Source organism: Dendrobium catenatum, unplaced genomic scaffold (assembly GCF_001605985.2).
Source record: "Dendrobium catenatum unplaced genomic scaffold, ASM160598v2 fragScaff_scaffold_542, whole genome shotgun sequence".
NCBI lineage: Eukaryota > Viridiplantae > Streptophyta > Magnoliopsida > Asparagales > Orchidaceae > Dendrobium > Dendrobium catenatum.
In genome coordinates this window covers 5,084,591-5,228,769 of record NW_021319004.1, presented here as the reverse complement: position 1 = coordinate 5,228,769, position 144,179 = coordinate 5,084,591, and the positions used below count along the sequence as shown (strand labels likewise).

Sequence of the window (144,179 nt, the reverse complement as noted above, 5' to 3'; positions counted from 1 at the left end):
TATAAATATGGTCTTTGGGAAGCCGCATGAAGCATTTTTTTACTATCTTCATTCTCTATCACTTTCCTTAATATAGCCTTGGGAAAGGGAATCCAAGGCATCTTATTATTGTGGTGGGATACAAATGATATGGCAAACACTCTTGAGAAGTAAGAATAATTTTATTAAGTTGGAGGTTAAAAAAAAGGGGTTAGCCAAAGGATTAAGTTATGGCCAACCCTAGAGCTCTCATCATGGATTCAAATATGGAGACTTTTATGATGGAGGATCCAAGGCATGTAACCTCTTGGGAATGTTAGGGAAATATATTTAGTTATGATATGGAGTGTTTAGTGAAGTTTCATGAGATTTGGAGACCAAAATGGGAAAATTTCAAGTCTAGGTCTATGTGATTTAACTTGAATAAATATAATTAGTCTTAAAATATTATGTTAGTAGAGGGGCTTAAGTGTTTATTGAGGAGCTAGAATGACTTTGGAGTGTTAGTGGAATGTATGGAGATAAGATCTAAAGAAAATGCTATAGTTTTAAGGTGTTTAGAAGGTGGTATAGGAAGGAGGGAAAAACAAGGTCAACATACTCTCTAATTTAGCTAAATTTTCATGACTTAGGTCGAGTCAAAAGGTCGAGTCGATGCTATGGCGTTGGGTATCCACCTAAGAAAAATCCTAAAGACGACGTCTACATTAGGCTATGAAGACCTAGGTGTTAGAGATTAATTCCGGGGAAATTGACCTCGAATAATGAGGTCAACAATAAAATGTTAATGATATTTTAAAAATGTATTATGTACACTTTTAAAAAGAATAATTAGTCACTAAAATAACATGTACATATTTGTAAAAGATAAATCTCTAGACTTTTAGTGACAAATTTAGCTGCCAATTTTCCTTTTCGGTGGCTAATATCTATATTCCTTATTATTTAGAGGTCACCCTTACTTTTGGGACCAAAATTTTTTTGTCTCTAATTTTTTTGTCGCTATTGACCCATTTTCTTGTAGTGTATAACATCGTGCAATCTTTTGGGTTTAATTTAGATTTTATTAATCTGATTAAAAATTGTATTGAGGGATCCTATTTTTCTTTGCTTATCAATGGCAAGAGTGATGGTTTTTTTAATTCTTCTCATGGCTTAAGGCAAGGTGACCCTATGTCCCCTGCGTTGTTCATTATTGATGTTGATTATCTTTCTAGGAGTATTGCAAACATGTTTGAAATTCACAACAACATGTATTTCAGAACCAAGGGGGGTTTCCCTATTTCTCACCTCTACTTTACTGATGATTTTATCATTTTCATGAATGTTTCCCGTAATAATATTAATAAACTTATTGATTTTTTCCATGATTTTTACACTATTAGTGGTTTGTCCTTAAATAATCTTAAAAGTTGTTTTATTATTTCTAATAATATGAAGATGAATCATATCTCAGTTATTAAGGACTTGACTGGTTTTGTGCATGGCAATTACCTATCAAGTATCTTGGTATTCATCTATTTAAAGGTTGAAAAAAATCTTTTTTGTTTAATGATTTAACTTCTTCGGTTCAGTATAAACTCATGTCCTGGGAGTCTAATTTTTTGAGTTATAGGGGTAAGCTTACCCTCATTAGAAATGTGCTTTATTCTCTTTCTATTTATTCCTTTCAAACTATGCTCCCCACTAAATGGGTGTGTAATCGTATTGATATTATCCTTAACAAGTTTTTTTGGAAAGGCTCTTCTAGCAACACTAAAATTACTTGGGCCTCATGGGACAAGTGTTGTGGTATTTTAAAAGAGGGTGGTCTTGGCTGCAAAACTATGGTTGACCTGGCCCATGCGTTTTCTTATAAGTTATGATTCAATTTTCGTGCTAACTCGTCCTTATGGGCTAAGTTTATGTATTCTAAGTATTGTTTTGGGAAGCATCCTTCTACTTGTTCTTTTAATATTAGATATTCTAAAGTTTGGCAAAGGATGTGTAAGATAAGTAGGATGTGGAGCATCATCTCTCTTGGGGTCTTGGAAGTGGTAATGTTTTTTTTCTGGCAGGATTAATGGTTAAATTCTGTTTCTATTGATTCTCTTATTAATTCTACTTCCAATGCGAATGTTAAGGTTAATTACTTTATCGCTGATAACTATTGGGATTATGATAAGCTTGCTGAGGTGGTTCTTGATTGCATTATTCAGAAAATCATCTCTATTCCTATTAATGTTGATTCTAAAGATGTTCTTTTATGTAAGTTAGCTAGTGATGGTTTGCTTAGATTAAAAGATGCTTGGCATGATTTTAGAATTAAAAAAGAGGTTAATTTCATTTATTCTAGGATTTGTCATAAAAGTATCCTCTCAACGGTTTCTACCTTTATTTGGAGAATTGTTAACAAATTTATTCCTACGAATGACATTTTGACTAAAAGAGGTTTTGTCATTCCTTCTAAATGCCAATGTTGTTTCCATTTTGAAAGCATGCATCATGTTTTTGTGTCTGGGCCTATTACGGTTAAAACCTGGTGCAACTTTGATGATATCTTAAATTAAATAATTTTAAGGGGAACATGTCCATTTATGATCTCCTTAAGGCTTGGTTTGTGAATTATAAAGGCCATATTAGGAATGTCACTGCTTCCCTTATTCTTTGGTATTTGGAAAGAAAGAAACAACTCAATTTTTAATGGTATTAAAATGGATTTTTCCAGGGTTATTCATAACGTGAAAGATAAATTACTTAGCCTGGTTTCGGTTAACTTAATTACTATGAAAGGTTTTAAACATTGTCATTATGTTGTTGCTGACCTTGGTCTCATTTTGCAGTTGTCTTCCTCTTCTTCCAGTCCTCGTCTAGTTTTTTGGTTAAAATCAAGGGTGGGCTTTTTCAAGCTGAATGTTGGTGCTGAGGTGGATAATAATACTATGGGATGTGGTGGCATCATTAGGGATAGCTATGGTAATGTTATTCTCGATTTTACTGGGCCTTCTAAAGGCAATCCTCGTTTGGCTTTTTTGAATTCTATTCTATATGGGTTAAATAGTTGTTTGACCCTTGATATTTTCAATATTATCATTGAGGCTGATTGTATCCTTAATATTCAATGCTTATTCAATGGGGTGGATGCTCCTTGTGATCCTGAGGCTTTTTATATTATTCGTGCTATCAAGCATTTAATGGTTCTTATCCATATTGATTATTCTCATGTGCTTAAAGATGGTAATGCTTGTGCTAGGTGGTTAGCTCTGTTTGGTGTTGGTATTGATGTTTTAAGGATTTTGTGGAAGCCAATTCTCTTATGCCTCTTAGAGGCCTTTTAAGACTTGACAAAATTTCTTTTCCTTATGTTAGGACTTAAATGTTTTTCTTTCTGTTTTTGGGTTCTTTTTAAGTGGTGCTGTTTTATTGTTTTGGTTCAGTTTGGTGGGTTGGTCTCCTTTTATTCTCCCTTACTGGTTTCTTGTTGTCTGATGAGTGGTTTTGAGGTTTTGGAGGACTCGTTTCTTTGTGATTTTTGCCAAAGTGATTTTGGGTGGAGCAATAATTGCAACCTTGTTTTGATGTTTGGCATGTTTGTTGCTCTCCTTCCCTTCAAGCTGGTTAGGCTTTGGTTGGGTGGCTTCGCAAATCTTAGCTAGTTGTTATTTTATTTGATGGGGTGTTGGGTTAAGCTGGAGCTTTTTTTGGGTTTTCTGTATCATGAGCTCTCTAGTTTTTGGGAGTGGAATTTCGGTGGGTTGTTGAAGGGCCTGTGGATTCACTCTTGGTTCCTTGCTTGGAGTTGTGTTAGTGCTAATTATTGTTTTATTTTGGCTAATGTTCCTCAGCCTGCTGTTAATTTTGGGAATTATGGGTTAAATATTTTAGGTTTTTGGGGTTTGGAGTTTTGTTAATATAATTGGTTCTATGAGATCGGGTGGGATCTTGTTATCTTCTGGAAAGTGGTGTCCAACTCCTGCTGCTGTGATGGGCTGGAGTTGTGGGGTTTGATGGAGCTGCATCAGATTCCTTTAAATGATGGTAGTTTGTTGTTTTTGCATCTGAGCTCTTCTTGCTCTATCACTGATGATATTAATCTTTTTAATTAGATTTTTATGAGTGTTTTTTATTTATATTTTTGTTTCTTTTTGTATATGTTGGATAATATATTTATCCATTATGAATTTACATGGTATCTTCTACCTATTATGTTGACTATTATCTGTGGTATTGCTGGTGTGGATTTTGGGGGTTATGCTCTTTAGATCTATTCTGGGTACATTCACATTGTCTCTGGTATGTTGGGGGGTGTTTTTTACTTAAGTTGGTGGATGCTGGTGTATTCTGGAGTGCTGAGAGGAAGACATTATACCTTTTACATGGGTGGTATGTTTTTCTTCTTTGTAATTGTCCTTTTCTGTTCTATTTTTTTGGTGTTGTTCCTTTCTCTATTTTGTAGGATCCATTGTGTGCTGTTGATTGCTTCATTCAGTTTTGGATCAGGGAGCTTATGCTAACAGTTAACATGGATTGTTCCCCATTTGTTGGGTGTTCATCCTTGAGCACCATAGAATGTATCTAAGTTTTCTTGTACTTTTGCTTAGCATGGACCTTGAGCTTTTAGGATTTTTTGTTTTTTGGCTTGTAGCTCTTTTGAGCAGTAGTAAAGCTCGAGGTCCCTTTAAGGACCTTGTAATTTTCATTTTATATTAACATGTAGGCCCCTCTGGTATATTATGGGGTGATTCACAGTCTCTGGTATGTTGGGGGTGGTTTTTTACTTAAGTTGGTGGATGCTGGTGTATTCTGGAGTGCTGAGAGGAAGACATTATACCTTTTACATGGGTGGTATGCTTTTCTTCTTTACAATTGTCCCTTTTTGTTCTATTTTTTTTTGTGTTGTTCCTTTCACTATTTTATAGGATCCGTTGTGTGCTGTTGATTGCTTCATTCAGTTTTGTATCAAGGAGTTTATGCTGACAGTTGATATGGATTGTTCCCCATTTTTTGGGTATTCAGCCTAGAGCACCATAGAATGTATCTAAGTTTTCTTATACTTTTGCTTAGCATGGACCTTGAGCTTTTAGGATTTTTTGTTATTTTTTTGGCTTGTAGCTCTTTTGAGCGGTAGTAAAGCTCAAGGTCCCTTTAAGGACCTTGTAATTTTCATTGTATATTAACACGTAGGCCCCTCTGTGGGTTTCCCTTAAAAAAAAAAAGTTGACTTGGTCAACTAGGTTAACCCAAGAGCTAGATTTGGGCTCAATAGGTCTGGAATGATGTTTTGAGTCTACTAGAGGTAGTCCCAAGGTCTGGGGAGGTTAAATCAATCAAATTACCTATTTGGATCCTAATAGGCCCATTTGGTCAACCTAGGTTAACTTGGTCAACTAAGTTGACCCAGGGTTTGGGTTTGGGTCCAACAGGTTTTGTTTGATATTTTAAAATTACTAGAAGTGGTTCCAAGCAATTTGTAGGTCATTTGATTTGAAATGGGTATATAAACCCCTAAGGGTTATTTTGGTCCTTTTGACCTGGTAAATTACGGGTTAAAGTGGGTCCACCAAAATGTAGTTTAATGCTCAAAAGGTCAGGATTAAGGTTTTGGATGTTGTTAGAGGCTTTGGGGAAACCTCTAAGGTCATGATCCAAGTGGGGTGGTAGGTCTAGTGGAATAGGCTATAAATATTTGAAAGTTTTATAGCCTTTAGATTTTTATTCAGTTTCTAGGATTTGATAGCTCAGATTGAGCTCAAATTCGGAGGGTTACTTCTAGAGACATTTAATACTAATATGTAATTGATAGACTCTGAATCATATATTATTTGACTGGGTCTTGAAGTATTTAAAAATTTAATGGAAAAGGCTTTCAGGACTTAGCCTTTTACCCTTGAATTTTGGTTTGAAATTTTGGGTTTGATCTGGAATTTTGATTTGATTGCTTGAATTTAAATTACCCTTATCACTCATAACCATATGGGTGATTATAAATGATTGGATAGAAATAAAGCTAGAACAGAGGCAGGATTAAGGTTTGAACAAGAGTTTGGATTTTGAACTGGACTAGGCTAAAGTCTACATGGGTTTGAAGCTTGAATTGATTTGAATTTGAATTGATTGACGTCTAGATTGGTTTAAGATTTAAATTGATCATAGGACTGGATTGATTTGAATCTGGATTGGTCCTATAATCTAGAGGGAGTCTAAGATCTAGAATATAGAAGAGTTATAGGGCTTAGATAGATCCTAAAGTTTAAAATCTAAAATGATCCTAGAGTCTGGGGTCTAGGAAAATCCTAAGGTATGGAGTCTAGAAGGATCCTAGGACCTATAATTGATCCTAAGATTGGATTCTAGGAGGATCCTAGAGTCTAGATTGGTCTGGAGATTAAATTGATTAGGGGTCAGGATAAATCTATAGTTTGGGTGGGTCCCTAATGACCTCATACAAAAATGTGATCAACAAATGAATAGTTCATATAGTATGATACATTTACAAAAAAATACATTTTCATCTTACAAACTTAGAAAATTATCATGTAAAATTAAATGATTTAGTGCAGTACGAAAATGGTTCGTATAGTAGGACTGTAAAAATAATTTTTAGATTTGCACATAATAATCATGATTCTTCTCCAAAAATAAGTCAAACAAGATCCATGAGACAAAAAAAAACAAAAAAAAATGATACAAAAGATAAATCAAACCCAAGATAGAGAGAAAAATAAAAATCAAATAAAGATAAATCACAAACAACGAACAAAAAATACAAACATTAACAAAAAGAAATACATCACAAATGCAATTTGCAAAATTATAATTGTCAAGCATGAATAACAATAACACCCAATCTAGTTCTCATGGCGCTAAACATTTTAAAAGCAAGTGGTTTTATGAAAATGTCTACAAGTTGATTTTTAGTAGCTACATGATAATAGCTCAAGTTCTCCTTTGGTGACATGATCTCTAATAAAGTGATGCCTTATATCTATATGCTTGGTTCTAGAATATTGAATATGATTCTTTAAAATGCATATAACACTTGTATTATTATAAAAAATTGAATAGTGTCAATTGAAAATCCTAAATCCGTAAGTTGTTGTTTTAACCAAAGAACATGTGTCATACAACTACCTAAGGCAATGTATTCTGCTTCAGTAATGGAAAGGGCTACTGAATTCTATTTTCTACTATAACAAGAAACTAAAAAGTTTCTATTTGTTAACAATCAAGTAATATGTTCTTGCCTCCAATTTTTAATTTTAATTCTTTAGTAAACTCTATGCAATATGGGAAAGCTGACTTCTATAAAATACTCCAACTTGATAACATATGATATGTTGGAAGGTCATCAATCATCCATAATAAGCATGCTTTCATTTAAAAGTTTTATTTAGTTGAAAAATCATATGATATCATACCTTCTTCTCACAAAACCTTTAGGTCTTCCATCAATGATATTTAGGACACATCAATTTTTACTTTCGTATTATATGGTCCCTATATGATGGGTGTGAGAAAAAATGTAAGGGGTGGTTATGCAAATATTTGGTGGAAAATTGCAATGTGTTTTTAATATTGGCCAGCTTGGGTAAGGTGAAGTTTTGTGATTGTAAGGAATAAAACCATTTGTTTATAGTCGCAAGCTTATATTATGTGGTTTAGCAGAAAAATATAGATGTTCTTGATTGAAAAGCTTTAAGGTCTCAATGTTTGAGGGATGAGTAAGAATGCCTGAATGAGAAATTAGGCTATGATATTATTTATGTGACTGGTGGAGCTTATTGATGCATATAGTCCTTAAATCCTCAGAATGATGGATAAATAATAAAAAAAAATTAGCTAATTGGAAAATCATTATATTTTTATTGCTTCCTAGATTTGGGTTTCAATTAAGGTTCATGCAAAGGTGACATATTTTTTCTATCAATTCATCCCTACAGTACAACATACAACCATTGATGTAATAGTTTATTTTTCTAGAACTCAAATCCAATTTTGATACTAACTTATTTGTCTTGTATAAATTTATTGGGATTAAATCATCCACAAGATTACTTTTTTTTAGTAGTTTGATAGAGTGATTGAAACTCTCATGATAAACATTATATTTACTTTTAATAGTAAGCATCCTAGTGATGACTAATAGCTAAGAATGACTAGTGTACCCATCCTAAATTGGTTGTTGAGCTACACATAGTAATTCATAAAAGTTTTACACATTGATGTTAGATGGCTCTTCTAAATACTCTCTAAATTGTCGGTCATATGCATCAAATACTGTATCTTCTTACTTTGTTATATTTTCTTCCTCTATTACTATGCAACATGTTTAAGGATCACATTAAGAGTCAAAACGTGGTTCTTACTCTCTATATGAAGTCTAGAACCAATAACCTGATATAAATCCTCCACAATATAAATCTAGCATAACCTCCTCAGGTGTAAGGTAGGCTATATTTTTATGTTTTGAGCAATGACACCTAAACTTTCCATTTGATAAAAAAGAAGAAAATTGTCATGCCATATGAATGAAATATTTGACCCCCTTCATGAATTTATTAGTTAGTACCTTTCGTGTAGGTAACAATATATCATACATCCATGGCTGTTGGCTTTTAATATACAAGTGAAATTGGATCTAACAAATTGGAAATAAATTTCTCAAAAATAATTTCACTAAGAACAAAAGAAATTTCAAAATTACTTAATTTATTAATTTCAATAAAACGAAGATTGAATTTTAGGAAACCCAAGATTTTATTTTAGTAAATATGTAAATCTTAATATAGACAAAACTAAAATTAAATTTTTGCAAACATGAAATATATTTTTGGCTCACACTTGATCTAATTTTAACAAATAGGAAAAATGATTTTAATATACCAAATATTTAATATTAGCAAATATGAAATATGATTTCTTTATATATATAAATATATATATAAGCTATTGGAGCTAATATTTAATTCACAATGATTTTTAAATGATATTTAATTTTATAAATACTATTTATCTTTCATTATTTAATTGTCAATATACATCTAATCTAAGATTATCTAATAGCCAAGAGAAATGCTTACATGTAGTTATAGGATCATCTAGTGGTCAAGAATAAAAAAATAGAGATAATAATCATTATCTTCCTAATAATATTATATTGTGAACTTTAGAGATGACCTTATTATTTAAATTAATAACATTATTTATATACCTTTTAACTATCAAGCCATAACCTTTTTTTCAATTTATTTTGTAATGTTATTATTATTTTTAATTTAGTAGATGCTAATAAGAGAATGTTCAAATAAAAATACACATATAAGTAAAATAAAATATGACCTCATAGCAATAGAACAAATTTATTGGTGGTAAAGGGTGATTTCAAACAAATCTAAATTAGCCCATAGTTTAGGAATTAATAGTAAAATCTTATAAAAAGTATTACATTAAAAAGAAACTCAAATCTACAAAAAACTTCAACAAAAAAAGAACATAAACCTAAGAACTTCAAATTCTTTTGAAATAGATGAAATCTTTATTTGATTGAAATATAAAAATAAATGAGGATTTAACTTTAGATCCCCAAAGAAGTGAAGAAAAATCTTGGAATAATAGCTTCAAATGAGCAAGGACATCCGGAGGGGGTGAGAAGGGAAACAAATGGTGTTCTAGTTGTTCTGATGTGAAATGGGAGGGGCCATAAGTTCAAGAAAAAGGGCTTTTTTGATGGAATTTTCACTAGTTTTGCAATCAAAAATTTGTCCATCCCGATTATGCTAGAAGAATCATAAATTTTTTGAGTTTTTCCTATAACGAGGGATTAGATTCATGAGCTAAAGAACCAAATAGGAATTTTGGTGGTAGTACTATATAAAACCTTACCCCTAGAAATCCCACATAAACTCTTGCACTTGCATAATCCACCCACTTTTTTATTCATACCAAATCCTATGGAAGATTATCCCAATAGGAGGCAACCTTTTCAAAGTAATGGGGGTAGATAGAACAACCAAATAAGTGTGATAAATTTTTTAATAATCATTCTAAGAAAATTAAAATAATGCACCATCTTATAATAATGTGTATGGTTGAAATAAATTTTTTGAATGGGTAGTGAAAATAGATGAGTTCTTTGAGTAGTTTTGTAGTATAATTACCAAATGGTTATTTTTGCTAAGATGAATCTCATTCGTCATACAAATATTTATTGAACCAAAACCTTGGCAAAATTGTAAGGACTAGAAAGGAAAACCCTCACATAGGAGATAAAGAAATTCTTATAATAAAATATTAGCTAAGAAACCATATTAAATAAAACTATATTTTTAACTATTAACATTGAGACAATAAACCCTTTACATCATTGTGCACCTCAATATCTTTAAGGATTTAATTCTTTTAAATTATTATATAGATAATGATTGACAATTGACTAATAAAATTTTCATTAATCTTACATTGCATATAAGTGGCAAGGTGGAGAAATTTGACCCCTAGATAATATAGGATGATTTTCATTAAACTCTTATGGTGAAAAAAATAAAGAAGGCTACTTCCTTTCCTAAATTTAGGAGCATACTTCTCATGCTCTACCAAGAGGCTTACATCAATGCTTAACCCCACCACTAGTTGTACATATATTATTAGGACTCCTATTGAGGATAGTTTTTTAATACTAGTAGAGGGATGTCATAGCTCAAATGCCATTGGAAGGGTTATATGCCTTAATAGTGTTTGTTCTAAATCATATTCCTAAGTGAGTTTAACTTCAATGAAGATGATGATTATGAGGAGGCTTTGGATAAGATATTCTTATTAAAGGGAAGATTTTCCTTAAAGATGATTATCATATTGGATTCATGAGATGTTTGATAGTTTCTTGGAGTAAAATGGAGGATTTGAGGAGGAGAAATATTTTCTTCATTCATGTGCTTTATAATGAGAAAAAGGTGCAAGCTTTCCATTAATGGTGAGAGCACATGAGATATCCATCTATGCACTAATAAGGCTATTCTTAATGCAAAACCACACATTGAGTCCTTTCATTTGAACTAGGTGAACCATGCCACCCTCCCCATCACTAGTATGTCTAGTTCCACTTAAGATGGATAACTACGAGATACTATATGGTGTGATACGCTTTCTAAGAATATAAAACAAATTTTACTATGCCAACCTTGGTAGTATGATTTCCATTTTATACATTATGGTAGGAAGAATACTATATTCTTAAGCATTAAAATAAGACCATCTAGTTTCTATTTATCAAGAAAGTCAAGAATATACATATTATAAAACCACACAAATCATCTTTTGGTATATAGCCAAAGCACACATTTAAGAAGAATGTTAGGATACAATTAGTTTTGATTGGGCTGTTTGATGATAGGTGTGGACCTCCGAAAGAGCACCGTGCAAACGGGTCAATTGGAAGGGATAGATTGGATCGTGCATACGACTAACCATTGAGGATATAGGCTATCGCCAACACACCCTGATGGGTAGTAATATACACGACCTTTTCACGGGTTTCCCCCATCTGATATAGCAGTTCGAATGAGGTTTAGTAGATGTGGGACCGAGTTTCCCACAGGCGCAAGCCCCCGTGGTTAATTACATCCTAGGCCGGAGTCTGAGAAAACTCTCGATTAAGGATCATACATTATCCTCTCCTAAAGTGGGATCGGCACGAGGGCATAGACTTGGAAATCCTACTCAAAGGGAAGAAAGGCCCGAAGGGTTTAATCAACTTGCATGGCTCATACCCGCATTCGAAGGCTCTAGTGCACTAGAGAGAAACTGGGAAAAGAAAATCAAGCACTCAATCACATGTGTGAGAGAAGAGATGGAGGTGGCGTCATCCTATGACGCAGATAAGTAGGATTTATGGTCCCTAAAAGGAAGGGACCTACCTACTATTTAAGGCATACTACAAGACCGAGTGTAGTAGCTTCGAATCCTAAAGCTAGATTGGGCTTAGTGTTTTACGAAACACTAAGACCCATGTCCTAGCTAATACAGTACAAAACCTGGACTTACCCCGGCCTGGATTGGGGAGCCAGCTAACCACTTAATCGCTTTAAAATTATGCTATCCAGTCAGTTATGAAAGATGGGTGGGTGGTACAGTTCTTTTAAAATATAACCGACATCTAGAGAATTTCCTAAGTGGTCATAGACTTACGTGGATCAGATGCTCCTAGCTAATGCAATTAAATTTTATTTAGTTGGTTACTAATGCAATGCATGCTAGTTGAAATATCAGCTTATGAATGCTATGGAATTTTAAAAATAGGCTTATAGAAAATAATTTTTAAAAAAGACTTAGTCTCCCTAGGTCCGGCACTTCATCCTCATAGGCCAGATTATCCGGACTCTACCTGCAGGCAGGGAGATGTCTTATAATAAGAAAAGAATAATGTAATAATATGCATGCGACCCCGGATAATTCTGGCAGTTCATTAGGTACGTTAAGTTTCTATGTTATTTAAGACTTAAAATTTTAAAGATTAATTATGAGTAGAAAAACTTTGTAATCCTTAAACGAGCCTAACGAAAATCCAGGCGAAAGCAAAAATGGCATGCAAGAAAGAAACCTAGAAAAAGCAGGTAATTCTACTGCGCAATCAGGTAAACACATCAATATAAATCCAGAATAATCAACTAAATTGCCATAGACAAACTGTCCTTATTACAACCCAGATATGCAGAAAGTAAAGTGGTCGGGCACCTTTGCCAACAACCTGGATTTTTAAGCCTATGACAGACTCCGATAACTTTGAGTGGGATATTGGGTCTTCAATCTTTAGTCTTCTGGATATCTTCTCTTTGGGATTCTTTGGCTCAATCTTCCTAGGACTCTTTGGATTCGTTATGGCTTGAATATCCAAATGAAGAGACAATTCCCCCAGCAGGGGGGTATTGCCTTTTCTCTTTGGATATCTAAAGCCATTCAACTCAGTCTTCCAAATGGAAGAAGACTCTCCCCTTTAAAGATGCATTCTTCTTTTGGAATCTAAGTTGGATAAGAATACCCCAACTCACAGTTGTTTTCACAACTCTTAACAATCATTAGAAATTATTACATTAAATAAAAAGTAAAAATCTAAAGTCCCTGCAAGGTTATCGTAATAAAAATCCCAAGCAGTTATATATGGAAATGAAAATAACTCAAACCATTGACCATATGCCAAGCCATGCTCTTAATTATGAGGGTTAAGCACCTCCACCTGTAGCAATTATAATTATTATTATTTATTTAGCCCTCATTTTTTTAGGGGGGCTAAGCAAGCACCTGCATAAGACAGTATTATAAATCATAACGATGCCCCCCTTTATTAGCATGAGCAGGACCACCTGCAACGGAAAGAAAACATGATGAGTAGTAGGTAGTATTCTTAATCCATCTATAGATCCAATGAAGATAATTGATCTTTGATATAGTTATGAGTTTTCTATATAATATATATATTTTGGTAAAGAGTGTGAAGTATGGTTATTTTTTTATTATATTTGTAGTTTTGATTAACTTATTAGTTAATATTATATTAACTCACTCACATGGTTGAAAGATCGCGTATTTAGGATGTGTTAATCAATAGATATACACAGCGGATCCACAACAAGTAGTGCATACATAAAAGGCTAGGGCAGAGACACACATAATGCATATACAGACATGTCAGTGAACTACGGTAATGCTCGACACACAATCATGAAGTACCTAAGTCCCAGCGCTAATTAGATATAAGAACTGGTAGCCCTAATGAACACACATTGACTCAGTGTGCTGGTGTAGAGGCTTAGTGTTGGGTTCGCCAAGGAATAGATGCTCCTAAGGCAAGAAGTGAAGTATTATGCCTCTAAAGATTATAGTACTTAAGAGTATGAGGTTGTTATTTGTAGGGGGGTCATATGAAATCAGGCACTACATATAGTTTAGTTAGAATCAGGTTAAGTAATAAGTTTCCAATGTGCTTAAATATATAGGCAGATCCGGTTTGTTAGAGTTATTCTTAAGTTTGTGTGGGTGCCAGTTTTAAGAGGGCTCGCTTAGAGCAATCTGATATTTTAAAGTTCAAGTGGATATTAGCCAATTTTAGAAAGTCTGGGTCCCCTAGGAACTAGACTAAGTTTGGTCTTAAAATATTATTCACTCATGCGAAATATGTGCTATGGGGTTGGTGATACTCCCTAAACAGCGTACGAAAGCATTTATTCTAGACTTAGCGGGTGATGTGTATCGACTCATATAGATTTAGGTATGATTATTTGTGATATTAGATGTTATTATATAAGGCGAAATGATATGTAGTGTTATATTCCACACAGGTGATGGTGTCCTGGGATGGAATAGGCACCAGTAAAGTTAGATCTTTTTGACTGCTCAGTGTCATGTTTCTGCTGAAGAGGTCTTACACTATTTTTAATTATACTAGTACCTTGTATTATTATGCTTTCAGTCACTGGCAGTCTCTTACGTTAAGGCTCGTTTAATAGTTCATAGATAAGATTTTGAGATATATATATATATACCTCGTATTACAATTAGTTTGATATAATATTTTCTTTATAAGTATAAAGGGTATTTAAGGGTAGTTCTTAAATAAATTTCTACAATAAAAGGGTTTAGTTATTTATTAAATTTTGTAATCGGCAAATCTAGAACTCATACAAATTGATTGCGACATTCACACTCAAGTGTTAGGGCATGGCGAGGTCAGCAATGCAATAGTAGGATCCATCAACAATGTTTTAGTGGGCACATATTACTTGTTTAAGGTAGATTAACATTTTAATTATTTTTTTAATGATTTATTAGTGCCAAATATGGTAACTTCTCGCAACCTATGGTCAAATTAGGGGTCAACATCTGAGTCTAAGATACTATGGGTCCGGAAAGTCAACTTCGTTATCTGGCTCATTAGATAAGGACAGGAGCTATAGTGTGGATTATGTAAAATATGCATCACTATTTTGCGTGATACAGTACTAAAATTGTTTAAGATGGAAAAATATTTCAGATAGTTTCGGGTGATATAAGTCTCTAGCTCAGCGTTATGTTATTGGTGTTGGTTATAATAAGGGTGTCTAATAGTACTCAACTGTAAGTGTACATATAACACTCTTTGTTGAGAGTAGTTACATGTAGTGTATTCTATGCTATTATAAATGATTGAAGATGCATTGGCGATTGTGTATATATACTCAACATATAAATAAAACTGTTAGTGACTCTTAATAAGGGTGCTATAGACTGAAAAATTTCTTACAGTGTTTGCTAAAGAGGGCGGGTGCATTTAATTATTTGTTTGCATCTGTAAGGGGTTGTCGCTCACGTGATAGAAAGGTTTAATGTGTTATAGAAGAAGTGTATAAGTGGTGCGACACACTAAGCGAGGAGGAACTGACGAAAACAAAGGATGAGAGTACATAAATTAAAGATGGCAATAGGTAAACACACATTGATTGTAAAAGCAGTTAGAATCTGGGCGTATAAGGGTAGCTTAGTTGCTAGATAAGTTATTAATTTGCAAAAAAGAACTCATGTGTGAGTGCTCCATATACCAGACTTACGTGAGACATGCTCAGAATGACTTAGCATAGTATAGCTGCACGTAGTTGCAGACACTATACATTCATGTCGTTAAAAAATTGTTATCGACATATATGGATGCAAAGTTAGATGAGCTTCAGTCACCAAGAAGGCTTACATGAAGCGGGATCAGTCGAATATGTCTGTTTGCAACTCTACGTAATCGCTAGCTGCTATGCGTCTTCCCTGTGAACTCTCTACTTGGTAGTAGAGTTCATGTGACTCATTCGAACAGCTTAATAGTCCCAATGCAATGAGCTTCCTATGATTCCATCGGAGTCTTAATCTGAACAATACGGATGGAATCTCCCAAGATTAGGATTTAGTTATAAGTAATTTTAAAAATAAATATAATTACTTATAAAAATATAAAGATTTTGGAAAATAAGGTAATTGATATAATAATTCATTCATAATACATAATTTGCTATAGGGAGACCACTGTTATTACGTTATCGGAATAGAGGTGTCTAAATAGTTTTGACAAAATAATTTGATATGTGTTTTTAAAGATAATGTAATATAGTGTATAACTCTTACTCTTTTAATGAGTGGAGCGAGAAATCACATCTAAAAATAGCTACTATATACTCGAAGGTAGCATTAGGTATGACGCTCAAATCGTAGAGACCAAATCAGTGACTGAAAATCCACTTCTCTATGCTTCAAGAATGTGCAACAGACAATCGAATCGAATAGTGTTTATTGTAGACGTAGAACGTGAGAGAGTCTTGTACACTGTGTCGCCGAAGTATCCGATTTAAAGATCTGCACTAAATCTGATATGTAAGTCTTATTTGGATAAAAAGTTTAACACTTTCGTTAGATGGAAATTTAAGGCAATTTTTAAATAAGGCCAATTAAGTGGCAAACAAGAATTTGAAATTGTAAGTATATTAAAAGTTAATAACACTAAGTAGGTGGTATTCGAGGTGACATTATTGTTGATTATTCCATATACTCCTAATATGGACAAAGTAAGAATTTATGGATTTTTAACTGTTCTCCATAAAAATTTCACACTTTTGGGCATTAGATTACTAATAGTATCATTTATTTGATAAGGGGTGGGAGGATTATAAATTAAGTATTAAACTGAATATTATACTTCATTTTATTCTTCTATGGGTGGATTACGTGTGGTTTCAAAATAACTGTTACGATTGTGCACTCCATAATATCTCTTTGAAGTACGAGCTTAATTAAGTGTAAAGATTATGCAGTGAATTATCAACATAGATAGGAGGAGGCTGTTTTCGTGCCTTCGGCATACGGGGAGTTATACAGTGACAGGAGTTTTCGAATTTATTTCTTTGAAAATTTAAAACTCAGATTTAACCAAGTTACATTTTTACGGATTAGTTTAAACTATGCTTATATCATAAAATGTGAGGCTGTTAAGAACCTATTCGTAGCTAATAAGAAGGTATCTGATATAATAATACTTTAGATAACGTCTCATGGAGTGTTTGATGTATAGAGAGCATATGTCCTTTATAGCATCACTAACTAAATGGAATCATATCAATAGTAATAATAAAAAAATATTAAGAACAATTTTAAAATAGTGCTATTTTAAATTAAAGTTAATAAAGAAGAAACTAAATATAAATAATAATAATAATTATTATTATTATAGTAATAAAATAATCAGTAAACTAATAATCCAAAAATAGTAGTAATTATAATGGAAAACTGTAATTAAATAATAATATAATAGTAATTATATAAAAAAATGATTTAAATAATATAAAAATAGGAGGGGTTTACTGTTTTATAAATAATTTAAAATTTACATATCATTTTTATAATTTTTTTTAATGTGTATTGAATAAAAATACGGTCAAAACGAGGTATTGCACGTCGAAAACGGATAAAAAATGAATTTTCTATGATTTTTACAAGTTAAAATACCTTTAAAAGAATTTAAAATAATTTAAAATTAAATTTGGCTGCGGCGACGGTCACGGGGACGCATGGCGTCCTCTGGTTGGCTCCTGCAGTTCGGCGCAATCATTGCCAATGCAATGATTGCCGCGGCATGGATCTCAGCGCTAAGCCACTCATCCACGTCCCCGTTGGATGCTCCGCTATCTGAAACGAACGGACCAAATCTCGTCGGACGGCCAGCGTGACCGCCAGATCGCTCCCGCGGTCGCTCCAGACCGCGGATCGGCCAGATCTCGACCGTCGGTCGCAAGATCAACGGTCAAGAGCTCTTCCCAGTGTACACACTCCAGGACCGAAACCCTAAACACAAAAGTGCCTCGTTCTCCCTCGATACTAAACCAAATTTCGTAAAATTTTAAATACAAGATCTGGACGTGAACAGAAATCGTGGGGGGGATTTGGTTTGGCTTAAAATCGACTTTCTAAAAAGCTATTTAACACGAAGTTTTGTGAACTATTCTAAGTGTTTTAAGGGATTTTCACCGTGGGATCTCCAATATCTTGATACGGTTGAGCTTGTTGTGGTCTCCTCACTTTTGTTAAATTTTAATAACATTACGCTTGAGAAATTACCTATATTTTAGCTTTGATAGATAAACATGTTATGAACTTTCTCTTTGGGACTCAACTCTTAAATCTGCACCATTACAAATCTAACTAAGCATGTGAAGCTAAAAAGGTGAGTTAATGAACTAATTAGAAAAGATGGCACAAGAGAGTGTATGGGGATATTAGGACCAACACTAAGATAAAATCAAATATATGTTCTCTATAATTATATTTAATAATATGTTAGACCTTATCTCTCAAGTTATATACTTTTATAAGGTAAACCTTAACAGAAGATACTACTAAATAATAGTAAGGGTAGGAGATGTGTGGAAGACTATCATGTAAAACCTCTGGTGGTCTTTATGAGTGACTAATTGTATCATTTGTCTTATCCAATGCCCTTAGTACCTTTATAAGGCTGATTAACATTATTCTACAGTCATATATTGAGAAAGGTTTTGTGATATGTTTTGATGATATCATCATTTTCATTCCTAATGAGAGTGGGCATTTAGAGCACCTCAAGTTTGTATATGAGACACTTAAGAATGAAAATTATTTTATGAACATTAAGAAGTATTTCTTTTAAAAAACATATATGAACATAATAAACTACATATGCTTTTTCTAGAGTGTCAATAATATTACCCTTCTTATAATTTTAGTTGCATGATTTTAATATACTCAAAGAAGAGTATTTTTTTATGTCTAAAATTTCATGACATTTATCTAAAGCATCTAGACAATCTCATCAACATTGTAGAGTTCCTTTTTGATGATTGATGGTTACATGTATAAAACAATGCTACATATTTCTACATCATCTCTTATAAATCTTCTCAGGTGGTATACATTTTGGTATGGATGAGATAAAATGTTTGATGAAGTCTATGTTTTATAAATACTCAATATAAAGAGATTTTTAATAGTTAATGGCTAGTGCTACACTTACAAGCCACAAAAATAAAGATTATAAAAGTACATTGCTTTGCCCCTTACAAACCTTGGAAGAATTTATCTATAAATTTTATCTTAGAATTACCAAGGACTACAAATGTGCATGATAGTATTTTTAAAATAATGAATAAATTTCTAAACATGACACATTTCTTATCTTACTTAAAGACACATGATGTGTTGCTCATAGTAAACCGTCTCTTTAGCGATATAATGAGATTGAATGGCTTATCCTCATAATCATATCAAATAGAGACATGAAATTTATTTTTATTTTTGCAAGACATTACACAAGATGTTCGATAAAATTAAAATTTTCATCTTCTTTCCATCCACAGAATCAAGGCCATATATAAGTCATTAGAATAAGCCCTTGAAAAGTTATAAATATGCTTAGTAGAAAAGAGTTTAATTAGTTGGGATCATCTCCCCATTTTTGAGGTTATCTATATTAGTATCATCTTTATCCTTATCAATAAATCATTATTTTTGATAGTTTGTGGATAAACTTCAAAGAAGCCCACTGACTTGATTGATAGGTCCAATCATGTATTTATAGTCCTAACTTGTTAAAAAATAAATCACCTTCATTATTCTAAAGAACATGAAGGGTGATTATGTGTTGGTTTGTTTTATTCGAAAAGAAAACCATCCTCAAAATATAAGAAGTTACATGTTAGGGCCTATGGCCCATTTAAAAGTATAAGAAACTTATATCTAATATATGCCATCTTGATTTGTCATCTAACATGTTAATTAGTCTAATTTTTAATATGGAGGATATTATATGATCTAAAAGTGTTAAATCAACTTTTAGATTATTTAATTAACCATTTACTCATAGATTTTCCTTACTAGTTAGAGATGTGTTGTTCAATAAACATACTTAAAGTGAATCCACATTATAGAAGAGGTGCGAACATATAAAGCTCATGATCTATGATTCTAAATTAGATAAAACAAGAAGTTTCCCACTTAAGATATATTGGCCATCAAAGAAGACTTACGAAAACTTGCACTAAGACTTACTGAAGAATACTTGGACTTTAACACCATTAAGTAGAGTTCTAATGAGATAAGAGGAGTGAATGTAAAAAAAATCATATATATTATTATTGCCCTACCACTAAACAAAGATAAGAAAATATAAAATGTGACCCAGGGTTATGATGCTCCCACCATAAGATCAACATTAAAGATTCAAATAAAGGGTCAAAGCATCATCAACCATACATGATTAAAAAAAATCATGATATGAAAAACATTAATTATGATTAAAATCAACCATACAAAGTTTTGAATTTTTATGTTTTCAATCTTTCTTTCAATGCAGAAGGCTCTTATCCAGATTTACTATATGTTTAAATTAGTAATAGAGTGATTTTTTAATGGTAGTGGCCAACCACCCATATGGGGAGAGAATCTTTGTGTAGTTCCACTCCACTTTAATATTTTCTTCTCGATTTCATTTCCCCCTCATGTTTATCTTTTTTTATTTTTCAATTGTAAAATTTAATTTAACAGTTTAAATTTTATTGGAGTAAATTTTAAAAAATATTTTAATAAGAATTTTGGAGAGTGAATTCTTTAGGGCTGAGTGCTGGGTTGTTTTCCCTCCTATTTGATTTATTCTTGGGAGAATACCAACGTATTCTTCATTTACTTATTGATCTATGTGCCAATTTCTTGTATCATATCCTCCCATTTTTCTGACACCATCTTACATAATTTCCTCAAATCTTGTTGTTGACTTCATTTTTTAAATGAGATCTTAACTCCTTTCTCACCTTCCTTAATGCTTAGGTATCTGACATGACTACTGCTATGAGCTTATGTAAATGTAGAGCTTCATGCTTTAGTTTACACATAGTACTCAATTTTCTATTGAAATTTAAATATTTATATGGTGTATTTTCTATTTATTGTAAGAGTACGTGTCATAACAAGTAATATATTGATAAGAAGAGTGTCAATCCTACTAGGAAAACATTATAAATATCATAGATTCACTTTAGTATTGATTAATGAACTACTAAGCTTATCTAGCTTAATGATTTAAAATGGGTGGTGTAGGTTAAAATTAAAAATTTTCAAATGCAACAAAAAAAAAAAAAAAAAAAAAAAAAAAAAAAAAAACAAAAAACTTTACTACTTTAGAATATATGAACCTATGATTCTTAAAAGTATATGATTGCTTTAGAGAGATTTTATTATTATTATTATTATTATTATTATTATTATTATTATTATTATGGATTAGAGCATAAATTATCCTTATCTATATCATGCTCATTGAAGCATTGGCTAGGATCCCTCATAACTACAATTTTTATATCGCCTTTAAACCCCATAACCGTAACTACGATATGCCTATGTTATGGCTGGCCTTTATTTTAAAATCTCTTTATGCTCTTCTATTCCTTTGTCGAGGCTCTAGATTTTGATTGGTTTTTAATTTATGTACATCCTTTATATAAACCAATTAAAGCACAAAGAAAGTAAAAATAACATGGATACCTTAAAGGTTAAACCTACTCAAAGTAGTACATTCGTTTCAAATAATCATAGATTTAAAGTGAATGCTTAGCTACACATGGACATTTTATTACCCATAATAAGCATTTTATTTCACAAAATAAATAATAACTTATAAACTAAAAGCATAAGATAAATAATATAAAATAAGGTTTATCAATGACCCAAAATTAAGATTATAACTCCTTTGCAAATCTTTTCTTTGGTCCACCTCAGTATAACACTCCAAATATAAGTACACAAGCTACTCTCTCAAGATCGCCCTCATACATGCACACTGACACAAAGTAACTCCATAATGTGCCAACCACTTCCCAAGAAGTGTAAGGCTACTATTTATTTTTCTAAATAATTGAACTAGCTCCTCGATGTTGATGATATGGTGTGTCAGTTCACCATTCATCTCTTTGGTTTACCAATTTAACTGAATATTTCCATGACATAGAGTAATTTGGCACTATGATGCTCAATTTAACACTATGGTGCCTCATGGATATTGCTTAGGTGCTAAGCTCTCCAACTTGATTTATGTGAGCTCTCTGTTATGGTGTTGAAGGTGTGTCTTTAGGATGATAGATTTAGCTTTGGTGTTGTCTTTGTGGCGCTACAGCTCTTGTTTAATTGTTATGAATTTTCACTATTTTACTTCACAAAACACACAGATTAATAAAAAATATCTTAGTATAAGCAATTTAGACTTCAAAATTTTTATCATATCAAATACCCCAAAATTTTAAGCAATATGTTATAGCGTGTATAAACTTGTATATAGTGTAACAGTGCACTGGGATACAAATATATCATTTCAAGTGAATACAATTTTTGGAAAAAAATAATATTAATATTCTAAGTTTTTATATAATACATAATTTGAAAGATTTTCCAATAAAATAATTTATAACATGCATCTTAATCCTTTGTTCTGAATTAATATTCCTTTTAAATAAAACTACTGTGGGTGAATAGTTTTTAAAAGCTTACTTAGATTTATTGAAATTTTTAGAATTAAGAATAACTCTATAATATTTTATGCACTCGAACCTCTCACACTAGAGGATCAAGAGAGAGTTTAGGGTTTATTTTAAACACTAGGCGATTCATTTTAGTTTCCTTCATTCAAGTGGCTCTTTCTCTTCTGATCTGGCGATTATTTGGGATATTCGTTAATTGAGTAGATCTTCCTCTTCAGATCTAACTGTGCATGGATTCTTCCACTGATTTTCCTCCTCCAAAATAATTCATGAATTTGAGTTCTACAACATGAAAGTCCCCGTCGAGCTTGAAAGCTTATAATGGGTTATTGATGTCTCATCAATCTTCACCCAAACCTTTTTTTGTTTCTTTAATTCCTTCTTATGATAATCTTGCTCTTTTTTCAAAAGGAGATGTTTCAATTGCCTCTGAAAAATGGGATTTAACTTTGGTAGGACATTCGTTGGGTAAGCGGCCTTACTTTGAAGCTTTAAAATCTACCATGCTTAAGATCTAGAAGTTGAAAGGTAGTTTTACATTACTTGCTTTAAGCGAAGGTTTTTTTTCTAATGAAATTTTCTTGCCCTAAGGATTATGATTTAATTTGGTCAGGTTATCCTTAGCTCTTTCTCGAGAAACCATTCGTTATTTAGAAATGGTCTCCTTTATTTCAACCTAAATGCGAAGAATTGATCTATATTCCTCTTTGGATCAAAATTCTTGATCATCCTTTAGTTTGTTGGATGCCTGATGATATTTTTAAGATTACAAGTTTGGTTGGGATTCCAATTAATGTGGATTCTCTAACAACTGAGCAAGCTCGGCTTACTGTTGCTTGGGTTTTTATTTTAGTTACTAAAGATTCTAGTCTTCCTAATGAAGTTAATATTTTGATAGCAAGTAATATATATTTTTTTTTGTTAAAAGTAATTTAAGTTTTGAAACCTTATTCATATCAGGGTTATAGATCTATTGTTCACCCCTCTTCATTGTGTCGAACTAAGCCACATGTTTCCCTTAAAAAATCAAAGCCTAGTAGGGGCAGAAGTAGGAGGATGAAGGTTTGGATGGAGGCTTTGCATTTTGTGAGGCCTTCTCTTTCAGCAAATCCTACTTCACAAAATATTTTTGAATTGAATCCACATTTCTATCTAATGCCATAATTCATGCTAAACCCTCTTCAAGAATTTCTCATTCTTCTTGGGTTGATACTGAGTTTCAAAATAATTTGCATTTAGATATTAATATTTTGAGGACTTCTAGAGCTATGTCTGATGATTTTAATTCTAAGAATTTGGAAGCCTCATCTTTGGGAGATAAAAGAGGCTTTACTAAATTTAAACTTTCCAATATATGAGATACCTTCCAACTTCAATTAAAATTATGCATCTATTGTTTCTAACTCTCTTTCTGGATTTTAATATTTCTGTTCAAGATTCTAATTCGCATAATAAGTTTTTGATGTTGCAAAATCTTAGATGATGGTTATCTTGATCCTTCTGAGTTTAAAGAAGGTGACTCTATTTCTATTTTAGTTAATCAAGATGATTCTTCTTACATTAATCCTGTTAATTATCATTCTATTTTAAAAGTTTTGATAGCTTATAGTAAATCTATAAGATCAAAAACTGATAGGAAGGCTACTATCTTAAATAATAAACATTAATGATCGTTCCAAATTCAATTTCTTGGAATTCAAGAGGCTTTAATTACTTGGATAAATTTAAGGCTTATAATAATCTTATTAGGAAATTTAATGTGAATTTTTGTTACATTCTTGAAGCTAAAGTCAAGCTGGATCTTGTTGGAAATCCTTGGTTTGATGCAAATCATATAATTTTTCAGCAAGAAGGTAGTTGTCATAATTTTAATTTTTCTAATACAATATGATAGTATGATGTACAAAATTTAAACTAGTAGTATTGTATGGTCATCAGTACAAATGAACAACCACGCAGTACAATCATTACAATTTTGCCTGTTAGTGTTGTATGTTCACCAGCATAGATGACCAATCATATAGTACAATTAGTTTAACCAAAATGCAGTTTGTCTAGGATAAAACATGGGATGACCAAATATCATCTCTATTAATCTTATAATATAATAAAAAATCAAAATTAAGAAGATTTGATTGATTAATCATAGGATTAAATTAGATAATATTTTAAACATCGTACAATGCAATTAGTTTCATACAATACGAATATAACAACATTTAAAATTAAAATTGTTTGCCAAATTTAATGAATGGTAGGGTTTCTAATTATAACAGATCATCTAATATGATGTGGTGTTTGTTATATACGAATAGTTATATTTTAAAATTTTTTGTTCTAGAAAAATAACATTTTAATTCATTTCTATAACACCAAATTTTATAGTATGATCCATATCATACAGTACGATGTATAAAAAAATTAAAATGTTTAAAATTATTTTTTCTCCCCTTGTGTGTATGTGCACGGTCACTAAGCTAGCATACATCCTTGCAAGACTTGACCCAAAAAATTAAAAATAAATAAATAAATATTACAAACTCTTTCAACATAATCTATTCTATGCCATCATGAACCCTAAATCTTCAAATAATGGTGCATTTTCTACTTGAAATGTTAGTTAACACACAAACAAATATGCACTACAAATTTTAAGATAAATGATGAGGCAATCAATAATATTGGTCATCATCAAAATCATAAACTTAGGAGCCCGAGTTGTAACAATTTATGTTTTTTATTCTCCAAAATTAGCCTTTGTGTATTCTTTTAATATACCAGCTGGTAAGGTTAGTCCTGAATTTCTTATTTCTTCTATTGTTCATCTGGTCATGGTTGAAGAGATCAAGAAGGTTATTTTTAACAGTCCTAATTCTTCTACTCTGGGTACAGATGGTTTTACTTTCAATTTTTTTAAGAATACTTTAGAGATTGTTGGATATTTTCTTTGTAAAGCTATTCTTTATTATTTTAATTCTATATTTTTTCTTAGGGCTTCAAAAGCTACTAACATTTCTCTTTTTCCTAAAAAGAACAATGCTTCTAATATTTTTAATTTTAGGCCTATTTCTTTATGTAACATTTTTTATAACAATGTGGCAAATTTTTTGGCTAATAGGTAACAGGGGGTTATGCCTTTTATTATTCATTATAGTCAAGCTAGTTTTACTAAAAAAGGATTTAACACCAAATCATATAGTATGATCTATACCATATAGTACGATGTATAGAAAAATTAAAATACTTAAATTATTTTTGCTCCCATTGTGAGTATGTGCATAGTCACCAGGCTAGCATTCATCCTTGCAAGACTTGACTCAAGAAATTAAAAATAAATAAATGGACATTATAAACTCTTTCAACATAACCTATTTCATGCCATCATGAGCCCTGAATCTTCAAATAATGATGTATTTTGTACCTGAAATGTTAGTTAACACAAACAAATATGCACTCTAATTATTAAGATAAATGAAAAGGCAATCAATATATTTGTCATCATCAAAATCATAAACTAAGAAGCCTATATTGTAATAATTTATGTTTTTTAATCTCCAAAACCTGCCTTTGCGTCTTCTTTTAATATACCATCTGGTAAGGTTAGTCCTAAATTTCTTATTTCTTCTCTTATTCATTTGGTCATGGTTAAAGAGATAAAGAAAGTTATTATTAATAGTCCTAATTCTTCTGCTCTAAGCCAATATGGTTTTACTTTCAATTTTTTTTAAGAATAGTATGGAGATTATTGGATCTTTTCTTTGTAAAGCTACTTTTTTTTTAATTCTATATTTTTGCCTAGGGTTGCTAAAGCTACTACCATTTCTCTTTTTCCTAAAAAGAACAATGCTTCAAATTTTTTTTAATTTTAGGCCTATTTCTTGATGTAACATTTTTTATAATAATGTGACAAAATTTTTGGCTAATAGGTTACAGGGGGTTATGCCTTTTATTATTCATTATAGTCAAGCTGGTTTTATTAAAAAAAGATTTCTATGGATAAAATCATCATTGCTTATGAACTTCTAAGATAATTCAATACTTCCTTTAGAGAAAAGTTTTTTGTGTTAAATTAGATATTCACAAGGCATTTGATATTATTTATAGATAATTTTTGCTTGCCAGAATAGCTTAGAAAAGGTTTTCTCAAATCTTGATTTCCCTATTCAAGGATGCATTGATGATGTTTATTTATCTATTATTCTTAATGATTATTTTCTTGGGGTTTTTAGTTCTTCTTAGGGCCTTCATCAAGGTTGTCCTCTTTCTCCTTATCTTTTTTGTATTATTATGGATGCTCTTTCTAATCTTCTTGATGATAATTCTCATAATAAAATTTTTGAGGGGGTGAGGGTAGGTAATGCTCCTTTATCTCATCTTTTATATGCAGATGATCTTAACATTTTTGGTAAAGTATTTGTCGAGAATTCTTGTAAGCTTAAACATATCTTGGTTTATTTCTCTATTGCATCTGGTTTGTTCATTAATAATTCTAAGAGTTTTCTCATTATTTCTAAAGATTATCATTTACCTGATGATATTAGTTAAATTTTAGGTATTATTATATCTCAATATCCTTTAAAATATTTATGTTTGCCTCTTTATAGTAAAAGCTTAAGATTTTTTATTTTCAACCTTTACTTAGCCATATTACATTGCTTTTGGTGGGTTGGAAAGCTAAATTACTTTCTTTTGCTGGAAGGATTGAATTCCTTCAATTTTTTCTATTGTAGTTCTTATATTTGGCGGATCATTAATGGCATCAATCATTTGGCTAATTGGATAAAATTTAAGTACATCACTTTTTGGAAGCCTTAGTTTCAAACTATTTCTATCTTTTGGAAAAATATTACCTCTATTACTAGAGACAATAAAAGTAAGGTTTTATTCAATATTTCTCTAAATAGTTCTCTTTCTCTATATTGGAATCCTTGGTGTAAGGGAAAAGCCATTCATGAGCTTGCTGAGATTGATGGCATTAATATGGATTTATCTTCGAGTAAAAGCAAGTTGGGGGGATTGGATTACTGATGTTTGCTAGAATTTTCCAGCTTTTATGACTTCTGCTATTAGCTTGGTTGTTTCTTTTATTCTTATTATTGATCCAAAGTCTTCTAATATTACTTGGAATGGGGTTCTTCTCCCCTCTTTCAAAGTGTCCCTTAATGCCTTTTATGACAACTTCACACATGTGGAATGGTGTTCTTTCATATGGCACAAAAGATATGATATGACATTTTTCTTGTTTTTCTTGGATGGTTATTTTGAAAGGACTTAAAAATTTTGATATCCATGATAAGAGAAGTTTGAATGCTCTTATTTCTTGTATTCTTTGTTTAAATGCTGTAAAGATTCACAATCATTTACTTTCCAAATGTGATTTTTCTTTCGACATTATTTCTAATTTTCTGCCAAATTTTTTATGCTTAGGCCTAATGTTATTTAATTATTGGATTATATTTCTTTTCTTCATTTGGATTATAATGTTAACATTTTATTTTTTTTCCTTTTTTATGTTGTATTTATTTTATTTGGAAAGAAAGGAATATCAGGAGATTTGAAAATAAGAATTCTAGTGTTGATTTGGTAGGCTATTTCATTAAAAAGGCTTTGTTAGCTAGAATTTCCTTTTTTAATTCCTTCCATTACATTAAGCATTATCTGTATTGAAAGGATGGTTTTATTTTTTTATTGCTTCTGAGGTTTATTTGGGCTATGATGATTGGGACCTTCGGTCTCTTCTTAAACGATTTTGTTCAACAGCTAGGTTGTTTACCTTGGATGGTCGATCCTTGCAATCAAGCAACGTTTAAAATTGCGCATTAAAAGGCGCGCCTTGAGGCACGCCTCAGCGCAATTTTGTCCAATTAAGCCTCAAATCCTACGCAATAAGTTTAGTTTATGAGGCTTACGCCTCAAGTTTACTGAGGCGCGCCTCGCCACATATATTTAAGGCGTCGCCTTTTTAAAATTTAACCCTTTTTTTTCAGTTCGGACCCCCAGTTGCCGACGTGGCGCGCCTAGTGAAATGTCGACGTGGCATCAACATTTAAACCCTTGTAAAGGTCGAATGGCGGAGTTGACGTTTCGATTTTTAAGTTACAGTAAACTTTCGAACTTTCAAGCATTCACCCGGAGGAATTTCAAGCATTCTTCACTCAGTTTCTTCTAAGATGGCGTCACCCCCAAATTGATTTTTGGGTTCTTATTTTCTTTTTAGGTTGGTGGAGCTTTATTTTATAAATAGTGGATTTTTCTTGTGTCATTCTCTCCTATTGGTTATCTGACGTTTTCTCTTAGAGGATTGGTTTTCATTGAGTTTCTGAGTTTGCAGCTAATTTGTCTTCTAGTGTTGGAATTTTTTATGTTTCTAAGTTTGCAGTTGGTTTGTCTTTTGGTGTTGCTAACATGGTATTTTAGAGTGTGTGCTGTTGGCACTCAATTTATCTGTTGTTTGCTCATTAGGGAGAGAGTCTGGTTTTTCAAGGATTGGTGGACCTTTCTTTTGGATATTGTGCTGGCTAGTCTTCTGGTGTTGATATCATGGAAATTTTGAGTGCGTGGTGTTGGCACTGAGAATGTCTATTGTTTGCTCAGTGAGGGGAGTGATTGGTTTTGCAAAGTTTGCTAAAGTTGGATTCTTTCTATGTTGTTGGCTTAACTGTAAGTGCTAGGCTCTTGGAGTGCCCTGTGTGTTGTTGGTATTCAATTTGTCTACTCTTACCTCTTTGAGGGGAGAATTTGAATCTGCTATGAATTATTTTCTATTTTTAGTTATTATTCGGCTTGTTTTTGTATATTATTCGGTTGGTCTGTTTGTTAATTTTTCCTTTAGTTTGCCTTTTTATAAGGCTTCCCTTTTTTTTTTGCATATTTGTCATTTTTTCTTCTTATTTTTCTTACAAAAGTTGTAATTATATTGTAATCCTTTCATTTCTAATGGAATTGAGCATATTTGCCCCTATTCCCCCCCTCCCAAAAAAAAAAAAAAAAAAAAAAAAAAAGAATTAATGAAATTACTTTTTCATTTAATCCTTCAATCTACCTATAAGCGTTCTTTAGGTATTATGATTTTAATCATTGCTTTAAAAGTATACAGGTGGGTGAGATATTACAAGTTCAAATTTTTTATAATCAAGTATGCAATTTGTATTTATTTATTTTTTTCTTTTATTTGGCTAAGTACTTTATAATAATTTTGAATACATGTTTATTACCTTCACTTATTCTATTTAAGTGGGACTGGACATTGAAGATACGGATTTTAATATTCAGGTACCTTACCCCTTTTTTTAATATTTTTCATTTATTAGCTAAGCATTTTGTAAGAATAAATTCTAAACATTAATAATAATAAAAATAATAAATAACAAATTAACCAAAATTTGATATAAAATTCAGTCTATATTAAATAAAATGATTCGACCATTATTTAATCTAACCCCAATTAAATAAAATGATTCAACTATTAGTCAATTTCAACTAATTCAAATAATGATTAAATAAGCCTCAATAAAACTTAAATGGATGCAATGTGTTCAACCTTTTTTATTTACATATTTGTCATCCAATCTATTTCAAATTCAGCAATTTATATTAGCCCTTAAATTGGAGGGCAAGATCGTCATTTATTTTCTTAAAACTTTAAGGTTTTACATGTTATGGGGGTTGTTTGTACACCGGCTTTGGGGTCGTGTGATTCATTCAATCAAAGAAAAAAAAAATTATATTTATGTTTGACTATAATAGATGAATAATATATTCTTTATGCTGAGTTTAATTAAGAAAATAAATTCTATTTATGTTATTGAATCTATAGTCAAGCATTAGTTTGTCTTTAAAAGTTGAACATTTGAATATAGAAATGTAAATCGAACAAGTTGGAAAAATCAATCCGCTATCGAATCGATAGTCAAATATAAGTTTGTCCTTCGAGATGATAAGTTGTTAGCTATGCAAATTTGATAATAAAATATAAATAAAATATTTTGCAAAATTAATTTTGTCCATAGATTACTTATATTGATCTTGCATACAAATTTCTTTTATGACATAAATATGAATTAACATAGATAATACTAAAAGAAATGTTATATATAAATTACTAATCCAATATATATAACATGTTCATGATGATTTAATATGAATGATTACATGCATATTATTTATATTTGGTGTAGTGTAATACATGAAGATGGAGTCTTCAAGGAGTGGACATAGGTCTAGTTGGACCGAACCACAATAAAATTTGGTGTTTCTTTGTCTTTACTTTTTACTATTTTTTAATATATGCAAATTTACTTTTTGTGATTGAAAATTTTATTTTGAGAAAATTAATCATTGTGCATAAAAACTTAAATCGGTTTTTTAAATTAGCAAGAATTTTTAAATTATCAATTCCCCCCCCCCCCCCCTATTGGTTAGCATTGGGACAAATCTTTAGGTCTAACAACCATTTCGAACTTTCAAAAATCTCAACTGAAAATGATCTCAAACATTTAAAATGCCTCCAAATTTGCATAAAATATAATCAATTGACTCTAGCATATTCATGAATGATATTAATATTTAAAATTGTAATAAAATAATAAAATACTTAAAACAAAATACCCATCCACCCTCAACAATGTATCAAGGTGGACAAGCATGAAAATCACTTCAGCTCACAAGAGAAAATGTATTGTTGATAATATCACTAGGATTCATTTTCTCAATCTGTCTCTTTCTAGTAAGGATGCAACACTTTTCTTCTAACTGGTGGTTTCACCTTCAAATGGCATCACGGGTAAATAATTATGACCGGAACCCTCTAACTAGGTGGTTTTGTAGCTAAATAGCACCAAGAAATTACAGTTATGGTCAGAGCCGGTATATTCCCTAATGATATTAAATCATTGAGTAATGAATCATTATAATATGGCCGATAGGGTACAAAGCCCTCTATTATCTAAGATATCTTCAATTTTGTCTCTTTAAGCAAATATTCATTCGAAGTCTACAGAGTACCCTTGGACGAAGTAACCTATGGTTGCCGACAATGATCCTTCAGTCAGGTAGGGTCAACTACCTCCTCTAAATAAGTAGATTATAGGCCATGATGACCCGGGACAACGGAACCATGAGATATTGATCAGGTATATCATCATTCCCCTCACCATCCGCTTTAAGTATGAAGTGGTGAATTTTTAATTTTAAATATTAAATATTTAAATATCAAATCATGATGTTACTATATACCGTATACTACGTATCTATTTGATGACGGGCCATAATTCTCTCTCACTATAGGGAGGGGTAATTAACAATGAGGACTTGTGCCTATAGGAAACCAAAACTCAAATTATAAAGTCCTCATAAAATGAGGGCAAAATCTTTAGGTAATGTATTGTAAAAAATCCAATCTTTATTTTGTAAATTTGCTTTGTATATTACATATTAAAACTCTCCTTAGTGACCCAAAAAAGATAGAGAGATGTGGAGAGGCTGGGGCTTGAAATTTTAGAGCTCACATAGTTATCTTGACTCCTTATAACTCTCAATAAATCTCTAGCTCCTTATAACTCCCATCCACTGACTCTCGTTAGTGGACCATGTGGATCTTGAATGTATCATATGAAGTTATCATATCATATATCTGACATCAAGTAGCATAATCTTCCAGTCAAATCAATATCATAATTCACTATATATCAATCTTTTCAATTATTTTAGAACATATTATATTTTATTATTATCATATCAAATAATCGTACATTACTTTCAACCCATTTTTAGTATACCTTTTCCTACTCATTTCACCAAGGAATTTTTTTACACATTTAATCTGTGAAAATGCAAAAAAAAAATCATATCAATTCATTCAGAATGATTAAATCTATAACATATCAGATATTACATAGTGAAAGCTTATGAAGTTAGAAGATAACACAATTTTAGAAGATTTAGGATAGTTAAATTCATAGAAATCAAAATCATCGAAAATAGAAGTAAGATAATAGTTACTTAATATGCTTAGAATAATATTTAATTAGTGAAAATGCAAAAAAAAAAAAAAAATCGTATCGATTCATTCAGAATGATCAAATCTATAATATATCAAATGTTTCAAAGTGAAAGCTTATGAAATCAGAAGATAATGCAATTTTAACAGATTTATGAGAGATAAATTCATATAAATCAAAATTATTGAAAACATAAGTAAGAGAATAGTTACTTATAATGTTTAGAATAATTTCTTTGAAAGAAACAATTGATGAAAATTACCTGAAGACCCTTCTCTCTCTTCTTGTCTTTCCTCTTCTCCCCCCTTCTTTGGTTTCTTACTAAACAAGGAAAATGAGAATGAGGGTGAGGCTAGGGATGGTAGTAATATATATAATAAAAATTATATATAAATATTGTTAGTCTCATAGCACCACATTGTGGACCTAATGATGAATGTCGATCTCACAGTTAGTATTGAACAGAGACACAAGTCATACTATGTTCTTATGCATAGCGCCGCAGTGCTACCTAGCACAGTGCCGCTGCGCTCAACTTCATATAGAAATTTCAAATTTCCATACATTATTTTTTATTTTAAAATACTTGTCATATCTCTGGGTTATTACAATATATTAGAATAGCATTGAGTTAGAGATTATTGATACTGATCTAGCATACAAATTTCTATTCTAACATATATATTAAATGACATCTAAAATATTAATAAAAATATTATACAGAAATTACCGATCTAGCAAATATCACATATTCATTTTGATCTAATCTGAATGATTACATCCATATTATTTCTATTTTCATGCATTAAATGCAACTATAAGTTTTGATAACCTATTAGGATATAAGCTCATTATGTGATTCACATGTTTCACGCAATGATAAGGACTTAATGGTCATGATGACTAATTTAGATTGTTGGTTATAAGTATTTTATTTTTTTGTTATATATTGTAAATGATGTTTTGATTTAAAACATGAAATGTGTATATGATTATGAATAGAAGTTCTATTTTATTTTTATTATTTAAATATATATAGATGTTATTAGTGGCTCTATAATGTAATTGAAAGATTAAAGAGAGAATCCTTTCCAAATCAGATCTCAAGGGCATCACATAACCAACTTATATACAAGTCTAACCCTCAGCTAGAGGTAACATTTAAGGGAAACAATAGATCAAAGGCTTTTCTTGTTGGAGGTATGATGATAGGGGTTGTTAATTAATCCCTCCCATCCCTAAAAAAAAGGCAAATAAAGAGTATTCATGAATGAAGTGATCCATATGCATTTGAGAAGTGGCAGAAGACTACAATCTCCACCAAAAAAGGGGTCGTCATATACAGACAAAGGAAAGGATATATTCATGAATGAATGAAAAAAACCAATCCCAAAGATTCTAAGAAGGGGGTAGAGTATAATATCTCATCTAATTTACAAAAGAACATTCCTACATAACTAAATGCATATGAATCTTTTTTGATATCAACGACCTTAAAAAAACTTTAATTCAAGCTCTTGAAAAAAGGAGAAATATGAAGTGTATTTTGCTTAGAGATGCCTAACTAAAGTTTTGTCACCTTAAAATGAACGCATTATCACATTCTTTGAAAATGATCTCATGCTTGAGATATCATAGTATAATCACCATTTGCATGTTACGGTAGAGAGTGACAGTGTAACCATAAGCTGAATCCTTTTCGACCCTAGTTCCTTAAAGAATATCACGAAATGCTAACATTAACGTGGTTGCCTCTTATGATCTAGCGTCTTAGATGAGATAAGTTGGCAGAGCATGAATTCAATGCAAAGGAGCAAAAAACCAAAGGGTTTTTTGTTCTTCCCTTAAGATTTAAAAAACTCTACATATAAGAAAATTTTCATGTGATCAATGCTACACTTTGTTCGAAGTACTTTTAGGCCCATTATGGTATCATTCCTCTATTCTACACCAACACATGAAATATTTGAGAGATGGAGAAGAGTTCAAGAATTTTAGCAATATACATCAATTTGTAGTTCATGAAATACAAATGTACCAATATGCTAAATACTTCATTCCAAATGAACCGAAGCCATTACAACCCTCCAAAACTACAACATCAACACCAAAAACTGCAAACAAGCCCAAGAAGATGGTAAAAAGTAAAAAGGAAAAAAAAAAAGCAAACTCTACCTGAAAAATCTAAAAACTAATATGAATTTAAGATACAGGGTCCAAACTAAATACCCATCATCGCCTAGCTTCTAATATCCCTTGACAACCACCTCCAAATGCATACTAACAAATGATGTATAAAGAGCTGCAAGTCACAAACAATTAATCCTCTTGTTCATTTTTTTCTCCCCCCTATCAAGAGAATAATCAAACTAATCACTCACCATTACTCAACTTCTAAATTTTCTTATTAGATGCTATCCAAAACATCAACTCATAACGACTTTGGCACCTAAAAACTTCCACCACCAAAGAATCCTCCTACAACTCAAACCTATTACCCTGCTTCAAGCCTATCATAATATATTAATTTCTCCGATTATTTAAAACGACACTATATAATTATTAACTCACACTGGAGAAATAATTTGAATTGAAATAAGCCCGTAGTTGCAAATATAATCCAATTTTGTATATAATTACTTGCAGAACAAACTCAAGTAAAATTATTTTTTTACTACGTCTCGTTATAGGTGAATGCTTGCAAAGGCTCACACGGACTCCCGACAGGATCGGCCAACAATGAGATCAATGACATGTGAAGGTTTTTGACAAGATCAAGATATGAAGGCGGCAATAGGACCTTGCATGAGAACAGGAAATCAGGAAGGATGCTCTCTACGAGCATGAAATCATGACAAGATCTCACAAGGAGAAAAGATGTCGTGACTTAGCAAGAATGAACTTGGCCAACCCAGGATTTTAGATTCGGCCAATTCGGACAAGTCTTAATGTCCTCAAAATTGAACCAAGGAGTGTATTTGAAATTCCTCAAATTTTATTTTTTTTACTTTATATTTCTTTTTTCTCAAGCCAAACACCACAGAAATGAAATACAGAAAAAAAAGGAAATTCAATGTACTCCTAATCCTTCCAACCAAACAAGTCCTTAGCCAAATTTGAGATCATAACAAGTATATTAATAAAAGGTACATAATATCAAAACAGCACAACCAGCTCTTTAAGCCTGGAGCAGAAAACCCATAAAAGCAGATAATTAACTAACTTGAATTTCATAACAATAAAATCTAATAACAAGGGATTTCTTACAGGAAAAAACATTCTTATCCGCCAATCACACGATTCCACATCAGCACGGGTTACTGTAAGTTCAAAGACTCAAGCTTGAAAAAAGCAGCACTCAATGTAATTGTTGATAAAACAAAAGCTACAGCAAATTGAATTGAGGAAATCTATTATGACTACAACAGTCCAATATTCATTTCAAACTATGCAATCATAACTGAAATATATACATCTACCAAGATGTGTAATGGAGCATACACTTGCCTACGTTAAACCTTTTGACAATGGGATAAAATAATGTTTATTAAATCCACTATTTATCCAACAGACTGCATCATGTGGTTGTATAAGCTGGAATACTCCATAGCCATAAGCTTAAATGGCTGGAAAGTAGAGTTGTGTAATGATGTGAAAATATTCCAAAGCCATACAAATGAAAACTGTATATTGAGGTACAGAACCAAGTGTTAGAACTGTGTTTATTAGTAAGTTAGGAGTTGTTCTACATGCTTGTTGATGGCTTCTGGTGATGTTTGGGCTCGGAGAAGTTCCAAGCGATTGTAGGGATGAACAAATTGCAGAATATAGTCTTCATCTGTCGTTTAAAATAAAAACAGTTCAAGTTCAGAATAAATATCCAAAAGATATAAAGCCTTGGCGGCAATCGAAATACAATGATATTCAGAACTTACTGTCTTTTACAGTTCCGTATAGCCAGCAGAAGACCTCATCAGCGAATGCTAGGCAAACCCCTCCCTGAAATACATAGAAACAGCAACGCTTCAAAGTGGGAGGGTTCTATGTCCATCTTACAAACTTGTAACAGTTTTTTTTTTTCTATTTTTTGTGTGATAGATATTGGAACATCTAGCAAGGGACAGTTTGTTTTACCGTAATTATTTGAAAATATTTAAATCTCAATGTTTAAAATGGGTCGCATTGAAGCAAGTGGCAGAAGCCATTACAACCCTCCAAAACTACGCGAGTAAGACTACATGCTTGGCGGGGGGGAGTGCGCGACTATGGGCAAGGGCGGGACGACACGAGTGCACGACTGCTCGAGTGCCGCGAGGGCTCGACCATGAGTGGTCGAGGATGAGGACAACTCACCGCGAGCGCCTACGCCACTTTGGGCAATGAGTGCAATCACAGCGAGCACGACTGTAGAGGTTCATGAGTCCAGGGCCAGGCGCCTGCACAAGGGAGATTGGTGAGGAAGGATGGGGACTCGAGTCAAATTCGGTTAGCAAGTGTCCCTGATCCGAGTCGATTTTTCGAACGGGTCAAAAATTGGAACCCGAACCCGAACCATTTCTTAAACGAGTCAACCAGAACCCGAATTTTCTGTGTCAGGTTCGGGTCAGATCAATAATTAACACCCCTAATTAAAAGTCCTTTCTCACCTTTTTTTACGTGAGCTTCAAAAATAGATATCTATTTCTAGTTCCATCTACATACAGCCAAACAAGCAATTTGAACTTCTCAAAGTAAGATCCAATCACCTACAAAAACTTACAATAATATAAAGTGACCCTAAGAGTAACACTTTTTTTATCTATTCATGATGAATCTTTCACCCTTTGTCCACATGTCTATTTTCAATTATATTCTCATTGATAATGTTTAAAAGAAAATTTTTCTTATTTATAAATAAAATAAAGTTTATTTATAATTTGATAGCTTAATTTTATAGCCACATATTTTTCTTCTTTCTTAATGCCATTATTTGATATCCACGACCATGAAAAGATGAAGTACTACTAATAATAATAATAATAGAAAGCCAAAATATCAAAACGTATCTAAATCTGTAAAGCACCCTCCATAACTTCTTTGAACGCTGAGGCCTAAGACTTTGTCCCATTGTCCCTGCAATAGCTGCTCAAAACACCAAACAGTATCCATTTTCCCCTATGGTCATGGAACCTGGATGGCTATTTTTCCCATTTCAATTCGGAGATTCATTTGCTTTAATTTGTTCTAGTTTAATCTGTTTTAAATCCTTCCGCTGCTCCTTCAAGTTGGAGCATTCTATAGTGCATGCTGTCCACTGCTATTGGAAACTATGAATCTTGATTGTAAAAGTTGAAAAAAGAGAACCGCCAAGTATCAAAAAATTGAAAGAAGACTAGATGGTCCATATATTTGAGAAAGTCATGCTAATGAAGTATGGAGATCTAGGGTGCATTTTATTCAGGTTACTCCAGCTCGTGCAGCTTGTCCACGGCGGAGGGCACAATTTGGAAGGCAGCTTTCAAACTCCCGTACAGAAATAACCAAAACATGGCCTCGCAGACAGAAATCGTATGGGGCATTGTTTGGGAAGCCATGCCAATCGCATCCCTAAGGCCTTTTGGAAGCAATTTTTATTTTTTAAAAGCAAATAAAAATACTTGAATAAATTTCTGATGTTTTAAATATTTTCAAAACAGTTATTTTTTTTTTAATCACATCCATGTGATAAAGCTGCTACTAACGTTTCTGACTAGTGCTACTCTTCTTTTCTTTCGTTCTGCACCACTTTTCACCATAATACATTTCTGTTAATTCACCTGACAACACTGCGTCTCTTTTAGCACACAACAAACGGCTACAATGTAATTTATATACTGTTGTTATTATGTATATAATGAACCACTGTAGAAGATATTGTTGTATGGATGAAGACATGAAAAACTTTGGATTCATCCTCTTCTTCTTTACCGTCTCATTCTTCTTCTGCTTTCACTGTTCTGTTTTGCTTGTTATTCTTCTTGCAAGTTAAGTAACTCTACAGGTTTGGGAGTTTCTTCATAGTATCAGAGCAACAAGCTTAACAGCATCTCTCTCCTACACTCATGGTTGAATTTAATTCTGCCATTAACTCCATAACACGGCTCAAAACCAAACACCGGATCTCTCTATTCCTCCCTCCCTTAAATTTCTCTTTTCAAGCAACAAAAATTTTGTTCATACCCAGCTCCTTGCAGATAACTATCCCACATGGCGAGCTCAAATCTACAAATTGTTTACTGCTAATGGGTTTTCTAGCTACTTAGATGGCACCAATGCATGTCCGTCTAAGCATATCATTTCTGAAATTGGCCAACCTACCTTAAATCCTGCATACATTCTTTGGCAACTTATAGATCAAAACCTCGCCATTTCTCTCTTCTCTACAGTTTCTTCTTCCATTCTACCACATATATTAAACATTGATTCTTGCTCTGCCATTTGGTCTACACTCGAATGTCGTCTTCACTCCATCAAAAGATCAAAAGTTATACAACTCAAAAATGAATTGCACTCTATCTCTATGAAAAATCAGTCCATGGCTGAATACCTATCTATCGTCAAGCACCTCGTCGATAACATTACCGCTACAGGCGGATCCATTGACACTAAGGACATCATTTTATATATCCTTAATGGGCTACCATCTAACTACCAAGCTTTCAAAATTGCTATAAGGATAAAGCTCACATCCATTAATCTCAACGATCTATACTCACTTCTAAGCAGCGAAGAAATTAATTTGGCTACAAAAGCTGCGAAAGAAATCCATCTCTCTGATTCCACCTCTGGCATCGAGCATCAGTTTTCTCTTACATCTACCAGAAATCGTGGATGTGTACGTTTCTTTCATGGACGCGGACGTGGTCGCTTCCCCTTCACCTCTTCCCGCCACCTCCTCCACAATCAACTATTGAATGTCAAATTTGCGGGAAGAGAGGACACACCGCCCTGACGTGTTGGCACCAGACGAATCTTTAGTATACTCCCTCTGCTTCTCTCAATACTCAGGCTATGCTAGCTACTACTCCTCCCACCTCTGATTGGTAGTTGGACAATGGCGCAACGCTCACCTAACACAAAATGTTTAAGCTTTGCAGCATCATCTATGCCATTATGGAACAGATCACGTTACCGTTGGCAATGGGACAACCTTACCGATCCAACATTCTGACAAAGGCTTGCTTCCTACTCCGACTCGTATGCTCTCTTCAACCTCGTCTTCACATACCCAAGCTATCACACAATCTTGTTTCTCTTTCTAAACTCATTTATGATAATAACATTCTCATTTCTTTTGATCACCATGGCTATATCATTCAGGACAGGAAGAATCATCAACATCTTCTCAAAGGGACCTGCAATAACATCTTTTATCCTCTTCCTCACAACTACACACCGCCCTCTCGACCATCTCCGGTTGAACTTCACATTGTTTCAGTCTCCTCAGAAATTTGGCATCATTGTCTCAGTCATCCCAACTCTACCACAATTTCAGCTATTTCAAAGCAATTTCCTGAACTATGTATTCCTTCTTTCTCTTCACAAAAATTTTGTAACTCGTGTGCTCTTTCAAAGAGCCATAAACTTTCATTTAATGAGTCACATAGTTTTACTTCTGCACCTCTTGAATTACTTCATGCTAATATTTGGGGACCTTCTCCAATTATTTCAAATGGCAGCTTTCGGTTTCATCTACTTTTAGTGGATGACTACTCACGTTATTCTTGGACTTTTCCACTAAAATTTAAATCTAATACAATACAAATTCTCATCGAATTCAAATCATTCATTGAAAAACAATTAAATAAACCTGTCAAAACTTTACATACAGATGGTGGTGGTGAATTTATCAACACCAATCTTAAGTTCTTTCTTCATACGAATGGCATTCAACACAAATTCACATGTCCGTATACCCCCAAAAAATGGTATCGTTGAACGCAAACACCATCTTTTAGAAACAACCAAGACTCTCCTCTTTGAAGCCAATCTTCCCGCACGATTCTGGGTGGATGCCCTTCACACCCGTCTATCTTATTAATCGCCTTCCATCCATAAATACATCTTCCCACTCTCCCTTCCAAATTCTTTTCAACAAACCTCCCACCTACACTCACCTACGAGTGTTCGGCTGTCATTGCTACCTTGGCTTCAACCTTACACATCTAGCAAACTTGATCCATGCTCGGCTCCATGTATCTTCCTTGGCTATGCCACAAACCAGAAGGGCTACAAATGCTTCAATCCAAACAATGGCCGCATTATTGTATCTCGACATGTTATCTTTAATGAACTTCATTCTCCATCCATTTTTCAAACACCTTCTTCCACTACTTCGAACTCCACATACATTAGTCCACTTCTCATTGCCCCTCTTCCACCACCTCCATCCAGTTCAAATATTTCTCCAACTGCTCCATCTGATTCTCATTCTCCATTTATTCCCACTACCCATACTCCCTCATCCCCTTCTTCCATCTACCCACAATCCTCTCACATCTCCACATCCGCTACCTCCTCCACCAAACTTCCCACTCCACTTCGTCGTCATATGGTTACTCACCTTCAAACTAGCTCACTCAAACCCCGTCAAATTCTTGACCTCTCTCATTCCCTCCATACCACACCAACCTGCTATTCATCCGCCATCAAATTTTCGGAGTGGCGCAAGGCTTTGTCAGATAAATTTCTCGTCTAGCAATCCCAAGGCACTTGGACATTGGTTCCACCTCAATCTCACTTCAATGTTATTGGGTGTAAATGGATATTCAAACTAAAATATAACTCTGACGGTACCAATGCAAGACACAAAGCCCGCCTTGTTGCTCAAGGCTTTAAACAAGAATATGGCTTGAATTACTTTGAAACTTTTAGCCCCCTTGCAAAGTTTCAAACAATTAGATTATTCCTCATTGTTGCCCTTCGTACAAATTGGAAAATTTTGCAATTAGATGTTGTCAATGCTTTTCTTCATGGTGAGCTCAATGAAACAATCTACATGTCTCAACCTCAAGGATTTCAAGACTCACAATTTTCAACTCATGTGTGCTTACTCAAGAAAACTTTTTATGGTCTTAAACAAGCACCTCGTCAATGATTTGCTACACTTTCAAATTATCTTTTATCCCATGGTTTTCATTTCAGCCAAGCTGATCCTTGCTCATTTACAATGCCAACAACATTACTGCTTATATACCTATATATGTTGATGATATGTTAGTCACGGACAACAATCAACCTTTCATTTCATCCTTACTTTAGCAAGTACAGAGCAGGTTTCATATCAGAAATCTTGGACAGCTCACTAGATTCCTCGGCATTGATTTCCACTTAAAAGGAGATGGCTATCTTCTTCAACAATAGAATTACATTCACACTTTACTGGATAAGGCAGGTATGAAAAACTGCAAACCTTTGTCCAATCCCCTACTTTGCAAATTTATTCTTGATCCTGCCGACCATCAACCATTTCACAATCCTTCCCTCTATCGCCAACTAGCTAGAGCTCTTCAGCATCTTACAAATATTCGTCCGATATCAGCTTTGCGGTCAATAAAGTTTGTCAAAATATGCACCAACCTACCCAACACTATTTCCAATTGTTAAAATGGATTCTTCAACTCATGGTCTTCTCATTCAAAGAGGCAACCTTCAGCTCACAGCATTTTCCGATTCAGATTGGGTCGGTGGTACCCAAGACCGCAGATCTACTACAAGCTATTGCATCTTCTTGAGCAGCACTCTACTCTCCACGTCTGTTTTTTCAGCTGTTAGAAAACAGTTGACCGTTCGTTTGATCTTCAACTGAAGTGGAATATCGAGCTCTTGCAGCAGCTACAATTGAAATTATTTGGCTTCGCTGTGCCAAGATTTTTCAATTAGTTTAGATACTACTCTCTTCTGCGATAATATTTCTGCAATGGCAATTGCCAACCCCATCTTCCATGCCCGTACACCTAACATAAAAATCGATCATCATTTTATTCGAGAGAACATCAACAACAAAATTCTTTCAGTGCATTACATTTCCTCCTTCAATCAAATTGTAGACATACTAACAAAGACTCTACCTACCGCTAGGTTCAATTATCATCATGGCCTGTTGAAGGTATGCACACCCATCAACTTGCTGGGGCATGACAAAGCTGCTACTAACGTTTCTGACTAGTTTTGTTCTCCTCATTCATTCTGTATACTTCTCATCATAATACATTTATGTTAATTCACCTGACAACAATGCGTCTCTTTTAGCAAACAACAAAGGGTTACAATGTAATTTATATACTGTTGTTATTATGTATATAATAAACCACTGTAGAAGATATTGGTGTATGGATGAAGACATGAACTTTGGATTCATCCTCTTCTTCATTACCGTCTCATTCTTCTTCTTCTTTCATTGTTATGTTTTGCTTGTTATTCTTCTTGCAGGTTAAGAAACTCTACAGGTTTGGGAGTTTCTTCACCATGCCCAAATTCCCTCCCGGGCTGGCCTCCACTACGCTTCCAGCACAAAGGCCGGTCGTTGCCTACATCAGATGATGTTTACCAGTAGCGAGTATCAACAAGCCATCCGTCACCGCCCAGAACTAGGACAAATGGGGCTATTTCAACGTAAATGTTGAATGTCCAACCAGCCCAAGCTCCCTTTAATGTCATCCTCATTCTCAACAAAATGAGGTGTGCCAACTTCCATGGTACCATTGACAACTTAGCTGATTGCACCTATGAGGTAATTCCCCATTACCATTCCCTTATTTTCATGTTTCTAAAATCAATCATGGATTCTTCTCATTGGTAAGCGATTTCACCCAAAAATTCTATATAGGGCACTCGGATGGGAACCTGATCAATCAGAAGCAAAGCGACAAAGAGTGATCCTATACTTGCAGTGGTGGTGGTGGCCGGTGGAAGTGACAGACAATGGTGGTGGACGGTAGTGGTGGCAGCCAGCAACGACGGTCGCGGCGGACGATAGCTACCAGCAGTGGAGGTGGCAGGCCATGGTCGGTGCGGTGAGAGTCGGTGGACAATGAAGTTTTAGTGTATTTGGATCAACCAAATCGGATGAATTCCAAATACATAAAAAATGAACTAGATGATGAAATCCAAATACACCAAAATATTGCGTTGCATTTGGTTTACTTCAACCCAAATACCAATATTCTCCAAACCTCCGTATTTGAAATACTTTACACCCCTTTTACTTCAAACCAAATAGCCCCTGAATGAGAGGTAATACAAGAGTAGAACCTATTCAAAATTTGCAAATAAGGTCTGAAAACTACATTTTGATGGTTTGAGCATGTACACAAATAATTGAAGCACCAAATTATAGGGGTGGGTAAAATTATGCACAAGAATTAGAGGAAAAAATTGATAGAATAATAGTAACATGGATAAAGTACAAGAAAACATTGCATAAAATAGATTTTTAACAGCTCAAACTACACTCAAAAGGAATGTGTAAAGAATAAAGATTCAAAAAGCTAAAATTTTTTTTTTTTTTTTAGAAGTAAAAACAATTAGTTGGAAGAAGGCTAATGGCGATGATGAGGAGGTCAAGTTTTTCTATAAGCTTAAACCACATTTTATATGCACTAAAGTTAGATATTATATAGATGAGCTACGTGAAATTCATACCTGCCAATAGCCTTTCATCTTTACCCGTTGTGTTATGTCAGTGGTTCTTAGCCTCTCAGTTCGAAGAAGTATCCCTGAATCATTCCTACATAAAACACCATATTCACTAAAAACATATGAAACAAAAGGCCGCCAATGAAAGAACTAACACCCTTTGTATAGGTGGGAAAATGAGAAGTATAAATTAATGGATGAATGAAAAAATTTGCAAAATATGATAGGCACAAAACAATGTTGGTCTAGTATCATTTTTTAAGGGCATTTTATTACTAGCATCCACTTACCATTTCCTCCACCTTGAGAACATCTTTGCTATTCCAAATTGTAATTGATATCAAATAGCCTACCGTATACCATCCTCATTTTGAATATCTTTATCATATTCAGAGCAGCATTTGTAGTATATTTGCAGTTATTGTAAATTGCTCTTTGGCATAAATCATACATCACCAAAATAAAACTAATAAGCAAACCCAACTACATAAACAAGGGAGGGAGCAGATATTTCAAGAAAGGTCAACTCATTTCAATTTTTTAGTTTTGACTTGTACTTCCTGAGATTTTAGTAAACATCATATTTTACCGTTGTTAAAATGTAGGAAGACCATTTTCATTCCAATAGAAATCCACCCTTCATTTAATTTTATAATCAAAATTGATGAAAAAAGTTTTCATAGGAAAAATCGCTCAACAAAATTATCTATTAATTTAGGTCCATTGAAATTATGCCAAAAAGAGTGCCTATATAGTGCATGAAGCTCCAACCCGCAAATGTAGGTCCCAAGAAGAGTTTGATATTGTTAGATCCAAAAGAAAATGTCATTGACATCAAAACTTCACTGAAAAATATGATCCAAGCCTGAAGAAAAAGAAGAGAAAAAAAGAAAAAAATACTATAGAAAATAGCTTTAAAAATCTTATTAGATTTCAATGTTATCGATTACAAAATTGATATGACGCAAGTCTGTTAGAATGCATTGAGCTCATCATCTTACTCGCCAATTTTTTAAGTTTAGATCAAGATTCAACGCTACAAAAATGGCTAAAATTAGGTATTGTTAGTAAATTTAAATAGTAAAACTTAATTATGCTTTATAAAATAAATAAGTCTTGTTGGCAGGTAATTATCCGGCTACTTGATAATTTTTTGTATAGTTTCACACCGCATACAGGTTCAGTGAGATGAATTCTCTTGATGAGTCCTCTTGAATGAGTAAGTCGATCACTTTGGCGACTTCACTTCGAAGGAGTAAGCAAGAAGTTTCTCTTAGCTAACTTGAAGAGTTTTTGTGAACTGGTTCATTTATGGCCATTTGTTGCGCCCAATTTAAGTTTGCAATAGGACATAATTTACATGACCTAGGCGACTATGGGTGTATATTAGTTTGTTGATTGTTCTATCTGTTTGAAGAGGTCAACAAAAATAAGAGAATAAATATTTATAGAACTCAACTCAGCCTTGGCGAGCTAACACAGTGATTACATATATTTAATTACTTTTTGTCATACAAGTCAGCATCAAGGCTTATAAATATTCATACTAGGGTTTTAAGGATCTTCGACTATTGCTATTCTACTTCCTTTTCTCTTTTGTCCTATAGCAACTTGTTCTATATTGAGATGATGAAGTTTCATAAAGCTTTAGCTAATGACTTCCCTTGTCCACAAATTGTTTCTATCCGCTTACAAAACACAAGCAAAATGTTTGCAAAAGCAAGAGTATAGCGAAGAGATGCTAGAACCGTAATCACATATGAAGAAAGTGAAGATTAAACCCACCAAAGAGACTACAAAAGCAACTGATTAGGGACATCAGTTAATATGTGCTTCTTTAAGTCTTCCATATCCTACAGAGACCAATCATAAAGGCGCTACTTAAAAAAGAGTGGGCAAGAAACCATCATTTGTTGATACCACCACTGGGGGAAAAGAGGCCAAGATGCATTTAACAAAGTATTTAAATGTTATTGTGGAGTTCTTAATGAGCGAGCTATTGGTACATTCAAGAAGTTAGAACTAAAGCAAGGTATGTTTCTAAAGGAATGATGAATGCTCGCTTGAATACTCTGAACTCGTCATGATTTTCTAAATTGAATGCAAACAGATCTTGAAAAGAAATCATTGATCCTTGATCAGTCTTGCCATCGCTTGAGTTCCAAAAGTCCTTTGGCTCAGTGTCTTAATTGATGTGTTCAACTAAAAAAGGTCCAAGTTGTTATGGAAGCAGAAAATCTAGAAGCAGTTGATAAGGAAGTCACCAGTGTGGACAAACTGCCCAAAAGTTTTGAAACTAATAAGGAGATTGATAAGATTAGTTTGAATTGCCAGTTTGCTAGAATCAATACTAAGGACGAGAAAGGGTAAGTTCAAGCCCATCCTAAAAGAAAATTTGCTTGTCATGATCTCCATGTTGAAGAACATTGTAATTTTAGTCAAGTTTGAGCTGAGATAGATAAAGCAGAATTTTTTGAGCATTTGGTTATGCGCTCATGCTCAAAGGTTTATTTTAATGAAATTATTTAGAAGATGCGGCAAGTGATTGATGGCTTGAAGACAACAGTTTTATTAAAGAGGGAATTTGTTGAATCACATCGATTGAGACCATTGCATGATGTAGGTGAGTTTGTTCTGCACAGTCTAACTTAAGCTTGAGTTTACTGACAAACACAAAACTATGAAGAATTAAGTTGTCAAACTTGAAAACAATAAAAAATCTAAGAAACGAGAAAGTAAGTTTCCAGTGAGATAAGAATATTAAATTTTGAATAAATTTATGAACTCCCAAACCTTTTTGCCAACAGCATTTAAAGAATTTGTAACTCCAAAAATTATGATGCCCGAGACTCATCAAAATATGAAGACAGCAACAAGTTATGTTTAAAAGTTTTGGTTAAATTCAACATCCTAAAGCAAAAATGGAATGATGCTAGCAATTTTTTTAATCTGTTGACAAAATTGAGTCTTCGAGTTACAGTGACAGTACTGTTGAAATTGAAGATAGTCAAGTGATAGTGATCAACAAGGATGAGTATCAACAGTCTTTTTATTTTTATTTTTTCACTTGCAGTAAGCTTCCACTTTACGCTGTAAGCATGTAAGGAAGTCCCATTTGATAGGTAAAATGCACTTCAATTAGACAAAAATTGAAATATAAAGAGGAATTGCTACAAAAGTTTGCTTTTGTAATTTGAATTTTCCTAGAATATCAGAATATTCACTACATTTAAAATTTGAATATGCAGAATAATGTTTATATTAATGTCTTTCTTTCTCTGAGTATTAATGTTGCATAAGAATACCCAAGTAAATCATTGAAAGGATCAAGAAAAGTAGTCACTTTAAATAGAATGAGTTGAATAATAACTTTAGATATTAGAATACCATCTTGAAGATTTCCTCAAACTTTTATCCTTTATGTAACTGTGGGATCCAAAAATTCGCGCTCTAGCCTCTCCACGGCCCCTTTCTTTTTCGGGTCGTCGAGCAGAGTTTTAACATTTAAGTTTCGAAGCAAATTTTCAAAAGGAAGATTGTGTTTTAGATAAGACATTACCTAGAGATTTCTCCCTCATTTTGCAAGGACTTCAGGATCTGAGTTCATGTTTCTTATAGGTGCAAACCCCTATAGTTAATTACCCCTCCCGATAACGAGAAAGTACTTTCGATTTAGGCTAGTTGTCAAGCAGATATATAGTATTTAGCATATAGTAGAAACATGTCTAGGTATTGGAAATTAAAATTTATGTCGCCGTGCACTTAAAACTGAAAGTTCGTTAGGGATGTTAGGACCTATGAACTGGCCCAAAGCTAATTAAGAGATAGAGGTGAATTGGAAAAAAAAAATATCTTTCAATCAAAACACAAATCAAAAGCAAAATCACCACAATAAAAACCAAAGTGCGGAAATAAAATGCGAAAGTAATGAATAAAGAACACACCGGATTTATAGTAGTTCGGTCAAACCTTGACCTACGTCCACTCCTTGGAGGCACCCTCCAAGTATTGCACTAAACTAAGTGTCTCTCCTTTATCCCCCACAGCTAGGCGGAGAAGCCCTTTCAAAATCACTTCCGCCTTCCCTGGTGCGGCAGAGTCGCCGGGTCCTTTGACACCAAAGAGATCTTCTTCTTTGGTGAACTTCCCTCGAGAAAAGCCTTGAATCCGACGGTATTCAGGTGCGAGCTTGCCGGAGCAACCGTGTAGAACCTCCTCCAAACTCCCTTGAGTCCCCCCTCACAGGATCTTCTCCCTCTCTCAAACTACACCCTTTCAAACTCTCGCTTCAAGTTTCCCCCAAAAGAACGAAGCAACAATGGCTGCCAAAGACACTTATTAAGTGTCATGTCATAGCTTAAATAGAAGATCTCAAAATGAGCTCATTAATGCAAGTTGCCGACATTATCGTCCAGGACGATACTAATATCGTCATGTACGATCAGTGCAAAATAAGCCCAATCAGCCGGGACGATTTGAGACGATCAGAAGAAGTTTGTTCATATCGTCCAGGACGATAATATATCGTCCTGGACGATCAGAACAAATCATGGAATATCGTCCTGAACATCCCCTGAAAAATAGTTGTCTGATGTCCAATCGTCCAGCGTATCGGCCTGGACGATTTTGTGATCGTCCAGGACTATTTGATCGTGTAATCAAGTCATAATTGCTTTCCTTAAATTCCAGAGAAATTTTGGAAAAATTGTCCTGGATCGTCTTGGATGATATTTTATAGTACTGGACGATCCACCTGGACGATGTCCAAAAATAAGTAATGCCTAAATAGATCTGGCGGCAGATTCTTTCTGTTTTGAGCCTATCATCCTGGTCGATACAAAATCGTCCAGGACGATGTTTTTTGCATAATGACGACTGCTTTAATGAGGATGCCCTAATCAGGGTTTCTGCTTTTGAACTGATCGTCCAGGACGATATAAAATCATTCCGGATGATATTACCAAAAACAGTAAACTCTAGGGAACAGTCAGAAATCTTCCAAGTTATAAAGCATCAGGAGCCACACAAAATACAATAGACTTAAGAAAGGAAAAAGGGTACAAACTGACTCAGACCTAGTCTACCCAATCTTGAGTTGGTTCCAAATTGCAGTCTGATCGTGAGGACCTGAAATGTCAATAGATAAGGCAACCGTAGAGAAATAAAAGTGTTTGCTATCATCAAAATCATAAACCATGAAAACAGATCCGCAACAAAAATGTATTGTGTGGGGATGATGATAGACCCAATCAAGATCCCATGATTTCATCAGCCCGGGTCATTATTGTCCTTGGTCTACTTAGTCAGAGGAGGTAGTCGACCCAACTTGACAGAATCATCATTGTCCGCAGTCATGGGTTGCTTCGTCCAAGGGCACCTTGTAGACTTGGGGTGAATATTTATCTAAGGAGGCAAATTTGAATCCACCTTAATTAACCGAGGGTTTTGTGCCAAATCTATCATATCTTAATGATTCATTACTCAAAGATTTATCATTGTTGGGGAACATATGGGCTCTAATCATGAATGTAATTTAATGGTGTCATTTGGAGGCAGAACCATCCGGTTAGAGGGTATCAGTCATAATTGTTTACCTGTGGTGTTATTTGGAGGCAAAACCACCTGTCAGAGAACACATGCCTCATCCTTACTGGCAAGAGACAAATTGAGAATGAATCCTAGTGATATTCTCAACCAGATATTTGCTGTTTGTGAGCTGAAGTAATTTTCAAACTTGTCCACTTTAACAAACTATTGCGGAGGGTGGATGAATATTTGCTTTAAGTGTTTGATGAAAATTTCTATTTTAAAGATTTATATTCTTAATGGATGTGAAGTTTTTAAGTTTTTGGTGAGAATTTGAAAATTAACCTCTCCACTGAAGATTTACATTAAACACGACCATCATTGGGGTGACTTTATTGTCACTTTAAAAGTTTATATTCCATGGGAATTTGAGAGACTTTCTAAATGTTTGGGGTCCCTCCGGTTGAGATTTTCTTTCAACAGGATCATCATCGGGATATTTATGGACACTTTTATTTTGTTGGTCAAACCTTGTCGACTGTCTACTGCTGACAGAGGATTGGGTTTGTCATCGGCTTTATATTTTTTTAATGAATTTTTCTTGTAATAGACCTTAAAGGCCTAATATAAATATATAAAATAAATATTTCGGTCGACTTTGCAACCATACATTTGTTTGATTGTTTGAGTCATGTCGATTCCTATCTATTCATATATAAGAATCAGGCTCGAATTTAAATTCTTTTTTTTTAACCCGTGCATTATCCTAAGGTGTCACATGTGTACGTACATCACGCTCGTCGTGGCCCATGCATTTATTTAATTACATATTGTTGACCTCTACGAGAACTGAAAATCCTCGAAATCTTGCCCGAAATCCCGTATACCTCGTACAGTTCAGCACCGTTCTTATCTTGACCTGAAATCCCTACATAAATGGCACAATGGCAGCCTCGATTCTGCCTCTGCTCCTGCTAATAAAAAAGAACAAAGCACTCTTCGTTTCGTTTCTTCCTACACATCAAAACCCTCTAGCCTTCCTCCACTCCAGCTAATCCCGACGATAGTCCCAATCCCACCCAGCTCAATATGCCAACCTCTTTACAGTTACGGCCCTAACACCATCCCGCCTCCTCCAGCCCAGGTCGAACTCCATAATAGCCAATCCCAACCGCAATCCCTATCTCACACGACTACAAGCCGAACCCAACCTGATTCGTTAGTTCTTCCTCATGATCGGACACCTCCAATTCAACCGGCCACAGAACACCACAAAAGCTCCTCCGACCTCTTTCTCCCTCAGTCGAATACTTAACGATCTGTTCTTCTCCTCATCCCTCCTTGGACGCGAAGATCAGCCGAACCCCAAACGTCTGATCTTTTCCTTGTTAAAGCCGCAAAACCCCAAACCGTCTGTGTCTTCCCATTCACACGTAACAACCAAGCCCTTCACCCTCTCTATTTCACATAAAACTCCAACCCCTCAGATGCGAAGATCAGCCGAACCCCAAACGTCTGATCTTTTCCCTGTTAAAGCCGCAAAACCCTATACCGTCTGTGTCTTCCCATTCACACGTAACAACCAAGCCCTTCACCCTCTCTGTTTCACGTAAAACTCCAACCCCTCACCCATCTTCTCTGCTTGATTCCTTCAACACCACAAAGAACCCACCTCCCTTCTCTCTCTCTCTCTCTCTCTCTCTCTCTCTTCACTTTCTCTATAATATATATAGTATAAAAAAGGGCGAAAGAGAGGGAATAAAAAAAGGAGAGGAAAAGAAAAGAATGGAAAGTTTCCAAAAAAAGAAAGAAAATTTTGTGTGCATCCGTCATCATCGATTGCCATCCGACATCATCGATTGCCTTGACATCGCCACCATTGCCATTTCAGTTATAAATGGTTCCTAAACTAAAAAATCTCCCAATTCATGTTTTCAGCACTCGCGGCACGCCGGGGGATCACAACCCGCTCTCATAGTGTGGTGGGAGGGAATCCGGTGCGACGCTTACAGACAGGCGGATTGTAATTGCCCAAAATCAAATTTGGAATAATTGTCTATTTATCATTTTAAGAATATATCAGAGCTTCTAAAAATTATCAATTTAAATAGTAACCAGCGAAAGCAACTAAAATCATATACATCAAGATATTTTACTATTTATTCACCAAGATATCATTTATACTAGCTAGGAGATCACAACAATCACTAATCTATCATAAGCTCCTGACTACAAAAAAAATAAATGAAAATACATAACAAAATTTAAAAAAAATCTAAAGATCTATAACAATCTCACTTCAACTGGTCCTGACCCATTCACTGACCTAAAATCACTAAAAAATCATATAATGAGCTTAAAAGGTCAGCAATAATCCAAAACTTACTAAAACTTTCAATACAATGACTAATGAATCAATATAATATGTTCAGTCTAATATAATCAATAACAGTCAATATAATTAATGATCAAATATTATCAATAAAACTCAAAATGATCAATAATAAAAGTAGATAATCCTTACAATGAACATAAAAATCAATAATTGTTATTAAATTCAATAAATCGGAAACATTGTGTTTTTAACATCTTTTCTCCCAACTGCCTCCGAGTTGATCATCAATTATCAATTATCACTTATCCAATTAATCATTTATTATTACATGTGGCTTCATTAAATTAATAAAGAGTCATCACTCTTTGTTCGTTCGTGTTATCGATCGTTTGTTACATGCTACAATCAGGATAACAATATAAACCATATTTAAAAAAAAGCTCGTCAGCCGACCCTCCTGTGAAGGGTATTATGTTTTAACAGTCAACCTTTCTTGCTTATGTAAATGCCACAATAATGCAGTAAGAAATAATCAATTTTGTTCATTATAAAAAAAAAAATTTATAGAATAAACAAAATCATTAAAAATTAAAATGAGATTTGAGTTACTTACAACAAATAGAAGAAATCTCTGAACAAAATTAACGAATTAATAAGCACTGAACAACATTCTCTTTTTCGCTCTCCCTTCTTAGACAAGGCACGATACTGAAATTCAAAATTATCATTTAAAAAAAGCTCAGATTATTACATGGGTAGGCCCTATACATACTCTCGTAGCGTGGCAGAGGCAACTTTAAGTACCCGTATATGTGTCGTCATGCCTACGGGAAAAAACTATGTATTTCAAACAGTTACCTTGAAGCACATACACACTCTTGTAGCATGGTGGTATTATAGACCACAACCACGGTGTCGCTCGACACCTACCACACATGCTCTCGTAGCGTGGTGGGAAAGTCCAACTCCCCAAATTTTTTCTAAACAGGGGAGACGCCGGGAGGCTGCTAAAATTTCTAGTGAAGGACCTAACTTGAACAATAGTACAGATGACTTAAAAATAAAGCGCAAGGAACAAAACTTGAACTAAACAGCAGGGAACTGAATGCTAAAATTCTAAAATGCACAATCAAACTAAAAACGCAAATGCTAGATACTGGTTCAAGTCACTCAAACAAGCATAAACGTACATGCATAAGATAAGTGGCAAACAAACATGCTAAACTTGCTTGTAAGTAACAATGAGCAACATGCAATGAATGTAGCATCTTTCCTACACTCAACATTAGTCAGTTTATGGATACACTGATCCACTTACAAGTGATGACAGCAGACAAAATTTGATCAACAGCAGTTAACTCACAAGCAAGTGCATTGATCCGCTTATGAGTGACAACAGCGGATATAGCAACTCACTAATTAATGTGCGTAGTAAAGTCGATAGTAGTTAACTAACGAACAAGTGCATTAACTTGTTCATAAGCAACAACAGCTAGCGGCCCGCTAGTTAACGTGTATAAAGAAACCAATAATGAGTGCAACTCAACTGGTAGTCTACATTAACATGCAAATGAACGTATAAAACTCATCTGCAAATAATAGTGCTCCATACATACACCAACAAACAACAATGATAGATGTGCTGCAAGTATAATAGATCCCTTGTGAACATAGATACACATGCAATGTGCTATTGGCAAGCAAGGACAAAAGAGCTACAATGAATGAGAACAACCGTGAACAATAACAATTGATACACAAGGAATGTGGAAATTTTCTTACAAACATATACAATGCAACATGCATTGAAGGAAAGTACCTGCTGACAGTAATGAATGATTCGTCGTGTACATAATAATATACCTATAAGCGATGATCAACGACGAGCAATGAATGCTACGACACCCTCACAGTCAACAACGACGCGATGGCAGTCAAATACACTGATCCCCTACTAGCAAAGACAAATGATATGCAGCAAATGCAAGCTCCTACGAGCTGTTGCAAGGGGCCCATCATACACACTATATGCCATCAACAAGCAACTGTAGTAGATTTATTAGTGCACGACAGTCTACCTGCATAATGTAACAAATGACCCAAAACACAATGCTACGATTCACCTGTAAACAAAAACAATGAATAAGTAGTAAAAATTATGGGCTGCTAATAAATTAAGGCAACAAATTTGCAATACCAGACGGTCACACCAGATAAATCAGCTTGCTTGTGAGCAACAGGTGGAAGATTCCTGATATGTCGCACAGCATATCTGCCGGTAAAAATATACCCGCAAGTTGAAAGTTGAAGAAAATGATAACTTGCATAAGACAAAAGGAGCAAAACAACATTGTCGATGTGCAATAAATGAAGTACAATGCCACGCCACTAGATCCACAAAACTCGTATAAGTAGACAAAAGGCATTTCTCAAGCTACAAATAATATTTTACGCAAACTTTAACGAAAATCACTTAGCACAAATAATTATATTTAAATATTTAAATGCTCTCCCCTTATGCATTAAAATAAGATTGCCTATATGGGCCTCGACAAACTTGATGTACGCACATAAGTAATGTCTAAGGATGTTGCGCGGGTCAAGTAGGGGTGTTAATATTTGACATGACCAAAAAACCCGAATCGAACAAGACCTGAAAGATCCATGATAGGAAACGCGTTTGTGAAACGGGTTGAGTTCGCATTCAATAAACCGACCCGTTTTATAAATCGGGTCGAGTTCAGGTTGGCCCGAAAACCCAGAAATTACTCGGAATGACCTGTTTGCCAGCACTGACCCATCTATTGCCCATACTGACCATGTCGCATTGAGTCACGTCGTAGTGTGTGACCGCTGGTCGCAGCATCTGCCCGCTTATTGCGCTGCCTTGTCGCTGGCTGTCGTACTGTCGTGCTGCTGCCATAGGATTTGGGCATTTGGCTGAATAATAGTGTGTTAGGTTGTCATCACCGCCCATGGTAGGTTGTCGTCGCTGTAGGTTAACCTTGTTTCGACCGCGGTAGCTGCTGGCTACAGTAGAAGTTGGGCTGTTTAGGTATGCCGCGTAACTCTAGCCATTGCAGCTGCTGCCGACGAATTTGGCTGAATAAGGACGCAGAACTCTCATTGTTACAGGTCGGGTTAGGTTGACCCGAACCTGAAGCAGGTTGGGTTTGGGTCCGAAAAATTGATCCATTTTCAAAAATGGGTCTAGTCGATTAGTGTCAAGTCAGTTCCAGGTTGGACCCAAACCAAATACGTGACTCTATTTCGACAACCGTAAGGTCAAAAAATAAACCTAAGTTTGAGCCCAATCCTTCAATGTGAACAGATAGGAGTTGACACGACTCAAACTATCAAACAAATATATGATTGTGGCATCGATCGAGATATTTGTTTTATACATTCATATTAAGCCTCCAATGTCTATTATAAGAAAACTCATTAATAAAGGCATAAATCCAACAACGAATCATATCCTATGTCGGCAAGTTGACAAAGTCAACAAGATTCAACCAATAAAATAAAAATTATCTATAAATATCACGATGATGGTTGTGTTGATAGAAAATCACAACCGGAGGGAACCTCAATATTTAAAAATACCTCACAAATTTCCAAATGCCTATGAAATTACAAAATTCCAAGAATCACCCCAAAATTAAGATATTTAAAATAAAATAAGTCATCAAATGCTTAAAGCAAAATACACATCCACCCCATACAACAATTTGTATTGGTGGACAAATTAAAAAGCACTTCTACTCACAAAGAGCAAATGCTAGATTGAGAATATCACTAGAATTAATTCTCAATCTATCTCTTGCCATTAAAGACATGGCACGTGTCCTCTAACCAGTGGTTTCGACGCGAAATGGCACCACAGGTAAGTGGTTATGACCGGGTGGTTTTGCCGCCAAATGGCACCATTATCGGTCCTGGTCAAAGCCTGTATGTTCCACAACAGCTTCAAATCCTTGAGTAATTAATCAATAGGATATGATCGATAGGGCACAAAACCCTCTATTAGCTAAGGTGGATTCAAATCTATCCCCTTAGATAAATATTCACCCCATGTCTAGAAGGTACCCTTGGACAAAGCAACTCATGACTGTCGATAAGGATCCTTCTGTCAGGTTGGGTCGACTACCTCCGTTGAATAAGTAGACTATGAACCATGATGATCCGGGACAATGAAACCATGAGATCTTGATTGGGTTCATCATTATTCCCCCAAACATCCACTTTAAGTACAAGGTGGTGAATTTCTAATTTTAAATATTAAATTTCAAATATCAAAACTCATGTTGCTACTATACACCAAATACTTCGTATATGTTTGACGACTAACCTTAATCGAAAGTTCCCTCTCATTATCGGGAGGGATAATTAACTATAGAGGCTTGCACCTATATGAAACCTGAACTCAGATCATAAAGTCCTCACAAAATGAGGGTGAAATCTCTGGGTAGTGTCGTACTTTGAAATCCAATATGCCTTTTGAAAATTTACCTCCGAACTTACTCATTAAAACTCTACTCGACAACCAAAAAAAAAAGGGTCAGCGGAAAGGCCGAGGCATGAATATTTGGAGCCCACAAATAAATGCATATATGCTGACATATGCATTTGCACACTGCTTAATCATATTTGCATGATGTGTTAACATGTAGAGTAGTAGTTTAATGTGCTAACATAGCATTTGATATATTTGCATGACGCTCATGTATGATATATGCATACATTGCATGTTTGCTTGCATAACATCTTAGCATGATGAATCGGCGCTTTCATGTAGTGCATGATGTATTTGCATATCGATATAGCGCGTTGCTATGCTACGCTGCCGTTGTATAGTGCATTTTGCATGTTGGATAGTATGCTTGAGTAGTGCATTTTGTATGTTAGAATGTGTAAATACACAGTACGACTGCATGTTAACATGACGAGTCATAACAGTGCAACATATTTTTTTATGTTTAAATAACACAATTTGCATAATGCATCTTTTATTAGCAATATGTCTATGCATGTCACGAATGAGTCACTGCGCATTTCAGTACACGAGAGGGTGTTTTTGCAATGATCAACAGTGCAAGCGTCTAGCGCTAACAACTGCGCAAGGTTTCATTTTAGAATTTGTAAACGTCTTATGTCCGCTTGTATGAATGTTACAGATCTGATGGCGTGGCGTGGCGTGACGCTGCATTATGGGTTGTCTGTTACTTATTGTAGGTAGGTTGTCATGCATATAACCAATCTTCTGCCATTGTCGGTGGGTGTTTGCATTTGTTGTGATCATCGATCCATATTTGCAAAAGACGTGTCGAATGTATTACAACTCCCCTATTTGTGTTTGGTAAGGAATTCATCACCCTCGTTGCATATTAATTACGAGCAGGCTATCATCTTTACAATCTTCTTATTTCTGCTTGTTAATATGTCCCATCTGTTATGTGTCGATCATCACTTCTTATAGAATTTTGAACGTTTGTTTGCAGTTAAGTGACATCTCCTATATGCAAATCGAATTTTCTTCAAACTCTTCAAACACTTATTGGTCAGCAATTATTTACACTCATTGCACATCAAGCTCAACTGTTCACAAGAGACTAATGTGTTTGCTTGCAAACTTAATTGATGTTGATTATAAGGATGTCGTTGTGTTCATTATACATCCTTCATAATTTACTTATGAACGTGCCACCATGATTGTAATGAATTTCTTGTACATAGATTATGTTTTCACCTCAATTCAATTGATTGTCGCCTGTTAATGCTTGTTTGCGAGCAAGTGGTGCTTAGCAATTTGTTTGTTACAAGTCCTCTGATTATCCGTTAATGTTCATTTGAATGGCTCGAAACGAATTGTAGGATTTGTGTTTTCAATTTGACTATGCATTTTAATGTTTAGGGTATAATTTCTTATTGTTTTGTTCAAGTTCGGTCCCCTACAGCTTTGTTTAAGTTCAGTCCCCTACTTTTATTCAAATTCAATTTATTGTGATTTTAATTAAGTTATATTCTCTGTGAATCTGAATTTTGATAGCCTCCCGATATCTCTTAGCCTGCCCACCACATTAATAAAGATGTGCATGGTCGGTGTCAGATGACACCGTGATCGTAATCTTCAATCTCACCATGCCAAGAAAGTCGAACATGAGTCTTCAGGGGGACCTATTTGAAAATGCACAGTTTTTTTCCCGCAGGCACTGAAACTCGTACACAAATACTTAGGTCTTACCCCAACACTCTAAAAAAGCGTGTATAAGACTCACCCACCTCGCTGTAAGCGCCGCACCGGGTTCCCTCTTACCACGCTAACAAAAACGTGCATAGGTGATTTTTCCGTGAGCCGCGAGCGACGAAAATGGGATTTGAGATTTTTTTAGTTTTAGGAGCATTATACCTTTATGACGCGATGAAAGCGGTGTCGAGGTAACAAAGATGATCGAGAGCACATAATAAATTCCATTTCTCCTTTTTTTCTTTTTTTTTCTCTTTTTTTTAATTCTTTTCTCTCCTCTTCTTTTTGTTTTCCTCTTTTTTTGTTTTTTTTTTATTTTTTTTAATTAATAATAATAATAACAAAATATGGAGAGGATGAAGGTGGTTTGTCAACTGTTGGGAGCTAGAAGACATGTAGAGAAGGTTATAGCAAGGAGGGCTAAAAAAGAGTTCGTGATGATGTCCTTTGTCTTATTATGTCTCCGAGCAATTCCGATGTTGTTTCACATCATATTTGGTATCAGAGCATGGCTAGCATGCTTTGTTTTTGCTAGATGCATCCTAGGAGTCTAGTTTACCTTGTCATTAGTCGTTTGCATGCATATCACCATTTAAATAGCTAATTTGGTGGTTTTACTTTGTTGTCCATTAATTTTCTGCATGCTATTTTCATTGTAAACAAGCATATTTAGTTACCTAAGTGTTGTCCTTGTCACTTGCACCCACCCACTCACCTAAGTCACTTGCCACCTTTGAAAACTTTGCTGTCCAGGACTTTTCCTGCACTGTTTAGTGACTTTTAGGTGCCCGTAACCCTTCGTTAATTTGCTGTCCACACTCTACAACCCACCTTAAACACTTAGACAACTTTTTCCATTGTGTTAGGTTGCTGTCCCTAGTATTCCAGCAGCGTATAGGAGCCTTAGGAGCTTCCTACCTTAGTTGTAAGTGCTGTCCTCACCCTAGACGTTAGCCTAATTGCTTGAACAACTTCTCCCACAGCTGTAATTTGCTGTCCACTCATAAACTGCACCGTTTAGAGGCGTTAGAAGCTTGTTTTCTTCAAGTTTAGGTGTTGTCCTTAACTTTACCACCTTCCTAACTGCCTAGATTTCTTAAACCACCTTTGTAGCTTGCTGCCCATTATTTTCCTGCACTTTATAGCAAGTCATAGTTATGTTTCCTCCTCGTCGAGTATTGTCCCTTACACCCAATCATCCTTGAGTGTCACTTGACGCTTCCCAATGGATCCGATAAGACTCCAAAAGAGTTTAGATGACATCGTTAACCAGTGGACACTATGACTAGAATTATGACGGAGAAACCTATTGACTATCCCCACTCGAACTATGTGTCCCACTCTACTTTTCAACCTAGACCCGAGTTTAAGCCACAACAAACTCACTTTGAGCCACATTACCTTCTACCCACCTTTGATGGTTTCTCGGACCCTTACTACTTTAGGGAATGAGTTAGACAATTAAAGGACTATTTTGAATCGCATGAAATCCCTAATTCTCGCCAGTTTAGCATTGCTAGGTCACACCTGAGCGGTAGTGCTCTTCAATTTTGGATGAGGTTAGAAGATCATAAAGAGTCTCGTGGCGAATACCCCACATCCGATTGGAAAAACATGAGACGAGAACTTGGATTAAAATACCTTTCCCCTACTTATGGTCACCCATCTGTTAGTAACATCAGGATTGCTGCCCCATCCTATAGGTCTTCACCTAACCATGGTGGCCGACCCTCTACTGGGCCTGCTGTTAGACCAATCTCTTATGACTCCCTATTTGGACCTACTTCTAGCCGTCCCAGTCAACCTCTAGCCTCCACAGTCCTTGACCCTACAAGTGCGATTTTAATAAAGGAAAAAAATAAGAATAAAAGGTTCCCTGAACCTGAGACTGAGTGCATCCATTTAGTGGATGCTAGTGATGTCACTAATGAAGAAGACTTCTTTGAAGATGAAACTGAAGTGATTGAGTTAGACCCTCTGCCTGACTTAAACCCTGATTTAGGAGGTCTAGAACCTTTTAACCTTGAGACATTAGCCCCTCTTGAGTCTAATCTCATTATCGATATCCCTGTGGATAAGGTCTGCCTAGACGATGTTAATTTAATTCCGAAAGAAACTGATTTGACCTTGAACACAATGAAATTAAAATCGGAAGATTCTAATTTAATTGCTGAGATGAATCCAGATAATTCTGATTTAATTCTGGATAATTCTGATGGCGACTCAGCTAATCTAGAGATGGATGTAAGTCAATCGAATTTGTCACCTAATTTAAGTGAAACGGAACCTACGGATCTTAGGGTTAAAACTAAACCTGATTCTACTTCGGAAGACAGTACTTTGAGTCTGAAATTCTTTGGGCCTAATTTGAATAATGAACCTTCTTTTGTCTCATTAGAATCTAACTTTGGAGCTACTCCTTTGGATTTATATTTGATCGAGTGTGTCATTCCGGATTTCTCTCTAACTGTTGTACCCACAGATGTCCTAGGAACATTTCCCCATCTCATAAGTCCCATGCCGGCTGACGAATCTGTGGGCTACCCCCTTATGGATGTGAGTCAGGACCAATCATCTTATTTTATTCCTGATTACTACATTTTGCCCGTTATAGCCTCACCCTACCCTTATCAGGACCACTTCTATCCTAGTTGGATGAATTTGATGGATTACACTGCTACCCCTAGGGGACCAACCTCGACCCTAGCTGAAACTTTATATGGAAGTGCCTTAGTAGCTAAGAATGTCTTTATTGCTCCCCCTAAACCAATTCCCTTAAATTTGGAAACTTTAAGTCCCCTCATTTTAGGATTAACCTATTGTTATGCTTATCTATGTGTGCTTGTGAGTCTGTGTGTTTGCATGTTCGTTTCCTGTCAAGTTTGTCTATGTTCAAAGCTTTGGTGTAAGCCCCAAGTCTTGTCATTCATCATGCACATCAAGTTTTTCGCATCAGCATTTGCATCTCTCCTTCAGGAATTGCACAATGAGATTAATAAGAAAATTGAGTTAAGAAATGTTAATTGTAAGCTTAATGCTGGTCATGAGAAAATATTTAAAGAATTCAAAGTTGGTGATTTTGTAATGGCGCAGATTCGTCCAGAACGGTTTCCTCAAGGAGCCGTTAAGTTACATGCTCAAAGCGCAGGACCTTTTAAAATAATTTCAAAAATAAACAGTAATGCCTATGTGCTAGACCTTTCTGAAGGTTTCAACATTAATCCTACATTTAATATTGAAGATCTTGTAGCCTTCGAGGGACCAGAGTTTAGCCCTACCAATCCACTATATAATGAGCCTTGTGTGAACCTTCCCAGTGAGAACCCCAGCCTACCCCCACTCCCCAATTTGCCATATTTACCCAATACAGAAAGATTGAAGCAATACTTGATCATATCCACTAAAGAAGGCGGGTGCCAAAGGTACACCGTTCATGGGAAAGGGAAATCGGAGATGGAGGACATATGATTTGATCAGGAGGAGCTGCAGATGAGTGGACCCCGGCTTACTAGAGTGGTACGAGAGCTCTACATATGATTACTCGACGGGGTCGAGTTTTCTCCCACCTGGGGAGAATGATGAGGACATCATCAGCAATTTCAACACATGTACCATCGGAGATGCTGGAGATCGACGGCCACGATCAAGAGTTTTATTTTAAGTCATTTTATGTAAAAGTTTATTTCATTTTTAAGTTTTTCCGTTTTTACCCTTATGGGTATTTGGTAGCTATTGTAGCCCAAGGGGCATTTTAGTCTTTTGCTTCTTTGTCATTTTGAGGCCTATTTATAAGGCCATTTTCTCATGTAATAGTTAGTTTTGAATGAATGAAAATTTGCTATTGTTTGTTCTCTTTGTGAGTGCATGAAGATCTCTTGGTGAGTTCTTCAATTGAGATCTCTTAGTGAGTTCTCTAAAATTTTCTTTTCTTTTAATTACCTTCTCTTACCCACAAGAAAAGCTCCACAAACAACGCCCCCTAGCCTTTGCCGCCGACCCCCCCTTAGGGTTTCCCGCCGCCGGCCAAGCTCCCACCTCCGGCAACCCGTCCATCTCCTCCACCCGTCCCAACTTCCCCCTAGACCCGCCGGTCAATCCAGGGAATTCCCCACCGCCGGCCACTTCAAATCAGCCATGGACTTGGATTTCTCAAACTCAATTCAGCTTTCATTACTTTCCTAATTCGTCCCCCTATCATTTAGGAAATTTCGGATTCGAAATTCAAATTGAAATTTGAATTTCAAATCCCTCCTTAAATGATGGAATTCAATTAGGAAACTCTTTACACCTCATCAAATCTGAAATTAGTTCAGAATTTGAATTAATTTGCTTTACTCAATCACATGGGCCCCACTCTCATTTCATTAAACACAAAATTAAACCCCCATAGGGCCGGCCCCTCTCTCCCTCCCTCCTCTCTCCACTGTGCCACCTAAGCACCATTTAAATCCCCCATAACCCCATCATAACCGCCGGCCCCCTTCCCCCATTACTCCCTTAATTAAGGTTAATTTGAATTTCAAATTGACCCCTTTCCTTTTAATTAAATTTGATATTAAAATTTCAGATTTTCCCTCCAATCTTCTAGCCCACTCCAAGCTCCTCACCCAAGTCACCCCACCTCTTCTCCCCACCGTGGTCACCCTTTCAGGCTTGCGTTTCTCTATTGGATGCACCTTGGGAAGGCCACAAATTGCTGTCCCAAAATTTCTGAGAGAACAACCTGCTGTCCTGCACCACGTGAAGGCCACGGCTAGCTGTCCAGCAGCCCTAGTCTTCCCGTAACTTCTACCCAGAGTTCTGTCCACCTCACAGGATTGCTGTCCAACAATTTTCAGCAAGGTAGTTTGATGTCCAGGTTGCTGGAACGGTCTCATTTGCTGTCCAGAATTTCTGGATATTGACAAATTGCTGTCCCAAGAACGCTAGTAAGAAGAATTGCTGCGAAACCCTCCGGGATTACACACTTGCACTGTTCATCAACTCCTCCAGCTCCGAATAGCTTTCCCGTGGACAGTATTGTAAGCTCCCTCTTCCTCGTGGTGATCACATTAGTGTTGCTAATATCTTTCTTCTGTTAACCGCAAGAGAGCTTGAATGAGGGAAACTCAAGGTGACTTTTCTAAATATTAACCGACGGATTATTGTTAAAATGCATTCGTCATTACTCGCATGTTTGTTATTGTTTTAAATTGTTTTGCCTAATGAGTTTGTAACAATGCCTAAGCAATTTTGCAACGGGGATCTCTTTAAATCATTAATTGTGACTCGTTAATCTTTATATTGACGTACTTACTCAGTTGTCTTATTATGTCTCCGAGCAATTCCAATGTTGTTTCACATCAGTTCGAGATAGTGAACAAAGGGAATACGGGCTCTGGCTGTGGAGTGAAGATGAAGCTCTGAGTGTTGCTTGTGGTTGGAAGGCAAAGAGGGGGTCAAACAGGTCGGGAGTCCAGCAGAGAGCAAGTCGGGACTGTAGAGGCTGAAGATGGAAAGGAAATAGGGATTTACGTGAGGATCAGGAGGCAGATAGGTTGCACGCTTTGAGCAGAGAAGGGCTCAGCTTTGACTGGACATCAGATCGCGGCACAAAGGGCAAGTCGGACAACTTATTAGGCACAAGCATGTAATAGATTGAGGCGGTTCGGCAACAACTGTGATCGGGATTGGTGGCTTCTGCATGTGAGGGAGATTGAAGATTAGAGAGGCTTGTAAGGTAGTTAGATTGGCTAGTTGCAGGATTTGGAAGCTTGAGGTGGAGGCTCGTGTCAGATGAAACGGGAAGAGGTAGTGCTCTCGTGTACGATAAGTTCAGCTTTAACAAGAGGGAGGAAGCTTCGGCCTATGCGGGAGATTCGGCAGGAGTAGTCAGTCTGGAAGGGAAGAGGGTTGGGAGGCCTTCGATCGGGTTGGTTGACTCAACATTGTAGGATCAACTGGAGCTGAAATGTGGATGGTTGCTTGAGGTCGGTTGGAGGCCTCTGAGTAGGTGCAGGATTCGTCTGTGTAATCAAATAGAGAAGGAGAGTTCGGGTGGAGATCAGAGAACGGGAAGAAGAGCCAAAGCCTCTGTTCGTTTTCTTATTTTATCAACGAGAATGGAGCAACAATCGAAATGCGGTATTTGCACATGGCCTATTCGAAATAGCACCAAAACTGCGAACTGCAGGGTATGGGGCACTGTATCAGTTGGCGGGATACAAGTTGAGCAGGTTTTGGGTATGGGCAGTGGCTATGGAAGCATTTCAGTAGGGATTTCATAAAGGTCAACATTAACTTTATCAAACAAGTTGGTGTTTTGGATGAGCCATACCATTCACCAAAGATTTTGTCTTCGCATTCCCAGGGTTTAGCGGTTATAAAGGACTTATCTCTCTTATAATGTGAATCTTGAGTAAAAGGGGGATTTTGAGTTATAGGGCTTGACATTTAGTCCTCAGGTGCTTTAGGATTTGGACTAATGATTAATGAAATACCTAGAACATAAAATCCCGAGGAGTTGGAAAAATTATAATAATTTTTCTACTTGATAAGTCCAAGTAGCAAATTGTTTTGAACAAGTCTAAATAGTGAATTATTGAGTAAGTCTGAGTATTTGATATCATTTATCAAGTCCATATTTATCCTTCATAGTCCTAGGTAGCGGGCATTTTAGCACATGCCCCAAGTACTCCACACTGAGCTGTGCAAAGTAACAATTCTTCAGGTTGGTCCGCAAATGATGCTCTTGTTCCATTGATGGTGGCCATCCTAGAGGTGGTTAAAATACCTCATTGGATTGAAAGAGAGATATCTTCCTCCTCCTCCACCCTGATCCCCTCCAAACTCTGCAACTCCCCCATAAATCCTCCCCCGCCTCCCATATAGTCTTCAACATGGTTTTGAGAGAAATCATAGCTTTGGATAACCTTGCATCTCCCCTAATCACCACCCTCCTTTCCTCCACCATCATTTTCATCTTCAGTGCTCCTCAATTGACATTGGCATCTCCAAAGGTTTGCAGTCATTTCATCCGCAAGATAACATCAGTGCTCCCTAACTCCAATTGAGGGAAGTCCTCCCGCACTTGGATCACTTGTATGGTCAGAACCATCCCTCTACACACTCCTCTTCCTGTCTCCACCTTTCATATGTCCATCATCACCACGTAGCACCCTGTGTCCACCAACTTTAGCCTCAATTGATCAACAATCTGGTTGAAAATTAAATTATGGGTAGCCCCACTATCTATCAACACCACTACCTCCCTATCTGTTATCTCTCCTTTCACTTTCATGGAGTAATTTGGAGTAAATCCTACCACTGAGTTCAAGGAGACTTATATCACTTCTAAATACAGCTCTTCTTCCTCCACGATTGCCTCACTCCCACCTCCCTCCCCAGTTTCCTCGTCTTCACAAATGGTGAGAACCTGAAGAGTCGATTTTTACACATGTGCCCCGGTAAATACCTCTAATCACATCTAAAAGACACCTCATTTGCCCTCTTCTCCTGTAATTCCATCTTAGTGAGCTTCTTGAAGTTTCTACCAAGTCCCCCTCCTACAGTCTTCTCCTTCGAGGTTTCCTTAAGAATACCTAATGTCGGCCCCTTGGGTGCCAAAAAGGTAGTAGTCATCCTGTACGAACCTCTTGAGCTACTACCTCTAGCTTCTCTTTCGAGGTGCCTCTGATCCTCCACTATTTGAGCTAGCACCACCACCTCTCCTAAATCACGGGGCCTTATCACTTTAACTACCGCCTGAATATCTGGTTTGAGCCCTTTTATAAAATTCCCCTTTAGTATAATCTCTGAAAGTTGGTCCAATCGGCTAGCAATGTGCTCAAATCTCTCATGGTACTCCATTGTTCACTCTTGTGCTAGAGCTAAGAATTGCTCATAGAAGTCTCCTCCCCTGGTGGTTCGGAAATGTCCCAATAAACGGTCCATACTCTAGGTCCGTATGAACTACCTTATATCTCTCCATTAGTACCATGCCAATTCTTTCCCCTTCAAGCACAGACTGACTGCCGTCAATCTCTCCTCCTCCATCTACCCATTGACAACAAAGAACATTTCCATCATGTAGATCCACCCATGTGCATCCTCTCCCTAAAAAATAGGCATCTTCAGCTTCCGCACCCTCGAATCTCCTCAATTCCCCTTCTTTCCTCCATAGCCTCCCATTCCCCAAGGGGGTGGTCCCCCCCCCCCCCCCCCCCCAACTATCACGATTATCCCTTCTATGCTTGTATCCAAACTCTTCAACAAATTCCCCCCTCTTCCCCCCCCCCCCCCCCTCTCAACTATCACGATTATCCCTTCTATGCTTGTATCCAAACTCTTCAACAAATTCCCCCCTCTTCCTTTCAAAATCAGCACTGCTACAGTCATATTCAACCCCTGTCCTTTCAAATTCAGCACCCCTTCACTCATAATCAATCACTCTCCTTTCAAATTTAGCACTCCTTTGCTTATAATCAACCATTCTTGTTCTCTTAGGAAAGGAATGTTATGCTACGTCACGAACCCTGCTTTTGCAAGCTTAAGGTCCCATTTTCCCCGAGGAAGATTGGATTTTAAATTAATCAGATTTCCACCAATGATTGGCATCAGGGTTTATTTAGTTCCGATGGTCAACTTCCTATAAGGGCAAGCCTTCATAGTTAATTATCCCTCCTAACATGTAGAAGAGAACTCTCGATTAAAAAAAAAACTAGAATTTAGACATTCAATAATTTTAAATTTGGTTATGGGAGATCGAGCTAAACCCAATCAAGATCCTATAGTTCCGTCATCTAGTGTATACCATAGGTTTCAGTCTACCAACACTAACAATCGTTGATTGTAGTGTCTAGATAATCTGATTAGCAGCCATGAGTTGCCTCCTCTCAGGGATCCCGAGTAAACTGAAGTGGATAAATGTGAATTTTAATTCCGTTTGGATTGGGACTTGTGGCTCCACTTGGGAGTTGCCCGAGAGTTTTAGATTTAGGTTAGGTCTTACTGCCGCATTTAGGAGTTGCCTGAAATTTAGACTTTGGTTGGGACTTACGACTTTCATTGAAAGTAGCTCGTATAGCGAGTCTTACGATTTCGTTTATAAGTAGCTTGCATGTTTGGGTTTGGAGTCAACTTACGGCTTTCATTGAAAGCAGCCTGAATAGCAAGTCTTATGACCTCTATTAGAGGTTGCCCAGGTTATCAGGGATGCATTAATTGTTCTAGTACAATTTTCCCTAACACCCTAATTGAAGTGGGACTTACGGTTTTTATTAAAAGTGACCCAGGTTATCAAGGATTTAGGGTTAGGTTATTTTTACCTAGAGATTTTCCCCTAACGCGTTAGCTAAAGTCGGACTTACGACCTCTATTATAAGTTGTCAATTTAACTTTAGCATTGTGGGAGCAGCAAGGTGTTGGAAGCAAACATGTAATTCTGCATTTAAATGGGTCTTACTACTTCTATTAGAAGTAGCACGCATAGCGGATCTTCTTCCCTTGTTTAAAAGTAGCCCGTGGATTGGGTCTTACAACCTAACCCTATAAGCAAGACTGCCCGAATAATAGGTCATATGTCCTCTATTAAAGGTTGTCAATGTAGTGTTTGGTTTGTAAGACTTACTGCTTCCCTTTGGAGGTAGTATGTTGGTTTGATTACTCCCCTTGTGGAGTATTTGTTGCTCCCCTTAGGAGGGTTTATAACTCCCCTTGGGAGAATTAATTGGGATTTACCCTGCATTAGCTAGTAGTTACCTATTAGGTTGGCTTTAGAGTAGTTACTCGCCCTACCACCCGACACTAGTGCCTTCTACCCTAGCTTTTAATAGTTTACTGTGTTTTTGCTTGTAGTAGTGCTCGTAGATTTCATACTTCAATACCTTGTCTTTTACTTTAGAGCAGTTGTTTGTTCAGTACTCGCTCCTTTACTTTCAGTACCAGTTCTACTTTAATACCTGTTTATTTTAGTACTAGTTCTATTCTTACTAGTACTAGTTTTATTCTTTCTGTATCTGCTTGTGTTACCAGCACTTGCTCTTTTTTTATTAGATTGTATTGATGATTTGTTTATTTGCTTGTAGGTACACAATACTTATAATAGTTTGAGAACTAGAGCTCACAGGTAATTGCAGGGTTTATCAGGAGTTGTAGCTTACCAGGGTCTAGAGCCTACCAGGAGTTATAGGAATTTTAGTGCATTCTTTCTGTTTTACGCTTTGGTTAATTTTTAGTTTAAGTTTTAGTATGAGTTGTGCAGTGTCTGATATTGTGAACATTGTTTTGTGTTCTATTTAATGCATTTATTTAATTTTAAATTAATTGCATTAATTAATTAATTAGGTTGGTTAATTAATTTTAATTTAATTTATTAAAGGATTTAAATTTTGTTTTAAACTAACTGCAGGGTTAAATTAATCAGATCCCCCCCAAAAAAAATCCCAAATTGATTAATTAAATGGTTTATTAGAGTTATGAATAATTTTAGTAATTAAATTTAAGTCAATTTTTAATTAATTAAAGTTTGATTTTAATAATTGTTTTAATTGAATTTTAATTATCAAATATGAATTTCTGATTTCAATTAATTATTTAATTTGTTAAATTACTGACTAGTTATTAATCAGTTAATTAAATTTAATTGATTGATAATAAAGGCTCTTTTGCTTAAATTTAATTAATTAAAAGTTTTAGTTTAAGATAAATTTGGAATTAGTTAGTAAATTAAAATTTTAAGTTACTTGCTCATTTAAGTTAAATAATACCACAAATTATTAATTAATAATTAATTAATCGATATTTTAATTAGCTAATTAGATGACAGATTCATTAATTAATTACAGATTAAAGTTCTAATTAAATTATTATTATTTGGTTAATTAAATCGATTAATTAATTATTAAATCATCTTAATTTATAAGTTAATTTAATAAATTAATTAATTTGCAAAATTAAATCAATCAATTGAACATTTTCCAATCTTTCCAAATATCCACACAAGCCCAATAATTTCGGAGAAATTTCGGTAACCTACCGGCATCCCCTTCCCCCTGATTAACGATGGTCTAAAGGCACCAGAGGCACGGTTTGATTGCAATCGAGCTTTTTGCGTGAAACCAAGGAAGTGTGGATCCGAGTTACAGATGGACGGGAGGCTTGAGAATCGGAGCAGGCTTCAAACAAGAAGAGTGGTCGAGAGCTCTCGGAATAGAAGAACCATTCGGGCAATTGGCAAATGAACGCATAAGTTCCTTTTTTTTATTTCTTTGTTCATTTTTACATGCCTGAGCAGCAATTACCTCAACGATGTGTGACCGTGCTTGTTTGACGTGGCGAAGTGCTTTCATATTAGCTTATATTTGATGTTATTATAACACCGCTTCTTTTGAACTTGAATTTGATATGTTATTATCTAAATACAATTTAATAATATTTTTTATTCTAGAAGAGAACAAACATGCTTCTTTAACGACATCAATAATTAAGTAGCATTTCTTGGTTGATTTCCATAATGTAGGAAGTCATTATGCATGGATGCCGGATTAATCAAATGTTCATCAGAATTTTTCTTCTTTAGTAGAGATAACTCATACATATAAATACTTTCTAAACAATGCATGATAAGGTCGCATGGATCATTAGATTTACACTTCAATTCTCATATTAAGGAGTTTCATGTAGATGAACCAAGAAATGTTTATTCGAACTATTCTCCTTTCAAATTCAGTGACCCTTTCGCTCATAGCCAACCCCCTCACCCCTCTCCCCTCCCCCATATCCTCTACCTGTCTCATCCCTAGGAATAGGCCCTAGAGGAGGCCTTCTCTCTTCTCCCTCCAAGATCCCTATCTCTTGTTCTTCCCTTTTCTGTATCGAATTAGGATTTTCCTTACTGCCATGGCTACCGGCGACTTCCCTCCCCTCCAACAATGCCGTTTTGGTTTTGGATCTTGAGCATCTTCTTCATCATCTCATCTACGATGGAAAACTTCCCAGTGATCTTCTCGTAGACAGCTAAAATTTGAGTTTGAAAATCTGAAATTTCAGATTTCAACTAGCTGATCTCCCCTTTCAACACTTCCACCTTTTTTCCTGCCGTAGGTACACGTATCTAGGCTCCAAGCAGCATAAAAATAGCAATTTGATGTGAATTTGACCTTAAAAAAAACCAACACGAACGAAAATAAAAATGCGGAAGAATTCAGCGAGGGAGACTTTTATTTCAGCCCAGAAAATTGCTCTGATACCAATTTGATAGGAAGTTGATACAATTTTCTTGAAATCAGCGATTGAAAATAAGAAATTGTGAAGAAAAACACACCAAAACTCTTTTCATTACAAGATATATGAATGAAAACAACAAGATATAGTTTGATCTGCAATTGGAGGAAGACCCGGCTCTCTCAAATCCCTAGCCGGCGCTAGAGCCCTCATAACCTAAGAAATTCTAATTTCAACAGATTCAAAGTATAGTTCTGAAATCACCCATTGTTAGCCTTAAATAGGCTCTCCTAGTTCCCTTCCAAAGCAACCCTCTCTCCCTAACTAGTTCCCCCTTAAATTTAAATTCAAATTAGATATCCTTCCCTAATTAATTCTCTATCAATTGTAATTAAAACTTTCTTAAATAATCTCTCTTGATTCCTTCTCCTTTCATATTGAATTAAAGCTTTACTGGGCCCAAAAGGGGAGGGTTGAACCCCCCTTCCTAAGAAATTCTAATTTCAACATATCCCACCTCCCACAGCCTGGTCGTAACAGTCCTACAATAAATCTGTTTTTCTCATAAAATCATTGAGTAAATTGATATATATACCATTACTCGAAATGTCCATAATCATTAATCAGTTTGGCTATAGACACACCTCATAACATCTCAAAAATCAATTCAAGATTAATCACACGCTTTCAGTTCAATTTAAAAAAATAGTATTCACCATCCTTCAACTTATTATATAAATTTAACAAACTAGTTAACAATTAAGGATATAGAATAAAGTCAAAGAAATCCAAACGCCTTTTCTGTAATTGAATGAAAAAAGAAATGTTCAAGACTATTAGGTACCTGTACCCAACAACAATGTAAGGAACACCTGCCAGGAAAGATTGGATCTGCAATAATAACAAAAAAGATACCTGTAAACTTTTTGGATTCATAACAAAGAGATAAGAAAGCTGCATTCCATCAAACCAGACAGATTTAGTGCATAAAATGCTGATAAGAGGTATTTTTTACCCAAAATTTCAAAAGTTTCTCTCTTTCATATCGCTCCTCAGTTCGATGATCCAACTGCTCAAATGTGAACAAATGCAAAAATAATAATGATAATAATAAAAAAGAAAGATAAAACAAAAAATAAAGATAAAAAAAAACTCTTAGGAGCAACCTAACAAAAAGATTAACATTCTCTGCAAACAAAATAAAATAAATAAATAAGACCAAATAAGAAGAAAAGAGAACCTCTCGACTAGTCTTCAACTCTACATAAAATTTCCTTCCAGCATCAGTTTCATCACAGCAGTCCATCTCTGCACCCATAATGATTCTGTGTGCTCCTAGTTTGGTTTTGATCACGGAACAGAATTCCATATTCGCATCAATACCTTTACCATCTTCACCCATGTCTCTGGAGTTCTCAGTTGCAAGGTTCTCAAAAGCATAGCCCCAATAGCATCTGGCATACATAATAGAAAATATGTATCTGAAACTTCCAATTTTATGAAATGTTTCAGCTCAACATTCCGCTCTCCAATTTTATACCATCAAAGCCAGGGAAAATATGTTAAATCAATTCTACTGCATAAAAGGTCAGCAAATGCCTATTTAGTAGCTTTATGCATTATTGACAATACAGTGGTTAAGGTTAACTAGAGTATTAAAAAAAAATATATTAACGAAAAAAAGGTTAACTAGAGTATGTTGCTCCAAGGATGGTGCACACACCCTATACTAAATATCTTAGCAAAGTGGTTTTTTTATGGTTATTTCAACCACAGCTATCTATGCCTAATTGGACTTATGTAAGAATTGTGAAATTTAAAAACTTAATTCATTATTAGATTCACATTCTTTCAAAAAAGAACCATGAACTCAGTCTTACAGACTATCAATTCCTCTTCGTGTTTTGAACATAAAAATGTAAATAAGTTCATACTTTAATTGGTAAGCATGCTAAAAATGTGAATGATTTTCAGATTTTGGGAGACTACTGAATGCTATAAGGCCCCAAAATGATCCCTGTCAATTGACCCCGTGATCTGTTGGGACAATTAATTGAACAAGGTGCAAATTTTTCCACAAAATTTACTCATAACCTGAAATCATCGAGCTACCCAACAGCCCCTTTTGGCCAAAGGCCACATAAGGCTAAGTATAAGTACGCTTTGTTTGGTAATACATTTCTTCTTCCTTAATTTTCAAAATCATATCATACCACAAAATTTAATTTGTGTGGTAAACACGCCACAAATATCCATGCTCTGTGCATGCATCCCTCCATGGCTTCATAAACATGGATAGCACTGAGTAAATTCAGCTTTATTTTGCGTAGCACAAATTACCATAAAAAGGCAAAATGATCTAACAAAATTTGTTCATACGTGACATGCAATATAGGTCATTGCCTTAGGAAATTAAATAGAATGCAATAATACCTTAGGCGGTCAATCTCTGATTGCGGCCTCTCTGGAAGCTTATGCACATCAAGATACACAACACCATTTCTCTTATGCACACCCATTTTCCATGGTTCATTTCGTATGTAGGCTGTAGCCATTATCTAGTAAGAAAACACACGAATTTTATTTACTCTCAAAAATCCAAGATGACCAAAACTATTACAATAACAACAACATCAGGCATTTATCCCACTACTGAAGAACTAAATAAAACTCCAAAACTCTACAGCTACAATTCTGCATGTATAATAATACAGCCAATTAGAGCTGTAATTAGTGGCAACTATATGTAGGCAAATGATTGTTCGCATATACATAATTGGCTAAATGTATACCTTATTGAGGTTGTTACGAAAAGTCTGCAGCAAAGAAGATAAACAGTTAGGAGACAATATGCATCGTATTTATAAGAATGAAGAAACAGAATAACTAAAGAGAATTTAATCATATTATCCATGAATGATAAAGTTATACTGTTTACCACAAAATGAATATTCTGAAGAGGAATGTTTGCATGCCTTATGCAAGCAAGAAGATCACCAAAACCTTCAGATCCCAGATCTAATATGAAGATAAAAAGAAGAGATTAATTAATACTTTAAAAGCAGATATCAAAATTTCAAGAATTAAACGGAATACCCACATGTTTTACAACGTAGCAACAACATAAAGCAAAATTAAGAATAGCGCATATCTCTTAGGTACTTAGGGCATGTCGATCGTCTTTTAAAAGACCAAATAACCTAATAGTGATGTGATGTATAGTAGAAATAAATTCTGACCAGATTATCATGCAGCTAAAGTTGACAACATTAAATGCTTTCTTTGCCTCCTACAAGACAAGTAATTTTAGTGCATGTAAAATGAACGCACATAGATGCATATGGGCTATTAAGCTTGTAAGCATAATGGTATTATTAATCTTTTATTTGATAAGAGCTGTGTTATGTTAGCATTGAATGGAATGCTCTCTTGAATTTACAAAGATTTAACAAGGATGAGAATAGGAAGTCTGCTAACATGAATAAAGTAGAAAATAAGCAAGTAAAAGGATGTTTAAATGTCATAAGTTCAGTGTCAAGGATATTTTCAGTAACAGGCATGGATTTTTTAGGTAAAGTTGAAGTAATATCGTCAAGTAGTTAAGCCTTGGTCATGTGCGCACACACAGCTGAGCAGACCTTATAAAAAGCATGTTTTTCAAGCACAATGTGCAAACCAACTAAACCTGGAAATCACATGGCATGAAATATGGAACCAAATGTCAAAAAATTTAGATTACAGTCCAATCTTCAAAGATAGCTCTGTTACTATAAATATGATGTAATAGGTTAGAATTAGGAATTTTAAAACGAGCAGCTATAAGATGATTAAAAAAAACAATTGAGCAGTTAACCTTTGTAAGCATCAAAAGATAACCAATAATGTATACACAAAAATGATACCAAGTATATGTAAAACGCATCATATGTTTAAAGAGAAAAATTGAGAGAGAAGATATAGACCTTTCTTCTCAACAAATGACACAAATCCTTTATTGAGATCTGCTCCCACATCCTCACAAACAAAGCGTTTAAAAAGCCTCTAACAGCACCAAAAAAAAAAGAAAATTGGTCGTGGAAAAATCTTAGAAAAGCGAGTTAAAAAGTACGTAAGTTCATAAAAAGAAATGGCTCAGGCACAAATGACTGTCATTTCAAGTATAAACTCTAAATACAACTATGAAACGACAGATTTACACATAATTATAAAAAGAAATTGGAAGAAAATAACAAGAAGAGTTCTTACCAAGCTGCGATCATCAAAGTATACATCACCACCTTCAACGCGGCTATAACATGCCAACTCACAAGGCTTCATGAAGTGTTGAACAATCAAATATTTGCCAGCAAAATTATTTATGTTTAAGCTGTATTACAAACCATGAATAAATGTCTAAATTACCTCCTGAAATTGGATCGATTTTCTTGACAAGGTTTCTTCACTCTTAGTAAGCCTTAATTCAGAAACGAATCGTTCATCATTACGTCCATTTCCATATGAAAACTTATTACCAAAACCATAATTCTGCCTAGGGGGGTATCCTGGTCTTGGAAGCAGTCCACCCCTGCCACGTCCAAAAGTACCCCTAGTGTGGTTATTGGAGTTCCGTATGGAAGGTAGCACTACAAAAAAATTTCAATTTTAAAGACAACGCAGATTAAAAAAAAACTCTCATGGGACTCTAACAACATTAACAATACCAGTCATAATAAATTGAGTCAATCAAACAAAATAAAATCAGCTATAGACGAATTAGAGAAATTAATGAAAAAGATTACTTAAAATGCAATACCAAAAAAGAAAATTTTAAGTTTAGTTACGCAAAACAATTGTAGATACACAATCAAAGAAAATCTGACTCTGTAAAACAATATTACTGATGAACAAGCTAAGGGAAGCACAAGATGCTCAAACTGCACTTTACAATAAGATTTTGAGGATTGAAATCCTCTTTACCAGATGGCATGATAGAAGGCAAGAATCACAACCAAATAAAATGCATGTCTAAAAGAAAGATGAACATGAAAAATGTAGCTTTATGGTAGAAATTAATTTAGTTTTGTAATCTATATGGTTTTCCAATAAGCAAAACATAAGGAGCAGCATAGGTCAAGGTTTGAAATTAGGTAATAGGATATTGAAATGTTTTCTTTTCGTGAGGGGAGGCGCAAGCCCCATGACATTTTGAGACAAGAGCTAATTTAAATCAATAAATTAATTAAAATATAAATAAGAAGTAACATTATAATATCAAAATAAGATGGCAAAATAAGATCATAAAACGTCAAGTAATATCATAAAAAAAATTATACGAGAACTAAATCAAAAGCATAAAGTCTAAGATAAGCTAGTAAATATAAACAGGTCTAAAATTAACAATTCCATTCAAACTCAATTCAACATAGACAAGAAGTTGTAAATCAAAAACTATGAATTCAAAAGTTCCTCCCACTTCTATCATTTAGAGGGTCTTCATCTAAATGATTATTATAGTGGATTACTCTCTCTCCTCCATCCTAACTTGTATCAACCATGTATTAAAAAGTGTTCATGACGCACGCCTCAAGGCACATGAGGTGCCAAAAAAAATTCTAAGAGACTTACTTATTTTTGTTCTAATGGCTTACACCTTTTTTGGTTAAGGCTATATATCAAGGCTTTATTCCTCGAGATGTTTAAGGTTGGCACCTCAAATTAATAAGAATAAGCAAATCGTTATAAGATATTATAATATGTTTAATATAGCTTATATTTTAGTCCGGTTTATATTTTTCAAGTTAGTCAAGAGAGAGAGAGAGAGAGAGGGGGGGTCTGTGAGTCAAGCTAGAAAGAGAAAGCGTCGAGGGAGAGAATAGATTGCGAGTAAGTTGCTATAGCTATGAGTATGGAGAGTGTTTTTGCTGCTACAAGCACAGGAGGGCTACTGAGATTGCAAACGAGGGAATAGGGAAGCGAATGGGGGAAAGGCCATTACAATGGTGAGATTGAGAGCACATTCTTGAGCGGAGTAGACAAGCAGGTTAGATTTCATCTCATATATCTTACTTATATTTTTAAATTTTCTTTTAAATGATTTAATTTGATTTACATTATAGATTTTTTGTATTGATTTTTTTTTAGAGTTTTTATTTTATTTTCATTTTAGCTGCTTTTATTTTCCTTTATTTCTTAATTTTCTTTTATATTATTATTTTTAGTTTATTGCAGTGGTCAGTGGTGCTAGAAGAAAACATCCAACATGAAAATATGGCACGCAGGTTTGAAATAAAAGGAGAGGATGCAAAAAAAAGGCTATGATTAATAACAATGCAAATTTTGTGATAAAATAATTATTGATGTTACTAAAAGAGTGAATAATCACATAGCTTGCACGTACTTTGATATTTGAGCATGTGAAAAGTGCCAAATTATGATAAAAATGAATGTGTAGAATATTTAAAAAAGCATACCACCTCGAAAGAAGTAACTCAATGACATATTGACTTGATAAGCACTTGGAGATCGAAATAGTCGAATACATCAAAAACAATTAGCGAACAATACAATGTCATACATATGATGTTTAAAAAGCATAACTAACAATCAAATCGCTCAAATAATGCATGTTCGTACTTTTGAGATAGTTGAAAACCTAAAATAGACACCCATATTGCTTAGGTCATCGCACAAGAAAAAATTAGGGAATTATTCACACACAAGGCAAAGATGCAGTTTCGATGTATGTGAGAGACAAGAGTATTGTGAGAGAGCAATAAATGGCATTATTATTAATTTTTTTTTTAAAGTGTAAAAGACCAAAATAATCCCTCGGTTTCTAATAAATACTCAATTTGATCCCAGACTTTCATGATAACCCAATTTAGTCCTCCAACTATTAAAAAATATCTTAATTTGATCCAATGGACAAAGGTAACAATTAAAGACAAACTTAAAAGTTGTATGTGAGAGTATTTTTGGTATTATGATGTATATGATATTATATTATTTTTTTATATTTTTTATTGTTTATCTTATTAAAATAAAAAGAAAAATAATAATGGAAGTTAACCAACTAAATAACAATAGTAAATAACTAATAACCCTCTCTCCCTCGCCAATGTCATCAAAATTCCGGAAACCCCCTGCACCAAATAAATGACAAAGTCGCGGCCAAGAGCTTGTGGAAAGCAAGCATCGACAAGTCCTATGGTCTGTGAAGTAGAGAGTTGTATGGAAACCCACTTGAGAAGTCAATGACGGGATTAAAAATAAATAAGTGAGGAAGCCATGATTTAAGCTCATGGTAGAAGGCATTGGTTGGACTGGCAACAAGCGAAGAAAAATAGGAGCATGTGAGATGTACGAATTTTCGTTAAATCTCAGTTGAATCTTGCTACTAAAAGTTTTCGAAAACTCCATTTCTTCTCGCGACACCCTCATCGACAACCTCCTTCGTGATCGAAGACTTCGCCGCAATTTTTCTCACTCTCCCTCTTCTTCTATCTCACTCTTTCTCTTCTTCTCATTCTCTAAACCTCTTATTTTATCTCTCGTTCTCCAGCTCATTCCCCTCTTTCTTTCTCTCTTACTCTTAAGGGTGTGAATAAATGGCCAAACACGCCAACCCAACTCGAAAATTCTGGGATCGAGTTAACCCATTTAATAAATAGTTAGGTTCAAGTTGTGTTTTTCGACCCATTTATTAAATGGGTTGAACACGCTTTTGACCTAAACATGATTCGTTTTAATATCTTTTTCCTTAATTTTTTTACTTGTAGGTATAATCTTCTTATTTTTTATCAAATATCCTAAACTTTATAGTCAATAAGTTATTAACAAAATTTTAACCAAAATGGATTAAAGGATCGGGTTCTAGTTATTTTTTTTGACATGTTTATTAAATAAGTTGGGTTCAAGTTAACTGGATTAATGTCAAGTCAATTTTGGGTCAGACCCAAACCAGACACGCCAACCAGTTTTGATACCCCTACTCACTCTCTTTATTTCTTTATCTTTTCTTTTACTCTCAATCTCTCACTCTCTTTTTCTCTCTCCCTTCCTCTCTATCTCTATCTCTCTCTCTTTCTGGCTCGGTATCTCTCTCCCCTTCCTCTCACTAAAAAGAAAAAAAAAAAAAAGAGAAAAAAGAACAAAAAAAGAAGAAAAATTATGTATTTATATCATTGTCTCGTATCATTGTCTCGTCATGCACTCGCAATTGTCATATCATCACTTTTTCACACCAGATATAATGCAAACTAAGCTCACACTTTCCTATAATTTCTCGTACACATCTTTCTTGATGAGTTGGGAAAAGCCTAATTACTTGCTTACTTTCATGCAAGTGGCCCATACATGTCATTCTTAGTGCAATGGAAAAAGAAGCCGTGTCACCACTAAAAATAAGTACCCATACAATTCTTGAAGCTACAGGAAAATACTATTTGCAAAGTTTCCATACATGTACAAAACCCATGCAAACCTTTTTGGTGTTGTGAGAGTAGAAAATACAACCATGGTGATTACACATCTCATGTACGCCTTTTTTAACATGGTGGACAGGCCTAAACTCCATGTGGATCTCCCTTATATGGGGGAGATGCTAGAAGTCTGCTAAAATTTATAGTGAAACAAACTTGCATAGAACTAAAAAAAATAAAAAACAAGAATATTCTGGACCATATATGCAATAAAAAAAGAAAAAACAAACAAACAAGTATAAATTGTAAAATAAGAATAAAAAGAAAATTCAATAAATGAAAATGTTTGGCAATAATTGAACACAAATTAGACTTACAGGGGGTTCACAATGAATTTGAAAGATTCTCACCAAATAAAAGGACCTACAAAGAACTTGAGAGCACGTTTAGGAGCACAAAACATTCTAAATAATATAAAGAACTCTCCTGAATATTCATAACCCTTAAGAACTTGCTCGATGAATTGAACTTGGAATGAACATAAACTATGATGGGCTTCTTTTTATGAGAGAAGTGACACTTTATGGGGCCAATGCAACTAAAATATAAGCAATAGACAGATAAATTGTACCCTTCTGTACACACAAAATATTCCAACTTATGACACTAGCAACCGAATCCACAACACGCACAAAAGAACATAATACGAGCAACAATGAATTTAAAATGAAATCATTGTTAAATCTCAATGGTCCATTGGCTTTGATCCCATAGCTAGGATGGAAATCTGTGGGAAGCTCACCTATTACGTACTAGCCATCCCTTGGCATTTAGATCCCACAGCTAAGATGAGAATCCGTGGGAGGATCACCTAGATCCATTGGCATTTTGATCACATGGCTATGGATAGGGAAAGGAGGTTAAGGCTTTGACGGGGAGAAGGGGATGATGCCGGCGGCTTGGGGAGGCGTTGGAGAGGGAGTCGGCAGTGGAAGTAGGGAAGGAAGGTAGAGATAAGTCGCGAGCCTTGAACTCTTCCAAAGACTGACGGGTATTGCATTTACCCTCACCTAGGGTTCTCTTTCTTCTCTCAAAGCTCACAACATTGAAAAAGACAAAAGCTAGAATTTTTATTCATCAAATCATTAACCAAATACAATAAGAGGGGGCCCTTATATATAGGTCTCAACATGACAAAAGAAAAGGATTAAAGTGCCCTCATGACTAGAACATCAAGCTAACTACCCATAGGGGTAAAATAGGAAAATTGAAATATAAAATAAATAATACATAAAAATGCATCAAAAATAAAGGCTCCTGATCGTGGCCATCGATCCCAAATGCCTCCTCTAATAAACATGACAAAATCACCTGGTGATGTCCTCATCACAATGCATTCACTTGAATAGCTGCTACATCAAACTCTCACACATCTCAAACAGTTGCATTTATATGAATGATTTCCAAATAAAACAAAGTGGTATAACCTATTATAGGTCATGGGTTACACAAGTTCCTTGAGCATTGTGCATATTAATGAACATATACACGCCCGAGAAAAAATAGTGTACCTGAATAAGCAGTAAGTCCCATGCATGAACAGTATATCCCGTGAATAAAATTTTTTTATATGAGACAAAGCAATACAATATTGTATGTCATAGGTTGCACAGACATTTCGATAGCCGACAGGAGAGTATAATGCGTTAAATAACCAAAAGCAATTTTAACTACATGTTCTCCAAGTGTATCATGCAAACACCAAAAAAAGGTGAAAATATTTTAAAAATATGTGATTGGATAGTGTCAATGCACCAAAAAAAACATGCAAAAATATCAATAAAAGTACAAGTGCACTATACAAATATATTCAAAATCAAGCAAGTGTGAAAGTGCATCTAGAAACACATAAGTGCATCATACAAGTGCACCACACAAGTGCACTAAGAAGCATGTATGGGCACCAAAATCAACCATATCCAAATGTGCTCTGATGAATATATGAAATGCTCAAACTTAAGATTTTATAATGTTGCACTAACTAAAAGTGATATGAATATGAACTATGTCGCTTGATGGGGGCTGTGGAGTTATATAATAAATTGTGAAATATTTTAGGGCTCTATCAAAATCTAATAATTCTTAGGTTTTCTTTGATATAAAAATCATAAAAGCCCCACTTAATATGTGCAAGTATATATGCCGAATCAAGTAATATAATGATATAATAGAATATCGATCCCATGAGAAAGATATGCTCACTTCCAAACACTAGTACTGTCTACTAAAATTACAACAATTATCCAGCTCGATAAAAATAGATGTTGTGGAGATTCAATCACTTAAATAAAATTAGATAAAGATAATGAATACATTATATGGTATAATGTTTTGGACTGATGAATTTAAATAACATATTTTTTTCTAATGGTTCTTTTTTAATTGTGATGTTATTTAGAACATATATAATGTCCACCGACTTCCTACATTTAGATCATCTCCTTAAATATTTAGTATATTTCATACCCTATGCCTAGGCATGATGCATACTAATTCAATAATCCTGGTCATGCCTTCTTCTCTTCGTTGAGGCCCCATATTACACCTCATTTTAACTACACATATGACCACTATGTACATTAAATGAAGATTTGGTAATATTGAAATATCTTTTTAGTCATTTAAGGAATAATAGAATTCATTAGTACTACATATGATATTTACATCATCAATCCAAAATATAAAATTTAGTTAAACATGGAGTAAAATTAAAGCAAACTCATTTTCATTAATAGCATGGTAGAAAGAATATACAAGAGATATATATCACTAGAATGGTTCAATGGATCTCCTTAACAATCCTCTTTACTTACATATTTACTTCCACAAATACAAGATAGACACTCTAATGATGGTATCAAGTACTTATGAAAATTCCCTTAGTTGTCACCCTACGCGAAATTCAGAGCACTCTGAATTATACTGAAATTATCTAAACGATTGAACTCCTATAAAAACATAACACAATGAATATTTATAAGAAAACAAAAAGTAGGCATCTATCGTTGTGGCGTTAGAAAGATCAGCGCCGCTATCCCCAACAATTGAATTGACGCCGCTGCATTGCTTTTCTGGTTCCTCCGTGATGCTTGCTAATGTGAATCAGTTACTTAGTGAACAATCGCATCATTTCACTAACAAATCGTGTCCTTGGGAAGTTATAACAGCTACAGCACGGGACTACTAACTTTCGAATGCTACAACACCGAAAGAGCAATTTTGGTGCCGAGGCATTATAAATTGTATCGCTGCATCGTTGTCCGACAGAGAACATGGTGCTGCAAAGCTGAACTTTGATGTTGTTGCGCAGTCCGACTGAGAATTTGGTTCTGCAATGTTGATATTCACACGCTCTTATGATGTTTTTTATGGCGCTGCGATGTTGTTTGTTCCGACACCGCAGCGGTATATGAAACTTAAAATTTTATGCATTTTATGAATTTTTTTGCACAATACTATTAAAACAACATATTTTCATAGAAAATATAACATATAAAATAACATATTATTTACATTTATTAAATTCTCTCCAGCCTAAACTCTTGCTTGATCTCAAGTAAATAAATATATTATAATTCTGATTAAATGATTAACCAAAATAAAACTTGATAATTTACAAATTACTAAAATATAAGATAACACATCACGATCAAGAAATAGTAAAAATGAACAAGATTATAATTCTATTTTAAAAAAAAACTAATAATTACACTAATCAATCACCCTTATTATTGCTTAAATTGAATTTACATATTATAGATTTAATTATTATTTTTTTTTTATTTTTAAAGTGAATAATGTAGCTTAATGATTATATATGTTTATGTTAAAATTTAAACTTTGTTAGTTCACCTTCATTTGTATTAGTTTTCTTATTTTATGTTTTAAGAATTTCAGTATAAGAATGAAATCAGATTCTAAGCTTTTACTGATATAAATTTTCTAATGTACTCATCTTTTTTTTTCTTTTAGAACTATCTTCATAGTTTTTTCCTCTTTAATTTATTGAGTACATAGTTAATGATTTTGAATATCAATTTTTGTTGTGAACAATCGCGTGGCACTTGCTGATGTGGATCAGTTACTTAATGAATAGTTGCATCGTTTCATTAACAGATCGTGTCTTTGGGAAGTTACAACTGCTGTGCCGCGGGGCTGCTGACTTACGAATGCTACGGCACTGGAATAGCGATTTTGGCGCTGAGACGTTATAGAGTGTGTTGCTGCATCGCTGTCCGAAAAAGAACATGGTGTTGCAAAGCTAAACTTTTGATGTTGCAGCGCTATCCGACTGAGAAATTGGCGCTACAATGTTGATATTCAGGCGCTCTAGTGATGTTTCGATGGCACTACGATGTTGTTTATTCCGATGCCACTACTCTATATGAAACTTAGAATTTTATGCATTTTCTTTATTTTTCCTGCACAATATATTTAAAATAACACATTTTCATTGAAAATATAATACATAAAATAACATATTATTTATATTTATTACCGCTTCAGGAAGCATGCAATCAATCTAAAAATGGTGTAATAATGTTTTAAACTCACCAACTCTTCCAAAGTTACATTCACCATAGTGCTCTTAAGCAAATCATCCTATATATTAAGTAAGATCGTAAGACCATATTACAAGTATGATCCTCTTCCTTGTAATGATAAAAGTTCACAAGACTTAAAAAACCATTACATATGCCAATACATAGAATCTAAAATTCATTAACATGTTCATATTAAGCCTTCAATGCCTCTTATGAGAATATTTATTATAAAATGCCAGCTCTATTGGGGTCACTATTTATATAGTATCTCATAAAGTTAATAGCTAAACCTAATCCATTGTAAGCAAGCAAGCAGCATTAATATTGTTCAAATAAAAAAATATAATCATTCAAATACACAGATAATGGACACGTTGACCAAAAAATTTCAATTGAAGGGGACTTTATTTTCCACAATACCCTTAAATCTTTTCAAAAATGCTACATGCCAAATGGTGTCAAAGCTACTGCTTTGGCTATTATTCCGAAGCACAAAAATGCCACAGCTATTTCGGATTACAGACCTATAGCTTTATGTAATGCTATCTACAAAATTGTTGCTAAGGTGTTAGCTGAAAGATTGAAACCGGTGATGAATTTGATAGTCATGGATAATCAAGCAGGATTCGTTAAATCTAGAGTATCCACTGATAATATACTGCTTGCTAATGATATCCTTTATTTTGCTGGTAAGAGTAGGGGCAAAAAGACCTTCTGTGCTAAACTGGATAATAAAAAGGCTTTTGACTCTGTTAGCCGTGAATTTTTGCTGGCTCGTTTAGTCAAAAAAGTTTCAATAATCTCTTTATCAATTGGATTAAAGCATGTATTACTGATGTAAATTTCTCTATTGTGCTAAACGGGGCTCTAGAGGGCTATTTTCCTACTACTGCAGGGCTTCGTCAGGGCTGCCCTCTCAGTCCTTACTTATTCTGCTTAGTGATGGATGCTTTCTCCAACCTTTTGTAGAGTAGAGGCTTTAGAGGCATTGCATTTGATCAATACTCTCTTACTCACCTGTTATATGCAGATGATGTGTTAATCTTTGGGGAGGCCACTGTGGAGAATTGTATCATTTTGGCCAACATTCTCAGGGACTTTGCTGATACTACAGGGTTACATGTCAATTATGAAAAAAGCGCTATTATGTTCCCTAGAACCCAAGATAATGCTCATGACATCTGTCAAACTCTAGCTATTCATAACATTATCAGTAAAATTACATATCTAGGCATCCCACTATCGTTCTATAGTCTGAAAATAGAAGATTTCTTGCCTTTAATGGACAATGTCAATAAGAAAATGAATGGATGGAAGGCCAACTTATTATCTTTTGCGGGCAGGCTACAATAGATCAAATTTACTATTCAAAACACAATAGCTTATTGGATAAGGGGTGCTATCTTACCTAAATCTGTTTACAAATTCATCAAAAAAACCAGCTCTAGGTTCTTGTTTTTTGGTGATTCTATGACTGCAAATAAGCTCCATATGGTTTCATGGGATAAAATTTGTAAACCCAAAAGCAAGGGAGGCCTTGGTATCCCATCCATCCATGCTATGCAATTTGCGTATAATTGCTCTATTATTTACAGGATGTACAATTGTCCATCGCCCCTTTCCAATTGGCTACTTTATCAATATAAATCCCCTTGGAGACCCTTACTGAACCTGGCATCAAAAATCTGGAGAACTATCTGTAAAACTGCTGTTGAAATTAAACATTGCTTTAACTTCAATATTACCCAGAATTCCCCTGTATCCTTCATTTGGGATCATTGGTACCACAATGTTACTATCTCTGAGTTATTAGGGGGTATTTCTATGGAGCATTGCCATAAATTTTGTTTGAAAGATGTAACTTCTGGCACTAACTGGGTTCTTCCTGAATCTAACCCTCTCAACCTGAGAAACATGATTGCTGGTAATTATCAGATTGGGGAACCTGGACCTTCTCTTCTATGGAAAAACCAGAGTACTTACAAATATAAAAGTTTCTTAGATGAATTTTACTCGGATATTCAATCTTGCTCATGGTATAAAATGGTGTGGGCCAAAAGGCATATTCTGAAGCATTCGGTATTTGTATGGCTGGCTCTTGTTGATGGTTTAAAAACTGCAGATGCACTTCTTGTGAGGAATATTACGGTGCCGGGTATTTGCAGTTTGTGTCACTATCACAATGAATCTGTATCCCATTTGTTCTTTGAGTGTTCCTATACATTCACCATTCTCACTGAATTCCTGATATGAAAAGCTTCCTACTCAGGCCCTCTATCATGCAGGTTTTAGACTGGGTTAAAGTACATCATCAAGGCAATGCGAAGGTGAAAAACTTTTATTTTGTGATTGTATGTTGTGCAATCTATCATATCTGGAAAGAAAGAAATTGTAGGATGTTTGGTAACTCTTCTAATTGTTCTAAATCTCTGCTGTTTAACATTAAGAGGAATATTTGTGAGAAAGCTATTAAATGGGAGAATTCTTGGGATTTAGTGGAATTGCTGTAAACTGCCAGGTTTCCCTCTGCCTGGAACATTATTCTTCTCTCGGCCCAGACATTACTGTTAGTGTGATGAGCCTACCTGGACGATGATGACAGTCCCGATGACACTCCGTATTTTGTTTCCCTTGGAGGGCCTTTGGGGCAACCAGGGAACGTGTGCTCTCTTTCTATTTTCATACAATATCTGAGTCCAGGTTCTACACAGGCTGGGGAATTTTCTCTGCGGTTTAGAAATGTTATCATTCAGTCATTTTTGTCCCAGCAGATCATTCAGTAAAGCTTTTTTGTAGGTATCTAACTGCTGGTGTGGCTATGTTATGCTGTCATTGTTTTTTAATGTTTTTTACTAGAATTTTTCCCTGATTTCTGTAGCTAAGGCTGATATGCAGTTATAGGTTTTATTTTTGTTATGCAGCATTTTTATGCTGATAGTTTTGTTAACTACTGCCGACAGGTTGTGGTAGTAGCTAATCCTTTTCTTGTATTCATTTAGTTTGAAATGAAATGGGCCTAGGCCCCAAATTTCCCCAAAAAAAAATAATAATAATTGGATCAAATTCAAGTAAAAATATAAAGATGTCGAAAAAATTCACAAAATCCAAAATTTTAATTTGAAATCCATCACGTCAAGGATGTAAAACAATAATCCATTCACCTTCCATAATAATTTAACAAGGGTAATATATTTAAGAGTAACATTAGCTCACAGAGAGATAATATCTTGTTGAACGCATCATTATGATCGATATATAAATATCTCACACTAGTGATGATGTGGCATGTGTTTTTAAGTCAAATACTAATGATATGACTAGAGTCCACTGACCGGGTGATTTCACTATAAAAGGCACCATTAAATTATGGTTACAATCATATCCCACGCAATGGCTTTAAATTCCCTAAGTGGTGAATCATATTATACACTTAATATGACATCAAACCGTCTATTAGATAAAAACCGATTTAAATTGTTCCACTCAGATAAACATCCACCCTAAGCTATAAGTCCCCTTAGACGACACAACCCATGGCTGCTGAAAAAATCCTTTGGTTGTCGTTTATCACCGCCAACTAATTAGACCAAGGACTATGATAGCTCAAAATGATAGAATTATGGGACCTTGATTGTGTTCATCAACACCATCTATTTATGCTCATGGAGAGATTTTTTTTTTCAACTTTGAAACCAACTACTACGATTATATGTTAAGCACTTGATGCCTATGTAATGACTAACCTTGATCGAAAGTTGCAATTATAATTGTCTTCAAAGGTCAGCACTTCCTTAGTGACTTCAGTAGTTTCCAACATGGATTCCCTCTAGACAACTACCAACATGGATTCCCTCTAGACATTAAGTTGGAGAATTTCTTCTGCACATTTTCCACTGCTTTTAGATAACACTTCCTTAACTGCAACAAGTCACCTCTCACAATCAATATATGATTGCTTTTCTGGAACAACACAGTGATATGATATATAGAGACGACTGTCTGGAATGTGTTCAACAATGGTCAACAAAAGATAGAATTGCAAAAAATCCGTGCATCGATGACAATGAAATCAGATATGGTAGTAAACTATCTTTCTCCACCCTAAGCAATTGGCAAAGAAATCACTCATTCTGTCTCTCTACACTTGCTAGAGAAGAGAAAAGGAGGGCTGGAAGTTGGCACAAGGCGAGAAGCGTCAAGGTTCATCTTCTTATAAACACTCTTGAAAATAATATCCACATAGCTATTAGTGTATTAGCATAATACCCAAAAAAGTACGCATAAACATTCCTTAAATGTTCATCTATTTTTCATTAAATCCTACTTTTAATTCCAAGCATTTTGACATAAAGAAGTATATGTAAAATATTAATCTAATTATTTAATTGATTGTATTTATTTACAGTTTATGATTTAAATGACAGCAAGATTAAATACTAAGTATTAGAAAATTATTAATTAGTATGTACCTCAATTACTGTAGCAATTCCACTCAATTACTGTAGCAAGTCCACTTAAACCGGCATGTATAAAGCTGATGGGAATCCTAGGGCTAAGAATGACTGAAAAGAGTTTAGTAGAATTAGAAGTGTTATTATTATATTAATAGTGTGATAAGTTTTATTTTGTGGAGGCTTTAGCTTCTCTTTTTCCCCATACGTCCCTCCTTGGACATCGAAAGCCAGCTGCAAGCTGAGGAGCGTGAGCCACTTGTTGGGACTGCTACTATAAGCTGCTTTGAAGGAAAATTTCATAGAACAAAATTTCTGAAATCGGGTTGCCGGAATTCAGTATTTATTGAGGCTAGTTGTGCGGAAGAGTAGGGAAAACTACTGCGGGCTAAGTTATTGTAATGGGTTGTTGTTTGTAGTGAAGAAAAAAAAGGTCAACAAACAAAAATGTGCTAAAGTTAATTTTTTTTTTAATTTCAGGTTTGTTGAAATTAAATCCTGGAATTCAGCTCAAATGCTGAATTTAATTGCTGAAATCAGTGTGTGTACTTAAACAAATATTTGGAGAGGAGATAAATGCTGTTGTTATTGCTGAAAATCTATAGCTAAAATCAGTGGGGAATTAAGAAGAAAGAAAAGAGAAGAAGAAGTTTAGGAGAAGAAAGAGAATTTAAATGGAATGAAGAAGAGTACAATTGAGGTTGTATATTAAAAGAAAAGAAATCGAAATACTTTAGGTGAACCTGTTTACCCAACTATTTTGGAGGATGAGGTGAGATACCCAAACTATGTTATAGGAATTAGTAAAAGCTTTATGTCATTGCAATTCATATCTACTATGTTTATGATAGCATTTATTTTTAGTTTTCTTCAGTTTATTCTTGTATGAATATGTTTATAAATAGCATACACATGAGGGTTAAAATGGATGTTAAAAATGATTGCTATTGAGAAAGTAAAAGAAGTCATATATGGGGGATAAGCTCGCACAAATTAAGGCGAAAGACCTAACAAGGTAAGCCTACACTCTTAATTCTAAAAGTGAGAATTTAGACACAATCTTGAATGAGAGAGTAATTTCAATTCTAAAAATTAGGAATCTGGACCCAAACTTGAATTGAAAATTTGAAATAGTGCAAAAGCCTATAGTCATCATTTGACTTGTCTAAATGTATTGCATTTCTTATGATCAACATAGAATTCTCATGTGTCCTCCATAATTGTTCACCATGTTATTACTAATTTTTATATATTGTTTGTATATTTCATTGAGACATAGCTTATTGTAGTAGTTATACTACAGGTAAGAGAAAAGAACCCGTAGGGCATTAAAGGGGTAACGGTTCTTTTGAGTGTACATATGTTTTGGGTGTACAAAGAGATCTAAAAAGAGATCTGAATGATAGTTGTGTAGACTTTTGGGTATGTAAGTAAATTTTAAAGGTTTTAGTAAAGCTATGTATTTCTTTCGAGATGAATATTTTATAATATATGCTTCCTATTATAAAAACTTTAAATGGGTTATAATTAGTGTTTTGAGGATAGTTTGAATATACTTCTTTTTGTTTTTCTTATTTAATTCTGCTATCTGTGTTTCAGAATGGGGATAAGTAAGAAGATGTCTATTTAGATTCTCCTTCTCTATCGCACTCTAGATTGACTATGGGGGAAGGGTTAAAATGGGGTGTGACAATTAGGATGCTATCGATTTAATCGTTTGCAATCAACGTTGTGACAACCACCGCATTCATTATATAGATCATTATTCGTTGATTGATTAGCTTCCGTGAAAGTGATGGGAACGACCTTGGCCATAGGCACCTTCGAGGTACTAATGGAGTTTATTCTCCCGACCAAAGTTGTTTAAAGCTAGGTCGATAAAAATCCTCTTCACCAACCCCTCCATAAATTGTAGGAACACCCTAATAATATGAACCGTCTGCATTAAAACTGGTTCGTTGAGGACTTCCTCCATAAGTGCCATGGCCTTCTTCCTATATCAGCAAGAACAAACTCTATAAATTTACCTACCTTCATTAATTCCTCCACCAAGCTTTGGAGGGGGTGATATTCTTTCGCATCGTGGTTGTAACTATGATGATACAAGCAATACTTCAATTTGTCATAAAGTTGTCCTCATAAGTGACCTCCTGTCCTCTTAAAGAAATCTTTATTCTACATTATTTCACAAAAAGTTAGCAACCGGCATAATGGAGGTGGCAACAACCTATGGTTGCGGTGATCATCCCATTGCTCTTCATTTTGTACTCATCCTTTGAAAGGATGAATTCATTCTATGATCATTGTAATATGTCCTCTCAACCCCTAGTTCCTGAGGTGACTTCTTGGTTCCTTGGGAAATTGCCTAAATTTTCCTCCCATATGACCTTCTCCTTTCTCCTTGTCGTTTCTGTGGCAATAGTCTCCATGTTATACTCCTTGGCAATATTAAGACTATTGGCGAGTTCCAACAATTCAGTCAAAGTCACCAACTGGTGCAAGCCATGTGCTTACCTGAATGGTCCCTTGCACAGACTTTAAGTTAGAGTGGCTCAGGCCACAGCCAACTCTAAGCCCTTTACAACCAACATTTCTTTTTGGAATTGGGTGATGAAATTTCTCTGCAACTCACCCAGTTTTTGCCTCATTCACAATAAGACCTGCAAATTTCTTAGATTTTGTGCATTAGCGAATTAAGTGATGAACATTCTCTTAAACTCGATAACATAAGTAATCACATCGAGTAGAAATTACGAGAACCACCTCAAAGACAATTCCTTAAAGGTTGTGAAGAATAACATACACTTCAATGAGTCATTGATGTCCATTAAAAAGATTGCCAACTCAAAATGAGCATCTTGATTGGCATGATTCATTTTTTTTCTTATACAAATCTAAGTGAGTAATCTTAAATTTTGTTGGAGGCATGACCTCAATAATCTCTCTTGAGAAAGCATTCACTAGTGGGGACTTCCTATTCTCAATCCATCTTTCCTCTCGATGAAGAGTTGAGATCCACTCCTCGCCATATGAGTGATAAGTTTCTTCAGTAATTGGATTAGAGGTCAAAACTCTAGCTTCAGAGAGTCCCCTTATCCTTGCCCTAGAATTAGAGGATCCTTCTAGCAACTCCACTCAAGGAGTGATTCTCAAAATTTTCTCCAGCACACCAAGATCATTCTGGTCATCACACCAAGATCATTCTGGTCATCCTATCTTGGAATTTAGCAAGCTGCCTAATAGTTAAAAATCCTTTATTATTCTTCATGTCGACAGATTCTTCTCCACCTCTTTGTTGTTGTTCTGCTTTACGTAGTAATCTTCCTCTAGCTAATGGCATGCTCCACACACACCACACATTTTAAGATGTTAAATTTAGAATTGTCTGTGAATTACCAAACTATATTAAGAAAACGGAGTAAAAATAGAGCGGAGAAATAGAAGAAAAAAATTATAGAGAGGGAAGCTCTAAGACTTCAGTAAAATGAGCTTGAGTGCAGAAAATTGCTTAAATTGAGCTCATCTCTCACTCCATATTTATAGATTTGGGTTGAGCCTTGAGCATTGCAAATTTTCTACTATATAGTTATACATAAACTAAGAGTAAAATATAATAGTCATGTAGCCCGATTATAATATCCGACTTGATGGATTCATCCATCAAGCTCCCAAGAAGTCATTGCCTTGATGTGTATTGATGATTAAATAGTTGAGTAGTTGATTAATAGTTTCCTTAAGAAGTCATCCATTGAATAGTCGCTAGAGCCGACTTCAAAGATGTACTCACTAGAGCCAGCTAATAGGTCATATTCACCTACTGAACGAGTTTTTAGAACGTAGTTGCCTAATTGAGGTGAAATCATTTGTAGCGTGGCAAATCCCTCTCGAGTTGAATCCGAGTAGAATGAATTAGCTTGGGTTTAATCAAATTAACTTAGCATGAACCGGGCTGATTTGGTTTGAACCTAGTTTATTAAATATTTGGATGTACAATATTCTCAAGTCATTTAAATGAAATTCTAGTTTGAAATGAATTCATAACCTAATGAAACAGATAAACCAATCAAAAGTTTCTATTAATATGCAGCTCAATGCCGGAAGCCTTTTGAGACAACTCACGGTTTCGAATCCAACGGAAGCAACAGGAAGCGACTTTCTGGAAAAACACAATCTTCATTTCAACGACAATAAGGTAAAGCAAGGCTGTGCGCCAAGCCTAGCTTATGCAGCATTGCACTTTCCGTGATGAAGAAAAAATAAAGGCTGCGTTCTTCCAGTGCGAGAAATCAAATAGAAACGAAGCAGAATACAAAACCCCAAGGCGTGGAGCCTTACCTGGGACCGTAAACGGGCTGCGAGCCGGCGTTCGAAAATAGTCTTCGTTGTCCGAGCCAAATAGATCTCCCTCCTCAAAATCCTCATAAACGACTCTATGTGAGGCGGACTCGATCGCCTCCCCCTGATCGCCGTCGCCGCCGCCGTCGCTGGAGCTCCGGCTACTACTCCTGGCGCTGCTGCTGCCACTGGAAGAGGAAGATGACGACGGCGAGGACGAGCCTGAAGAATCGTGGCTACCGTTTTCATCGTCGTCGCCGCCTCGATGCTGCTCAACTTCTTCATCTTCCCCCTCCTCACCTTGTTCGTAATCGTCTCCGTAGACGTCCACGTCCTGATCGTGGAAATCCATCCTTTCGGATTCGCCGGGGAAAACGAGTGTAGTGCGTTCCGGGAACTTGCTAACGATTTGGAGCGGAATTGTGCTTATTAGATTTGGAGACGGAATTGTGCTTATTAGACGCTGGGCGACTCTAGATTGAATGCGATTGCACTCCGCGAAAATTGGAAATATGCTTATATCTCAAAACATCTATGATATAAATTTGGCCAAATACTCAAAAGATTTTTTTTTACAAAAATATTTTGAATAGTTGATATGATGATTTTTCCTTCTTATTTTATATTATAATCAGGGGTGGAGTTAGTATTTTTTTGATATGGATGCACAAATCATTAAAGTATATTCGAGCTTGGGACCGACATTGATTGTTTAAAAAAAAATTAAATTATAAAAAGATAGAAAATGTTATAAAACAAAAAAATTATATATCATGTATAATTTCTCCTAGTGAATCTTTATTTTTTTTGAAATCTTTATAATTTCTCCTAGTTAATTTTTACGACACACATAAATAATTATGTATTAATTTCATCAAACATGTTATTAAACTCTTGAAGTTGCATATCTATAATAGTAAAAAATAATTTGATTTGGTAATGATGTTTATTTATTATACTTTCAGTGTGACGCCTTGATCTTTCTCACATCTCAACCGAATCAATCATGTTTTGAATGTTAATGATATTCTTCTCAAAAAATAATTCAAGTTGTTTAAACAAAGTGTCACACACATCATTTCTCACATTTTGAAGCTTTTATTTAGAATTCTTTACCAAAGTCATGGTATTTATAATGTCATGATCATTTCTCTGCAGTATTTGTGATAACTCATTTGTAACTCTTAATAAAGTCTTCATCATGTGCAAATTCATAACAAATTCAAAACTTTGCATAGATTCAAGTACGGAATATGCTTCACCTTTTTTGTCACTACTAGATCCCCTATACGCCATTATGTTAAGAACCTCTATAATAGACCCAAATAGAATAATTAAATTGATAAGTGAATTATAGTGGGAACCCTAATGAGTGTCTCTTAACCTTTAAAGAATAATTTACTGATTTAAACATCGACATTTTGTAATTCCTCCACTTTCGAGTTTATAATAATTTTATCATAATATTCTCCTCTTAATGTCTCTTTTTTTGCATGAACTACCAATAATATTTAAAAAATTGATCACAATATTAAAGAAGGAAGCAACTTGGACGTGATTTTTTATGACTACAACTAATACGAGTTGGACTTGGTGCCAAAAATAAGCTGAAGAGTTTTCTTTCATGATCAATTTTTTTAGTTCATTAAACTCGCCCCACATATTGTTTGCTCCGCCATACCCTTATCCGCTTAGCTGTACCACACTCAACTCATACTTCGCAAAAAGATCTTCAATAGCCAACTATAGTGTTAGAGATGTTGTATCTCCTACATGAATAATCCCAATAAACTACTCAATAACACATCGTCATGTATTAATGTAACGTAAAGTAACAAAAACTTATTTTTTGACTAATATATCTCGAGATTCATCAAGTAAAATTATGAATACATCATTCTTCAATTCATTGATTATAACATTTGAAACCTCAATTGAAGCATCTTTTGATATTTCTTTCTAGATTTTTGGAGATATTAGTTTATTATTTTGAGGAACAATATCCAAAAAAAACTTTACTTATGTCTTCATTATGGTTAGCAAGAAAACACGGAAGTTCAAGAAAAAATTCTCTATTCTCAGAATCATCTGGTTCATCATGCCCACAAAATGATAATCCCTATTATAAAAGAAAATGTATACAATCAGCACTTGCATTTAATAGTGTACGATAATATTTGTGATTTTGCTTAAAAGGTCTTCCAAAAGAAAATAAGATATCAATGTCTTCATTCATTAAATATTTATATTTTCACCTAGTAATATTATGTGCATTGTTCATGTCACCAACATGAATCAAAAATCTTTTTTTTTTTTCAATTTCTAGAACTCTTTCTATTAAAATTGTCACCACTAACATGTTCTCCAATCTAAGATCTATACATATAATAAAACAAACAATACACTACATCATTAGTTATACTATATTATAACCAAAGCTTTATTATCATCAAATCATATGAGATTAAATCTATGAAATTTATCTCCAAATTATGTACGTGAGAATTCATGATCACGTGGTTGACATGATCCTTTCAATAAGTAATATCTCATAACATTATCTCTCTCATTAGAATGATAATCCATTTTTTCTTAATCCAGGATCAGTGAGGATATCCGCAAAATTTATTTCTACATGATTTTGTTTGATTTATATATTATTTCCCTCACGTAAATTTTTATGATCATCTCCTTCAACTTTTCTTTTGAAATATTTATCCATACTAAATTGAATAAAAATAATATTAACAATTTAATCATAACAACAATCTATTTCACAAGATGCTTCATGCCTCTTATCATAGAATATTATATATATATATATATATTAATAATAATAATAAAAAGTAATCACAGTCCAACACTTCAAGATACCATTTTCAAACAAAAATCTTAAATAGATTTAGGCATTAGTAAGTAAATCAAAGAGAAAAATAAAATAAACATAAAATAAAAAGTAATCACCTATATAGAGAGATCCACATTACCATAGATTAAAAACTTGGGGGATGAGAAGTTTGTACCAATCCAAAGAAGTAGGGAAAATTTGGTCCACGAGATCTACTATATGAAACAAAGGTGAATATCTGAAGTGGCTAAATCCCAAACCTCCCTGGTAATTTTCTACTCTTGTTTGACAGTTGCGAGTGACGAGTTCCATCTCACATCTCCACTACCAAGTGACGAGTGAGGTGGGCAAAGGGATAAGGACCGTCGACGAGAGTCTGGATGTTTGACGTTGGAAGGAGGATGCGACACGAGGTGAGGGCAAATGGGAAGCATTTGTACTTCTCTCTTCCGAGAGGATCGAGCTTGTGTGAAGATGCGCGGTCTGAGTTCCTCATATACTTACAGTTACGGGATTTCTATTGGGAAGAAAAAAGAAAAAAAATATTTGATTTAACTTATATTTAATGCATTATAAATAAAATTAATTAGATGTTAATACTAAAGTTAGTGGGGGCCCGTGCCCCCAAGGCCCCCACACTTCATTCGCCCTTGATTATAATGGATAATTTATCTTATCTATTTGATGTGATGATTAATTCCAAGAAATATTAAGGTATCAACACAAATTACTATCATATATACATATTATATGCGAGTAATGTTATGGTGTTTTGTGAGGCTTCTATATCCCCCAAATTATCTAATTTAATCATTCAAAGTCAAACTCACTCACCTTTGAATTCCCACTTTTTTTTAAAACCTTCTCTTAATTAATTTTGAGCCACTCCTATACACAAGGCTTTGTTGATGCTTGAAGGATGGAAACCTAAAGCTCTATCCTTTTCTAGCACATATCAAGTTATCAAACACACTATTTGCAACCTCCTTGTTGAAATTTTAGAGCCTAATCTATTATTTTGATTATTACAAACATTATTAGTCTCATAATTTATTAGTTTCTGCATTATATATTATATATTTTTTTTGTGTGTCACTAACTATTTCAGGTACAATATACACCGAGCTAGATTAAACAAGTTGACTCAAGATAATGCAGCATTAAGGTCTAGTTAGTTTGTAATAAAAGAATGTATATATTTTTTTTTCTTTTCTTGAGTAATTTTATGTAACTAGTTGTATGTTGGTTAAACAATCGAGCACACACTCACAATGGAGAATAAAAATTAAATTCTTGAATTATTTTCTTAATCGTATTGTATGATCCCAATCATAATGTATAATTTGTTAATCTAAAAATTAATATAATGGTTTAATTAAATTAAATAAAATAAAATTAAAACATGATTAATCTTATTATATTACGTTTAATTGTATAGGACAATCAACTATTTTGATAAACCTCGCTATCAAATCTATGTTACCACATTAGATAAATTTGAACTATTATACCGTATAATTAATGAAAGTTGTCAAATTTTGTCCCATAAATTAAGAAAAAGAATCATGTTCAAATCCTTATTAATTATCATATTATTTGAACTAAATCATACAATCTGATTAACCCAAGAGATCACTAGCTGAACCTTGATTCATTCGGAATAATTTTTATTCGATAACTAATTGCATTGTATGACTTAATATCATACAAGATGATCTATGATGGGAATTGAACTAATCGGATAGTATGATCATATTATTGTACTATATAATTAGAAGCATTAAATTGAAAATCAAAGTTTTATTTAAATAGGCCACTTTAATTATTTTACACAATTTTTAAGGGGGCTATGTTAATTGGTCAGAGATATTTTTCTGGGTGCGAGAGTTTTATAAAGGGAGAAGTGTCTCCTTGCTTGAAAGAGAGTCCAAACCACTTGGGAAAGATGGAGAGGTGAGGATAACGGGGAGTTTCCTTGAGGAAGGGGTGTGAGGGAGTCACATGGTTGTTCCTATCAGCTTGCACCTTAGGTCCTTAATGTTATTATTGTGTATCTTTTTGAGAAGAGCTCTAGCACTACTAAAAAATCTGGCTTTCGCAGCATTTTTATGACCTACGGCAGTGGTTTAAACACTTACTAATTTATTTGCAACAGTTTAAAAACCGTTGCACATCCGCTGTATTTGCTTTCGCTACGAAGGTTTTAGCAGCGGTTTCACAAATGCTGCTATAAAAAAGTTTTAGCATCGCTTTTTAACAGGGGTTAAAACCGCTGCTTAATGATAGCACTGGTTAAAAATATATATATAATGCCAAAAAAATTAAATTTTTTTTATCAAATTATAAATACACAAAATTAATCCAAGCATATAACCCTTTCATCGTTTCCAAACTTCATAACAAAGTTCCTTAATTTGAATATCCTACCAAGAAATCATGGAAAAAGTATGTCCTTATGCATAAAAACTTAACATAATATCCACAAATCTTAGTCTTACAATTAAATAATATCCACAAATCTGACGCCTATGTAATAGAAATACAATCTCTGGTAAGAGTAGTTTTCTGGACCCATCATTGGAGGAACATCCTTATATTTCTTTGGACCCAGCAGGCTAACAACCACATTCTTCACATTGACAGTGGGAGGGTAGAATTGTTAATTTTCAAAGAAGTGTACTGAAGCAGAGCATTTATATACACTACTGCATTACAATGACCTGCAAGTCAAAGTTAGATGACAGTAAGCGAGTGGCTATAAGAAACTAAGGCTTCGTTTGGGACGGCTTTCTTACTACTTCTTAAAGCAAATTTTTTGTAAAAAAAATTAAATTTTTGTATTAAAAAGCTGCTTTAAGAAGTAGTTAGAAAGTCATCGCAAATAAAGCCTAAATCAGGTTGTCAATAGTTTTACTAGCATAGAAAATAAAGAGCTTTAAAAATATCTCGATTTGTACCTCCTCTATTCTTTGCCTGAGCTTATGAAGGCTAGCATTTGAGAAAGCTCTAAAAGTTCCGTCGAGGATGGCAGACTTTAGAACCAGGTCCAGATTGCTCCCTCCGTTCACTTCTGCCACTAAGACAACCTGACAAGGAAATGAAAATAATGCTTACAGATGATGAAATGTTAAACAATTATAAATTCTATTGTTTTAGTGAACTAGATAAGGGTATTTAGTGCATACACAAATACTGCAGCAGTAGTTTTTGAGCCCATAATCAAGGTAATAGTAAACGTCCAAAGCCTGGATTGGGGATTGGATAATAAGCATACTCATTGATCCTATCAGCAAAAACTCTACAAATCTGCCAACTTTGATATATCCAAAGCCCCTCCCCTCCAAAGATCTATAGATTTAACTCAGTTAAGAAGACCAAATAATAATAATAATGGGTGAAAGAGCACTAAGCACTTTTTGAAGAGAGTTTACACTAATAGTCTATTTTCCTATTTGGTTAATCCACACAAACATACAATCCATAGGACAAAATCAGTAAAAAGCTGACAGTTTAAAAAAACATCAAATTTACCAACATTAACAAGCATAAACATGAATCACTTACTCTATTAAGCACATCAAAACCGAAAGAAATTCAATATGATTAAACTTATATCATAATGCATTAACAACAAATACCAAATTAAAAAAAAATCAATGCTTTAAAGTCTACTAACACAAAAAGTTGCTTCCATATTACTAACCATTCTATGCTCCATGAGAAACCGGATGATTTCCGAACACTTGATGAAACTAGATTCGAAGTAAAGCCCAGAAAGATTTTGCATCTGACGGACTCTCTGTATGCAGGATCCAACTCTTCTTCAGTGCAATCTTCTGTTGGTTTCTCATGGGAAAGCCTCCAATCTAACTTCAATATTATCAGCATGGGAAAATACATTAAAAAAAAAACTTCTATGAAATAAAAGTAAAAAATCAAAGATCAACTTTCTTTTGAATTTTTACTTGCACAAAAAAAAAAAAAAAAAAAACGCAAACACCACTAACTAAATTAAACAACGACATCAATTTAATTTCTAGAAAATCATTGATAAAAAAGATGAATAGTAGACAAAAGTAAGAAAACTCACCATCTGATTGACGACTTCGACGGCGTCTCCAAGGTTCGATGCCTGGAAACCAGGGAAACCAGGGAAACCAAGGAATGTGACAAGTTGACCTGATTCAGGAATTGTTCCATTGAGCTTATTGTTAGATTGATCAATTTCAGAGAGCATAGTGAGGTGGCCCAAACTTGCTGGGATGGAACCCTCAAGAGAATTATGCGAGAGATCAAGCACAACAGCATATCGCAAGCTACCTAATTCATCAGGAATGGGTCCTGATAACATATTGTGGCCTACATTCAACACCATGAAATAATACATGCTGCCAAGCTTTCTCGGGATTTCACCGGTAAGATGATCTCGCAGCTCCTCACCCATGTTAGACCCCATTTGATATCAATCCATACACAAGAAGATTGACAGCTCAAATCTTTTTCTCAATTTTTACTTGATCAGCAAGTCACTAATGAAAAGTTGTTGAAATGATAGAAGTTTAACATATATAAAAAAAATTAATAAATGAAGCATTGTTGACAAGAATTTAGAGCAGAAATGACAAATTTTGTGCTAAGTAACAACAAAAATCGTTGTACAAATGACATAAGTTGTCAAGAAAACCTTAGAGTGGAAATGAAAAAAGTTTAACATGCATCACAAAAATTACTATCTATAGCCAAACAAAAAATCAAAATTATTTCTAACATTTCAAAACAAACCATCGGCTATACATGATGAAAATATCGTGTCTATGTATATTATTTATTCCCTTCTTCTACACCATGGATGTCAATTAGGCGAAAATTGATCATTATCTCCCTGTTATTAATATAGAAGTCATCAGAAAAACTAAATATGATAAATTAATTAATAAATGAAAATACATAATTTTTTTATTTTACATACCATATTTGAACGTCTTGGTGGCGGATGTTGTCCCTGGTAATTATTCATGAATTGTCTCATCTCACTTTGCAATGTTTGCACCACCTCCGCAAGTCTTACAACTCGATCAAATATAGTATTGCCTTGACTACTACTTCCTGGATCCGTGGTGCTATGAGGAAAATATCTGCTTGGAATAACCCAAAACCTTGTGTTCGTACCCTCCCTGGGTGTTCTAGCCCCATGATCGCCTTGAAGATTTTTTCATTGGCTTCAAAATTTCCATCTTCTAGCATTAACACTTCTTCGGCAAGCATTTCAGAAGCATGTGCCTATATATTATATATATATATATATATATATATAATAATATATATATATATATATATATATATATATATATATAATATTAGCATTCATTAAACACACATGTGAAATGCTTACGATTTTACCCATTTTTGTCTTGCCTCCTCAGATGACCATGATCCATTTTTATGCGTGCAATTGATTTTCCATAATAACAGACGATCTCGTATAGACTGTAAAAACTAAAATTCAATTTCCTTCATATAAATATAAATATATCAATAATTGGAATACATACCGTTTCTTTCTGTCTCCTTACGGAGCTCACCCGACCCATCGTATGCGGACACGTTTGTTTTTTTTGCATTTTCCAGATTTCTTGCTGCCCTCTCCTACAACAAATAATCATCATATTAATTTCAATTTTTAAGAAAATCAATAACGTGATTTATTTAGCTAACTCACTTTATCCTGAGGTTGTGATCATCTACTAAAAAGCTGACACCACTACACTGGATCTACTCCTGCAGGGACAGTCTCCATGATCTCTTGTAATGGTCTACTATCCCAGTGCTATGCCTTCAAATTAGTTTTGTAGTTGCGCCACTTGGCACCAAGAGATTGTAGTATCCAATATTTTATACTTGCGGGGAACTCAAACTTGGCCTAAAGAATGTTAAATGATTTTAATTATCAAACAAACATAAATTACATATGATTATTTGCTATGATATTTACCTCTACTTTAGCTAGCATCCTCTTTTTAAATGGTTCCATACCTTTATTACACCAATCTACAAATGAGATTGATGCCAAAATAGGATCTCTAGCTACAACCCCTAAGTATGAACCAAGCATAATAGACTCTGGCATATTACATGGCACCATATTCTCATTGACTTCAATGTGAATCTCAGTACCTGGTGGCATGCTCTGTATGTCTGCACAAGTAGTTCAGCATCTTTTTTTTATCAGAGCACCCTCATCATCTGAAAAAATAAAGATGTAAGAAGCAAATATATTATTAATATTAAAATTGAAATAAATAAATAAGACTTTTAAGTGAAGAAACACCTATGAGCCAAATTCCATCATCCACCGATGGCACCTGCCGTCTTAAATCTTGAGATGACTAACTCAGAGATTGTTCGTTGTTATTGCAGTAAGTAGCATTTGACAAATCTGGATGCATCGGAGTCGATGCATTATTTGAAGTTCTACTAATCTGCTCTCCACTGGAAGTTCCTCGATGTGTAACTTTTTTAGCACGTCGGAATGAGCTGCTTCCTGTCATTCCTATTAGTATAAACAAAAATCATATGAATGATTATAACTTCATGGACAACAATAGTCACAACACATTTTATGAAATAACAAAAACAAAAAAGCAACTGTTAGCTGCATATTTAGGTTATATATTGTGCATCCGGATGTTCCATGGCACTTTTTTTTACTGTTTTGCATATTTTAATTGTAATTGAAAATGGGCAGAGATAGTAAAGAATTAAACAAAAGTAAAAAAAAAAAAAAAACAACACCTGTGAACTAATTTGCATCATTTTAGTATGTAAAGATTATATCAGTGCAATAGAAAAGAACAAGACCTTTGAATAAAAAATAGAAACCTATAGCGACATGAATTGGAAAAAGACAAAAAAAGTGGTTGCAGTAACAAAAATAAAAAAGCAACAACATGCTACTGCAATGAAAACAATTTCCTATAAATGGTTCAATATGAAACGAATATCTGCACCAAAAATATTGACATTGAACCAAAAACTTTAAAGTCGAGCAAGAATAGAAGTTTTTACTTCCATGTAAAAGTTCGACAGCATCATAGTTCACTACGAAAAATAGATTAAATAGCCAACAAAAATTGGTGTGCAATCAGTAAATGCACGCCATTACCGAGTTCATTGTTATCAGCAATGAAGTAAATGCTCAAAAAAACTATTAAAACACATTCATGCACGCATGAAACAAGATAGGCTTCTTTGACAAACAACGGATACAGAGATGGAGTTTAAATGAGAACTATTACAAGTACAATGTGCTTCCAAATGAAGAAAAGGGCAACTCCACATTCTATGGAAATTGAAGTGGTAGTAACTATTCCCGTCTGATCTGTATTGAACTGTTGCAGCTTGTGCACAATTCAAATATATCCCACCAAATGATTCACCAAAAATTTTGTCATTCCTTTCTCTCCAAATATGATAAATGACAGAGCATGAAGGGAGTAAAAATTTATACAAGATGTAGGGAACCCCTGCTCAATAATACTACCAAAAACCTAGTGCAGGTTAGGACGCATAAGAAGCAAACCAACCAAGGAAGAAATCTCTTAATAACAGAGAAAGTGAAAACGCATTTGAAAAATAAATGAGCATGGGCCTCTTGTTCGGAAAAATAGAACGGGCAATGCTTCATAGTTGCAGATCTCTATGCCAGCCACGCATACGCGGAGAAATGACGGGCAGATTTTTTATGCCAAGTGAATTTATGCCACCTAACCAGAGGTTGAGAAGAGAAGTACTGCGAATAGAAATCTTTGAAATTAGGATTTCTATCACCAAGCCAATTTTATTTCTATCACCAAACCATAGTTCCACAGAATGGTCAGCAATAGGGATTGTTATAATTTCATTGATGATAGTGTGGGGAAAAGCAGTGGGGACACACCAACTACCATTAACAATGACTTGTCTAACTTCCCAAAAAGAGAAGTAGAGAAGGCAATTATCATTGTTCAATCATTGCTTCAATTGGACAAACAATAAGAAAAGAATTGAATTTTGACACAACTATTTAGATTTCAAAGAAGAATATATTTATGTATAAAGGAACCAAAGAAATGAAAAAAATTAACAAAACACCAATATGATCGGGACAGTTTTAATGTATATGATGCACGCATGTATAGAAATATTATAGAAAAGTTTATATTCCTGAGAAAAAATGAATACCAAAAGTATTGTTCTTAAAGATAAATTAGCTCTAGCAAACAAGGAACTGAAGAAGCCAACTGACGTATCAGATAGCATTCAAAATTAATTTTAAGTTCAAGCTAATTACTCAAAATGACCATGTTCTCCAAACCTAATATTGCAAGTTCAATAAATAACCTCATGCATTCAGATCAGTATGAATAAGGATTTATAATCTCATAGCGCTGAGCTTAAGCACAGCTTGGCATGGCATCACATAGTGTATTATGCAAACCATAACCAGCAGTACAACAACATTTTAAAACTTCATAACATAAATTTCAAGTAAATAGAATAAAATGTTAATGGAAGAATAATGTGAAGATGCAAACAAAACCACATACACACAACAGATCAAAAGCCAACAGCAAACAAGGCTTCCTTCTAAAATAATGCACTACAACATATCAAGCACACTGAATTTTCAACCCCTAGCACAAGGCAGTCTAAACTTTTTTCAGAATGGCACGATGTGCCGTTGTCAGTTCACCTCAGAAATTATTTCCTATAAGCATGAAATATGATGATGGTTTCCAAAGTCTACAAGAAAACGTTATGCAAACTTAATCATTCCATCCTACCATCTGGATAGCCCATAATTTTACAGATGATACGTAGAAACATGGTGAAAAGAAAATTTCACAAACAGGCGAGCTTAACTGAATATATAAATGTCAATCAAGGGGTGCAACCCCAAAAGCTCCCAGCTATATAACGAAAGAACAGTTGGGCCGTATCAAAGGCACCAAATAAATTGAATTGTCGGCAAATTACTCAAACACAAATTGCTAACCAAGGTTCCGAACCCACGATTTATCCACACTACTATACGTGAGACAAAATTTGTAATTCTTATGACTTCAAAGCTACATAAAAAATCAAACACTTGAAAATTAACAAAGGATGGACTTACAAAATATAGCAATTTCTATATTTTGTACTGAATGCAAGGTACATTTCAAGATCATTCAGTTAATTTCACTAAAAGGCTGAACAAAGATGGACTTAGAAACCCTCCCATCAAGATCATTTGAATAAAAAATAAGGATGCAACTCAAGTAATTTGAGTCTCTAACTATAGATTTTGAGCTACTCACCACCGTTGCCCTCCCCTGCTAAAGTGAATTTAGTCAGTACTCAGCATGAAAATTATGTCAAACTCCATCAAAATAAAAAAAGCAGAATATTCGATGTGTTCGAGTAGTCCACAATTTATAGTCACAATTAGGTGATAAAAGGTAGAACAAAATCCAAAATTAAGGTTGACTGCCAATAAACCGAAACAAGTTTTCCTCCTAATAAAAAGGGCAACTCCACATTCTATGGATCTATAAACTCCAATCATCAAAATGCAATTGCTTACATTATAAAGTAAAATATTTATATTATTTATATTATATATACATATATACATCTATATAAGTAGCAAGATAAAGATTAAAGTGGTATCAAATGAGAAAGTAAGTGAGAAAGTAAAGGTGAGAACAGTAGGAAGGGACACAGAAGACCAAGCAAGGGGAAGCAAGAGAGCAACCAAGCAATCCACGGTGACTCTGACATTTTTTTATCTTATTATAAAGATTAAGGTAGTCCAGATGTATCCAATTTGCAATTCCAACTATTGTTATCTATTACTTTTTATATGTAGTGACATGTGATACATATAATTGGAAATGAGTTAGAAAATAATTATAAACACACAATATAGTAACAAAGTGATAAACATGAAGATAAGAAAAATTTTCATCTATAGAAAAGTAATGTGGGAATTCAATCACTTATAGCTGAACAAATAAAAAAACCAAAACGAACATTCTTTTCACAAGAAACAATCAAGACATTATTGTTTGACAGGAACTGAGAACCAAGACATTTAAAAAGTCCAATTTAGAAAGCCATGTATTGCACAAAAAAAAAATCACAAGATAGAATCTTGATTGACAGGAACTTCGCATAAATTCACAAATGATTGTTTTGTTGAGAAATGCTTGAATCTAACACATCTCTAGCCTTTACTGGTAAGACAAAGTTCTAGTTTTTATTCTTTGGATCTTCAATGAAAAACACATGCTCAACTTATGATGAGAAAACAAATGGATAATCTGCCCATTTATCACCTGTGTGTATTAATCGTGAAAAGTTAACCAATGTATTTCTGTAATGATCTACTTTAGTGTCGTCTGAAGTTGTGTTAGCGAAATCACACTTGAACAAGACCACACAAAATAAGTCGGAGTAATTAAGCTCAATAATATCATTCAGTCGACCATATATAATAAGAAAAATTTCCAACTTCAGTTTTGTTAACAACACCATAATTTTGTGTTTTCTTGTTCTCATTGCGATCTTTAGTATGAAATTGATACCCATTAATATAAAATCCTTTAAATCTTCGTGTGATTTTCTTAGGACCAACCGCGAGGGCTCTAATTTCTTCTGAAACTACTGAATCATCTGTATATATAATATATAAAAAAATTCTTAGTCAAATTAGGCATATGATCTTAAAAATGTGTAAGGAAAAGTTTTGATATCTTACTCTTCATTTGAACCAATCATGAAAATGTTCATTAATAAGTTTATCAAGAGCTAATGGCGTTAGAGGAACATTTTTGTCCCTTTTTTGTCTCTCTTCCTCCTTGTACAGATCAATATACTTTGTTAAATGATCATAATGTCGAAGCACGTATCTATGACCTTGAATCAATGATAGGTCATCTAACACAAATATAGACACTTGACCCAAAGGTTTATCGGCAGTTAAAAACTTATAGGAAACACCATCATCCTTAGATGAAATTATAATAGATATGGACTTGGAGAAAGTCAGCGAACCATCCAGATATTTTGAGCAAAATGAAATTCCCTCTTCAGCGATATATCTCTCAGTAATTGACCCTTCAGGTTGTGATTTATTTCTAACAAAATCCTTTAATACTAAGAAAAATATGTAAATTATAAAAATGCATGTAAATATATCGCACTAAATAATAAAACATTGAAGCAATAAGAAAGATATATTACCTCTCAAAAGGGTACATCCATCTATAATGTACAGGCCCACCAAGTCTCACTTCTTCAACCAAATGGATGAGCAAGTGGACCATGATAGTGAAGAATGATGGGAGAAAGTACTTCTCCATATTACATAAAGTTAATGCAATTTCCTTCTATTTCTGGTCAAGTTCAATTGGATTTATGACCTTCCTACATATGAATTTCAAGAAATGTGAAATCCCAACAATTATGGTCAAAACTTCATTTGATGGAGCATAAGATCTTAATGCAATAGGCATAATATTCTAAATTAGTACATGACAATCGTGGCTTTTTAGACCTATTATTTTGCACTCTTTAATGTTAACACCCTTAGAAATATTTGATGAATAACCCTTAGGTAACTTCATCTTCTTGAGAACTTCACAAAACATCATCTTATCCTTCTTAGACATGGTAAATAGAGCTGGTGGTAAAACATAACTACCATCTGAAAGAACATGAGGTTGCAGTTCAGGCTTTACTCCAATTTGAACCAAATCTTGTCGAGCTTGTAAGTTATCTTTAGATTTCTCAAGGTCTAGCAATGTAGAAATGATGTTATCAAAAATATTTTTCTCTATATGCATAACATCTAAATTATGAGGTAATATGTTATATTGCCAATAAGATAAATCAATTAATATTGATTTCTTCTTCCACTTAGTGACCATACTGTCATTGATAGACAATGCAGCTTCATACCTTCTCTTCAATATTTTTAACCTATCTTTATCAATTTTTCCAAGAGTGAATTGATGATTCTGTAATTCAGTTCAAATTTCACCACCAAAAATCCTTGAAGGCACCAATCTGAGTACATCTATATTATCAAAGTACTGTTTTTGCTTGCAAAATAAATGAGATGATGTAAGCCAACATCGGTGGCCCATATATGCAAACTTCTTACTCTTATACAACCATAAGGACTCAGTATTGTGGGCACAACATGGACAAGCAAATTTGCCTTTGGTGCTCCACCCCGACAACATGCCATATGTGGGAAAGTCATTAATAGTCCATAATAATGCTGCATGCATCATGAAATTTTCTCCACTTGCTGCATCATAACATTGAACACCTTGCCATAATTGTTGCAATTCATGAATCAAAGGTTTAAGATATATGTCAATGCCATTTCTAGGACTTTTTTCACCTGGTATAATCATTGAAAGAATGAATGATGATTATTTCATTCCACTCCACGGGGGCATATTATATGGCACTAGAATCACTGGCCAAATGATGTATGTGCTGCTCATAATCTTGAAAGGATTAAAACCATCAGTAGATAAATCAAGGCGAACATTACGTGGATATGCGGCAAAATCAGGAAATCTGTAATCAAATGATTTCCATGCTTCTCCATCAGCCGGGTGTCGCAGCATACCATCTGTATTTCGTTGTGTGGCATGCCAAATCATCTCTTCTGCCATTTTTTTTGTTTTAAATAATTTTGTAAGTCTTGGAATCAAGGGAAAATATCGCAGAATCTTAGCAGGTTTCATCTGAACTTTTTTATCCTGTGTAATATTGATCTTTTGATTAGGAGTCCATCTTGATGCTCCACATACTTCACATACATTCTCATTAGACTTATCTCCCCAAAATAATGTGCAATCATTAGGGCATGCGTGTATCTTGGTGTAACCAAGATCAAAAGCCTTCATTAATTTTTTAACTTCATATGTACTTTTGGGCAATGATGACCCTTCAGGAAATGCTTCAATAAGTAACTCTAATAACATATCGAAAGATCTTGCACTCCAAGAGTTTAGGCATTTCAAACAAAATAAATGTAATATGAACGACAACTTTGAAAATGTCTTACATCCGGGATATAATTATGCCCCCACATCTTCCAATAACTTTGACTGTTTTTCATCTAGTTTATTTGAATCTTCATAAAGTTTTCATGCTGATCTACTAAGTTAATCGATTCATTGATTGGAGCAAATGCATCCCTCAACAAGCCTTCAATATCATCTATTTGAGGGATTAATATAAAGAATCCATTGGTGATAATGTGTTCCTTGACATCTTGTACTGAATGAAAATATCTGTTGATGCATGATTTGCATGGGCATAATATCTTTCCTGATAGATTCTTACTACGACTAGCAAAATCTAAAAAATCATCAACTCCTTTTTTATATTCATGACTCCATCTTGACATGGTTATCCCACTCTTATTCATTTTAAATTCAACTGCAATTTATAACAATTGACAATAATTAAAAAACTATTTATTTCATATTTTTAGTAGTCTCAGCTAGAAATACTAAAAGTTAAAATAGAAATAAGCATGCCTTTAAACGATGGGACATGTAAACTTTATTAAAATAAAACAAAAGATAGTATGAAATTAATTACATGATTCAAGAATTACAATTGATAAACTAATAATCTTTATTTTAACTTTTTCAATCTATTCAAGTTCTATTGCAATCATGGAGGATTAATAGAATGCATAATAATGACTCCAATACATATGAGAATGTTGTAAATAAATATAATCCATCATATCAAGTTAAATTTTAACAACTCAATATTACTAATAACTATCTTGAGTTTACACTACTCAATGATTCATAGGCCTAACATCTTACCTAGAGGAAAATGCAGATGTCTAAGAAATTTCAGAGCTGCGACCATTTCATCTAATAAATAAGATGAATATTAAAAGAATGAATATAACTTGGTCAACTAATGAACATTGATTTTAATAACGGGAGACTTGTCAAATAAGTTTAGTTTGCAACTTTGAACAGTGAAATTTTGAATATATAAGGATGAGTGAATGGTTCAAATCTCTTAATGAAAACAAGAAAATAAAATCGTAATCAACATCGACATGTACAATTCTTTTTTTTTTTTTGTAGCAAGTGTTCAAAACTTGGACCTTGACTTAAAGACTGAAGGCAATGACATGAAACCAAGTGTTGGGTGTTACATATACCAACCATTGCACATGAAACTCTGTAAAAAAAGTTTTTTTCCCTAAGATCACAAAAAATAATTTTAGTTCCTTCAGAAAGATATTGTGTCGAGAATCAAAGAACAATATTCTTAATCAAACAAGATATGGAGTTTTTTAAATACTAAAAAATTTTGGTCCATCATGATCCTTCAGAAAATGTGATAATTAAAATAATGGAAAAAATTAACAATATAGAGAGTGGTTATACTACAATAACCAGGTAATTTCATATTTTTAAAGCCGAAACAATTTTTGATGTATATAATCATCCCATTTTCATTGATGACATAGCAATGGATACATTTTAGAAGGGTTTTTCCCAAAAATTAGAGATAGGCACAGATATTCTAATAATCATCAAAAGAGTATCACTCAATGTCACCAATCCAACCAGTAATTCATGTTAACTAAATATTAGGAAAAAACCACAAATAGAAAACACAAGCCTATCAACTGTTGGACATCTACATATGAACTTCTATTCTTTTGTTAAATCATGTTAAAATAGCACATAAAAACATAATCTCAAACCAAATAAAGATATCTACTTAAAAAATAAAACTGACATTAAACAACAACAAACCAATCAAAGTATACTAAAAAAGAAACATACATGAAGAAAAAGTAAGGAAAAACTGAAAACTGACACAATGACCAATATCTATTCTTGTGATAAACTATCGAACATCAGCGTTTTTGTTGGAATGAACAGAAAAATACTAAACAAAAGGAATACCTACATTTAAACTATAAAGAAATTTTTTTAAAGAATGCAAGCATCAGCGCAGACGTCGGCCTCGGCGCAAGGGCGAATTTTTGTTAGGGTTGGTGATTTGCAAAAGAGATTTTCTTTGATGTTTCTTTTCTTCCATTTAATTTCTAATTTTAGGGATTAATATAAAGAAACAAGAAGAAGAATGAGGAGAAGAGGTAGAAGAATATGAAGAAGAAGAATGAGAAAAAGAGAGAAAAGACTATGAAGAAGAATAATGAGAAGAAGAAGAGGATGAAGACTAAGAGACTCACCGTGATCATGAAGGGCTTCTGACCTGGATTCGCCTAGGAGATGCGACGTTGCTTGCGAATAGCTATCGAGATAGAGCGGAGAGCGAGAGTCTTTCGATTTCGGAATGGAGAAGAAATTAGGGATTCAGAAATGAGGGAATGAGATATTTGGTCACGGTAATCTTGAACCGGTTTTAACCGGTGTAAAATATTCGTTTTATCACTAGTTTAAAACTGCAATAATAAAATTGATGCGAAAGGGATTACTTTTTGGTAGTGTAGGAAAGACTTTGGGCGAATGACTTCACTAACCAAGGACTACGGGAGCAACATCTCCAATGTATAAGGAGTAGAAGGAGGGTGTTGAATCTCCATTGTATAAGTAGCAGAATTAGGGAGCATTATCTTTATTATATGAGGAGAAAAAAGACATAATATTGCTATGTTTCCATACGGTGGCTTTGATAGACATTATGATTTAAAAGCTGATAGTTCTACGTAGCCTATAGCGGAACGGCCGAGGACAATACCACCTCAATTATATTATGAGGCTTCTGGAAGTTGGGATATTAGTCAGGTATCATGAGGTCAGCTTTTTGGGGGTCCACAGGATTTAGTTGGTTATGTTTCTTTGACCCTAGTATAGCCACGAGTTTACAGTTTAATGTAATAAGAGGTAAGTGAGTTTACAGCTTATATCTCTACATCACCTTACCGTATTTTGAATAATTCTAGCACTAACCATTCTTTCATGTCACAATAATATTTTGATTCTCCCAGTTTTCATTTCATATTATTACCTATTTCTTTGTCTCTAATTTTTCCAATGGGAGATAGAATGATAGTTAGTATGATTTATTTTTGTGATTTGTAGTTTTTTTATAGAGTTATAAAATATGGTTTTAGTGTTACCTATCTATACATTTAATGTCATTTTGGGTATGGACTAGGAGATTTGATATAGGACTCAGATTATAAAACCCAAAAATGTCAAATCATAGAATCGCGGCACACCACAATGAAAATAAATGAATTTTCAAAGTTGTCAAAATTCAACAAAACAAACTTTATAAAATTCTATATTAAATTTCAATCAATTTGGTATAAATGACTTAGGGTTAATTTTGCATGGTTTTGAAATTAAAAATTGGCAAAGTTTCCTTAGAGTCTAATTTCTAAATAACCCATCCTTGTTCTCAATAACCTTAAGCATACACATGCATAATTGGCATCCCCACCACCCAAATAGCCTAAGAGGGACCGAAACCTTTGGTCCCTTTATTCCACACATGTATTCTTGGAATACACGTAAGCATGTAAGGGCACATGCGTAATTGGCCTCCCCAACACCCATATACCCTAAAAGGGACTAAAACCTTCGGTCCCTTCATTCCACACATGCTTTATTGTTCAGTCAAATGCAAGAGAGGAGATGAGGGCAGCAAATAAGGGCTTTGGGCGAGTGGAGGCAAGTGGTTTTCGATGATGAGTTTTTGGGGAAATCAAATGGGAAGCCTTAGGAAAGAAGAAAGTATGTTCGTAAACCAAAAAGTTCTTCTTTTCGCTTAAATTTTCTCAGGTTAAAACCTAGGGTTTTCTAAATTTTTAAATTTTTAAAAGGAGAATGTTTAGGGATGCTTAATGGTGAGTTCTAAACCTTAATTTTTGTTTTTTAAAGATTTTCAAAATGAGGGCTTTTTTTTTAATTCAATTTGTTTGAGAATTCCTATATAAATATTATTCCTAATAACACTTGGAATGTTTTAAAGGTAAAAATTAATATTTTTCATAATGTTACATTTTCCAATTTTTTAATTAAAAGAAATCCAAAAATAATCATGCTATAAATGTTAATTAGGTAAAGGGGAGGTTTTAGCATGAATTTGCGATGAAAATAATGAAATTTAGGTTTTCAAATTTGAGGTTTTAGGGCCAAATCAAAAATTAAGGTTACATTAAATTAAATTAGGTAGTTGTAAAAGGTTAAAAGGGGTAAATTATGGGATTATACTAAAATTTGGATTTTAAAATTTTAGAATTTATTTAAAATCCAAAAATAATGATATTAAAAGTGCTAAATTAATGAAAAAGAACTATGTTAATGTTGAGTAATAGAAATTATATTCTTTTAGGTGCTGGAAGTTAGAGAGGAAAGTCGCCGAAAGGATAAACAACAATTTGGACACATCGAAGATTTTTTTTGCTTATATCTGAAGTACATAAATGTAGTTCTTTTAATTTCAGAATTTTCTTCTTCTCTAAAATTTCATTTAAAAGTGCCACATACTTTAGCATTATTATTCAGTTTAGCAATAGCATGTTCCTTTTTAAATGCAATGTACTTTGGCAGTATGTGATGGATAGTTTAGAATACATATTTATTTCTTTATATATATATATATTGGTGGAATTTTGAAAATGAGTTTTGAAAAATATTAGTTTTCTTTGGGAATTAGAATTGAGGTTGAATCTTAATTCTAAAAGTCAAACCAGCTCGTTCGGAAAAATATATCACCCCGAAGGATTAAAATAAAATCCCATAACGGCGTTCGGACATAGAATTATGTGATTCATCTCGAATATCATAGCTAGACTCTAAAGAGAACTTCACACGGCCCCGAGGGGACAAGGTAAAGATCAACTAAATGTCTGGTTATGATATTCGAAATGTGTACATGATTAGTACATATTTGATACTTCGTTATGGTTATTTAGGACATGAATATGTTATATGCATAAAGAGTATAAAAGAAAACATGGAAAATGTGAAAGGAAAAATGTTACAGATAAATGAAAAGTAAAACAGTCATATGGGCTGACATACAGACTTAGGCACATTAGTTACTACTACATGACATGCTTATTGTTTCTCTTTTTAGTTTAACAATATACTGTATCATAAAATTAGCATACATAATGTGTTTCTTTACCTTGTTTTCTAAAATTAATAAAATAGCATGCTACCTTCTGAGCTTTAGCTCACCCTAGTTGTGGAATACTTTTTAGGAAAGTTTGCTAATTTGTAATGGGTGACAGATATCCGTTTACCTATCATCATAGGGAAATGTCAAGGGATAGGTTCTCTTTTTGTTAATTTGATGTCATATGATAGATGACATGTACTCTTTGTAGTAGATTCACATGTATGTATTTATTGATGAAATAAAATATTGTTTATATTTAGTGGCTCTTTCTACTTTTGCTTGGTTGATTATTATGATATTTTATGTTGGAATGAAGATTTTAAATTTTTTGTATGACCGTTTGCTTCTTTTCTTGTTAATTTGAGCTTGTCGGGCGGGGACATGACAAGAGTGGTATCACAGACAAAGTTTTTAAATACTGATCAATATGAAAGAGCTAATAGGATAATTTTATATGTTATAGAATGTATAAGATGCATGTTTTATGAAATATTTAATATATTACATTGTGTTAAATCTCAGGGCCAAGGATCCTAAGAATGAAGTCACTGATGGAAATATAAGTGAAGTTAGGAGGGAGCTACCAGCTATAGTAGAACCTTTAAGTGGTAAGAATGATGCTACTATGAGAACATTCACTCAAATGATGGAAACAATGACATAACTAATTAAGATCTCTAAGACTTATGCTAATAGTTGTGGGAATCCTCCTATGGATAAGTACCTGAAGTTATTTCAAGATATGAGGCCCCCTTAATTCTCAGGGGGTGGACTGATAGAGGTTGAGAATTGGATTATAAGGATTGAAAAGATTAAAAAAGGTATATCTTATCCAGAGGATATGAAGGTTATACTAGCTACTTACGCCTTTAAAGAAGAGTCAGAGAGATGGTGGAACAAATAATTACAAGAGACTTTTGGAGGGTGACATAGTGGTCAAATATTGTGGGGAGAATTTTTTAAGGTGATTAAGCATTGGTTCGTACAGTTATCTATAGGAGGAAAATGTAGGATAAATTCATCAAGCATGTTCAAGGTGACCAATCTATTCTGTTGTATGAGGTCGAATTTACCAAGCTTTCTAGGTATGCCTCATAGTTTATACAAAATGCATAAGAGAAGTTCCATCATTTTCTATCTATACCGAAGGATATCAATATATAGCCTTTGATTCCTCTAGACATCAAGGATTATTCTATATTGGTGGAGACATATATAAGGATATAGATGGATTTATATGATACTTAGAGGAGGAGGGAATTTTAGAAAAGAAAGAATGAGGACAGTCAAAGCCCACACAGTTTGCTCAGTTTGGAAGGTCTACTTGGAAGAAACCTAAATCCAACACTTCTGACAGTAGTACTTCTTCTACTTTATGTAATATGTGTGTAAAGACCCATAAGGGTGAGTGCCTCTTTGGCACCAATACTTATTATTTGTGTCATCAGCCAAGACATATAACAAAGTCTGCACAAATTTTGGGACATCGACTTACTATAGAGGACATGACAGGTAGCTCTATTCCTCAGAGTGTAATATATAGACCTAGAGCTATGAAGTCTACTACATTTGCTCCATCTCAGGGTCAAACTCATACGACTGTCTAATTGCGAGTTTATGGATTATCCAAACAAGAAGTTAAGGACTCTCCTGATGTTATCACAGGTATAAAATTTTAATAATTGTCAATGAATTCTTTTATGATAAATAAAAAAAATGAATATTATGTTATATATGATATTATGGATAATTTTTATGTGTAACAAGCCTATTAATGTATTATTTGATATGGGAGCATCACACTATTTTATTTCAAAAGAGTTTGTCAAATCTGTCAATCTATATCCTTTAATTATGCTCAAGTCATTATCAATAGTAATGCCAGATGGAACTCATATGGAAAAAATAGAAATTGCCATGTATAATTGACTATTAGTGATAAGGACTTAGAAGCAGAGCTCATTATATTACCAATATCTAAGTTTGGTACAATGTTAGGCATGAATTGGTTATCTTGCCACTTTGTGATGATAGATTGTAAAAAAATGGAAATTAGATTTCATATTTTCCAGAAGAGGAAGAATTTAGATTTCAAGGGGAAAGAGGAATAACATCCATTATGGTTTCATCTTTGGAGGCTTATAAGTTATTGAGGAGAGGGCAAGATGGATTTTTGTCTTAAGTTAAGGATGTGATAAATGAAGCAAAAGAATTGAAAGATATACCAATTATGCTAGAGTATTCAGAGGTTTTTGCAAATGAGTTACTTGACTTACCTCCAATTAGAGAAATTAATTTTTTTATTGTACTAATTACCTGAGCTGAATCTATTGCTAAACCTCCCTATAGAATGGCAATAAAAAAACTATGGGAATTGAAAGATCAGTTGCAAGAATTACTTGGAAAGGGATTTATAAGACCTAGTACCTCACATTGGGGGTGCTGCTGTGCTTACTGTGAGGAAGAAGGATGGAAGTTCAAGGCTTAATATACATTATAGAGAATTAAACAAATTGATAGTGAAGAATAAATATCATTTCCCAAGAATTGATGATTTATTTAATCAGTTGGAAGGTGCCTCTCTATTTTAAAAGATTGATTTGAGGTTAGGGTATCATCAGCTTAGGATTAGGGAAGAAGATATAGCAAAGACTGCATTCAATACTAGATATGTGTATTACAAATTTATGATGATGCATTTCAGTTTTATAAATTCCGCTGATGTATTTATGGACCTCATGAATAGGTTTTTTAGGCCAATATTAGATTTATTTGTGATTGTGTTATAGATGATATTTTTGCTTACTCTCCAAATGAAGCAGCTCATGCTAATCACTTACATACTGTGTTGCAAACATTAAAGGGAAATGAGTTGTATGCTAAATTCTCTAAATATAAATTTTTGTTGAAGAGTGTAACTTTTCTAGGGCATGTAATCAGTAATGGAGCAATATGTGTGGATCAACATAAGGTACAAGCTATAGCGATTGGCTATGACCAGCTAGAGTAACTAATGGCAGGAGTTTTTTTGTAGCTGGTTACTATCAATTTGTTAAGGGATTTTCATGAATTGCTATGCCATTATCCAAATTAATCTAAAAGACAATGAAGTTTAAATGGTTAGCTCAGTGTGAAGAAGCTTTTCAAAAATTGAAGAAGTATTTGATGAGAGCTCTGGTATTAATTGTACCTTCAGGGTTAGATGAATTCCAACTTTATGGTGATGCTTCATAAAAAAGATTAGGATGTGTATTAATATAGAATGAAAGAGTTATTGCTTATGCCTCTATACAATAAAAAAAATTATGAAAAGAATTATCCAACTCATGATTTGGAATTAATTTCTATTATTTTAGCCTTGAAGATATCGAGACATTATTTGTATGGGGTAAGGTGTGAAATTTTTATCGACTATTAAATTTTAAAATACATCTTCACACAGAAAGAGTTAAATATAAGGCAGAGGAGATGGATGAAACTCATTAAAGAATATAATTTAAATGTCCAATATCATCTAAGTAAAGCAAATGTAGATGTTGATGCCTTGAGTAGAAAGCCTTCTAATAATGCCAATTGGATGATCACACAACAACATGAGTTGATAAAAGACATGAAAAAGCTAGAAATTTCAAAAGTTTAGCTTAATGATACAAAGATTTTGGTTTTAAATAAAATCATTATTCATTCAACATTAAAGGATAGGATACGAGAAGCCTTGTCACAAGATGTTGAATTTAAGAAAATCTTGGATATGGTGAATGCAATATATATATTAAAAAGAATGAATTTGATGAAGATAAATTGCAATGATATAGAGGCATAATTTGTATCCCAAATTTTGGAGATTTGTGAAAGGAGATTCTTCATGAAGCATATTATTCAAGTTATACTATTCATCCTAGAAGAAACAAAATATATCAAGATTTGAAAGAACTATTTTGGTGGCCCATGATAAAGAAAAGTGTAGTAGAAGTAGTAGATAAGTGTACTTCTTTCCAAATGGTCAAGATAAAACACTAGAAACCAGGTAAATTTTTACAACCCTTACCTATACCTGAATGGAAGTGGGAAGACATTGTGATAGATTTTGTAGTTGGTTTACCTAATTCCAGAAGTGGTTGTGATGTTATATAAGTGATAATTGAAAGATTAACCAAATCTGCACACTTCTTACCCATCAAGCAATATGATGATATTGAAAAATTAGCCAATATTTATGTTAATGAAATGGTCAAACGTCATGACATACCAAAATATATAGTATCAGATCGGGATGGGAGATTCACATTTAGATTGTGGAGTAAAGTTTAGGAAGCTATCAGAACAAAACTTACTTTTAGTACAACTTTTCACTCCAAACTGATGGTCAATCAAAAAAGAACAATTCAAACTTTAGAAAATTTGCTCAGGCTATGTGTACTTGATTTTGGTGGAAAGTGGGAAGCCCATTTACCATTGATTGAGTTTGCCTATAATAATAGTTTTCAGTCAACTATAGGTATGGCTCTTTATGAAGAACTGTATAGAAGAAAGTGTCTAACCTCTTTATATTTGGCTAAAGTTGGGGAGAGGAAAATTATTAGTACTAACTTGGTTGAAGATGCTACCAAGAAGATAAGATTGATCCAGACAAGTTAAAGGCTTTTTAGGATATACAAAATAAGTACTATGATGCTAAGCATAGACCAATTGAATTTGAAATTAGAGAGTTTATTTTCCTTAATGTTAGTCCAACGAAAGGTGTGAAAAGGTTTAGCAAAGTGAAAAAGTTGAGTCCCTAATATATAGGACCTTTTGAAATTTTAGGAAGAATTGGAAAGGTGCCCTATAGACTGATTCTGCCAACACATATGTGTGGAGTACATATTGTATTTCATATCTCTTCATTGAGAAAGTATATTTTAGATGAAGCTCATAAGATCATCACTGAATTAGTGGATATTCAACCAGATCTAACATTTATAGAAGAACATAACATAATCATAGATTATAATATTAAGCAACATTAAAGCAGAGAGATTCCTTTTATCAAGGTTTTATGGAAGCACATATCTGAAAAAAAAAAATGCTAGTTAAGGGAAAGAATGAGAAATGAAATAATGTTATCCTCATCTTATTGACTAAGGTATACCTATCTCCTCTTGTTTTTAAATTTTGAGGATGAATTTTTTATTAGGAAGGCTGAATTGTAAAATACAAATATATCAAATTGTAGTGTCGCAGTGCATTGCAACAAAAATAAATAAATTTTTAAAGTTGTCAAAATTTGATGAAATAAATTGTATTAAATTCTATATTAAATTTCAATCGATTTGGTGTAAAGGACTTAGGTTTAATTTCTCATGGTTTTGAAATTAAAAATTGGCAAACTTTGCTTATAGGCTAATTACTAAATAGCCCATCCATATTCTCAATAGCCTTAAGCATGAAAGGGCACATTCGTAATTAGCCTCCTCACCATCCAAATAGGCTAAAAGGGATTGAAACCTTCAGTTCCTTCATTCCATGCACGCTTTTTTGTTTGACCAAACACAAGAGAGGAGAAGAGGGTGGCGGGCAAGGGCTTCAAGCAAGCAATGGAAAGCGGTTTATGGCGATAATTTTTAGGTGAAATCAAAGAGGAAGCCTTAGGAAAGAAGAAGGTATGTTCCTAAACAAAAAATTCCATCTTTTTTGCTTAGATTTTCTTAGGTTGAAAATCTAGGGTTTTCCAAATTTTTAAAAGGAGAATGTTTAGGGAAGCTTAATGGTGAGTTCTAAACTTTAATTTTTATTTTCTTACAATATCTTGAGATTTCAAAATTAGGGTTTTTTCTGAAATTCAATTTATATGAGAATTCCTTAACAAATATTATTCCTAATAACCCTAGGAATGTTTTAAGGGTAAAAATTAAGATTTTCCATAATGTTATATTTTTTATAATTTTTAATTAAGGGAAATCCAAAAATAATCATACCCTAATTGTTTTAATTAAAGAAAAATTGAAAATAATCATGCAATAAATTTTAATTAAATAAAGTGGAGGTTTTAGAATGAATATGTGATATAAATATTGGAATTTTGGTTTCCAAATTTTGGGTTTTAGGGAAAAACCAAAAATTAAGGTTACTTTAAATTAAATTAGATAATTGTAAAAGATTAAAAAGGTTAAATTATGCAAATAAACAAAACTTTGGATTTTAAAAATTTAGGATTTATTTAAAATCCAAAAATAATTATATTAAAAGTGCTAAATTATTGAAAAAGAACTATGGTTAATGTTGGGTAATATAAATTATATTTTTTTAGGTATTGGAAGTGAGAGAGGTAAGACATCGAAAGGATAAACAGTGAATTAAGTACGTCCAAGATTTTGTTTGCTTATATCTGAAGTAGGTAAATGTAATTTTTTTAATTTAAGAATTTACTTCTTATGTAAATTTTTATTTAAAAGTGTTATATACTTTAGCATTATTATTCAGTTTAGTAATAGTATGTTCCTTATTTAAATGAAATATGCTTTGGCATTATGTGATGGATAGTTTAGAATGCATATCTATATCTTTTAAAATTTCTACATTTATAAAAGCATGAAAATGCTACATTAGATAGGGACATATGCTTGAATGAATGTTAACCACCCTCCTAGGATAATTATAGTATTATTGTATGTGTATGTTGGCATGGAGTAGCAATATGATAAAGGAAAAAAAAGGTAAAGGAAAAATGGTAAGGAAAATGGTGGAAAACGGATAAGGAAAATGGTAAAGGAAAAGTATGGCTCATCCGAGCAGATAGAAAATGAATGAATGATCATTAAAAATTTACCTGATCAATACAATTTTGATACTCCGTTATGGTTGTATAAGATATGAATATGTTATATGCATAAAGAGTATAAAAGAATACATGAAAAATGTGAAAGGAAAAAGGTTACAGACATATACAAAATGAATGAATGATCAATAAATATTTACCTGATCAATACAATTTTGATACTCCGTTATGGTTGTATAAGATATGAATATGTTATATGCATAAAGAGTATAAAAGAATACATGAAAAATGTGAAAGGAAAAAGGTTACAGACATATACAAAATAAAACTGTCCTATAGGATGACATACAAAATTAGGCACCCTAGTTACCATTGCATGACACATTTATTATTTCTTTATTTAGTTTATTAATGTATTGTACCATGAAATTAGCATACATGATGTGTTTTTTTACCTTTTTTTTCTAAAATTAAAAAATAACTTGTTACCCACTGAACTTGAACTCAACCTAATTGTGGAAAACTTTTTAGGAAAGTTTGGTAATTCATGATGGCTGGCAGATAGCCATTCACCTATCATCATAGTGAAATGCCAAGGGACAACTTGTCTTTTTGTTGTTTTTGATGTCATGTGATAGAATGTTACGTACTTTTTGTAGTAGATTCACATATATGTATTTATTGATGAAATAAAATGTTGTTTGGAGTTAGTGGCTCTTTCTTACTTTTGCTTGGATGATTATTATGATATGTTACATTGGAATGATGGTTTTAAATTTTTTGTATGACTGTTGTTTCCCGCCTTGTTAATTCGAGCTTATCGGACTGGGTCGTGACACAAATTTACTACTTAAAGAAGAAAGTGACTTTGTCTTAGAATAGAGAAAACTTTGTATTTTAGGGAATCAAAGATATTATTTCTTATCTGATTTATGCTATAGAAGTGGATAGGCTTTGGAGGAAAGATAGCCGAGTATTTTAGTATATATCAAAGATATGGGACTCTCTTTTGCATCTGTGAGTAGCGTCTTTATTGTTTTAAAGTTTATAAATGTCTTCACTAAGGAGTTAGTTACTTTACCACCAGATAGAGAGATGGAGTTTCGTATTGGATGTCCCCTAGAGAAATTCAGGAGGTTAAGGTGCATCTTCAAAAGTTGGTGGATCAAGGCTTTATCCATCTCACTATGCTTCCTTGGGGAGTAACTGTATTATTTGTTAAGAAAAAAGATTGTATCTTATGAATGTGTAATGACTATGTAGATCTGAATAAGAAGGATTTGAATTTGAGGTGGAGAAGTGTTTTGAGCTGATAAAAGGATTATGATTTATCTATTTAGTATTAGCTTTGTAAGGCAAATGTGGGAGCAAATGCTTTGAGTAGGAAGTCATCAAGAACTTCTTTTTCATTATTTACTTCTACATACTTTTGTAGGTATAAAAAGGATGTTGCTAGTGGGGGTCAAAATGCAAAGGGTGATTATAAAAGTACATAAAATTAAGCTCCAACATTCAGCAAGTACTTATAACAATCAACTTGAACAACATAATGAATTTTAAACATCATAAAAATGAATATAGCTCCTAGAGAAATATTTTCACTATGAAAGGCAGGAATCCAAGGGATACAAAACTTAATGAAAAACTTATCATCAGTAATACACACTTAAAAAAAAAAAAGCAAAGTCAACAGTTTATCAGGGACTTGCACGATAACCAAAGTTGCCCATCAAATGGGTGACTATCTCTGCTAACCCAGCTACCAAATCTTCATAGTCACTAATAAGTGACTCCTATGACTGAGCGAATCACCCATTTAAATTCCAACTTTGGTGACTTTTTTGGTGAATTAAACAAAAATAAATAAAATTGAGACAACTTTAAAATTTTTGCCCATTTTAATTTGTGTTGCAATCACGATTATTTTTTATAATAACCTAAACTTTTGTGAATTCTAAAAAATGAATTCCCCTTTAAATTTTATAAAATACACCATATTTGAATTAAGCACAATTGTCTTTCATTTCCAATTTATTTCAAGTGTAGAAGTTGTGTAAATTGGCTATAATATGAGTGGAAATTTAGTCTACATGTTTTCCATTTATTTGCTATTTTGTGTTGGTTGACTACTTCCTTACCCTATCATTTTATGCACTTAAAATCTAACCCTCCATACCCTTGAAAAGCTCTTGGGAAAGAACTTCAAGCATATTTTAACCATTCGAAAAGACATCACATGTGGGCACGCCAACTTTGTTTGAACTACTTGTGGTCGTTGCTCCTACTTTAATGGTCCCCTAACACCTTTAGTTTTTCCAAACTTACAACATACTCACATAGCTCATATTACAAGCTTCATTCAAGTGACACATTTATCATACTTTCATCCCCAGTATAAATCATAGGATAAACAAAATTAATCACTAAAATGTTCATCCTTATTAATTGTCTATAGTGGTAACTTCTTTCTGTTTTGAGCTTATCGTCCTGGCTGATACACGTATCGTCCAGGACGATCTGTTAATGACGCCTGCCTTAATTAAGAATCCTTGTTTAGATTTCTGTTTTAAGCCCGATCTTCTAGGACGATGTAAATATCATCATGGCCGATATGAGTAAAACCAGAAATTCTAAGTCTCTCAAGTGTGTGTGTGTAGGGTTACTTAGCATCAGTGTCTTTGAACATTACAAATAGACTCAAGAAGAGAAAAAAAAAGTACAGACTGACTCAACCCTAAACCTACGCAATCTTGAACAAGCTTCGTTAGTTGCAGTCCAAGAGAATCAATAGTGTTTGTCAATCATCAAAACATAAGTCATGAAAATAGATTTGCAACATCATTGAAGAACCCAACACATCACAAACGTTCTCTATTTTATCCTGCTCTCTCTAGGACCATTAATACATGCAATATATCTTTCAAAATATAAAAAATGTTTCCCTTGATTGTAATTCCACTATTAACATAGAGTAGGTAGAGTTCTAATGAGAGACAAATCATTATGAGCTTTCTTCTAGTGAATCCAATTGTTAGACTACATTGACAAATCATAGTAATATTGCTTTAGATGTATTTGCAAAGCTAATTATATCTCTAAGCTTATCAATGATGTGCTTAGTATTTATATCCCATCCTCGGCCATCAAGTTTAGAATATGGGTACAATAATGCACATGAAAGAGCCTTCATCCAAAAAATAACTTATTAACTCTAAATACATCTTTCAACGACTTAATCACCCTAGTATTATTCATTGTATTATTAACTAATATAATAATAAAGTTTAATTTTAATACCCAATCAAAAGGAGATTTATAGAGTGTATCAATTATCTCATATGTAGTATATGGTGGGGGAGAATGCAAAAAACTAATGCAACTTTTTTGTAATATCTAATTTGAATCAATATAATGTGTTATCACAATCATATACAATATTCTCACTACAAAAATATAAATTACTGGTAGAATTTTTGACCCGTGTTTTATCGAGAATAATTTTTTTGTCGAAAATCTACCATAAATATTAATTACTGATGGATTTGGTCATTTTTCGGTGAACATAACTGCCTAAAAATGATGTTTTTCTGTAGTGATTCTAATTTTTTCACTTCCATAAGTCTATGGTGAAACAGGTTTTATCTATACTTTTGAAAGTATTCTTAAGCTTCTATTTCTCTTTCTCATGCACTAATATATTATCATTGCATGTAGAAGGCATGAATATTTCATAAAAATATGAGAACATCAACTTCAAAACTTAATTAAAACCAAACTCTCTAATAATCAAGAAAGATTTTTCATTAATCAATATGAAATGGGCAATCATATCTTTAACTTTATCATGTTCATATTTAAATATAGTTAAAATAACTCCATTTTAATTTATTTGGGGATTTGTATTTTCATTTAGTTGAAAATGTAATTATTGTCAGTTTCTTCAAGGCTTGAATCTAATATGCATAATGCTCTAAGCACCTTGTAAATTTGGTGGTTGTGTAATAAACCATATTTTGATAGAGTCAATAAAATTTTTTACTAGTTATTATAAGTCAAATTTATAAATTGTCTTTGCCATAATATATATAATATTATGCTTTAATTATAATAATCTTATAGACCTCCGAAAGGACACTGCCGACTATAGAGTACAGAGGGTATATGACTGCACCACCCCGAGAGATAGAGGCGATCGCATGCCTCCACACTCCTCCAAATGGGCTAATGGGAGGGCAGATTAGAACATACATATGACTAACCATTGAGGATAGCGGCTCTCGCCAACGCACCCGATGGATAGTAGTATATACAACCTGATCTTAACAACAGGTTTTCCCCACCTAATACATCAGTTCGAGTGGGGTTTATTTGATGGTGAAGTTTCATTTCCTATGGGTGCAAGCCCCCGTGGTTAATTACATCTCGAGATTAGGGCTCGATAAAACTCTCGATTAAGGATCCGATACTATTCTTCCTAGATAAGGGATTAGTACACAAAAGGGGGACTAGGAAGTTACTACTCAAAAGGAAAGAAGGGGCTCAAGTGGCTTAGTCAACATGCATGGCTCACATTGATATCCAGATGGACTAAGGCATTGAGAAGGTGGAGAAAAGAAATCATACACTTAGAACACATAGAGAGAAAGGATGAAGGTGGCGTCATCCATATGACGCGGATAGGCAGGATTTACAGTCCCTGAAGTAAAAGAACTTACCCACCATTTAGGCTTACTACGAGACACCTAGTGTAGTAGCCTCGAATCCTAGATCTAAAGTGGGCTTAGTGTTTACCCAACACTAACACCCGTGTCATAGCTAATGCCCCCTAGGCTTATATCCTACTTAAAAAGGAAAGCCAGCTAACCACCTAAGCCCTTCAAAATCCATGTTGTCTAGTCTTTATGAAAGATGGGTAGGTAGTTTAGTATTTTGGAAGTAGTGACGACATTTATAGAGTTTCTTAATTGGCCCTGAATTTATATAGGGTGAATGCTCCTAGACCTAATGCAATTAAATTTTAATTTATTGAGTTTCTAATGAAATGCATGCTAATTGAAAAGTCTAAATCAGATATGCTTGAGAGTTTAAAAATAAGCTTATAAAAATAATTAAAAAAAAACTAGGCCTCCCTAGGTCCAACACTTTATCTTCATAGGCCAGATTATTTGAACTCTACCCGCAGGTGGGGAGGTGTCTTATTAGAAAGAGTAAGAGAAATGCAAAAATGTGCATGTGACCTTAGAAAGCTCTGGCTATTCCATATTTCATTAAGTTTCTAGGTTATTTAATTATTAAAATTTTAGAAATTGGTTACGAGTAAAAAAGATTTTTAGTCTTAAAGAGCCTAGCGAAAACATGCCACACACATGCAAGAAAAGAAACCTAAAAAAAGTAGGAAATTTCTAATACACAATCAATATAAACACATCAGTATAAATAATTTACAAAATGTAAAGTCTAAAGTTCGTGGCAAGTGCCACATAAATACAACCCAGGATCTGAAGAAAAGTTATGGTGGCTAGGCACCACCGAATAACATGGATTCTAATCCTAATAAATGACGCAAGTCTTAAAAGCTAGGAATTTCTTCTTCAATTCTTTTTCCTTAAGTTTATCATCTTTCTCTGGATCATCTCCCTTTGGATCGTCTCCCTCGGGCTCCGTCCTCCAAAAGGGTACCCAAAGACTAAGAAATTCACCGAGAGGCTAGGGGGCCTTTCTTATTCTCTTTGGGTACCAAGTGTTTAAAATGCTGGACTTTTGAAAACTTTCATAACTCAATAACAACAAATTATATTACATTTGAAAATAAAAATCTAGACCCGAACTCCTGCATGGTTATCATAAGCAATTAAATAAAAATATTTTAGTCAATCACATCCCAAGCAGTTAATATTTGCAAAAAAAAAAATATGCTTGGCCATGCACTTTTAATTTTAAGGGGGCTAAGCAGTCTTTGAAGCATCTACAAAAAAATAGTGTTAGTATTTAAAACTTTAATTAACAGTGCCCCCTTTATTAGCGCTGCATGAGCATGGCCACCTGTACAAGACTGATTTAGTATAAAAGAAACCCTAGCCCAAGGGAATTCTAATGCATAAATCACATAAGCAAAGCATAGAAAGCATAATAAAGAAATAAAAAATATCACCATAAGTCAAAGCAATCAAATAAATCAATATTCATGCCACAAGCAAGATCATCACAAAAAGTAGAAAGAAAAGCATAAAAAAGAAAACAGTGGCCCTAATCCTAAAGCTATAAGTGGTGCCCTAGAACATCTATGTGTGTGTAGCAGGCTTGTGTGGCTTTGGATAGGTCGGTCCTATGTAGGGTAGTTAATCCAAGTTGCCTAAACTTCAGATTTGTTGAAGGCCAAAAAAAAAATTTTTAATTAAAGTTCAAATATTAATGGTTTGGGGTCCATTTTAGTTAATTTAGTTTGTAGATCCATTTTAATATTTAGGATAGTGATATTTGAAGTTCAATTTATATTAGCCAATTTGTGAAAGTCCTGGGTCCTTCTAGGTGCTAAGCTAAGGGGGTCCATAAGGTCACTATAAGAAATGAGCTAGGTTTGGGTGTTTTAGTATTTTTATTAAATATCAGGGCTTACAAGGAGTAATTAGGCTTTGATTTTGCTAAATTTAAAATTTTCTAGGCAAATATATGAATTTTAGAAGATTCTTACAATTAAAGGAATTATTAAAATTGCTTAATTATGAGTGATTTTATGGTTTTGATCCAAATCAGCTCCAAATTGATTGGAATCACCCTGAAATATCATAAATGACCTAAGAAGATATTCTCAAATGTTTGGAGAAAATTTGATTTTTTTTATAATTTTTAATTATCTAATAAGGGCAAAAAGGTAATTTTTAATCGAGGTTGAATTAAGGATTAGATTGAAGTCTAACAAGGGGACCCTAATTATTTAAGATTAAGGGCTAAATTATAAATAATTCAAGCTATTATGGGAAATTTTATGATTTAAATGGATTTATTAAATTTTTTAGAAATTATTGAGGCCTAATTAATAGGTAAATTAGGGTTTGTTAATTAAGAGGTCTAAAAGTCTTAAAAATTTATAGAAAATTCTAAGAGGTTTAATATGTCACTAAGTTTAAGTGTTTAAAGTTTCAAGTCATTTGGGTATCTATCCTAGCTCCTATAATTTTTATAAGTTCACTAGACGGTTCTTTAATTATTATCCTTAGAGTGTCACTTTGTTAAAGGGGTTTAAAATCAAGTTACAGACTAACCCTTAGGGAAACATGCAAGGAGTACATAAATAAATAAACACACAAATTCCTAGGATCTAGGAGGGCCTAGGCTAAGTGTTCGTGCATCCTATACATGCAAGATATAATAAAGGAAAGTAATTAAGTGTGCTTATCAAAGCAATTAGTGAATAATTAGGACTCAACAACCCACTAATATGTTGCAAATTTGAGTTTATGGATTAGACTTTTGATGATAGTAAACATTCATGATTTCGTATGACTGCTTTGCCTACTAACTTTTCAGGTCCACAAGATCAAATTCAACTCAAGTCAGCTCAAGATCGTGTAGATTTAAGTTGAGTCAAGTCTGTATTTTTCCTTTCTTGAGTCAATTATAATCCTGATGCTAAGTAACCTTGCACACACACACACTTGAGGGGTTTTCTGAGTTTTTTCTGTTTTGAGTACATCGGCCTGAACGATGTTCATATCGGTCAGGACGATTCAACTAAAAATAGAAACCCTAATTAGGGAATCTTAGTTAAGCAGCCGTTATTAAGCAAATTATCCTGGACGATACTTGTATTAGCCAGGATGATAGGCTCAAGTCATAAAGAATCAGGTGTCATGATCAATTTAGGTATTTTTTTTTTTTTTTTAATTATTGGCTTGGACGATCTCCATATCGGCCTAGAAGATATAATATAATTATGCCTAAATTAATTTGTCAATTATGGAAAGCAATTAAGGCTGATTGATACGATCACATCGGCCGGGCCAATCGTAGAATCGACCGGGACGATGTCCTGGATGATTGACATCGAACAGACTCTATTCAGGGCGTTGTTCAGGACGATTGTACTCGAACTTGAACTAATCGGCCAGGATGATATTGTATCAGCCAGGACGATGTAACCAATTTTTTTCTGATTATCCTGAATAATCCCAGTTGATTGAGCTTATTTTGTACTGATCGGCCAAGGCGATATTGATATCAGCATGGACGATAAAGTCAGTTCTTGAAATTATATTTAAAGGACCCAAATTTTCTCATGCAACAATACCTTGAGTGCTGCTGTCTTGACCTGAGAGAGCCTTGGGAGAGGGGGAGAGAGAGAGAGAGGAACTTGTGAGGGGGAGTTTGTGAGAGGGTTCACAAAGGTTTCTCCAAGCAAGGTTCCAAGTCGTCGTCTCCGTTCTTCATCCTTCATCCTTGAGTGGTTCTTGGGAGGCCTACTTCAGCAAAGGTCTGGGTTCTCTGCCCGCTTCAAGAGAAAGCAAAAGGAGTCGATTCTCTGCTGCACCGGGGTTAGTGAAAAGGAGTCTGTTGTAAAGGCTTCTCCGCCTAGCTGTGGGAGCTAAAGTAGAGACACTTAGTTAGTGCAATACTTAGAGGGTGCCTCCGAGGAGTGGACGTAGGTCAAGGATTGATCGAACCACTAGAATCCGGTGTGATCTTTCTTTGTTTTGCTTCCGCATTTATTTATTTTTTGCACTGTGAATTTTTGTTGGTGATTTTGGTTTTAATGTTTGTGCTTTACTAAAGAAAAATTTTAAAAAACACATTCACCCCCTCTTAGTTAGCCTCGGGCTAGTTCTAAGGGCTTAACATCCTAATGAACTTTCATAATCCTCTCCCCAAGAATGCTATCCATGTTTAAATTTCAAAGTAGATCTCCCAAATTAGGAATTGACTAATATTAATTTTAAAATAATTTTAAAAATACATATAAATCTATATGAATTTTGGAAAATATGTAATTAATAATAATCAATTTATAAAATAGGAAATAGGGAGATCTACTGGCACCATCCCTAGCAAGACTTTAAAATAATGTAAAATAATTTTTATATGAAAATATTAGGATACTAATTATTATAAATAAACCTATATATCAAAACCACTAAGTAATACAGAAACTCACCAGAAAATAATCTTTGGCATTATGAAAAGTATTTTCAAAATAAAATTCATAATGTTTAAAATTAGAGTATTAATGTGTAAAAATTCAATTTTAAAATGAATTTACTATGATTTTCAAAGTTTAAAGCATTAAAAGCTATTTTAAAATGATTAAAGTAATTACGCATTTAAAAATATATTATTAAATTAGATTAAAATAAATATCCAAGCTCTAATTTTAAAATGATAAATATTAATAGTAAAAATAATAATTTAGATAATAAAATAATAAATATAAATAATTTTAAAAAACTTAAAAAGAGATTGTAATAATAATAATAAATAGAATAAAATATTTTTTATCATTTAAAAGTAATTAATTATTAATTAAATATAGGAAATATTTCATAATTATAATTTAAAATATAATTAACTTTTAAGAATTAATTTTATATTAAAATTAAAGAAAATGATTTTCTAAAAAAATTGATATCAATAATGAATATTTTTTAACTTAAAATAATTAAAAAAATAATTTTTAAATACAACGAATTTTAAAACCCATTTAAAATTTAATTTAAATTAATAAAAACAAAATTAGCAGTAGCCCCATACGTGGTAAGCTCCCATTGGCTCCGCAGTTTCGGGGATGCATTTTGGAAATCATTACCAATGATTGCACCGCTACGCAATCATTGGCAATGATTGCGCCGGCACAGGAATATGAGCCGCTTGACTTATCCATGTCGGCGGGCTCTCCCAGCCGCTTAAACTTATGTAGTTCTGAATGTTGGGCCAAGATCATGTCTGACAGAGGAGATGACTGCGGGATCGAATCCGCGGTCGAACAAATACAGCGGAACAACAAGATCTGAACCGTTGATTGCAATATCAATAGCTCAGATCGCTCGTAATACATGCGTTACGCTAAACCGAACCCTAAAACCAATAACCGCTTATTTTTCTTGATCCACTCGATAGATCTTAATGAAATTTTAAACATAGCTAAAAATTATGAAGAGCATTCATGGTAAACCATTTTAGCAGTCTAAAAAGTGCTTTAGGAGAAGCTATTTAACCTAAAGTGTTGTGACTTATTCTATGGGTTTTAAGGAGTTTTCAACATTGGATCTTTAAATCCTTGGCACGGTTGAGCTTTTAGATTGTCCTCGTATATACTCCCTGTTAAACTCGAGCCTTGAAACATCCTCGATCGATGGGAAAACAACTTGGAATGAATTTGATCTTGGTTGGCCGGAGATCTAACCATCGGCGATCTTTTACCCGTGGAATTGGATGGGGGAAAGTGAGGAGTCCAAGGAGCTCACACAAGCCAGGGATCTGGCTTGGTGGATCTTACAAGAAAGAAAATAGCAAAAAAAAGCCCCTAAGAACCCTTACTTTCTCATATTTAAAGCCATAACCCTATCATGGACGGTTGGGATGAGATCAAGAGCTAAATAGGAGGGAAATCAAGTGATTAAGCCATGCTTTGAATCAAGTGTTCATTTGGAAACCATTAAATCCATTAAAAGGGGTTAATTTGGGCTTTAACCAGTCAAAATTGACCCAATATGACTTTGGTTGACCAAGTCAAAGGTTAACTTGGTAAATCTAGTCCATTGGATCCAAGAGGTGAGAGGTTTTGAGCCTAGAATGGGTTTAAATTTGTTTGAAATCGGTTTGGGCTCAAACAGGTCTAAATGGGTCAACCTGGGTTGACCTGGTCATCCAAGTTGACCCAGGGAGAAGGTCTGGGCCTAATGGGTTGGGTCTGAAACACTGAGTCCAGGGGAGGTGAGAATTGAGCTCGAGGAGCTCTAAAATTGATTTGAAATCAAGGGAAAGTGTTTGGGTTGAAATTACTAGATGGACAAGAGGGGGGGGGTGAATTTTGAAAACTTTTTGATAATAGTTAAAACTTAAGCAGGAGTTCTAATATTTTTTATGTTTTAAAATTTTAACATGAAAATTTAAACAAATTTTTTTTTCACAAATTTTCCCAAGAAAATATTGAAAAATAAAATGCATGCAGTAATAAAAGACAATAACGAAAAAGCACACCGAGATTTTTATAGCGGTTCGGTCAAACCATGACCTACGTTCACTCCACGGAGTCCTCCACTCCGGGTATTTCACTACAAGCAATAGCTCTCATTTTGCCCCCCTTGGCAAGGCGGAGAAGCCCTTACAATACTCCCTTTCACCAACCCGACGTGGCGGAGTGCCAAACTCTGTTTTCACCCTCCTAGCGACGGCAGAGAACCTTCTTGTTTTACTCCCTCTTGGAGAAGGCAAAGTACCTCGAGGTCACAGATGTAGAAGAGCCTTTCCCCTTGGAGACCCTCCCACAAATTCTTCTAGGGCCATAGTAGGAGCAAGATGCAGCAAGTTCGGAGCAACCGTGTTATCTCCCTCACACCTCTTCTCCCTCACAACGCTCACCTTCTCCTTCCTCTCTCAAACCCTAAAGAACTTCTCAAGATCTCTCTCCCTCAGAATCCCTCTCTAACCACGTTCTCCTCTCTGATTCACACCCTCAAAATATGACAAGTTTTTCACCTCTAAACAGGCTCCAAAATCCCTGAGATTTCAAAAGTAGCCGTTACTATCGTACAGTACGGTTTCTAATCGTACAATATGATATGTATAAACAGACTTCGTCCTGGTACGAAGTGGTACGAACAGTTCAAAAACATTCGTACAGTACGATTATAAATTGTACGGTATGATCCATAACAATTTTGTTCGTACAGAACAATAGTAGGGACGATCAAACATCATCTCTGTTCATCATATGGTACGATTTACATCGCACAGTATGATGAGACAAAATTGAAGAGATCGTCCGGGACAATCTTCGGGATGATTATAAGTCATCTCTGTTCATCATAGTGTACGACTGGGTTCGTACAGTACGATGTTCAAATTATAATTAAGCCCGGATTTCTTGCGCTAACTACAGATTAAATTAAGTAAGTATTTAAACAAAATTATACAATATGAAGATATTCATACCGTACGAGCGGCGGAAAATAACTTACTTAAGTTAAAATGGCTGCTAGGGTTTTGGCTTTGAACATATCGTACAGTACGAATACATTCATACGATACAATCTATTCACAGAATCGTCCTACAAAGCTCTGATCATACGGTACGAAATAACCTCGTACAGTACGATCTGCAGAGAAAGAAAAACTCTAAATTTTTCATTTAAAAACACTCTCCCCCTGTGTGTGTGCATGATTGCTCAAACTTTTATGTATTTTGTGCCCAGACTCAAGAAAATAAAAATAAAATAAAATCAATAAAATACATTGCAGACTTGTACTCCTAATCTACCCATTCTTGAGTCTTCCTATCATCCTGAGTAGCTTTTGATCTTCCTGAAATGTTAGTACTTATGGACAATAGCAAATAAAATAATATTCAATGAATAGATGATTCAAACGACATTATTTGTCATCATCAAAATCTCAAACTCGGGGTCATGGGTTGCAACATGGGACAATTTGGGTCAACCCGAGTTGACCTGGTCAACCAAGTTGACCTAAGGCATGGGTTTGGGCTCAATAGACTCAATTTGACACACTAAGCACAAGGGATATGGTCTTAGGTCATGGCCAGGTCAATTTGACCAAATCAACCCTTTTGACCAAGGGTTGAGCAAAAGAGAGGTCAACAAATAGATCCCAATAGGAGCGGCGAACAAACTAGTAAACTGCTCGTATTGGTGTTTGTTGAAACTTGTTTAATATGAATTAGGTTGTTAAACCTAAGCTTATGTCCCAGCGGCTAACCAAAGGGAGGGGGATGAATTGGTAATTAAAAATTTATCCCTCTTTTAAAAATTTAATACCAAAAATAACTTTAATGAATTTTGTTGAAAACGTATTTCAACCACAAGTTAAAACATTAAAAAACAAAAGCAGCAAAAAAAAAAAATAAAAGACACAAGTTTTATAGTGGTTCGGTCAAACATGACATACATCTACTCTCCGGAGGCACCATCCGAGTATTGCACTAATACCACTAGTGACTCTCCTTTTGCACCCACAGCAAGGCTGAGAAGCCTTTACAAAACACTCTTCCACAACTACCCGGTGTGGCAGAGAATCGTCATCTTTTTTACACTCTCTAAGTGTTGGCAGAGTACCATCATCCTTTTACACTCTCTCGGTGTAGGTAGAGAACCCTTCGGCTGTTCACACTCTCCAAGTGTAGGCAGAGAACCCTTCGATTGTTCACACTCTCTAAGTGTAGGTAGAGAATCCTTCGCTGTTCACACTCTCCAAGTATAGGTAGAGAACCCTTCGGCTGTTCACACTCTCCAATTGTCAGCAGAGAACCGGATCTCCTTGACAGATCTTCTCACAAGAAATATAGCAGGACGAGAAAAAAGAGTGAAGTAATCACAAATCATAAGTAGAGATTCTTACCTTTGAGCACCAAGTGAATCCTTCACGCTCCAGTAGTAAGAATCCTCCTTCAAACACTCTCTCACACTCTCTCCTTTACTCTCCCTTCAGTTGACACAAAGATCAGTAGGCAAAAAGATTAAGTGACAGTTTACAAAGGACCTTTTATATGAAAGACATGAAAAACTGTCTAAAAATTGTTGATTTTCAAATCAATACGAACAGGATCGTCCCGTACGATCGTAATATCATCCCGTACGAATAGTGTAAAATCGTTACGTATGATTCCTTATATGCATTGGGATGAGGTGAGTTCGTACACGATGATTGTCCCATACGAACTAAGTTCATCCTGGGATGAACAGTTATATCAACAGTTAGTTTCGACAAATTATAGGACGTTCTCAAAATTTCAAGGGACACAACAATTTGTCCTAGGACGAATAGAAGTTTGTTTGGACGAAAAAATTTCCAGAGGGTCCTGGGATGAATATAGGATTTTGTCTGGACAAAAATTTTCTCGAGAGTTTCGTCCAAGGACAAACATAGAATTTCATCTGGACGAAAATTTTCCTAAGAGTTTCATCCTTGCACGAATATAGAATTCCATTTGGACGAAATTTTTTTTAAGAGTTTTGTCCTGGGACAAACAGGATGAATCTTCTGGACTATCAGCACAAAGTGAGAATCAAGAGCAGATCGTCCCGGGATGAATTAGAAAATTTATCTAGACGATCATGACTTAGAAAAATTTTCACTTCCTATTCATTCCATTGCTCTTCCAAGGGGATTAACTGACTTGATCGTCCCATACGAACAAGGTTCGTCCCGTACGATCAGTGTGATTTTTAAAGATCTCCCCAAGTGTGTGTATGCTAAGCTTATTCAATTAAAATCATATTTTCTCAAACTTAATTACAATAAAAATTACAAACTATCTCATGCTGAATTTTGATTTGAAGTCTTCATTAATTTGGAGTTTGATTATCGTGAAATGTTAGTCCACACAAGAGCAAAAATAATTTTTCTAAAAAGTGTTAGAAGAAACTAAAGCTTAAAATAATAATATTTGGAATTATCAAAACTATACAAGTTGCAAGAAGATAAAACATGCAAATATCAACTCTTTTAACAATCTCTCCCTTTTTGATGATGGCAAAATAATTATTATTTGTATAATTTTTAAATCCTAAGAATCTCCTAAACTACCCCTGAATTGATGAACATATGAAAATAAGGAGGCATTGCATAGCAAATATATCTCTCTTTTCTTTTCTTTTCTTTTATTTTAAAAAACAAACATATACCATACAAAAATAATACGATAACAGAAAAATAATACAAATATATGAAAACAATACGATAACAAAAAAATAATATAAACATTATTTTCTCCCCCTTTTTTACAACAGTAAAAAGAGAAGAAGAAAAAGAACAAAAATGTAAGCAGTCATATTATAATCCTTTGATAATTGATCCTTGAAAGTGATTGAAATAAATTTAGCAAATAAAATCAAATCATTAGGCAAATAAAAATGATTTATAGAATTTAAGAAGATATATAGCTTTTATAATAAAAAAGATATATCAAAAACATGAATCAATTTAGACACTGAGATAAAGAATATCATTGCATAAAGGATGAATATAAATTTTGTATATTTCAAATTTCAATAAGAAATAAAAATATACTGAAGATCAATTTGAATTAAGAGATTGAAAGATTATGGAATATAATAACTACCGCATGTGACGCTTTGTGCTTTTTTTTTAATAGTTGTGGCACATTTTTGTTCATCTTTTTTCTTGTGGTCTTATTTTGTGCCTCTTTTTCAAATTGTGAATCATTGCGCATTCCTTTTGATTTTTGTACATTTTTATATTTTTCAAGAGTAATCTTGATCTTTCCAAAATCAATAATAAAAAATTTCAAATTTTCTAAGTACAGCAATATTTATTGATAAATGAATTACAAAATAAGAAAATATCACAATTACAATAATAATATTAAACATTAATGTAGTCTAATAAGAGACATGAAATTGACAATCTTAATTACATCAAGTTATAAGCAAAACTTAAATTTAGAAAAAATTAGTTTTTACTAATGAATTTAATTTTATATTGCACTTCAAGGTATAATACTCTTAAGATCAAAACTTTTAGAGATTTTCATATAGGCTAACATATATTTCAACACAAAATTAAAACCAAGACAAGATAACTTATATTGATATAATGATAATGAATATTGCAATTTTGAGAAATGATATCAATACATCATAAAACATAAATGTTAAAACATAAATGAAAACTAACACATAACTAAAATATATCACAACACAAACTATCAAAGTACAATCGCATCGACTAAAGAAGATCATAAGAAAGTACATAAATCACTCTGATGGGCCCTAATCTGGAGGAGGAGGAGGAGGTACAGTACTGAAGAAATTAAAATAACTGCTTATCATAAGCATATTTTACCTTATATCATTTATCTGTTTTCGCATATATCCCATGTCTTGATTGTACTGAACATCCTACTACTGTAAGTGAGTTTTAATTTGATCAAATCTTTGATCAACATGAGACTCTAAACAATCAAATCTATGAACCAAATCTTGGTAATTTGGTTCACTAGCAGGGGTAGGTTCAGGTTCCTCTTTTAAGTCACTAATAACATGTGTTTTACGTAGTTCATCTTTATTGAAGATTGCCGTAAAAGATCCATCGTTGTAGTAGAGAGGTTCTTCAAAATCTTGATATGGATGAACCAATTCATACTTCTTCTCCAAAATGTAGGCTACAAGATATCCTAAGATAATATTTTTCTTTCTTTTATGGGCGACATGACCAATTTCAGAAAGTCCATAAATATAGTCAATGATTAATTGGGCTTCATCTATAGGTTGGTTAGTCATAATCAAATAGGTCACGGTAGAAAGTAGAGGAGTAATGTTAACTCGATTACCAGCTTTAGGTATAATAGAGGTACGAAGAACATGCTGAATGATACAAGCTTTTTGATTAAGAGATGATACTTTGGGTACATGAGTTAAAGTACCAACTCCTCTAAGAACATTGTTGATTTTAGACCTATCAAAATCGAAAGTAGTGGTCAAGGTATGGGCTCTAATTCCTTCAATTCTTAAGTTCAGAAAGATTCCTAAGTCCGCCTTGGTGATTTCTACTTTCTTCTTAAAAACATATGACTTTATGATAGAATGATCATAATCGAAGGACATGTTTGCTAGAAAATAGTGAAAGATTTCTTTGTTATAGAAGTGAATAAGAGTGTGGATGAGGCCAAATTGAGTGGAAGCAAACAAATTCATTACCTTAAAGTTTAGTTTATATTGTAGTAGAACTCTAGAAGTGGTGATCTGAGCAGAGGCAAATTTAGGAAATGACTCTTCATTGGCCTTGGACAGAAAGTTATAGCTAAAGTTTTTGGGTTGGACCCTTGGCTAGAACCTTTTGCCTTTTGCTAGAGCTTGCCATAGAGATATTCAAGGGAAATAGGGGTTTGAAAGGGATGTTTTAAGTGATGATAGTTGAGTTCAAATCCTGTCAATTTAATGAAATACGACTGTTCGTCAGATGAAATTAATTTCATCCCGTACGAATTTCAGTTCGTCCCGTACAAAAAAATTTCGTATGGACGAACGAATGCGTACAAAAATGAAACGGTATTTTGTAATCATGCAAATAACGATACATCCTTTCATACAGAATTTTGACCAAATGATTGTACAAACGAACATGTGTTCGTCCTGGACGATCAGATAATAAATATCATTTTAATGGCAGTTGAAACCGTCCCCCACATCGAATCATCAAGCGTTCGTTTGTACGAACCAATGGTTCGTACGGACGATCATGCATAATAAAAACTACCTTATCCATTTAATTGTCAATTCATCGTACATATGTTTGATAATTTTGTCCAGACGATCGTGATGATTGTACAGATGAAGTTAAAAATAAAACTAAAAAATTATATGCAAATTGTTCAAATCCGACGGTTAACACACTACATAATTTGTCCCGTACGAAAATAATTTCGTCCTGGACGGTTGCCACTCAGTTTTTCAAATCATGCACTAAAAAATCTAGATGTGAGAATTTTTCAAAAACGAAAACACAATAAAAACACGATAGAAAAATACACAAAATCACAAATACACATAAAACATTAACTAGAAAAACACACATCAAAGTTGCATAATCATTTTAATTAAGCATTCAAATCAATCACACCAAGGATTATTCTTATTGTACTGCAAGTATCAAAGGCTAAAGTTTTTATAAAAATGTCTACAAGTTGATTTTCTGTAGAAACATGAATGAGTTCAATTTCTCCTTTGGATACATGATCCCTTTTGAAATGATGCATGATGTCTATATGTTTGGTGCTTGAATGTTGAATAGGACTTTTAGAAATACAAATAGCACTAGTGTTATCATAATAAATGGAAATAGTGTCTATAGATAATCCTAAATCAATCAACTGTTGTTTCAACCAAAGTACTTGTGCCACATAACTTCCTAATGCAATGTATTAAGCTTTAGCAATAGATAGGGTTACTAAATTTTGTTTTCTACTAGGCCAAGAGACTAAAGAATTTCCAATAAACTGACATGTTCCAGAAGTGCTCTTTCTATCAACCCTATAACCTGCAAAGTCAAAATCTGAATAACCAATTATTTCAAATGAAGAGCTAAATTTAGGATACCAAATTCCTAAGTTCTGAGTTCCTAATAGATATCTTAAAATCCTTTTTACTGCTGTCAATTTTGATTCTTTTGGATCTGATTGAAATCTAGCACACAAATAAACACTAAACATGATATCGGGCCGGCTAGATGTCTAGTAAAGCAAAGATCCAATTATCTCTCTAGATTTCTTTTCATCAACAAATTTTCCCTTAGGGTCCTTATCCAACTAAACTGAGGAACTCGTAGGTGTACTAATAGGTTTAGCATTGTCCATTTCATACTTTTTGAGGATATCCTTAACATATTTAGACTTACTAAGAAATATTCCCTTCTCAATTTGCTTAATGCTAAAGCCTAGAAAGTAGCTTAAATCTCCTATTAGACACATCTCAAATTCACTACTCATTATTTTAGAAAAATCATCACAAAGATTTTTATTTAAAGATTCAAAGATGATGTCATCAATATAAATTTGTACAATGAGTATATCCTTACCAAATTTCTTCAAAAAGAGAGTTGTATCTACACTACCATTTTCAAATGATCTTTCAAGTAGGAAGTTGCTCAATATCTCATACTAAGCCCTAGGTGCCTGTTTTAATCCATATAATGCCTTTTTCAATTTAAAAATATGATTTGGATGTTTAGAATTTTCAAAACCTGGAGGTTGTTCTACATAAACATCCTCTTGAATTACTCTTTTTAAAAAGACACTTTTTACATCCATTTGATATAATTTAAATCCTCTAAAACAGGCAAAGGCTAGCAAAACCCTAATTGCTTCAATTCTAGCTACAGAGGTAAAAGTCTCCTCAAACTCAATCCCTTCAATCTGGTTATACCCCTTAGCAACTAATCTAGCATTATTTCTAATGACTACTCCTGAGTTATTCATTTTGTTTTTGAATACCCACTTAGTTTCAACTACACTTTGATCCTTTGGCCTTGCAGTTAACTCCCAAATTTTATTTCTTACAAATTGATTTAACTCTTCTTGCATAAATAAAATCCAAAATTCATCCAAAAGTGATTCATTAATATTTGTGGGTTCTATTGTTAAAATGAAGGCTGAATGATTGACTTCTTTGTTTAATCCACGCCTAGTCCCTACACCCTCACTAGGTTCACCAATTATCAATTCCTTTGGGTGGCTTTTAGAAAATCTCAAATCTCTAGGCAAATGGTTTTCTATCTCCAAGTTTTCTTTCAAAATTTCTTCCAAATTTTCTTCCAAATTTATTTTATCAATCTTTTGGGAGTTAATCTCAATCTCATCTTCTACAATATTTGGCTCTTCCAAAATTCTATATTCATCAAATACAACATGTGTGGTCTCCTCAATTGCCAAAGTTCTTTTGTTGAATACTCTATAAGATTTTCCAACACTTGAGTATCCTACAAAAATTTCTTCATAAGATTTTGGATCAAATTTTCCTAAGGCAGATTTTCCATTGTTATGAATAAACACATTGCAACAAAAAATATGCAAATGGGACAAATTAGGTGTTCTTCCTTTTAGCAACTCATAGAGTATTTTATTTAATTTAGATCTCACATTCACCCTATTTAGAATATAACATACAGTGCTAACCGCCTCAGCCCAAAAATATTTAGGTAGTGAGTATTCTGCCAACATGGATTGGGTGACTTCTATTAATGTTATATTTTTCCTTTCGACTTTCTCATTCTTTTGAGGGGTTCTAGGTGCAGAAAAGTTGTGATCAATTCCTTTCTCCTTACAAAGTCCTTAAATATTTCATTCTCAATTTCTCCTCCATGATCACTTTGTATAGTCTTAATTTCACATCCTAGCTTTCTATGAATCCAAGTTGAAAAGTTTCTAAATTTTTCAAATGATTCACTCTTATGAAATAAAAATCTAACCCATGTGAATCTAGAGTAATCATCCACAATCATAAATTCGTATACCTTCCCTCCTAGACTTACAGTTCCAACTGGTCCAAAAAGATCCATATGCAAAATCTCCAATGGTTTACTAGTTCTAAGATCTTTATTGGACTAAAAAGAGAACTTCACCTATTTTACTAATTAACATGTATCACAAAGGTGATCCTTAGTAAAATCTAGTTTAGTATACCTCTCAGTAGGTTCTTTTGGGTAATCTTCCTAAGGTTTTTCATGCTAGAGTGACAAAGTCTCCTATGCTAAAGTCATGACTCATCAGAAATAGTTTTTAAACAAAAAGTAGTAGGATTTTTAATGTAATTCAAATCTAGCATATACACATTGTTTACCCTTATACCATTTAAAATATAATTTTCATTTAGGCTTAATATGCAGCTAGTAGAAAAAAAATTTACACTGTATCCTTTATCACATAGCTACTTTATACTTAATAAATTATGCTTTAAGCCTTCTACTAACACATTCTTAATAAAAAAGTTTTTAAGATTTTCAATCATACCTAACCCAATCACATTCCTTGTGGTGTTATCTCCAAGCGTAATCTTACCTCCACTCCTGGCTTCCAGCGATATGAATTGTGTAGTATCTCCAATCATATGCTTTGAGCATCCACTATCCAGGTACCATATGCTCTCATGAGGTCTTGTGTGAGAGCGACCCTCTTCTTGATCTGACTGATCAAGATTATCGGCCATTAAGCATAGATTAGTGACTTCCTCTTCCTTTTCCATTTCTAACGAGTCCAAAGCTGAGTTCGCCCAGAAAGCTCTTTGGAATTTCTTCTTGCCTTTCTTCACAATTGGTTTCTCCTCTACCTTCTCCTTGCTAGGAATGGCTTTGAGTTTTGGGCAATCTATCTTAATATGTTCAGGTTTCCTACACTCATAGCAAATAACATCATTTAAAACCTTGACATTCCTATTAAATTTACCTCGATTCTAATGCTGGCATCACTTCTACTTCCTCTTCAGAAAGCTTTTGATTTGTCTAGTCATTAGTCCGATGTCGTCTTCATCCTCAAGTTTTGAGTGTTCACTCTCAGATTCCTTCACTTTTAGTGCTATGTTCTTCTCCCTACGTGATTCACCTGCATCAATCTTTCTTTGGCTAACTCCTTGCTCGTAAGCAATTAGCGATCCAAGAAGGTTGTCAATAGAGTAAATGTTTAGATCTTTTGACTCTATAATTGTAGTAATTTTAGCATCCTAAGTAATTGGAAAATAATGAAGTATCTTATTAATCATTTCAGCATTTATTAGTTCCCTACCCAATGCATATAAATAGGTGACTATTTGTGTGAATCTTGTGTACATATCAGAAATGGATTCATTTGGTTTCAATGCTCATAATTCATAATCATACAACAAGATATTAAGACTAAATTTCTTAACCTCATTAGTCCCCTTGTAAGTTATACAAAGTTTATCCCATATGTCCTTTCCACTTTTGCAAGTGAAAGCCCGTATGTAATCTTCAGATTTAAGTGCACAAAAGAAATTATTAAAGCATTTTGCATTAAGTTATGCTAAGTCACGTTCTTCTACTGTCCAGTCTATAAAAGGTGTTTCTACTCTAACTTCGTCAACTAATCTAGTTGGTTTTGTGTACCCTTTCTGAACTGAGATCTACATTCGGTAATCAAGTGGCTGTAAAAATGTAGACATGCATATTTTTCAAAAATCAAAAGGAATATTATCGAATAATGGAGGTCTAGTTATAGAGTAACCTTCAGGTGTATTTTGGTTTCTAAATGTATCCATCTACGTTAATCAAAAAGTAGTCTAAACTTATGATTTTAAAACAAATATCTAATACCACTTATTGAAACTTGTTTAATATGAATTAGGTTATTAAACCTAAGATTATGTCCCAGCGGCTAACCAAGAGGGGGGGGGGTGAATTGGTAATTAAAAATTTATCCCTCTTTTAAAAATTTTATATCGAAAATAACTTTAGTGAATTTTGTAGAAAACATTTTTGAACCATAAGTTAAAATATTAAAAAACAAAGCAGCAAAAACAAATAAAAGACACAAGTTTTATAGTGGTTCGATCAAATACGACCTATATCCACTTCCCGGAGGCACCCTCCGAGTATTGTACTAATATCATTAGTGACTCTCTTTTTGCACCCACAGCAAGGCAGAGAAGCCTTTACAAAACTCTCTTCCACCACTACCCGGTGCAGTGGAGAACCGTCATCTTTTTTACACTCTCTAAGTGTTGGCAGAGAACCGTTATCCTTTTACACTCTCCCGGTGTAGGTAGAGAACCCTTCAGCTGTTCACACTCTCCAAGTGTAGGCAGAGAACCCTTTGACTGTTCACACTCTCCAAGTGTAGGCAGAGAACCCTTCGGCTGTTCAACCCTTTGGCTGTTCAACCCTTTGGCTGTTCACACTATCCAAGTGTCGGTAGAGAACCAGATCTCCTTGACAGATCTTCTCACAAAAAATCTAGAAGGATGAGAAAAAAGAGTAAAGTAATCACAAATCACAAGTGGAGATTCTTACCTTTGAGTACCAAGTGAATCCTTCACGCTCTAATAGTAAGAATCCTCCTTTAAACACTCTCTCACACTCTCTTCTTGACTCTCCCTTCAGTTGACATGAAGATTAGTAGGCAAAAAGATTAAGTGATAGTTTACAAATGACCTTTTATATGAAAGACATAAAAAACTGTCTAAAAATTGCTGATTTTCAAATCAATACGAACAGGATCGTCTCGTACGATCGTAATATTGTCCCGTACGAACAGTGTAAAATTGTTGCGTACGATTCCTTATATACATTGGGATGAGTTGACTTCGTACATGATCATCATCCCGTATGAACTAAGTTTTTTAAAAAAGTGTTAGGAGAAAACAAAGCTTAAAATAATAATATTTGGAATCATCAAAACTATACAAGTTGCAAGAAGATAAAACATGCAAATAGCGACTCTCTTAACAGTATTGACCGAATGTGACAAGAAAAGTAGAGTAAAAAACATAAGTAAAGGTCACCAGAAGGTGAAAAGGTAGGAGAATTCTTTCATGGCCTTACCCTATGTCAAGGGCAGAGAGAAGGAAAGCACCGAGGTAAAGCAGAGTTCATTAGAAGGTGAAAAAGTAGGGGTCTCCTCTCTTGGCCTTACCCTATAGTAAGGGTAGAGCTGAGGAAAGAATCAGGAGGAAATTACAGATCGCCAAAAGGTGAAAAATTAGTGAGTTCCTCTCCTGGCCTTATCCTATAGCAAGGGCAAAGCCTAGGAGAGAACCAAATTAAAGTAGTAAGTAAACCAACTACCTGCCTGACCATATTGAAACAGTAAGGTTAAAGTTGAAAGGGGTGGTGCGAAATGCCTTCTTAGGACTCTGTCGGGCTCTCTCAACTAGGTAATTTGATGTCTACACAGAAAATATGCCTACACTAGCATAAAAGGAAAAAAAACATATGCCTAGTGTATGTGCCTGCGATAGGGTCTCTACTTGGCGCATATGTCAAAACTAATACAAAGTAAGAACACTCAACATGATCCCTGATGCATATGCCCACAATGACATGAAGAGAAAAAAGTGGTGAGGAATGCCTCACAGGGACTCTATCGGGCTCTGTCAATCAGGTAAGCTTCAACACCTGACTAACCATTTTGGTGGAGCAGATGAAGAAGGGCTCAATACTCACTCAATCATTTTGAATGAATGAATAAAGAGTCAGGACCTGACATCTTCCTGATCATAATAGGATATCAAAAAAGTAAAGGGTGGTGAGGAATGTCTCTCAGGGACACTGTCGGGCTCTCTCAACCAAGGAAGCTTCAAACACCTGCTTAACCTATTTGGCGCAGCAGATAAGGAAGGGATCAATACTCAATTGATCCTTTTGAACCACTGAGTAAAGATTCAGGGTTTAACGCCCACCTGATCACAATAGGACATCAGTAAAAAA

General features: G+C 34.1%; 2 protein-coding genes and 1 long non-coding RNA gene across 3 annotated transcripts; all 3 read right to left on the bottom strand.

Annotated features, from left to right (window-relative positions):
- Positions 1-35,761: 35,761 nt before the first annotated feature.
- On the bottom strand, positions 35,762-92,719 carry LOC110093949 (decapping nuclease DXO homolog, chloroplastic). The gene is made up of 13 exons (XM_020819021.2): positions 92,269-92,719; positions 74,881-75,101; positions 74,725-74,790; positions 74,442-74,520; positions 73,418-73,497; positions 73,272-73,295; positions 72,913-73,037; positions 71,720-71,933; positions 71,495-71,548; positions 71,324-71,370; positions 44,177-44,261; positions 36,451-36,514; positions 35,762-36,353 (listed from the first exon to the last, which is right to left on the bottom strand). The coding sequence occupies exons 1-13, from the start codon at positions 92,618-92,620 to the stop codon at positions 36,241-36,243; spliced, it is 1,524 nt and encodes a 507-aa protein (XP_020674680.1). The 5' UTR covers positions 92,621-92,719; the 3' UTR covers positions 35,762-36,240.
- Positions 92,720-97,472: 4,753 nt separating this feature from the next.
- Positions 97,473-98,681, bottom strand: LOC114579591 (IAA-amino acid hydrolase ILR1-like 6). Its single transcript, XM_028694687.1, has 3 exons — positions 98,302-98,681; positions 98,074-98,202; positions 97,473-97,836 (listed from the first exon to the last, which is right to left on the bottom strand). Exons 1-3 carry the CDS (start codon positions 98,392-98,394, stop codon positions 97,819-97,821), a joined length of 240 nt encoding a protein of 79 aa, XP_028550520.1. The 5' UTR covers positions 98,395-98,681; the 3' UTR covers positions 97,473-97,818.
- Positions 98,682-99,703: 1,022 nt separating this feature from the next.
- On the bottom strand, positions 99,704-101,526 carry LOC114579590. The gene is made up of 7 exons (XR_003700659.1): positions 101,445-101,526; positions 101,109-101,359; positions 100,836-101,036; positions 100,669-100,762; positions 100,517-100,603; positions 100,086-100,396; positions 99,704-99,998 (listed from the first exon to the last, which is right to left on the bottom strand). It is a non-coding gene; the product is annotated as an uncharacterized LOC114579590 (long non-coding RNA).
- Between the last annotated feature and the right edge of the window lie 42,653 nt (positions 101,527-144,179).

Coding starts and splice junctions, on each gene's coding strand:
- LOC110093949 (XM_020819021.2), bottom strand. CDS start 92,620: ATGGATTTCCACGATCAGGACGTGGACGTCTACGGAGACGATTACGAA. Junction 71,934..72,912: donor TCAGAGATTGACCGCCTAAG/GTATTATTGCAT, acceptor TATGTATGCCAG/ATGCTATTGGGGCTATGCTT. Junction 36,515..44,176: donor AGATGAAAGGCTATTGGCAG/GTATGAATTTCA, acceptor TATGTATTTCAG/GGAGGGGTTTGCCTAGCATT.
- LOC114579591 (XM_028694687.1), bottom strand. CDS start 98,394: ATGAGTATGCTTATTATCCAATCCCCAATCCAGGCTTTGGACGTTTAC. Junction 98,203..98,301: donor ACTACTGCTGCAGTATTTGT/GTATGCACTAAA, acceptor TTTCCTTGTCAG/GTTGTCTTAGTGGCAGAAGT.